Genomic DNA, 144,179 nt, shown 5'->3' on the forward strand with positions numbered 1-144,179 from the left:
CAATATGGATAGTGAGCGATCAGCTGTTGTGACCTGCACAGGATGTGCCGTGTTTGTCTTTCTTCCAGAGGATAGAAGCGACTTCGTCTGTACAAAGTGCAAGCTGGTCTCCATATTGGAAGAGAAGGTTAAAGGACTAGAGACGCAAGTATCAACCCTCAGTTGCATCAGAGAAAATGAAGACTTTCTGGATAGAAGTTAGTGTTTGGTACTGCAGGGCACAGCATGCTGGAGAATAAGAGAGGGCAGTGCAGAACGGGGAAGAAAATTAGCAGCATGTGACCTCCAGAAGAAGAAAGACGAGAACTCAAGTACCCCCAATGCAGATAGAGGTAAGAAACCGTTTTCAGGCTCTCTGTACACATACTACAGCGGAGAATGGGTTGGAAGAGTCATCTAAGGGAAGGGATCAGAAGGAGACCCCATCGATCGGAAAGCGTGGGATGCATTGTCCTACGGATGGGGGTTCCACGACCACCACTCCCAAGAGGAGGAGTTGGGTGGTGGTGGTTGGGGACTCCCTCCTAAGGGGGACGGAGTTATCCATCTGCTGTCCAGACTGGGAAACTCGAGAAGTGTGTTGCTTGGCTGGAGCTAGAATTCAAGGTGTGATGGAGTGTCTGTCGAGACTGATCAAGCCCTCGGACCACTACCCCTTCCTACTTCTCCACATGGGCACCAATGATACTGCCAAGAATGACCTTGAGTGGGTCATTGCACACTATGTGGCTCTGAGAAGAAGGATAAAGGAGTTTGAGGCACAAGTCATGTTCGCGTCCATCCTCCCTGTTGAAGAAAAAGGCCCAGGTAGGGACCATCGAATTGTGGAAATAAATGCGTGGTTGCACAGGTGGTGTCAGAGAAAGGGCTTTGGATTCTTCAACCATGGCAAGTTGTTCCAGGAAGAGTGATTGCTAGGAAGAGATGGGATCCTCCTAACGAAGAGAGGGAAGAGGATCTTCGCAGGCAGGCTTGCTAACCTAGGGCTTTAAATGAAGTTTGCTGGGGGATGGATACTAAGCCCTGAGGTAAGTGGGGAAGTGGGATACCGGGAGGAAACACAAGGAGGAGGGTGGAATGGGGAGGCCTCCTGAAAGTAGGGCAATCGGCTAGTTATCTTAGGTGGCTGTACATGAATGCAAGAAGCCTGGGAAACAAGTAGGAAGATTTGGAAGTCCTGGCGCAGTCAAGGAACTATGATGTGATTGGAATAATGAGCTTGGTGGGGTAACTCACATGACTGGAACACTGTCATGGATGGGTATAAACTGTTCAGGAAGGACAGGTGTGGGAGAAAAGGTGCAGGAGTTGCACTGTATGTAAGAGAGCAGTATGATTGCTTAGAGCTCCAGTATGAAACTGGAGAAAAGCCTGTTGAGAGTCTTTGGGTTAAGTTTACAGACGAGAGCAAAAAGGGTGATGTCGTGGTGGGAGGATGAGGTAGATGTGGCTTTCTTCGGACAACTAACAGAAATTTCCAGATCACAGGCTCTGGTTCTCATGGGGGACTTCAATCACCTTGACATCAGCTGGGAGAGCAATACAGTAGTACACAGACAATCCAGGATGTTTTTGGAGAGTGTTAGGGAAAACTTCCTGATGCCAGTGCTGGAGGAACCAATTGGGGGCCGCGCTCCTCTTGACTTGCTGCTCACAAACAGGGAAGAATTGGTAGGGGAAGTAGAAGTGGGTGGCAACCTGGACAGCAGTAACTGTGCGATGGTCGAGTTCAGGATCCTGACAAAAGGAAGAAAGAAGAGCAGCAGAATATGGACTTCAGAAAAGCAGACTTTGACTCCCTCAGGGAACTGATGGGCAGGATCCCTCAGGAGGCTAATATGCGGGGGAAAGGAGTCCAGGAAAGCTGGCTGTATTTTAAAGAAGCCTTATTGAGGGCGCAGGAACAAACCATCCCGATGTGCAGAAAGAATAGCAAATATGGCAGGCGACCAGCTTGGCTTAACAGTGAAATCTTTGGTGGGCTTAAACACAAAAAAGGAAGTTTACAAGAAGTGGAAACTTGGACAGATGACTAGGAAGGTGTATAAAAATATTACTCGAGCATGCAGAGGTGTAATCAGGAAGGCCAAAGCACAACTGGAGTTTTAGCTAGCAAGAGATGTGAAGGGTAACAAGACAGGTTTCTACAGGTATGTTAGCAACAAGAAGGAGGTCAGGGAAAGTGTGGTACCCTTACTGAATGGGGAAGGTAACCTAGTGACAGATGATGTGGAAAAAGCTGAAGTACTCAATGCTTTTTTTTGACTCGGTCTTCACAGACAAGGTCAGCTTCCAGACTACTGCACTGTGCAACACAGTATGGGGAGGAGGCAACAAACCCTCAGTGGTGAAAGAATAGGTTATGGGCTATTTAGAAAAGTTGGATATGCACAAGTCCATGGGGCCGGATGCAAAGCATCAGAGGGTGCTGAGGAAGTTGGATGTTGTGATTGCAGAGCCATTGGCCATTATCTTTGAAAACTCGTGGTGATCAGGGGAAGTCCCGGACAACTGGAAAAAGGCAAATATAGTGCCCATCTTTAAAAAAGGGAAGAAGGAGAATCCAGCGAACTACAGACCAGTCAGCCTCACCTCAGTCTCCACAAAAATTGTGGAGCAGGTCCTCAAGGAATCCATTTTGAAGCACTTGGAGGAGAGGAAGGTGATCAGGAACAGTCAACATGGATTCACCAAGGGCAAATCATGCCTGACCAACCTGATTGCCTTCTATGATAACTGGCTCTGTGGATAGGGGGAAAGTGGTGAACGTGATATACCTTGACTTTAGCAAAGCTTTTGATATGGTCTCCCACAGCATTTCTGCCAGCAAGTTAAAGAAGTATGGATTGGATGAGTGGACTATAAGATGGATAGAAAGCTGGCTAGATTGTCGGACTCAATGGGTACTGATCAACAGCTCGATGTCTAGCTGAAAGCTAGTATCAAGCGGAATGCCCCAGGTCTGTCCTGGGCCCGGTTTTGTTCAACATCTTCATTAATGATCTGGCTGATGGGGTAGATTGCAGTCTTCCCTCATAGGTCATGTTTTCTAGACCTTTAATCATTTTTGTTGCTCTTCTCTGGACTTTCTCCAATTTGTCCACATCTTTCCTGAAATGTGGCACTGAGAACTGGACACAATACTCCAGTTGAGGCCTAATCAGTGCGGAGTAGAGCGGAAGAATTACTTCTCATCTTTTGCTTACACTCCTGCTAATATATCCCAGAATGATATTTGCTTTTTTTGCAACAGAGTTACACTGTTGATTCATATTTAGCTTATGGTCCACTATGACCTCCAGATCCCTTTCCACAGTGCTGCTTCCTAGGCAGTCATTTCCCATTTCGTATGTGTGCAACTGATTGTTCCTTCCTAAATGGAGTACTCTGCGTTTGTCCTTATTGAATTTCATCCTATTTACTTCAGACCATTTCTCCAGTTTGTCCAGATCATTTTGAATTTTAATTCTAGCCTCCAAAGCACTTGCAACCCCTCCCAGCTTGGTATTGTCTCCAAACTTTTATAAGTGTACCCCCTATACCATTATCTAAATCATTGATGAAGATATTGAACAGAACCTGACCCAGTACTGATCCCTGTGGGACCCCGCTCGTTACGCCCTTCCAGCATGACTGTGAACCACTGATAACTACTCTCTGGGAACGAGTATCAGGGGGTAGCCGTGTTAGTCTGTATCCACAAAAACAACAAGTTGCATATGAAGAAGTGGTGTTTTACCCACGAAAGCTTAAGGTGCCACCAGACTCCTTGTTGTTTCTCTGGGAACGGTTTTCCAACCAGTTTTGCCCCCACCTTATAGTAACTCCATCTAGATTGTATTTCCCTAGTTTATTTGTGAGAAGGTCATGTGAGACAGTTTAAAAAGCTTTACTAAAATCAAGATATACCACAGCTATCACTTCCCCCCATCCACAAGACTTGTTACCCTGTCAAAGAAAGCTATCAGGTTGGTTTGACACTATTTGTTCTTGACAAATCCATGGTGACTGTTACTTATTACCTTATTATCTTCTAGATGTTTGCAAATTGATTGCTTAATTATTTGCTCCATTATCTTTCCAGGTACAGAAATTAAGCTGACTAGTCTGTAATTCCCCGAGTTGTCCAAATTTCCCTTTTTATAGATGGGAACTATATTTGGCCCTTTCCAGTCTTCTGGAATGACTTGAAGATATCTAACTTGTCTAAGTAATTTTTAACTTGTTCTTTTCTTATTTTAGCCTCTGATCCTACCTCATTTTCACTGACATTCACCATGTTAGACGTCCAATCACCAACAACCTTCTTGGTGAAAACCGAAAGAAAGAAGGAATTAAGCCGTTTCCACATTTTCTGTTATTATTTCCACCCTCTCATTGAGTAACGGGCCTAGCCTGTCCTTGGTCTTCAATCTGCTATTGTGCTGTCCTTTCATTTAGGATTATATTTTGCTGAAGTTCCTCAGTCTTTTCTAGTCTTGATTGACTTAAATGTCATCTGCGAATGTTGTCACCTCACTGTTTGACACCTTTTTCCACATCATGAATAAACACCACACTTTGTGCCTAAAGGCATTGTACTATTAACCTTTGCCATGGTGAAAATTTTACCTTTTACTCCTACCTGTGACTTTTGTTTCCTAGTCAGTTTATAATCTGATAGTATATTGCATCTCATTCCAGTACTCCTGGATTCCTTATAGTCCCTAAAAAAAGATATTGTTAAAGGCGTTATGAAAAGCCTGTCAATCAATTTTTCTTCATCTACTATTTAGGTGGTCCCCAAACTGTGGGAGGAACATTTGCGGGGGCATGTGGGAAGGTCAGGGCCAGCCCCCATGGGGGGTGGGGAGGGAGCAACACCCATCTCTGGCCCCAGCTCCACTCCACGCCCACCTCCATTCCACCCCCTGTTCTGTCCCTAGCCCAGTTCCAATCCATCCCCTGCCAAACTCTGCCCTCATTCCGTCTCCACCCTCAGGCCAGCTCCACCTCTAGCCCCAGATTCTCCCCCATCCCCAGTTCTGACCCAAGCTCCTCTGCTGAGGAAGCCTTGGCTGTGCAGCAATGGAGGTGAGGCATGGACAGATTCCATTGCTGGTAAGAGTGGGGCAGGCATGATAGGAAAAAGTTTGGACCCCACTGCACTATTTTAATTACTACAATTATTTGAGCATGTTGACTGGAGGTACAATTTTCTTTTACAGGAGCTGTAATGGTTAGCGCCTATCATATAGTTTGGGGTTTTTTTTAAATAGTTTACTGTTTCAGCCAACTTTGCTAGTACTAAAGCTAAAGTCAGTGGCCTACATTTGAGGCTCACGTGAAAGCCTTCAGTTCTCTTGGATTAACAGCTGGTGACTTTGCTCTTTCATGAATTTGTTCCAGCACCCTCGCTGTTTTGACATGTCTTATTTTGTGGTAATACCTCCTTTATATTACCTGAAAAAGGGTCACAGTGGGGTAGATATCTTTATCCTTTGAAGACTGATGCAAGAAAATGATTTGGCTCCTTTGCACTATGTCCTCAATTACTCCTTGGTACTCCAGAAGTCCTTCTGATTGTTTTAGGCTTCTTCCTGACAAGCTGAAATAATCTCATTTGTGTGTGCATTTTACATCTCACTTGAACACAATGTTAAAGAAGAATTAGCTAGTTTGTGCTATAACTCAGTGGTTGAGTCATAGCGGTGAGTTAAATCATTACAAGCCTAGAACTGACCAGCGGGAGAACTAATTTAGGATGTTGAAAAAAATCAGTTTTAACTTTCTGCTGTGGTGACACTTGGTCAGTTCACAGGCAGGTAGCTGGAGATGCCCGTTATTAGCCTTTAATTAGACCGGACTGCCTCTCCCCCAACATCCCGCACCAGGACCCCTTCACTGGTCCTATAAGGCGGCTGCTGTTGTATCTGTCTTCCTGGGAGAAAGACTGGTCCCCCCCGCACCCGGCGGCCCTGTCTCCACCGGCTCTGTTCCGTGCTGGGGGCTCTGAAGAGACATGAGCAACCCCGAGGTGCCCGCCGCCCGCTGAAGAGTGCGGGCTTCCAGACCCCGGTCCACGCAGGCGGCAGAGCTGTCCCCCCGCACCCCCGGTTCTGTAGGAACCATCAGAACCCCTCCTTGGGCCAGGCTAATGCTAGAGGGGACCCAGCCCCGCCCAGAGAAAGCTGCGCGCATGCGCTGACCATGTGAACGGCCCGCTCCCCGCCCCGTCGCATGTGACCACAGCGCTTGTGCAACCTAACAAGCGTGGGGGCAGCGGCTTGTGCTGCAGCCAATCACGTTGTAGAGGCGTGGCCTTTCCGAGCCTGGGCGTGGAGTGAGTGGGGCTGCAGGGCCTGGAAGGAAGGCGTCCCGGGGGGTGGAGCCACTTAGGGCCGGGCTCTGGAGTTCAGCTGCTGCTGGCGGCGAGAAGCGGCAGCTGCCTCGGCCAGGATGGTGTCGTGGATAATCTCCCGAGCGGTTGTGTAAGTGACCGAGTCCGGTCTCCTGTGGGGACTGTGCTCGGGAGCTCAAGTGTCTCCTCTTCTGTGTGGGGAGGGGTCGGCCTGGGGGGGATGGCTCGCGGCCGGTGACCACGGCGACCCTGCCGAGGCCCCTGCGCAGCTGGCGCGGTTCAGCCGTGCGCCGCCGGGGCTGTTGTTAGCGTCTCCTTAGTGCCCTCAAGGAGGGACGCGAAGGCCGTCCTGTGCAGCCGAAGCGCCGCCCGGTGGCCTCTCTGCTCCTGGGCCCCTGACAGCGCGCGGCATTTACGGCCTGGTGTCCCCGGTTCGGCCCCTTTGTCTGGTTGCTGTCACTTGACATTCCTGCGCTGCAGTAACGCGCAGACAGCTTGGGGGGAGGGGAGCCGAGTCCTGGGGAATGGGCCCCCAGGGCTGTGTCTCCAGAGGGCTCCCTGCTCCCAGTGTGACAGCCTGAGCCAGATTCCTGTGCCCTCAGGCAGCCTGCTTCGGTCATGTGTGGGCTTGACCTTTGTCTGCCTATGCTTCCAGCGGCTTAGTAATGCATGGAAACGTTTCGTGTCCCTCTCTGGGGGAGGGAACTCCAGTTATTAGGGAGAGACCGATATTAGTAATGGCCATTTGATCATTAAAAACATAGATAGCTGGGTATGTGATGACTGGGAGAAGCGAATGGTGACTTGCCTGCCTGGTGCAAAGGTTGCAGATCTCTTGAGACATCTAGACAGGTTTATGTGTAGTGTTGGGGAGGAGCCAGTGGTTGTGGTACATATAGCTACCAATGACATAGGGAAGGATAGGCGAGAGGTCCTGGAGGCCAAATTAAGGCTGCAAGGTAGGAGATTGAAGTTCAGGGCCTCCATGGTAGCATTCTCTTAAATGCTTCCAGTTCCATGCCCAGGGCCAGTTAGACAGGCAGAAATGCAGGGTCTTAATGCATGGATGAGGTGATGGTGTAAGGAGTAGGGGTTTATATTTATTAGGCACTGGGGAAACTTTGGGGAAAGGGGGGGCTTATACAGGAAGCCTGGGCTCCACCTAACCAAAATGGAAGCAGATTGCTGGTGCTTAAAATTAAAAAGGTGCTGTAATAAAATTAAAAAGATGTAATAGTGAGTTGGGGAGAGACTCAACCAGGCCCCTGGCTAATAGGTATCTATAGAATAAGATTCCAGGATTGCCACTCTGGTACTTGCAAGGTCTGAGTGAGTGATGGACAGAGCTATAAGCATGGTTGAGGGCTCTTTGAACCTGGTGATATTTTCAACTATCCTCACTGGGGTTTGAAGTTTGTTATCCTACAATTTAAGTATCAGCCATTTTGACTTGTGTGGGTATACTCAGGTATCAATGCTTCAAGAGTCCTAGACCATTGTGATATCAGAGATAGGTAACTAAACCAATCACCACATTGACTTTACAGCTAATTTGCATATAACAATTTGGTTATTGTAGGGAGACTACACAGATGATGGAGTATTTGGCCCAACTGGCACACCTGTGTGAGAGGGTGGGGTGTTAGCTATTAATTAGTCTATAACATTACACCTTCAGACTTTGCTAACAATCATAATTGTGTAAGCTAAATCTGCTGAATTTATGGCGGCAATCAGTTTCCTGACCATAATTGATATATCTACATACTAACCCAAGAGTAGCTTTGTGTGATACCAGAGCTTCTCCTACAATGTGATTGGTCATTTTCCTTCCCCCCACTTTATTAGAGTATACAATAGGCATATAGCTTAAACAAAATTATTGTATTAAATAATAGCTACATTTCCATAACATGTGATACTTAAAAAAAATAAGCAAGTTAACTGTTTAAAACATTTGTCCAGTAACCATTTTAATGAAGAATGGTGTAGAATTTTTAGGAACAACTGCAGTGTGACCTCTTAAATTTCACAGGGTTCAAAATGCTTACTAGGAACAAAAGAAAAAAAAACCTCACCAAAGAAACTTGTCACAAGAACAGAATACAAGGGATGCTACCAATCCTGATAAAGGTGACTTTTGGTTATCAGCAGCACTTACCTGAGAACCAATCCTATCTGATTGACTACAGTGTTAATGGCATTCGGATATTAGCAACTGTCATGCTGCATATAGACAACTGGGGGGGGGGGGGGGGGCGGAGGTGTTTTTTTGCGGGGGGTGGTTGACCTCAGTCATAGGCAGATTTGTTAGGCTGCAACTAAGGAAGGAAGCACTGTGACTTGCTCAGGGAGAGGTCCATCCAACCCCAGTGCTTTCTTCCCTGTCTGTGTTCCTTCAAACCTGCCTGTGGCCAGTGACCTTCTTCTCTCTCAAGCAATAATGGGCTGAGGTGCCCAATCCTTGTCCAATTGGGGAGCCCCTGGCAGTGTCCCAGTGCTGTGGACTGGGAGGGAAAGCTGTGGACAGGGACGCAGCAGGGAGGGGTACTGCAGCCTGGATTCTGAGCCTTTCTACAGGGACCGGTGGGGGGCGGGCGGTTGAAGGCCTGTAGAGCTGCATGGTATCTCTGCCTATTCTATCCAGGCTGCGTTCTACCATGGTGCTGGAGATCGGGGTTTAGCACATCCCATAGTGCTTCCCTGGCTGCACCAAAAGAAAATAGGTGTTGGAGTAGAGGGTGGGAGGGCTGCTGAGTGAGTGTATGGCCATAAAAGATAAGGAAACAAATGTGAAGAGGAGAGATGTGCTGGTGTACTAGCTTTCCTGTGGATGCTCCTAATGCCAACAGTAAGATGGCACTTAAGAGGATAAATTCTAAAAGAGAAAAGTGTTAGGCCTTTTCCGTATTCAAATATTGACTGTTATATTGTAATGAAAATGCCTACGCTTTGACCTAAACTGCTTGATAATCTCTATCCATTTTCGAGAAAATGCTTTTCTCTCATGAAGCTGATATTTTTGCTGTTTCTGCTGTTTCTATTTACAGTAATAGTCATGAAGCTGAGGCTGTAAACTTTTTATTTGTTGTAAGGAAATCATTCCCATGTTGTTGAGCTTGTTTCTCTGCTGCTGTCTTATCCCTCATTTTGGATTTTGACAGTTTTCCCTGTAACTTAAGCTTTATTTGTTTTGACAAACTTCACAGAACAAAGCCCCAAACTAACTGTTCAGTCTTGATAGCGGATGCTTAAATGAGTCCAGAAAAATCTTAAGTCAACGTACCCAGTTCGCAAACAAATGTTGTAGTCAAAGATATTGCTAGTCAATGTTTAGATCACTGATGGCTAAAGTAGACTGTGACTGCAAGTATCCCTATTCAAATACTCAATGCATACATTCATATGTAAACATGCTCATATCAAATGTGTAGCTAAATATGCAGTCACCTGCTTCCACTTATTTCTGTTACTGCATTAGGTCACATATAATTAATACAAAGCAATATAATGTTTGATAAGAACTTCAGTGGGTTAAAAAAGCAGAGTCAGCTATCTCATGTAGTAGTTTCATGTATTGTTGAAAGCAACAGTCCTAGACTAGCCATGGCTGAGAACCTTAGTTTGTAATTATGACATATGGCCCATAATGATGATGCTGGGCATTATTTTACACAAAATGACTGAATGTTGTACTTGGCACATCTCTCATCCAGAGACTTAAAAGTAAATTAATGCTACAGCAGCCTGTGCAAGAAGCAGGTTGTTATCCCCACTTTTCAGATTTTTATGGGGAGGAAGGGGAGAACTGAGGCAGTATGTAGTGTGGTTCTGCTCTTCATTGACTCTCCTTGAGAGGCTCAGATAACTTTTGTCTTTTCTGGGAGAAGGGGAGATGTTTAAAAGTACAGGTCTTAAGACCCCCTTTGTACTCTGCTTGCCCCATTTCCTAGCTGCAGAGCCCTGACAAAGTGGCTATATCCAGTATCTCAGAAAGGTGGAGGCAGGAGGATGGATGACTGCATCCAGGAGAGTAAACTAAGGGACTGTGAGGCAAGAGAACAGGTCCTGTGTGAAGCTAGGGGAGTAAAAACTGAAATGGAGTTGGTGAGGGAAGGGAGCTGGAGTGGGAAATGGGGAAGGAGGTCAGGAGAAGGTATGGGGCATGCTATAAGTAGGGCTCTACCAAATTCACAGTCCATTTTGGTGAACTTCACGGTCATGGGATTTCAAAAATCCTAAATTTCATGATTTCAGCTATTTAAATCTGAAATTTCATGGTGGTATAATGGTAGGGGTCCTGACCACTGTCCCTGCTAAGCTGTGTGCGTGTGCATGCGCACACAGACCCTAAAATCTGCACACACGGTGAAACACCGCATGCACAAAAATTTGCACAGAAGAAATTTTTTGTGTACACGGCCTGTCAAAAATTAGAGGGAACATTGGTCCTGACCCCAAAAATAGTTGTGGGGGTCGCAAGGTTATTGTAGGGCCATTGCGGTATTGCTATCCTTACTTCTGCTGGTGGCGGCGGTGTTGCCTTCAGAGCTGGGCAGCTGGAGAGCAGTGGCTGCAGGCCAGGAGACGGGCTCTGAAGGCGGAGCTGCTGCCAGCAGCTGCGCAGAAGTAAGGATGGCAGGGTATGGTATTGCCACTCTTACTTCTGTGCTGCAGCCGGCGGGTGCTGCCTTGAGAGCTGGCCGCCCGGCCAACAGCTGCCACTCTCTGGCCACCCGGCTCTGAAGGCAGTGCAGAAGTAAGGGTTGCAATACTGCAATCCCCCTAAAATAACCTTGTGATTTCCTTTTGCTTCAGGACGCCCAATTTGAGAAACGCTGGTCTTCCCAGTGAAATCTGTATACTATAGGGTAAAAGCACACAAAAGACCAGATTTGACGCAGGAGAGGGGAGACCAGATTTCATGGTCCGTGACACGTTTTTCATGGACTTGAATTTGGTAGGGCCCCAGCTATAAGAGCCGGCTTTCAATTAAATGGTCTCCAGTCTTTGATTCCTTCCTGCTTCTGCTTCTTTCACCCAACTCCCAAGCTTGCTCTGGCTCCTTGCCCTGATAAATTTCCTTTCTTGCTTCTTGATCTGCTCCTCTGCCCTGCCCTGCCCCCCTTCCCCCGGCCTTGTTCTGCTGGACCCAGTTTTGTGGGTTTGGAAATGGAATGACACAGTGGGAAAGATCTAAACATTGGTGCCCCTCAGCCAAACGATGCTTATTTCAGGGCCTTGCGGAAGTTGAGTTGGCTAGTGTTTGAAAGGGGAAATAATGTAACTGAATTGGGTATGGTGCAGTTGTTCGTATCTATAGAATATCCACATGAGTCCTCTATATTTTAAATAGAGACAGACCAGATGGCACACAAACAACTCCAGAAACCCTGGTTTTATTCATCCTGAGCAGCCTCCTGGAGCAGCTGCCTTTATTGGTGTCCCTCCAGGTCTCCAGCTGTTGTCCCAACTGCCATAGAACCTTTGCCTTCTGGCTGACCTACTGCTTTCTATTTGGTAGTCAGAAGAGCCGCAGCAGATTCATCTGAAGCAGACATAACCTGGCCCTCTGCTGATCTATTATCAGACGGTGGATTTGCTACATTTGCCCCAAGTGTCTTTAAAATAAAATAACCTAAATTATAGTTTCTGTAGAATAGACTTCAATTTCAGGAGACTCATCTCAGATTTAGTAAAATTACAGTGATATGTAGTGACTGCTAGGGCTGGAAGGAATCAGGTCAGAGCCACGATTGGAGTACATACTTTTGACTAATATGTGGACAGTTTTGAATAATACTAGAAGGGGTTAAAATAACTGGCCCATATATTGTCAGTGCTTTGACTAATCCTTCATGAAATATCTGAACTTGTCCAAGCAAATGCTTTATTATAGGGCTGTTGTCAAGGTTCCTCCCCCACTCTGAACTCGAGGGTACAGATGTGGGGACCTGCATGAAAAACCTCCTAAGCTTATCTTTACCAGCTTAGGTCAAAACTTCCCCAAGGTACAAAAGATTCCACCCGTTGTCCTTGGACTGGCCGCTACCACCACCAAACTAATACTGGTTACTGGGGAAGAGCTGTTTGGACGCGTCTTTCCCCCCAAAATACTTCCCAAAACCCTGCACTCCACTTCCTGGACAAGGTTTGGTAAAAAGCCTCACCAATTTGCCTAAGTGACTACAGACCCAGACCCTTGGATCTTAAGAACAATGCACAATCCTCCCAACACTTGCACCCCCCCCCTTTCCTGGGAAATGTTGGATAAAAAGCCTCACCAATTTGCATAGGTGACCACAAACCCAAACCCTTGGATCTGAGAACAATGAAAAAGCATTCAGTTTTTACAAGAAGACTTTTAATAAAAAATAGAAGTAAATAGAAATAAAGAAATCCCCCCTGTAAAATCAGGATGGTAGATATCTTACAGGGTAATTAGATTCAAAAACATAGAGAACCCCTCTAGGCAAAACCTTAAGTTACAAAAAAGATACACAGACAGAAATAGTTATTCTATTCAGCACAATTCTTTTCCCAGCCATTTAAAGAAATCATAATCTAACACATACCTAGCTAGATTACTTACTAAAAGTTCTAAGACTCCATTCCTGGTCTATCCCTGGCAAAGACCAGCATACAGACAGACACAGACCCTTTGTTTCTCTCCCTCCTCCCAGCTTTTGAAAGTATCTTGTCTCCTCATTGGTCATTTTGGTCAGGTGCCAGCAAGGTTACCTCTGGCTTCTTAACCCTTTACAGGTGAGAGGAGCTTTCCCCTGGCCAGGAGGGATTTCAAAGGGGTTTACCCTTCCCTTTATATTTATGACACGCCCCCCAAATCTCAGCTAGGGTGAAACACTGGCTGGGATTTCTTCCTGGAGCTCTAGGAAAAACAGAGTTAATAAGACACATGCATCTCTAAATATACTACCAAGTACATAAATACTAACAATATTTTCCACATCTCAAGGACGATTTTAACCAGTTGACCCTGGGAAACTTTCACGGGAGAGTGCATCAGCCACTTTGTTAGAAGCTCCTGAGATGTGTTGGATGTCGAAATCAAAATCTTGGAGAGCTAAACTCCACCGAAGAAGTTTTTTGTTAGTTTCCTTGACGGTGTGAAGCCACTTCAGTGCAGCATGGTCGGTTTGCAGGTGGAAACGCCGTCCCCAAACATATGGGCGTAGCTTTTCCAGAGCATAGACAATGGCGTAACATTCTTTTTCAGTGACTGACCAGTTGCTTTCCCTCTCAGACAGTTTTTTGCTGAGAAACACTACAGGGTGGAATTCTTGATCAGGGCCTTTCTGCATTAAAACTGCTCCCACACCACGCTCGGACGCATCTGTGGTTACTAGGAACGGTTTGTCAAAGACCCTTAGTACAGGGTCAGACATGAGTGTCGCTTTAAGCTTGTTAAAGGCCTTCTGACACTTTCCGGTCCACTGAACAGCATTTGGCTGTTTCTTTTTGGTTAGGTCTGTCAGTGGGGCAGCGATTTGGCTGTAGTGCGGTACAAATCGTCTGTAATAACCGGCCAAGCCTAAGAAGGATTGAACCTGTTTCTTTGACTTTGGGACAGGCCACTTTTGGATAGCATCCACTTTGGCCTGTAGGGGGCTGATAGTTCCTTGACCCACCTGGTGTCCAAGGTAAGTCACTCTGTTTAGGCCTATTTGACACTTCTTAGCCTTAACAGTTAGTCCTGCCTCCCTTATGCGCTCAAGGACTTTTTGTAGATGTTCCAGGTGGTCTGCCCAGGAATCCGAAAATATGGCCACGTCATCAAGGTAGGCGACTGCATATTCTCCTAATCCCGCTAGGAGACCATCTACAAGTCTTTGGAAAGTGGCGGGTGCATTTCGCAGCCCGAAAGGGAGTACATTAAATTCATACAGCCCGAGATGTGTGATGAAGGCTGACCTTTCCTTGGCAGATTCATCTAGCGGTACCTGCCAGTACCCCTTGGTTAAGTCCAAGGTAGAGATGAACTGGGCCCATCCCAGTTTCTCTAATAGTTCATCTGTGCGTGGCATTGGATAGTTGTCTGGACGAGTTACAGCATTTAGCTTACGGTAGTCCACGCAAAAACGTATTTCCCCATCTGGTTTGGGAACTAGAACCACTGGAGATGCCCATGCACTTTCAGAGGGGCGGATTACACCCATCTGTAACATATCCTGGATCTCCCGTTCTATAGCAGTTTTAGCTTGAGGAGACACCCGGTAAGGTTGGACCCTAATTGGGTGAGCATTACCTGTGTCAGTGGAGTGGTATGCCCGTTCAGTCAGTCCTGGGGTGGCTGAGAACGTTGGCGCGTAGGTAGTGCACAGCTCCTGGATCTGCTGTCGCTGCATACGCCCAAGGGTCATGGAGAGGTTCACCTCTTCCACACCACCAGCACTTTTCCCTTCGTAGTAGACACCTTCAGGCCACTCAGCGTCCTCTCCTCCCGGGGCTGTAAACTGACAAACCTTTAATTCTCTGGAATAAAAGGGCTTTAGAGAATTAATATGGTACACCTTAGGCTTTCGGTTGGAGGTGGGGAATGCTATGAGATAATTAACAGCTCCCAGGCGCTCCTGGACCGTGAATGGCCCTTCCCACGATGCTTCCATTTTATGGGCCTGGAGCACCCTTAAGACCATGACCTGGTCTCCTACTTTGAAGGAACGCTCTCTGGCATGTTTATCATACCAGGCTTTTTGCTCTTTTTGAGCATCCTGTAAGTTTTCTCTAGCAAGGGCTAAAGAGGTTCGGAGGGTGTTTTGTAGGTTGGTTACAAAGTCCAGAATGTTAGTTCCTGGAGAAGGTGTAAATCCCTCCCATTGCTTCTTCACCAACTGCAATGGCCCCTTAACCTCACGGCCATATACAAGTTCAAATGGGGAAAACCCTAAACTGGGATGTGGTACAGCTCTGTAGGCAAAGAGCAACTGCTGCAACACTAGGTCCCAATCATGGGAGTGCTCATTTACGAATTTACGTATCATGTCCCCCAAAGTTCCATTAAACTTCTCCACCATGCCATTTGTTTGATGGTGGTAAGGAGTGGCAACCAAGTGATTTACCCCATGAGCTTCCCAAAGGTTTTTCATAGTTCCTGCCAGGAAATTAGTCCCTGCATCGGTGAGGATGTTGGAGGGCCAACCTACCCTGGCAAAAATGTCTGCTAGTGCCTGGCACACACTTTTAGCCCTGGTGTTGCTTAGAGCTACTGCTTCCGGCCATCGGGTGGCAAAATCCATGAAAGTCAGTATGTACTGCTTTCCTCTGGCTGTCTTTTTCGGAAAAGGACCCAGAATATCCACAGCTACTCGCTGAAATGGAACTTCAATGATGGGGAGTGGTTGTAGAGGGGCTTTGACCTGGTCTTGGGGTTTTCCCACTCTTTGGCACACCTCACAAGACTGGACATAGGTAGAAACATCCTTGCCCATTCCCTCCCAGTGGAATGATCCCCCCCAAACGGTCTTTGGTCCCGTTCACCCCAACATGGCCACTAGGGTGATCGTGGGCTAAGCTCAAGAGCTTGGCCCAGTATTTAGTTGGAACTACCAACTGTCTCTGAGGATGCCAGTCTTCCTGGTGTCCACCAGAAAGAGTTTCCTTGTATAAAAGTCCTCTTTCTACAACAAACCTGGATCGATTAGAAGAGCTGAGAGGCGGTGGGTTGCTCCGTGCCGCCGTCCAAGCTCTCTGGAGGCTTTCATCTGCTTCCTGTTCGGTCTGGAACTGTTCCCTTGATGCTGGAGACATCAGTTCCTCATGGGATTGTGGACCTAGGCTTGGTCCCTCTGGAAGCGATATAGGGGATGGAGCTGTTTCTGTTGACTGTGAACCGCTCTCCGCTGGTGCACTATGTTGGGATTCAGGCTCCGGCTGAGCCTCTTGTGTAGGGTTATCGGCGGCTGCCAGTTCAGGTTCGGTGGGGCCCTCTGGTGTTGAGGTTGCAAGTACTGGATTCAGTGCTGACACGGGGTCTGGTGTTGGTTGTTCGGCTGGTTCCGGTTCTGGGACTGGTTCCGTCTGGGTCTCTGGGACTGGATCCACTACTGCTGTTGCAGACATTGGTCTGGGGTCCGGGTCCATCACCTCTGACTGGGTCCTGATAGAAGTTTCCGGAACAGAGCTAGGCCTCACGGCTTGTTTAGCCTGGCTGCGGGTGACCGTTCCCACCCTCTTGGCCTGCTTCACATGCTTGGCCAAGTCTTCCCCCAACAGCATGGGGATGGGATAATCATCATAGACTGCAAAAGCCCACATTCCTGACCAGCCCTTGTACTGGACAGGCAACTTGGCTGTAGGCAAATTGAAAGAGTTGGACTTGAAGGGTTGAATCGTCACTTGGATCTCTCGGTTGATTAAATTGGGGTCCACTAAGGAAGCATGGATAGCTGACACTTGTGCTCCGGTGTCCCTCCACGCGGTGACCTTCTTCCCGCCCACACTCACAGTTTCCCTCCGCTCCAAGGGTATCTGGGAGGTATCTGGGCCTGTGGACCTCTGGTGTGATTCCGGTGCAATGAACTGTAATCTGTTGGGGTGTTAGCCGACGGCCAAGGATGTTTGGTGAGGTGCCAGCTATGCCCGTTTATACCATCCGTGACTTTAACCGCTAGGACGCACTGTCCCTTCGCGGCGGGCAGCCCGGGCTAGGCTGACGGATGCCCCAAGGTCCTAACCACCCGTGACTTTAACTGCTAGAGCTCAGAGCTCCTTCGCAGCGGGCAGTCAATACTGACTGACAGGTGCCCCAATGGCAGCACTAAGAGCCTCTCCACACCCGTGACTTTAACTGCTAGAGCTCAGAGCTCCTTCGCAGCGGGCAGCCAGGATTGACTGACAGGTGCCCCAAGAGTTTGCCCCGTGGAGGCGGCACAACTCAACGCTAGGCTCTTAGTACTCTCACCTAATGGCCAGGCTTTAGAGCCAAAACGGCTGAGGTTCTTTAATTGTGTTGGCTGCTTTACAGTAAACCAGAGAAAACAAGTCAGGCTTATGCACAAATGGTTACCAAAATTTATTAAGCTAGATTCTAATCATGTGGTTACAAAATTGCTAGTGCCTACTTATTTAAATGTAGAGATGTTACACACACAAACAAGTTACAAAACTGAAGCCACAATCCCAAAGAAAGAAAACAAAGTATAGAGCTCTATTTCAAAATATGTGTACACTAAAGATAGGAGATCAGGTGTGGGTGCTTCTTACCCTCCTTGCATCTCTCGATTCCAGCGGTGCCAAGCCAGGATCGGTCACTCAATTCCGCGGAAAGACGAATAAGGGACAAGGCGTAGGGACCCTCTTAGCTGCAGAAGCCTTGGGAGGCTGTCACTTATCTGACCAGCAGATAGATAGTGAAAAGCACTCAAAAATCATGGTGCTGTAGGTCCCCTACTTATACCTCTGTACTCCTTTATTCTCTTTCTCCTTTCTTATGCCAAATTGAGGCTGGTCTGTCTGGGTGACGCCAGCTTTCGCAAGAGTAGTTTACACTTGCAAGGGAGAGAAACAATAAGTGTCGACTACTGGACATTTCTTTTATCAGGGTAAATATTTTCCCAACTAGGATGTTGGTGTGTGTGCATCACGCTATTTAGTAGGGGCTAAGAGCCATGTCTGTCACAGGGCCTCTGCCTGCTGTGAGCTTAATCCTTGTATCTGCTCCCAGAGGCACATTGTAGCAGCACACCTGTGCTTTCACAGCTTCAAAGGCTGTGCTGGAATATATGTTAAGTGCCCTGTTCCGGCTTCCTCCTGTGTTTCCAGCAATGCTGGTCTGGGGGGGGGGGGGGGGGGGGCTGGCTGTCTGGCTACATGGGGTTCTTGGGGCAGTTGGCCTTTACATGCCCCAGCTCGTTACATTTAAAACATCGTCCAGCTGACAGGTCACTGGGGTGAGGAGGGTTGCTGGAGAACGGGGTGGTGGGACGATAAGGGGTCTGGAGGGTTCTTTGGGAGGTAGGTGGGGCCTTGGGCGGCCCCCGGTAATAGGGTGTGGTCTGGGGTGGTCCCTTCTGGTCTCCGCTTCAACTGCGACCAGTTTTCTTCTTCTCTGCCACCTCCACCCATCTGGCTCCAATCTCTCCTGCCTCAATTACAGTTTTGGGTTTCCCATCTAGGATGTATCTTTCTATTTCCTCAGGAACACCCTCTAAGAATTGTTCCATTTGCATTAGGAAGGGCAAATTTACTGGAGATTCAACACTTGCTCCTGATATCCAGGCATCCCAATGTTTCACAATGTGGTAGGCATGTCAGGTAAATGACATGTCTGGTTTCCACCTTAGGGCTCTGAACCTCCGACGAGACTGCTCGGGTGTTATCCCCATTCTGACTCTCGCCTTGGATTTAAACAGTTCATACTTGTTCATGTGTTCTTTAGGCATTTCAGCTGCCACCTCAGCTAAGGGTCCACTGAGCTGCGGCCTCAGCTCTACCATGTATTGGTCAGTAGAGATGTTGTACCCAAGGCAGGCCCTTTCAAAGTTTTCTAGGAAGGCCTCAGTATCATCGCCTGCCTTGTAGGTGGGGAACTTTCTGGGATGGGAAGTGGTACTTGGAGAAGGATTACTAGGGTTTGTTGCAATATTCTGCTGAGCCTTTATCTTCTCCATCTCCTCCACATACTTCCTCTCTTTTTCCTTCTCCTCCAGTTCTTTGTCCCTCGCTTCCATAGCTCTCCTGTGAGCAGCCGCTTGGTGTTGTTCTGCCTCCCTTTCTTGTTCCTTCTTCAGCCGCATGAGTTCTATCTGTCTTTCATGTTCCCTTTGTCTTTCCTCAGCCTGAAATTTGGCTAATTCGAGCTGTAGTCGAGCCGCGGATTTTGCCATTCTAACCTCTCTGTTTTTAACTAACTTTACACCCGAGGTTTAGAAATAAACAAACAAAACTTGGCTGTAAAATTTTGCTGTGCTGGAATAGAATACCTATTCTCTGATAGTGATTGTCAGCCTACAGAAAAAGACAATTCCCTTGTCTCTGCTCTGGGCCCAAATTAAAGCAAAAAACCTCCAACTACTTGGAAACCTGCTTACCCAGCCCAAAGAAAAAGCAAATGGGTAGAACACACACCCCCTATTTACTTTTAGGAAGAAAAGAAAAAAAAAAACTCTGGGTTGGAAGACTGTGAATTTCCCTGCAGGAGTTAAGTACCCTGCCTCCAGGCAAAGAAAACCTGCAATTCACAAAGATAATCCCCTTTTGTCTCTGCTTGGCCACAGTTTCAGCTTTCAGTTTCAGCTGCTTTCTGGACTTCCTTTCCAAAGGAAAAAAAAATTTCCTTTTTAAAATCTGTATTTCTAGTTCAAAAAATCTCAACTGGATCTCAAAATGATTTCAGGTTAATCCCACCACTATGCCACCATGTCAAGGTTCCTCCCCCACTCTGAACTCTAGGGTACAGATGTGGGGACCTGCATGAAAAACCTCCTAAGCTTATCTTTACCAGCTTAGGTCAAAACTTCCCCCAAGGTACAAAATATTCCACCCGTTGTCCTTGGACTGGCCGCTACCACCACCAAACTAATACTGGTTACTGGGGAAGAGCTATTTGGACGCGTCTTTCCCCCCAAAATACTTCCCAAAACCCTGCACTCCACTTCCTGGACAAGGTTTGGTAAAAAGCCTCACCAATTTGCCTAGGTGACTACAGACCCAGACCCTTGGATCTTAAGAACAATGCACAATCCTCCCAACACTTGCACCCCCCCCTTTCCTGGGAAATGTTGGATAAAAAGCCTCACCAATTTGCATAGGTGACCACAAACCCAAACCCTTGGATCTGGGAACAATGAAAAAGCATTCAGTTTTTACAAGAAGACTTTTAATAAAAAATAGAAGTAAATAGAAATAAAGAAATCCCCCCTGTAAAATCAGGATGGTAGATATCTTACAGGGTAATTAGATTCAAAAACATAGAGAACCCCTCTAGGCAAAACCTTAAGTTACAAAAAAGATACACAGACAGAAATAGTTATTCTATTCAGCACAATTCTTTTCTCAGCCATTTAAAGAAATCATAATCTAACACATACCCTAGCTAGATTACTTACTAAAAGTTCTAAGACTCTATCCCTGGCAAAGACCAGCATACAGACAGACACAGACCCTTTGTTTCTCTCCCTCCTCCCAGCTTTTGAAAGTATCTTGTCTCCTCATTGGTCATTTTGGTCAGGTGCCAGCGAGGTTACCTCTGGCTTCTTAACCCTTTACATGTGAGAGGAGCTTTCCCCTGGCCAGGAGGGATTTCAAAGGGGTTTACCCTTCCCTTTATATTTATGACAGCTGTCAATTAGTCATGGTTAACTCGTGATTAATTCAAATTAATTGTAATTAAAAATTAATTGTGATTAATCCCAGTTTTAATCACTGTTAAACAGTAGAATACCAATTGAAATTTATTAAATATTTTTGGATGTTTTTCTATATTTTCAAATATATATTGATTTCAGTTACAACACAGAATACAAAGTGTACAGTGCTCGCTTTATATCTTATTACAAATATTTGCACTTGAAAAATGAAAAAATAAATAGCATTTTTCAATTCATCTCATACAAGTACTGTATTGAAATCTATGTATCATGAAAGTTGATTTTACAAATGTAGAATTGTGTGTGTGAAAAAAACAAAAAAAAACCCTGAACTCAAAAACAAAACAGTCGAACTTTAGAGCCTACAAGTCCACTGAGTCTGATTTCTTGATCAGCCAATTGCTCAGACAAACAAGTTTGTTTACATTTGCAGGAGATAATGCGGCCTGCTTCTTGTTTACGATGTCACCTGAAAGTGAGAACAGGCATTTGCATGGCATTGTAGCTGGCATTGCAAGATATTAACGTGCCAGATGCGCTAAATATTCGTATGCCTCTTCATGCTTTGGCCACCATTCCAGAGCACATGCTTCCATGCTAATAATGGGTTCTGCTTGATAATGATCCAAAGCAGTGCAGACCGACGAATGTTCATTTTCATTATCTGAGTCACATGCTGAACAAGAAGTAGGACTGAGTGGATTTGTTTCTACATGTTTTGGTGACTTCTGCTGTTTAAAAACTTTTCTCTGATCTTGAAGTTTGAATCAAAGCATTCTTTCTCACTTGTAGGGTCTTAGCAATTGTGTATATATCAGTTACTGGAAGACAATATGTTGTCATAACTTGAAACTAAATTATCTATATGCTAGGTGTCAGTTACAGCCTGGTATGGGTGAGATGAGACTATTTTGTAGCAGCATGTTTAGCACTAATAATAATAATGTGATGTGTCCTACATAAACAAAAGTAGATGTCCTCTTTATTTAAAAAAAAAAAACCCTGTGAAAAACAGACTTGTTTTTTTCCCTAGTTACCGCATTATGCTCTTTAGAAACGAAAGGTCTCCCATACATGGGACTTTTTAACTGAGAAGAAGCTGTAATATTGTACTTACAACTTAGCCAACTGGTTTGATTGAGTTAGAAGGTCAGATGGATTGTCAAAAGATAATTTATTGGTCCATATTAGAACTGAAGATTCTCTTGTCTTCCTGTCACTTGTACTTATTACTAGAACTCATCATGACTATGGCTGAGTGTCTGTTACACAAGTCATGGATTCCACTTACCTCACAGGGGAGAGGAGGCAGCTCCCACTGCCATGTCCCTGCAGCTCTGAGGTAGAGGGGCAAGGGGGCTCCACCTGCAGGTGCCACCGCTGCGGTTCGCAGCCAGTGGGAGCTGCGGAGCCGGTGCTTGTGGCAGGAGCAGTGCCCGGAACCCCACTGGTCGCCCCTCCCCTTAGGAGCTGCAGAGACATACTAGTTGGATCTGGCTAGGGAGCCTGCCAGGCCTTACCCGAGCCCCAGCGGGGGTCCTGGGCCACGCACTGAGCCCCAGTGTGGATCCTGGCCTAAGGTTTAGTTAGAGGTATATAATAAAAGTCATGTATAGGTCATGGCTGTGAAATTTTGTTTACTGCCCATGACTTGTACTAAAAATACCCATGACTAAAACGTAGCCTTAATCACGATTTATTTCTCCAACCTGGAATATTAAAGGAAGAGATGGATGGGTAAGTGCAGCAGCCTTTAAACCCTGGAGTTGAAAGAAAACCTTTTGTAGTGGTAAACACCCATTTTTTTCATGGTTTGTGTGTATAAAAAGATCTTCTACACTTTCCACAGTATGCATCCGATGAAGTGAGCTGTAGCTCACGAAAGCTTATGCTCAAATAAATTGGTTAGTCTCTAAGGTGCCACAAGTACTCCTTTTCTTTTTGCAAATACAGACTAACATGGCTGTTACTCTGAAACCTACAATTCATACTGTAGTTAAACATAGCTTTGCCTTTGCCCAGAGACACTATTGGAATTTTTCCGGTAATCCACTTAAGTGTAGAAGCTGGTGACAGATGGTTTGTGCCATGTAGTGTATTACCTTCCAAAGTAGGATTGTTCTCAACATGGTCTTTTTTTTGTTTTTTTTAAATAAGCGTTTTTCTCAGTCCAGTTTTAAATGTGTTTGACAAAAACCTGGTAGCTGTTAAATTACTTTGGAGGCACCTGAATGGCTCTGAGGGTAGATAAGTCTCAGCTTCTGTCCACGATTCAGATGTGGTTCAGTCTGGTTGTGACGCTTAGAACATTGACCAGTCACTGTAGAGGTGAATGATGTTAGTGTCAGTCCACTGCTTAAAACGTGTCCCCACCTAACACACATTTTGCACTTGTCTGCATTTAACCGAGGTGACACACTGACTTGCAACTCCATTCCTACTTTTAGAGTAACTGCCGTGTTAGTCTGTATTTGCAAAAAGAAAAGGAGTACTTGTGGCACCTTAGAGACTAACCAATTTATTTGAGCATAAGCTTTCGTGAGCTACAGCTCACTTCATCGGATGCTGTAGCTCACGAAAGCTTATGCTCAAATAAATTGGTTAGTCTCTAAGGTGCCACAAGTACTCCTTTTCTTATTCCTAGTTTTGTCATCTACAGTACTCTTAATACTGGTTTTAAACAAAATATGTGGGAAATTGATGTTTGAATAAAAGTTTTGTTAGTGATGATAAAAATACCCAGCATCGTGTAACACTTGAAATGCTGCTTGGTTTTGTTTTAAATTATAATATGTTTTAAATGTTTTGAAGAGAATCTTGTACAAACCACTTTGGCTTGAAGCTTCCATTGTCTGAACCAAATAAATGATTTATAATGTTGAGTTGTGTTAAACCTTTGGGAAGCATGCTGAAAGGTTTTCTTGTTTGTCTCCTTGAATTTCCAAAGCCTGGAGCATAATACATCTTTTGAACTGAGGGTGCACGCTCTAAAGGGAAACAATAATATGGTCCAGTGATGAGAACACAAAATGCGAAAGAGCCAAAAGACTTGGATTGTATTCACAGTTGTCACTAACGTGTGACCTTAAGTGTACTTGTCAGTGACTTGCCCTCTGTATCTGTAAAAATTGGTTATTTTCTGCGGAGTGCAGTGCAATTTTTTGGGTGCAAAGCAATAAGTGTAAAATACTGTCTCCGCCTCCCGCTTGCCCATCACTCTGTTACTATCAAAAGCATTGTAGCCTGAAATGGATCCAGAATGCTTCAGATAGCATTAAGGAATAAAAACAGTTTCTCCATACAACACTATGTGTTGTTCAACACTATGTTCCCCCCTCACCCTCCTTCCCTTCTTCCTCCCTTCCCCCATGGCTTCCCTTTGCTTCACTGCTGTTTTCTGCAGGGAAGCGCAGGAATTCTGCAGGAGGGTATGTGTTTTCTGCAGGCATGCAGTCATACAAAATCCCCCCAGGAATAGAGCTGATGCTGGAATTTAGTCTTATGCTCTGAAGCCCAGCACACCTTTCGTTAGTTCAAATGGTATTTTATAGCTGCTGCTTTGCCTATATACTCTCTGGTGCTACATAGGGAACTCTATAGGGCTGGAAGCATGCTCAGTGCAGTTGACCCATAGCAAACTGAGGGGCTGAAGCATGCTTGGACCAGATGGAGAATGGCTAAAGGTATACTGTGGGGGATGATGTTCTTAGTTAATGCTCTTGGCATATATTCCAGATTACAAACTGTTTTTAAATGCATGTGTCTCCCGCATTTCAGATGGAAGAATAACAAAAGCATTGTGTTGTGATATAAAAGGGTGTTCCCAGTACAAAACGACAGGTTTCAGAGTAACAGCCGTGTTAGTCTGTATTCGCAAAAAGAAAAGGAGTACTTGTGGCACCTTAGAGACTAACCAGTTTATTTGAGCATAAGCTTTCGTGAGCATAAACTGTAGCTCACGAAAGCTTATGCTCAAATAAATTGGTTAGTCTCTAAGGTGCCACAAGTACTCCTTTCCTAGTACAAAACAGCACTCATGCGTGTTCTGCTATCCAGAATATGCTTAACTGAGGTATTCAAGCTCATAAACACTTCCATGCCTGTGGTGCAGTAATTTACCTTTTGTAATCTTATGTGAAGCCAACAACTAATATGTTAATACAGATACGTTTCAGGAATTTAAGGGTCCAAAGCCAAACCTGGTTTCCAAATACCTCATGTGCATTTTGGATCTGGATGGCTTTTAATCCCTGATGAGCAAGTCCGTAGAAACACAGGTCTCTAAAAGATGTGAATCTGTAACAAACAGTCCCTCTCCCATATGTTTCATGTTTAAAGGGAAGCTATCTGTTTGCTGTGGATAAGCTGTTTGATCTTTTAAAAGACAACTGAAATTTGTCATGAAATTCCAGAATTTTCACTATATGAAAATAACATGCCATTATAGAAACTTCAGATTTTGAAGACTATTGAAAAGAACATGAATTAGACACTGCAAAGGGATTGTTAATAATCTTTGAATTTAAAGGTGTTTCTTTGGGTTGTAGCAAACTATTAGCTACAGTAGTAGTGATGCTAAACAATTTGGTTCCAATTTGCCACTGGAAAATTCACCCTGTGATAGGTGTATGCTGTAATGATACAGAAATAGCCCTTATTCCTTTAAGAATGTAGCCTTTTGATGGCAGATGTGATTTGAATGTAACCAGCAAAGGAAGTACAGGGTACATGATCTATTTGAATGTAACATTTTTGGAAAATATCTTCCAGAAGTGCAAAATATTAAACCAAACACTGGGCCTTTGTTTTTCAGCATAAACATGTAGTAGGTAGCAATCATTTAAATTAGGAAACATTTTACAATTTTGTTAAAGTAATGAGGGAACGACTTTTGTGAACAAGACTGAAGAACTCTCAAATAAAATAGTATAGACACAGAAAAGGTGTTAACTAATATTGAACATTCCCCATTTGTTTTCTAACTTCAGATCAGCAATCTGCTCCCATGTCCAGATGTCACAATTTCATCTGAGCTGAAGTTTTTTGGAAAGAAATGTGTATCCCTTGCTTTTACTTAACTTCTATTTTACTTATTTTTTTTTTTTAAGTGCAAGAATCCAAGACAGAAGAACTTTCTGTGAAGAGTTCCAATATAATGCTTTTTGCTTTGCTTCCCTTTGCTAATGTAGCTGTTGTAATAGAAATCCTGGCTTTGGAAGCAAAGAGTAGATAGGGAAAAATGCACCCTACTTTCCTTCCCATTCACTCTCTGGTATTTGTTCTGGCTGTTAATTGTCATATTTTTCTCCTTATGTAACTTTCATAGCCAAGCCTCAAAGGAATCTATGGGAAAACAGTCTGTAGAAGGAAATTCTTGTTTAGTTCTGTGACACCAGGAGTAACATTTAAACATGTCACCAAGAAAATTTACTGTAAATTGAATTTTCACACGTTTCCCTTAGTTTTGAAAATGTTTTCTTGATTAACTGATGCTACTTGTAACATCTAATGACTATTTAGACACACAGAAGTATGGGGTGGGTGTGTGTGTATATATGTGTGTGTGTATATATGTATGTGTGTGTGTGTGTGTGTATATATATATATACACACATACACATACACTACTGTCCTAAGAAGTTACAAGTTTCACATGAAAATTTCTGTAGCTCACAGTTTTGGGGTTCTGGGGATTTATATTCCCATCTTCGGTGTTAAGTTTCTCATTTCCTATTCACGTAGGTTCCATTATCCAAGACATGTAAAGTTTTAGGTGTTACGTTTCTGTAACACAAGTACTTGAGGTTAATACAAATCCTAGAAAGTTGATGTATTTGTGTAAATGAGGATACAATGAGATCAAATTTATGCTATGCTTCCCTTCAGTTGTGAAATGTGTTGTGGAAAGAAATCCACTTCTGAAAACCCATAGCGGTTTACATAATTCCTTAGGTGGTCAACCATGTTTTTAGAGACAAGGTGGGTGAGGTAATTTTGTGTGTGGTGTGTGTGTGAGAGAGAGACTAACTTCTTTTGGTGAGAGAGACAAGCTTTGCAACTTAAACAGACCTGAAGCAGAGCTTTGTGTAAGCTCAAAGTTTGTCTCTCTCATTAACAGATGCTGTAATAAAAGATATTACCTCATCTCTCTAATATCTTGGAACCAACGCCTGTGCAACAGTGCATGCAAACTTGTTTTTAGTCTCTAGGTACTGCCAGTCAAGTGTGACTTCCTTGGCCATAAGGAATGGAATTCCCTTTTCTGAAGTAGTTCACATGCTAGTGCTGAAGTTAGACCAACAGGAGCCCAGGTATAAACAAAGCTTGCCTCTGGTAAATAAGCTTAATGAAAACATCAGTATCTAACCTTAGGCCTACAGCTGCCACATGGAAAAATATGAAGGTTAGCTCTGCCCACTCTGGTGTATTATATTACAATAATGTTGTATGATTAACAGCTAATCATAACTTAAATGCATAATGCCCTGGGATAGGTTACATAGGTAACTGCCACCACTTGACATTCAAGCACATAACAGTGTAACTTTAACTTTTTCCTAACGGATATTTTAACATTATTCACAAAAAGATTCAGAAGTTAAGAAACTCTTCCATGTTACAGAATGATTAGCATAATAGTGACTATGTTGTGTCTGTTTTGAGAATAATATAACTTTGGAAAAATATACCCAAGAAAAAGGAAAGGGTGAGTCAGTACCCCGTGGCCTTTTAAATAACAAAAGGATTGTTTTCCTCAGGAGGATGGATGGATAATTGCTGCTTAGAGTACAAATGAGGGATGAGTATTTAAAGCTGTCTTACTGTCAAAAGTTAAATAGCACCCGTATAATGAGGAACATTTTAAATTTTTTAATTCTTTAGCCTTCAAGGGGGAAAAGGGGTGTGTCCCGTTCTCTCTCTCTCTCTCTCTCTCTCTCTCCACCCCCCCCCCCCCCCCAGTCTTAACCAGGGTATGTCAGAGTTCCATTCAAAGTCATCAGTGGTATAGTTGGAACGTAGCAACATCTTACAACTGAACATGCTAGATTCAGTTTACCAGTGCAAAATAATAGTTGCTGTATTTCTGTGTTAAAGTAATATATTGAATAACAGTAGTGAATATGTGGTAAAAAGTCATGAGTCATGTCCTCAAATCATGACTTAAAAATAAATTTAAAAAAAGGTTCTCTTTACTTGTCTTCTGATTTCTGAGCCTTTAGTGTACATGTGGGTGATGGTTTTTGAAGCTTTAGTTTTCTCTACAACTGCAAGGATTAGAAACTTTTAAGGAAGCCTCACAGTTGAGGTTCTCATATAATCATTTGAGTCCAAAAGCTGGGGCTGCAAGAACAATATGAAACTCATCATAAAATCACAGTATTCGGCAATACTGATATAGACATACCTGTTAAATATTGCAATTGGATCTTCAGAATCTTAATCCCTTTGTTACTCGTTTCTGGGCTCCCCTTACTTCCCCCAAGATAGAAACAGCAAAATAAAGGGCTACGTAACCTATTGAGTGTATGGATATCAAGTGATTCTGATGAACTCTTAATTCTCAAACGTACAGCCACGGGGAGAGATGGGAGTTCTATTTAAAGTCTATTTTAGGGCTTTCTGGGTGCCCATCACTGTAGCAACAAAGCACTTGAATATTCCTTTATATGACCTTAAAAAGCTGGAAAAACTAATTTAGTGGATGAAAAAATAATTTCCAAGGGATTGAAAACCATTTGTTCTAGGGGAGTGTATGGGACTGAGTGAAGTGAACTCTAAACTTTACTTACTTGTGTGCTGGTATTTAGGTAATCAAGTTTAAAATATGTTCTCTCACTACAATCTAATCCAAAAATCTCTAATTCTGTTTCTATAAGGTGTTTTTTTAATAAAAATGTATTCCTTGTACCTCATTTATACGTCTTAACTATGTTCAAGTTCATGTTCTGCTGGCTGTCATTGATCTGACACCACCCACTGTTAGGATCCTGGTGCAAGCATCCTGCCTTTGCTGTGACCATCATGCCTTTGCTGTGATGAGTGGCAGTTGCTTGCTCATGACACCTGCTATCTCTTCTCAACTTAAACATTCCTTATCTTCATTTCTTAGATGTCAGCCCTGTTGTTTTCCTCTTTCCGTTCCTCATCCCCCAAACACACTTTCATGAGGTAGTAACCTATCCACCCCACTGCAAAAAAGTTGTCATAATAAACATCAGCTTTCATATTTAAAAATAAATTGTTTCTAGCCGCCTTCATTGCTGAAAGTATTCAAAATGTAAACTGAAGCTACAGTTCAGTTTGTCATAACTTTTTCCTGAAAATCATTGGTTAGTCTGTCCATCATTCTTTATAACTTTATTTATAATAAAGGGTCACTTTTTTTTACTAAGCCATATTTTTTTTACTATGACCATCACTTCAGGTACATCTGTACTGCACACTCCTTTTGTCAATGTGTAGCGTACACACACTACCCGCCCCCTTGGCATGGGTATGAATAGCAGCATAGAGGGTGAAGCACTACTTACGTGAGTAGGTTAAAGACACTCCTGAACCCTGTGGGTACGTGCCTTGCAGGACTCTTGTCCAAGCAGCGCCTTCTCTGTCGACATTGCTGTTTTTAGCAGTGTAGTGACTGGCTGCCTTCCTGCTGCTGGAGACTTTCCCCACCTTAGTGAAAGACTGGTAGTTCCCCACTGCCAAGCCTTTCCCAGCTACCTCCACCTCCTGGAGCCTTTCACTAAGGTGTAGTTACGTGTTAGCGTGGATGCATCCCACTTTTCACTGTGGCTTGTAGCTGCACATACCCTGCATGGTGCCATGAGGTGTGCAGTATAAACATAGCCTTTTGAGTACTTCTGCAGGAAGTGGGGAGTGTGCTGTGTTACCTTAATTACCAGGAACTGGATGATAAGATATATTTTTGACCTGATCTACTATTAATTTCTAATTTACAGTCATCTGTCTGATATCACAGATGGCTGCCGTGATGTCACAAACAGTGACAATTTGCAGTGGTGAATAATCCACAAGAACAGATTAATTTGGGGTGAGTCAATTTCAGGCAGTTGGTGTCTGTGCGCTTTTCATGCGTGTAGAGATTAACAGAAATATAGCAAACAGTAAAATCAGAACAATGATTTCTGAAGGCTTTTCTACACTTGAAATGCTACTGTGGTATCATTGCAGATGCACTGCTATATTGCTTCAGTGTAGACATTATCTATGCCAATGGAGGAGGGTATCTTCCATCAGCATAAGTAATCCACCTCCCAAGAGGTGGTAGCTAGGTCAGGGGAAGAATTCTGTCTACCTAGTGTTGTCTGCACTGAGGGTTAGATCAGCTTAACTACGCTTCTCAGGGGTGTTTTTTCACATACTGAGCGACATAGTTAAGATGACTTAATTTTCTAGTGTAGACTAAGCCTGAAATTGGAGATGGATGGAGTTGACAGAGGCAGTGTTCTGTTTCTGTTCTCAGTGGAGAAGTAATGCTATAGTAATTGGAAATAGGATACCCTCAATTCTAATTGTCTCAAAGATAGTTATGAAAAATTGATTAAACCTCTAGATGTACTAAATATTCATGAGTTTACCCTGTAAGTATCTAAGTATGGAGTAATACAGAAATTAAGTCTGTTAAATTTAAAGTAAGAAGTCAAGAGTGTTTGGCACAATATATCAGTGAACAAGTAATAGGCATGCAGGTAATTGAGTCCTTAATATAGCCCTGGTCTACACTAGGACTTTAGGTCGAATTTAGCAGCGTTAAATCAATGTAAACCTGCACCCGTCCACACGATGAAGCCCTTTATTTTGACTTAAAGGGCTCTTAAAATTGATTTCCTTACTCCACCCCTGACAAGTGGATTAGCGCTTAAATTGGCCTTGCTGGCTCGTATTTGGGGTACTATGGACACAATTCGACGGTATTGGCCTCCGGGAGCTATCCCAGAGTGCTCCATTGTGACCGCTCTGGACAGCACTCTCAACTCAGATGCACTGGCCAGGTAGACAGGAAAAGAACTGCAAACTTTTGAATCTATTTCCTGTTTGGCCAGCGTGGCAAGCTGCAGGTGACCATGCAGAGCTCATCAGCAGAGGTGACCATGATGGAGTCCCAGAATCGCAAAAGAGCTCCAGCATGGACCGAACGGGAGGTACGGGATCTGATAGCTGTATGGGAAGAAGAATCCGTGCTATCAGAATTCCATTCCAGTTTTCGAAAGACCAAAACCTTTGTCAAAATCTCCCAGGGCATGAAGGACAGAGGCCATAACAGGGACCCGAAGCAGTGCCGTGTGAAACTGAAGGAGCTGAGGCAAGCCTACCAGAAAACCAGAGATGCGAACGGCCGCTCCGGGTCAGAGCCCCAAACATGCTGCTTTTATGACGAGCTGCATGCCATTTTAGGGGGTTCAGCCACCACTACCCCAGCCGTGTTGTTTGACTCCTTCAGTGGAGATGGATGCAATACGGAAGCAGGTTTTGGGGACGAAGAAGATAGCTCTCAGCAAGCAAGCGGAGAAACCGGTTTTCCCGACAGCCAGGAACTGTTTCTCACCATGGACCTTGAGCCAGTACTCCCCGAATCCCCCCAAGGCTGCCTCCTGGACCCGGCAGGCGGAGAAGGGACCTCTGGTGAGTGTACCTTTTAAAATACTATACATGGTTTAAAAGCAAGTATGTGAAAGGATTACTTTGCCCTGGCATTCGCGGTTCTCCTGGATGTACTCTCAAAGCCTTTGCAAAAGGTTTCTGTGGAGGGCAGCCTTATTGCATCCTTCATGGTAGGACACTTTACCACTCCAGGCCAGTAACACGTACTCGGGAATCATTGTACAACAAAGCATTGCAGTGTATGTTTGCTGGCGTTCAAACAACATCCGTTCTTTATCTCTGTGTGTTATCCTCAGGAGAGTGGGATATAATTCATGGTCACCTGGTTGAAATAGAGTGCTTTTCTTCAGGGGACACTCAGAGGAGCCCATTCCTGCTAGGGTGTTTGCCTGTGGCTAAACAGAAATGTTCCCCGCTGTTAGCCACGAGGAGGGTTGAGGGGGTAGCCACGCGGTGGGGGGGGCAAAATGCGATCTTCTAACGAAAGCACATGTGCTATGTATGTAATGTTAACAGCAAGGTTTACCCTGAAAGAGTGTAGCCACTGTTTTATAAAATGTCTTCTTAAATACCGCTGTCCCTTTTTTTTCTCCACCAGCTGCATGTGTTTCAATGATCACAGGATCTTCTCCTTCCCAGAGGCTAGTGAAGATTAGAAAGAAAAAAAAACGCACTCGAGATGAAATGTTCTCCGAGCTCATGCTGTCCTCCCACACTGACAGAGCACAGAGGAATGCGTGGAGGCAAATAATGTCAGAGTGCAGGAAAGCACAAAATGACCAGGAGGAGAGGTGGCGGGCTGAAGACAGGGCTGAAGCTCAAATGTGGCGGCAGTGTGATGAGAGGAGGCAGGATTCAATGCCGAGGCTGCTGGAGGACCAAATCAGTATGCTCCAGTGTATGGTTGAGCTGCAGCAAAGGCAGCTGGAGCACAGACTGCCACTACAGCCCCTGTGTAACCAACTGCCCTCCTCCCCAAGTTCCATAGCCTCCACACCCAGATGCCCAAGAACGCGGTGGGGGGGGCCACCGGCCAACCAGCCACTCCACCACAGAGGATTGCCCAAAAAAAAAGTCTGGCATTCAATACATTTTGAAGTTGTAAACTTTTAAAGTTCTGTGTGGCATTTTCCTTCCCTCCTCCACCACCCCTCCTGGGCTACCTTGGTAGTCATCCCCCTATTTGTGTGATGAATGAATAAAGAATGCATGAATGTGAAGCAACAATGACTTTATTGCCTCTGCAAGCGGTGATCGAAGGGAGGAGGGGAGGGTGGTTACCTTACAGGGAAGTAGAGTGAACCAAGGGGTGGGGGGTTTCATCAAGGAGAAACAAACAGAACTTTCACACCGTAGCCTGGCCAGTCATGAAACTGGTTTTCAAAGCTTCTCTGATGCGTACCGCGCCCTCCTGTGCTCTTCTAACCGCCCTGGTGTCTGGCTGCGCGTAACCAGCAGCCAGGCGATTTGCCTCAACCTCCCACCCCACCATAAACGTCTCCCCCTTACTCTCACAGATATCGTGGAGCACACAGCAAGCAGTAACAGTGGGAATATTGGTTTCGCTGAGGTCTAAGCGAGTCAGTAAACTGCGCCAGTGCGCCTTTAAACGTCCAAATGCACATTCTACCACCATTCTGCACTTGCTCAGCCTGTAGTTGAACAGCTCCTGACTACTGTCCAGGCTGCCTGTGTACGGCTTCATGAGCCATGGCATTAAGGGGTAGGCTGGGTCCCCAAGGATACATATAGGCATTTCAACATCCCCAACAGTTATTTTCTGGTCTGGGAAGAAAGTCCCTTCCTGCAGCTTTTGAAACAGACCAGAGTTCCTGAAGATGCGAGCGTCATGTACCTTTCCCGGCCATCCCACGTTGATGTTGGTGAAACGTCCCTTGTGATCCACCAGAGCTTGCAGCACTATCGAAAAGTACCCCTTGCAGTTTATGTACTCGGCGGCTTGGTGCTCCGGTGCCAAGATAGGGATATGGGTTCTTGGTGCTCCGGTGCCAAGATAGGGATATTCACAGTTAGGGAATCCCACTGCAGCAAAGCTATCCACTATGACCTGCACATTTCCCAGGGTCACTACCCTCGATATCAGCAGATCTTTGATTGCGTGGGCTACTTGCATGACAGCAGCCCCAACAGTAGATTTGCCCACTCCAAATTGATTCCCAACTGACCGGTAGCTGTCTGGTGTTGCAAGCTTCCACAGGGCTATTGCCACTCGCTTCTCAACTGTTAGGGCTGCTCTCATCTTGGTATTCATGCGCTTCAGGGCAGGGGAAAGCAAGTCACAAAGTTCCATGAAAGTGCCCTTACGCATGCGAAAGTTTCGCAGCCACTGGGAATCGTCCCAGATCCGCAACACTATGCGGTCCCACCAGTCTGTGCTTGTTTCCTGAGCCCAGAATCGGTGTTCCACAGCATGAACCTGCCCCATTAGCACCATGATGCATGCATTGGCAGGGCCCATGCTTTCAGAGAAATCTGTGTCCATGTCCTGATCACTCACGTGACCGCGCTGATGTCGCCTCCTCGCCCGGTATCACTTTGCCAGGTTCTGGTGCCGCATATACTGCTGGATAATGCGTGTGGTGTTTAATGTGCTCCTAATTGCCAAAGTGAGCTGAGCGGCCTCCATGCTTGCCTTGGTATGGCGTCCGCACAGAAAAAAGGCGCGGAATGATTGTCTGCCGTTGCTCTGACGGAGGGAGGGGCGACTGACGACACGGCTTACAGGATTGGCTTCAGGGAGCTAAAATCAACAAAGGGGGTGGCTTTACATCAAGGAGTATTGCAGGCAGGACTTCATGGAGGGTTCCAATAAGAAATGTTCCAATAAGAACAATAACTTAGGTGCACCATTTGTTATTGGAACCCTCCATGAAGTCCTGCCTGCAATACTCCTTGATGTAAAGCCACCCCCTTTGTTGATTTTAGCTCCCTGAAGCCAATCCTATAAGCCGTGTCGTCAGCCGCCCCTCCCTCCGTCAGAGCAACGGCAGACAATCGTTGCGCGCCTTTTTTCTGTGCAGACGCCATACCACGGCAAGCATGGAGCCCGCTCAGGTAACTGTCACCGTATGTCTCCTGGGTGCTGGCAGATGTGGTACGGTATTGCTACACAGTAGCAGCAACCCATTGCCTTGTGGCAGCAGACGGTGCAATACGACTGGTAGCCGTCATCGTCGTGTCCGAGGTGCTCCTGGCCACGTCGGCTGGGAGCGCCTGGGCAGACATGGGCGCAGGGACTAAATTTGGAGTGACTTGACCAGGTCATTCTCTTTAGTCCTGCAGTCAGTCCTATTGAACCGTCTTATGGTGAGCAGACAGGCGATACGGATTGCTAGCAGTCGTACTGTACCATCTTCTGCCAGGCAGGCAAGAGATGAGGACGACTAGCAGTCGTACTGCACCATCTTCTGCCGAGCAGCCATGAGATGTGGATGGCATGCAGTCCTTCTGCACCGTCTGCTGCCAGCCAAAGATGTAAAAGATAGTATGGAGTGGATCAAAACAAGAAATAGACCAGATTTGTTTTGTACTCATTTGCCTCCTCCCCCGTCTAGGGGACTCATTCCTCTAGGTCACACTGCAGTCACTCACAGAGAAGGTGCAGCGAGGTAAATCTAGCCATGTATCAATCAGAGGCCAGACTAACCTCCTTGTTCCAATAAGAACAATAACTTAGGTGCACCAAGGAGGTTAGTCTGGCCTCTGATTGATACATGGCTAGATTTACCTCGCTGCACCTTCTCTGTGAGTGACTGCAGTGTGACCTAGAGGAATGAGTCCCCTAGACGGGGGAGGAGGCAAATGAGTACAAAACAAATCTGGTCTATTTCTTGTTTTGATCCACTCCATCTATCTTTTACATCTTTGGCTGGCAGCAGACGGTGCAGAAGGACTGCATGCCATCCACATCTCATGGCTGCTCGGCAGAAGATGGTACAGTACGACTGCTAGCAATCCGTATCGCCTGCCTGCTCACCATAAGACGGTTCAATAGGACTGACTGCAGGACTAAAGAGAATGACCTGGTCAAGTCACTCCAAATTTAGTCCCTGCGCCCATGTCTGCCCAGGCGCTCCCAGCCGACGTGGCCAGGAGCACCTCGGACACGACGATGACGGCTACCAGTCGTATTGCACCGTCAGCTGCCACAAGGCAAAGGGTTGCTGCTACTATGTAGCAATGCCGTACCGCGTCTGCCAGCACCCAGGAGACATACGGTGACAGTTACCTGAGCGGGCTCCATGCTTGCCGTGGTATGGCGTCTGCACAGGTAACTCAGAAAAAAAGGCGCGAAATGATTGTCTGCCCTTGCTTTCACGGAGGGAGGGAGGAAAGGGGGGCCTGACGATATGTACCCAGAACCACCCGCGACAATGTTTTAGCCCCATCAGGCATTGGGATCTCAACCCAGAATTCCAATGGGCAGCAGACACTGCGGGAACTGTGGGATAGCTACCCACAGTGCAATGCTCCGGAAGTCGACTCTAGTCTCGGAACTGTGGAAGCACTCCGCCAAGTTAATGCACTTAATGCACTTAGAGCATTTTCTGTGGGAACACACACACTCGAATATATAAAACCAATTTCTAAAAAAACGACTTCTATAAATTCGACCTTATTCCGTAGTGTAGACATACCCATAGAGACTAGTGTTGAATGATATAGTTAAAATTGTTGTATCTATTTTATATCCTTGTAAGACCAGAATTATTTTGTGTGTGTTGTTCTTGGTGCTTAGGTGAGTTGTGTGGTGTTTTGAATCGCAGGTCTGCTAAACCCCATCTTTCCTTTAAATGATTATCTATATTTTTAGATTGACACTGATTTGTTCAAATTCACTTGCATAATACAAGGTATCTTTTATTTGTATGGCTCATATGCTGCACTTTTACCCATATTTCTTATGACTACCTAGATATTAACTATAATTCTCTCTTACAAGCTCTAGATTGTTCAGGGTTCTCTAGCAGTTGAGATTTTAATGGGTGTTTTGCAGAGTTTGTGGGGTATTTGCACAGTTATAGATGGCTAGATTTTTTTGTCATGTTGAAAGCTATATTTCAGGGTAGTATGTGTGACTAGAAAGTTAATTCTAAGGGCAGTCCCCAAAAGTAGGTCATACCACCCTTAGCTTTTTATGTGATCTATCCAGCAGATATGATTGAGTTCCTACAGCGATAAATGGTATCAATAAGAAACATGATAGTATTTCCACTGGTATTTTTTTTGTAATTCTTTGTGCCCCTGAGAGGGTCAGTCCATGAGTGGGACTTCGTGGAACCTGTGAAATGTAATTTCTTTGGTTTGTTTTTTTCTTTTCCTGTTGTCTTTCAGCTGCATCAGAGCCTTCTCAGTTCAATGTCAGATTTGGCTATTTGATGCTTGCATGCTTTCCCACTTGGATCTGAATTGAAGGTGATGTCAGTTGGAGATGTTTATGAAATTCTTAACTTTTTAATTTTGAATGAGCTGATTGCAGATCTTCAGTTGGAAGGATGGAGTCAAGGTGCATCAGTGTCTGTTCTCACCATATTTGAGTCTAAGAAAATATTGAGAGAATTTAAGCTATGCTGCTAAGAGTGCTACATTAATGTTGAATACAGCTGGAAAAATGAAATAGCCATGCCTACAACTAGCAGTAAAAACACACTAGTAAACAGGATTACCTATAAATCTAGCAGTGTGGAATAAAGTAAATTAGATTCAGTTGAAACCAGCTTCCGTTTGAGAAGCTGGCTTTCTTCTCATCTGCTACATGAGCAGTGCACCAATATCAACTATTAAACACAAATTCCTTTTAATAATTTTAAGGTCTGAAACACACAAGATGGACAAGCGTAAAGACAATCTGATTTGTCCTTAAATTGACTTAGATATTCCCACAATATTTATTTCCAAGGATGGAAGTCTTTGTCACATGGTGGAATGTGTAAGTGTTTCTCAAATGCTGGGACTTTTTATTATTGGTTTCTGCAGGGGAATAGAGTTCAGTAGATGCTGCACTCTTTTTTTGTAGCTGTGGCAGCAGTATAGTGTAATGTTAGATCCAATGCTTGTCCTCAGTACCCAGTCAGCTGCAGCCCCTCACCCACACACACTGATCCCTCTCTGTAGATCTGGAGGCAAATCTGAAGATGCAAGTAAACATTTAAAAAAAAAATCTATTCTTTGTTTAGATCATAGGTGTGGGCAAAAATGTCAGTTTTGTAACTGGTGTACTTTCCAGATGACTCTGGATTAGATGAATTTTTCATGTTCTGATTGAGGACCACTGGTAGCCATATGGGCAAACTTCACACTACCTGCTTGCATCACAGTTGGCTAAATATGTTGCTTTCAGTCCCTATTTGAGTGTGATGATTTTTTTTTCTTACAATGGGGTTGCTTGTGATGGTAGGGGGCGGGCTCAACAGTGCCAGGGATCACTTTCAGTTCATGTCTTACGTTACTAAAAGCTAATTCTTCAGGGTTTCAGCTGGACACTTGCAGGGATCACCTCTCTCCCAAAAATGTATATATTTTTTTAATTTCCTTCCTCTGAAGCATCAGAGATGGCCATGGCTAGAGATAGGGTATTGGGCAGCTAGGGCTCTGAGGTGGCACTGAGTATTTTCTCTCTGAAGTGATTGGTTGGCTGATTCTTACTCACAGGTTCATGATCTAATGGATGGCCGGATGTTGGGTCAGGAAGAAATTTTGCCCCAGGTCAGACTGGCAGCGACCTCAGGGTTTTTCACTTTCCTTTGCAATGTGTGGGTGCAGGTCACTTGCCAGGATTGTGTGGGTACATCTCACTTAATCATTTCCCTGCCATTGGAGAGTCCTCGGGCACTGTTGCACGTCAGTCCCTACTGTTTTCTGTCTGTGGCACGTAGTAGTCTAGTCTCCTGTGTGCTGTAGTACTTAGGTCTACTTTCAGTTACTGGGTTTAGTGTGCAGGTGCTGGGTTGTGTTGTGTTGGTCGCCTGTGATATGCAGGAAGTCAGACTAGATAATCTGGTGGTCCCTTCTGGCCTTAAACTCTGACTATAAGATTAGGAAAAGCCTTGTCTGAGACTTTATCTTGCTGTTTCCCATCTTAATTCCAACATAATTTTAGCAGACTTCAGGCTAGAATTATGAACTAGGGTTTTAGACCATCTAGCTAATATGATGCTGGTTACTGCAGAATGAAAATTACATTTCAGTGCTTGGTTCATGTTTTCATATGGCCCTTCAAATCCCTTTTTTAAAAATAAAAAGTTGTCTGAAAACCCCTATTGTTGAGTTTAAACTCTTCCTTACACTGTGCAGATGTCTTGATCAACCACCATAAATCATGCACTGATTTATTAAATGTGAAAATCTATCTTTCTCTTACTTGCCAAGACCAGAATTCAATTTTGTATTTTTCCAGCAAGAGCATCCCAACAGCTGGTTTAGATTGTAGGGGCTTCTCCTGTCCTTGCTTTGTTTTTTATCATGAAGATTTTAATTAATGTAAATCGAGAACTTTGTGCTTTATTAAATTGGAGTTTGAAGATCATTTCTTCCAGGATCTGTGTCTTCAAGAAATTCTGTATAATGTAGTCTTCGCTTATACCAGACAATTTCAGAGGGCTTCGGGGCGGGAGTGGGGGGAGAATACAGTGTAACCTCAGAGTTACAAACAACCTCCATTTCCCGAGGTGTTCATAACTCTGAAGTGTTTAACTCTGAACAAACGCTATGGTGGTTCTTACAAAAGCTTACAACTGAACATTGACTTGATACAGCTTTGAAACTTTACTGTACTGAAGAAAAATTCTGCTTTCCCTTTATTTTTTTTAGAAGTTTACATTTAACACATAACTGTATTTGCTTTATTTTTTGTCTTGGCTGCTGTATGTGTACTTCCGATTCTAAATGAGGTTGTTTGATCACTTCATAACTCTGGTGTTTGCAACTCTGAGGTTCTACTTTTAATTTGTGATTTATCTAAGGCAATTTTAAATCTAAGCTCCAAACATATGAACCTCTGAAGAATAACTCAAATGAAAAGGCAATATTTAATGGCCCAGTATAGTACTCTTTTCCACTCAGGCTGCTCTTGATACTTTTGAAATCAGTGAAGAGTAAGGTTTAAATTGAATGTATGGCTCTAGTTCTGGATTACTATAAAGGGAGACCTCTGCAATCCAGTAGTAGTAGTTGTATGCAATGAATGACTTTTGACTGTTCCAACTACTTCGGATGAGATGCATGCATGCTTGAGATGCACTGCCCAACTGGACAGTCCCCAAAGTTATTCATCCATAGTAGATCTTCTCCATCTAGAATACTATGATCTCATTCGCAGAAAAAAGATTTTTCTTTGAGTCATGATCCCTATGGAGAGTCCACAAATGGATGCATGTGCATGCCATGCACTGGAGTCCGGAAGTGTTCCTTTGCAGTGTCTGACCCGCCCACGCTTACTGTGTCTCCTCGTGCTCCCGGCCCAGGGTATAAGAGGTAGTGAGAGTTGACACCTCTCCAGTTTCTTCTGACCTCTCCATGGCCTGAGTCAGAAAACCCTGTTTTTTTGCGCTCTTGGTTTTCTAAGAGAGTGATTCACTTCTGCTTTGTGGAAAATAGTTGTAAATAGTTTTTATAGTGTTAGATATATTTAGTATAGCTCTTCTTTCCCCTGGTTGGGGACTTCTTCTCCCCCACCCGGGGACTATGCCCAAGTTTCCATGCTTCAAAAACTGTTTCCAGCCCGCGCTCCTTCTCTGTGAGCACCAGCGGTGCCTCTATTGCCTTGGTGAGGCACACATCCTGACTCACTGTGCCATTTGAAAATCCTTCCTGCCCCAGACCTGGGAATCTCGCGAGCTCCATCTTCGTAAATATCTGAAGGAATGAGACCCAAGGTGTACTTGGTTCTGGGCCCAGGAGACACCTGTGTGGCAGTGGTGAGTGCCCCTTCGAGCACTCTGAATTCCCTGGAACTGGTGATACTGAAGACCAAGGAGAAGTTCCAGCATCAGAGCGAAAAAACACACTCATGGGTACAAGAGCAGATAGCCCAAGCAGATACCCCAAGCGTTTTCTCCCCAAGTCGTGGCAGGTCGGGTGAGATGTCCATTATGGATCCGGCTGGATCAGTGCCCAAGATTGGAGGGTAAGGCCAGGCACAAATGGGATCCGATGGTGACTTCTGCACCAAGTATTCAGAAAAGTCACTGGCATGTGTGCCGCCTGTTCCACCACTACCTGTGTGCCTGCCATACAGGCCAGCCCTGCAGACTCCACAAGGTCCCTTCAGCATCTCCACAGGTACCCCATGGGCGCCTGGACACTCAGAGGCATTTCTGTTGGTGGAAGAGTTGATCCTCCCCTACTCACATTCTTCCCTTTTTATCCAGCCCCCTGCTCACCCACAACATCCCGATTCCAGAGGACAAGCCCCTTCTGCTGTTGCCAGAGAAGACTGTCCCACTGTCACACTGCAGCCCTCTGGTACTGATAGTTGTCGTCCCGTTCCCGCCCTCTCCACCCCACCCTGCTGAAACAGTCTTCAGAGTCCAGGGAGTTCTCGGAGCTGGAACCTTCCTTCTTCCAGACGTCATGCTGGAGTCTGGATGTACGCTCCAGACTGCCCTATCCTCTGGTAAATGATCCGACAACAGAGGCCTGGTACCCCTTTCTGTGGGGCCCACCACATCTGAGGGGCCCTTCCTTTAATCCAGGGATCTTAATCTCAAATCGCCACGAGGACCATGTGAGGACTAGTACATTGGCCCGAGGGCCACATCACTGAAATCTTTTCATACAATGATACTCTTCATTTTTGACTATACTTTGTAATATAGTATGCTATTAAAAGTCCCCCCCCTCCCCCGTGATATTTCTCTGATTCACCTTCCCTTTCCCTCCCTCCCAGGCTTAAAGGAAAAGAGCTTTTCCCAGTGAGTGGCTGCTGCTGCTTTCCTGGCTCCCTTCCCCAGAGTTTCACACTGTGCATGGGATCAATGGGGACAGATTTCAATGGTGGGTGTGTTTGGCCTTCCCTTGAGGGAGGGGAGATTTGAAGAGTGGCAAAGGAGCTGGCCGAGGGTTGGTGTGAGTCGGGGTATAGCTGGAGGGGGGATTGGGGATTCAGGAAGAGCAGACTCAATGGCTTGGTCGGGAGCTTGGAGCTGCAAGCTGTTTGTCAAGCTTGGGCAGTTTGACTCAGGTGAACTTCAGAGGATTGTGGAAGCAGCTCATTGAAATGCATGCAGCAGACATCCCCACCCCCCAGAGCGAGAGTGACTGTAAACACTGCTTTAAACAGCAGCTCCGAGAGCCCTCCTGCCTGCCCTCCTCCCCAGAGCATGTGTGGGGGAGCTGGCAGCAGCAGGGCCAGAAGTGGGTTATGTTTTGCTGATCCAGCTAATGTCTTCCCTGCCCCACCTCTTCTCCACCTCCTCCCCTGAGCGTGCTGCATCCCCGCTCCTCCCCCCTCTCTCCTGGAAAGTCCTAAGCGCTGCCAAACAGCTGTTTAGCAGTGGGAAGCACTGGGAGGTAGGCAGAGGAGTGGGGATGTGGCACACTGCGGGAGGGGGAGGGGGCAGAGGTGGGGAGTCGGCGCCTATGTTTGAGTCACGGGAAATAGCTCTGTGTGTTTGAGACCCCTGCTTTAGGCCATACTGGGGACTTTGGAATCCTTACCACAGGCACCAGGTACTATCTCAGGCATCCTACTGGCTGTCTCCTGCGCACCCACCAGTGCCATCAGTGTATGGAAAAGAGGGAGACATCAAACCAGTACTACTGGCCCCGACTGGAACGTCGTCCTTGCTGGATGAGGTGATCATCCTCCTCCTGTTTTCTCACTGTATTGGCAGTGGTCATCCTAGGACTTTCTGCAGAGAGTAGTGGCAGACCTGGGAATCCTGTGGGAGGAGGTTCAGGACTCATATCAACAACTCCTGGACATTATCCAACCCAGGGGCCATCTAGGCTAGCCCTATCCATCAACGAGGCCATCCTCCAGCTGGCACAAGCAGTGTGGCATACCCCTGCTTTGTGCCCCCTCCCAAACACACCTAAACAGGTGGGGAGGACATATTTTGTGCCTTCTAAAGGGCCAGATTTTCTTTTCATCCATCAGCTGCCCTGCCCTGAGCTCCCTGGTTGTCCAAGAGGCCATGGAATGGGCATGGCAGCAACCATAAAAGTCTACTCCGCTGGACAAGGCAGCTAAGAGACTGGATCTCCTGGGCAGGAAGGTCTAGCCTTCTGCAGGGCTACAATTCTGAGTCACCAGTACCAGGCTCTGCTAGCCAAGTAGGACTTTAACTATTACAATAGGCTAGTATTGTTCAAGGACAAGCTGCCACCGGAGCAACAGTAGCAATTCCAGGTGCTGCTAGACAAAGGATAATGGTCACCCACCTGGGCTTTCAGGCAGCTGTGGATGCAGCAAACATGTCCTCTCACTCTCTAGTGACCAGGATTGTTATGCGAAGAGACTTCTGGCTACAATCGTTCAGCTTCCCCAGTGAGGCCCAAAATACGATTGAGGGTTTCCCTTTTGATGAGTGCAAGCTGTTCAATGATAAGAGGGATGAATCCCTCCACTTGCTGAAGGACTCCACAGCCACACTATGGTCCATTGATGTACTCTGGTCCTGAGACACAGACAGCAGAAACAACCCTTCTGCCCACCCCCACACACTACCTGCCCAGTCTACTGTCCGCGCCAACAGGAGCACCAATCACAGAAGCCTTCCTTCCACACCTCTGCCACAGCCATCTCCTCAACTACTTCCCAGCAGAAGACCGAGCCTCAGTTTGACATGCAGGTTGAGACCCAATGAACCTCCACCAATGCCACCCCTGGAATCCCATATTGTCTTTTGAGTGCTGTCTTGCCCTATTTGCTCACTATTGGGGTGACTCTTGACATAGAAGACGCTTTCTTTCACCTGCGCATTGACCCAGCACACTGCAAGTTCCTCTATTTTCAGGTAGGGCACCAGCATTACCAATTTTGGGTCCTCCCATTTGGTATAACAGTGCCAAGAATGTTCACTGAAGTCTTTGCCATGCTAGCATCCCAGATGCGCCAACTAGCCTACTTAGTAATGCCTTACCTCGATGACTGGCTCCTTGTGTTGCTATTGTGACAGGAAGCAATCTCCACGATCCTCAGTCTTCACAGTCTTCTAGCATCTCCAGGTATATGTGTTTAATGAGGAAAAGTCAGTGTTGACACGTACACACCAATACGCTTCATTGGGGTGCAACTCAACTCAAATGTGGAGAGGGCTTTTCTCCTGGCAGACCACTTTGTAGTACTGATAGCTGTCATAGTGGGCATGTGTCACAGACAGTTCCCCATAGTCAGCTGTTGTCTCTCCCTCCTTGGTCACATTGTAGCCTGCACATACATGACACTGCACACGTCTCCATATGCGTTGTCTTCAAGCATGGCTCCTCTACATCATGGACCCAACAGAAACCTTATGGAGTCCAGGGTGTCAGTTCCCCAGACCATGCTGTCTTCCCTCACAGGATGGTCTGATCTCTCCAAGATTATGATCAGCACCCCCTTTACCCCTCTCACACCACAGGCCAGCATTGTGACAGATGCCTCTCTCGCGGGTTGGGGAGCCCACTTAGGCCATCTCACAGCTCGGGATGTGTGGATGCCACAGGAAGCCAGGATGCACATAAATGTGTTCGGTCTTCCAGTAAGCGTGCCAAGCCTTCCTCCCGCTCATTCAGTGCCTCCACGTTCAACTGTTCTCTGACATCATAGCAGCAGAGGTGTACATCAACAAGCAGGGCAGTCTCCCTCCCTCTGCTCTGAGTTGGTCTGGATTTGGAACTGGTGCGTCAAGAACTATGTGACACTTCAAGCAGTATACCTACCAGGCATCCAGAATTCACTGGCTGACATGCTCAGCAGGAGTCTACCACAATCACAAATAGGAGCTACACGATGTCATGCTCCTGTACCTCTTTTGTGAAGTGGGGCACCCTCCCTCCCTGATGGGACCTCTTTGCTCGTCATGAGACTCTCAATTGCTCTAAGGGAGGACTTGCAGAGCAATGCTCTCCTCTTCCCCTGGACAGGAAATTTGTGCTACGCTTCCCCCCATTCCCTTCCTGCCAAATCAGTGCATACACCTGTTGTTTTTCTGCCCCAAACCACACTCCTCCCTTACTGACAAGGCCTTGTGCTCCCTTGATGTCCGTTGTGCACTGGCATTCCACAGGACTCGACCCTTTCACGCATCACCAAAGCTATTTGTGGCCACAGTTGAAAAGTCCAGTGGTGAAGCCCTCTCGTCCCAATGAATCTCCAAATGGGTCTCTGGGTGCGTCTGTGAATGCTAAAACCAATCCATCATACCTTCATCTGATAGAATCACAGTGCACTCAACGCTAGCCTGTGACGGGTTCAGTTACAGAGACCCCCTTGGGACTGTCACCTGATGTGCTGAAATGACCTCTGAGCCCGTTTTTCCCTGATGGCTTGGGACTCCAAAACCCTGCCTTGTTGAGCCAGACAAAGCTAGTCTGCTGCAACACAGACCCAGGTCTGAACCACACCCCCAAAGCTGCAGTCTTTAACTGAAAACCACTCAGCAGGTTACCTATCTCCAGCACCCAGACATCCAGTTCTCAGTGGGATCCAAACCCCAAATAAATCCATTATACTCTGTATAAAGCTAATACAGGGTAAACTCATGAATTGTCCGCCCTCTATAACACTGGTAGAGATGCACAGCTGTTTGCTCCCCCAGGTATTAATCACTTACTCTGGGTTTGTTAATAAACAAATGATTTTATGAAGTATAAGAAGTAGGATTTATGCAGTTTCAAGTAATACCAGACAGAACAAAGTCACCAAGCAAAATAAAACAAAACATGCAAGTCTAAGCCTAATACATTTAGAAACAGATAAAATCTCACCCTCAGCGATGTTCCGATAAGCTTCTTTCACAGACTAGATTCCTTCCTAGTCAGTCCCAATCCTTTCCCTTGTTAGGGCTAGTCTACACTGGCAACACTAAAGTGCTGCCATGCTAAAGTGCTCCCAGCGCTATTAAAAAAAAAAACAAATCAAAACAAAAAACCCCCCCAAAAAACAAACCCACCTCCACGAGAGGCGTAGCTACCAGTGCGGTGCACTGTTTACACTGGCAATTTACAGCGCTGAAACTTGCTGCTCTCAGGGGAATGTGTTTTTTGTTGCAGCACTGTGAAGTGCCAATATAGACAAGCCCTTAGTTCTAGCTCAGGTGGCAACTAGGTGATTTCTCATGTCTGGCAGCCCCCTTTTATGGCTTTGGCACAAGGCGGGAATCTTTTGTCTCTCTGGGATCCCATCCCTCCTTCTAAATGGAAAAGCACCAGGTTTAAGATGGATTCCAGTACCAGGTAACATGGTCACGTGTCCTGTGAGAACCCAAGCCTCCATTCTTTCCAGCCTAACTCACATGAACACAGGAAGGCTTACACGTAAACAGTCATTTACAGTCAATTATCCTGGTTAATTGGAGCCATCAAGATTCTAAACCAGTGGTCCCCAACCTTTCTGTGGGAATAGCATATTGCTATTCTCAAAAGGCTGTGGTGGGCACCGGACACTCCGCCGCCAAAATGCCACCGACGAGTGCGGCTGCCGGAAAACCAGCCGCGGAAATACTGCTGAAAAATGGCAATGCTTCTCAGCGGCATTTCAGTGGCCAGTTCTCCAGCAGCATGTCCTACAGGCACATAAAAACGCCCTGGCGGGCACAATGTTGGGAACCACTATTCTAAACCACCATTAATGGCCCACACTTTGCATAGTTACAATAGGAGTTCAGAGTAACACTTCATATTTCTAGCTTCAGATACAAGAATGATACATTCATACACATAGGATGAATGCACTCAGTAGATTATAAGCTTTGTAATGATACCTTACAAGAGACCTTTTGCATAAAGCATATTCCAGTTACATCATTTACACTCCTAAGCATATTTCCATAAACCTATGGAGTGCAACGGAGAAGAGCGAGCTGGGGCAGACAGGATTTTTAATGGCACGCTGCGGCCTGCTGAGGTCTTGGCCTGGGTTCGGCAGCGGGCTGAGCGGGGCTGGCGGCTGGGACCCAGCAGGCAGCAGCGTGTCATTAAAATTCGGCTCGCTTGCTGTCTTTGGCACACGTGCCGTAAGTTGCTGACCCCTGCTCTAGCCCCTGCTGTTGATTCCGTGTCTCAGTTCACTGTCCCACGAATCCATGCTTATGTGGCTCTCATTTAAAAGCTCTTTACCATGACAAATTAGTAGGAGTGAAGAGAATACAGCTTCTCATGAGGCAGTAGTATGAATTCAGTTATCTGCTGGTCTTGCTCTGACTCTCAGCGTGCATTGCTGGGACACACTCCTGGGTCGTCCTTTTTTTTTCTTTCTTTCTTTTCTGTTTTGACGGGGAGGGGTGCAGAACTTTCAAAACTTGGAGCAGAAATTAGCTGTCTGCGCAAAATCTGAGCTTCTACCATTTGGATTAGCCTCCATCTCAGCAATACGTTGTAGAAATGGCGGCGCTTCCTGGGGAGTTCCAGGAAAATGGATTTGGACTTTCCATAATTCTCTTGATAGTGTAGAATCTATTTCAAAACCACCCACAAATCATTGTTTCAAGGAGCTGGGTTTGCACTTGCAGAATAGTTCCCCGAAGGGCAATGCTATGACAACACTTACCATGGAGCTACATGTGGATGTGTGGTAGAACGACACCTGAAACACATACCATTGCTACTAGTGCACTTTCTTTAATTGGCAATATTACAGTCTTCTGTTAAAGAGGCAGGTCCTAAGAAATAGATCAATCTCTACAGGGTCATTTTAGCCATCCCTGAGTTAAAGCAGGACCATTATACATTGCCCAAAGCTTCCTTCAAACTGCTGTAAAATCTTTATTTTGTTTTAAGCTATTAGAGTGCTGTTGCTAGGTTGTTCACCCTTTTAATTGTATATCTGAGATTATTGCTATGTTTTATATACAGTTTGTCAGATTTTAAAAATGTTTATTTTTCCATAGGCTGGTGTTTGGGATGTTGTACCCTGCTTATTATTCTTACAAAGCTGTGAAGACAAAAAATGTGAAGGAATATGTAAGTCCCACTTCTGTCTTGTTTGTCCAATGAAACATAATGCTTCAGTTGAAACTTAGCAGAAATAAATTTCACCAAGTTATTCAGTGTAACATATTGGTCACATGAAAGCGTGACACGACTTTAATAGATCTTCATAAATATTAGGTACAAAAATTATGACTATAACATCATTATATATGCTTATGAATGCTTAGCTAATTTAGAAACGAAGTTAAGGTTTCCATATAAGTCACACAGCATAACACACATAATTATGGTATATGAAGAACAACATAAAATATGTTCCAATAATACGTACCATGGTCAAGCTAGGTCCCTGGTTTTGCCAACTTAGTTATATGACTGTATGTTTGAGTAGTCTCATTGACTTTAAGTGTAGTTGTATGTAAAGTTATTTATGTGCATAAGTGTTTGCAGGATTGGGGACTGACGTTGTAAGATGTTTAGTTTTTGAGTTTCCTGACTAAGGCTATGTCTACACGACTGCAGTAAGTTGATCTAAGTTACAGTACTCCAGCTACATGAATGACGTAGCTGAAGTTGACGTAGCTTAGGTCAACTTACTGTGGTGTCCACACAGCGCTGGGTTGACAGGAGACACTCTTCCGTCAACTCACCTTTCTCTTCTCGTTCGTGGTGAAGTACCGGGGTTGACCAGACAGCGATCTGCGGTCGATTTGGCGGGTCTTCACTAGATCTGCTAAATCAACCCCTGGTGCATCGATTGTGGGAGTGTTGATCTGGCAGTAGTGTAGATATAGCCTTTGTGATCTTAACTATGCTGCCTTAATGAAACATTAAGTATTGTTAGCATCTAACTTCCTTGGTTTTGTAGGTTGGAGAGGTTGGTGCTACTTAAGTTTTCAAGTAGAACCATGCTTTACCACCTTACTCAACAAATCTTTCCCTTTGGTATAGTCAGTCATGTCATGTCTTCTGACTTCCATGAGGTTTTTATGGCTTTTCTCTAATGTTAGCACTTCTGAAACAAAATAGTCAAGACTGAACAGATTTCTACTCCATTTTATGTCAACATAATTGTTTTTGCTCCACAACTGTCTGTGCTGTGAAAACCTTGTGAAGACCAAGGGGTTGCAAATATCAAAGGCTTTCATTAGCCCCGCAGAAATATTACTATTTGTATTATGCATAAAATATAAGAAGGTCTCCTACCAATAATTTTAGGTGTCCTTAATAGTTAAGAAAACATATATAGTAATGCCAGTTATTAGTTTCTTTAGTCCACATAGTTTTATTTTTCCTGGCCATTAGAAAATGAAGTCTCCCTTTTCCCAAAAGTATAGCTGGGGTTTACAACAAATAAACTGTCTCTGGCAGTTTCTAGGCCAACTAGCATTTTGAAACCAACACCTTGTGTTCCACCCAGAAACCGGACAGTAGGCAATGCAGATCATAGGTCATGGATTTAACATTACACTGCATTAGTCCAGTCTCAGGGCTTGTCTACACTACCACGTGGGGTCGATCTAAGATACACAACTTCAGCTACGTGAATAGCGTTGCTGAAGTTGATGTACTCAATCTACTTTCCACGGTGTCTTCACTGCGGTAAGTCTACAGCTGATGCTCTCCCATTGACTCTGCTTGCACTCGTTCTGATAGAGTACTGGAGTCGACGGGAGAGCACTCAGCGGTCGATTATCGCAGCTATACTAGACGTGATTGATCGACCACCGCCGGACGGATCGCTATCCGGCAGGTAGTGTAGACAAGCCCATAGTGACAAAGGCATGAATGACAATAGCAAGATCTGCATGCAAAGAAATAATTGCATCTTTCTGGTCTTGAATGGACAGAGGGTGTGTGAGGCATTGCAGCTAGCTAATCAAGTAGCATTTGGGAGTCTTAAGATTCCATCACCTATGAACTCAGAAAATGAAAGGTGGAACCACTAGAAATGTAAATAGCGTATAAAACACCTAACCGTGTAACCTATTAAAATTCTGTTGGTTAAACATTTTAACCAGGGAAGTAAGGGTGTGGGAGGTGCTGCAGCACACCCACATTTTACATGGGGCCCTGCTGCCTGCCACCCTGGGTGCGGGGCGACAGCTGAACTGAAACCGATAAGCATTAAGCTTATTGGTTAACAGTTTAAACTTTTACATCCCTAGGAACCATACCAACCAAGGTGCAGATATTCTCTGTCAAGCTATCTCATGCTGGCTCCAGAGCGTGACTAGCAACCTCAGGACATTGTTAAGAAGCAGAGCACAAACCCCAAATTGGTTGAGAGTTGTATACTTATATTTCACCAACCAGTTATCAAGACATGAGATGTAATTCTTCCATTCTGCTCAGCGCTGATAAGGCTTTAGCTGGACTATTGTATCCAGTTCTGGGCACCACACCTGGGGAAAGGAGTGGAACATACTGGAAGAGGTCCAGAAAAGAGCAGTTAAAATGATTAAAGGTCTAGAAAACATGATCCATGATAAAAGATTAAAAACCTTGAGTTTGTTTACTCTGGAGAAGAGAGATTGAGGGGGGATATAAGTCGCCAAGTGTGCGAAAGGTTGTTGTAAAGAAAAGGGTGATAAACTGCTCTCTTATCCACTGAGGACAGGATGAGAAGTAATGGACTTAAATTGCAGCAGGGGAGATTTAGGAAGCTTTTTGTTAATGCTTAACTTAACTGTAAGGGCAGATAAGCAGTGGAACAAATTACCTAGGGAAGTTGTGGGATCTCTGTCATTGGAGGTTTTTTAAGAAGAGATTAGACCAATACCTGTCACGGATAGTCTAGGTAACACTTAATCCTCCCTCAGTGCAGAGGACCAGCCTAGATGACTTATTGAGGCCCCTTCTAGTTCAAATTTCTATGATTCTATGAAAATAGCCCAACGATGCTTTTTAGTCATGTTTCAGAGAAGAAGTATATATTAAGTGACACCAACTTCAAAACTTAGTTTTTAAAGAATTTTTAATGTTTAAACTAGGGCTGTTAATCACAGGTAACTCACACTATTAACTCCAAAAAATTAATCATGATTAATTGCAGTTTTAATCGCATTGTTAAACAATAGACTACCAATTGAAATTTATTAAATATTTTTGGATGGTTTTTCTACATTTTCAAATATATTGATTTAAATTACAACACAGAATACAGAGTTTACAGTGCTCATTTTATATTTTTATTCCAAATATTTGCACTGTTAAAATGATAAAAGAAATTGTTTGAATTCACCTCATACAAGTACTGTAATGCAACCTCTTTATCATGGAAGTGCAATTTACAAATGTAGATTTTGTTTGTTTTATTTCTGAGTGTAGTTATGTAACAAACAATGTAAAACTTTAGAGCGGGGTCGGCAACCTTTCAGAAGTGGTGTGCCGAGTCTTCACTTATTCACTCTAATTTAAGGTTTTGTGTGCCAGTAATACATTTTTACATTTTAGAAGGTCTCGTTCTATAAGTCTATAACTAAACTATTGTTGTATGTAAAGTACATACAGTTTTTAAAATGTTTAAGAAGTTTCATTTCTTAATGAAGGGGGAAGGATAGCTCAATGGTTTGAGCTTTGGCCTGCTAAACTCTGGGTTGTGAGTTCAATCTTTGAGGGGGCCATTTAGGGATCTGGGACAAAAATTGGGGATTGGTCCTACTTTGAGCAGGGGGTTGGACTAGATGACCTCCTGAGGTCCCTTCTAACCCTGAGATTCTATGATTTAAAATTAAATTAAAATGCAGAGCCCACCAGATCGGTGGCCAGGACCCGGTCAGTGTGAGTGCTACTGAAAATCAGCTCACGTGCTGCCTTTGGCACGCGTGCCATAGGTTGCCTACCCCTACTTTAGAGCCTAGAAGTCCACTCAATCCTACTTACTCAGCCAATCACTAAGACCAACAAATTTGTTTACATTTATGGAAGATAATGCTGCCCGCTTCTTATTTACATTGTCATCTGAAAGTGAGAACAGGCGTTCGCATGGGACTTTTGTAGCTAGTATTGCCAGATATTCTATACATTCGTATACCCCATTCGTGCTTCAGCCACCAATCCAGAGGACATGCTTCCATGCTGATGATTCTTGTTTTTAAAAAAAAAAAAAAAATGCGTTAATTAAATTTTGACTGAACTCCTTGAGGGAGAATAGCATGTCTCCTGCTCTGTTTCTCCTGCATTCTTCCATGTATTTCGTATTATAGGAGTCTCGGATGATGACCCAGCACATACTCATTTTAAGAACACTTTCACTGCAGATTTGACAAAACACAAAGAAGGTACCAATGTGAGATTTGTAAAGATAGCTACAGCATTCGACCCAAGGTTTAAGAAACTGATGTGCATTTCAAAATCGGAGAGGGATGAGGTGTGGAGCATGCTTTCAGAAGTTTTAAAAGAGCAACAGTCTGATGCAGAAACTACAGAACCCGAAGCATTATCTCCTGCAGCCGTAAACAGACTTGTTCAGCCAGTCACTTCAGACAAGAAGTAGGACTGAATGGACTTGTAGGTTCTAAAGTTTTACATCATTTTATTTTTGAATGCAGTTATTTTTTGTACATAATCTACATTTGTAAGTTCAACTTTCATGATAGAGGTTGCACTATAGTTCCTGTATGAGGTGAATTTAAAAATACTATTTCTTTTGTTTTTTTACAGCACAGGTATTTATAATAAACACATAGTGAGCACTGTACATTTTGTGTTCTATGTTGTAATTGAAATCAATATATTTTAAAATGTAGAAAACATCTGAAAATATTAAATAATAAAATACCATTTCTTTAAACAGTGGTGATTAATTGCGATTACTTTTTTTAATTGCTTGACAGCCCTAATTTAAACCTGATCTTGTTTTTCCTGGCCAGTTTTTGTGGCTTGAAAACCACATTTCCCTCTTTAAGCTTTTTCCCATTGCTGATGTGTGACTCTCCAAATACGTGACATTGACTACCCAGGGGAAACAGTGAAGCTGACTAGACAAAAGTAATATCCTAATTTTGAAGTTGTGGTAATCTTGTAAACAGTAGGTAAAAAATCTTTCAGGCATAAATGTGATTTGGCAGTATTCCTTAAATACTGACTGCATTTAAGGGAACTAGTTAGGCATTAAGGAAACACCTAGTTAGGGTGTAATGAGTTGTGGTTTCCCACTATTGCAGCTCCTAGGCCCTGGTCTACATGGGGGAGGAGGGGAGGAGTCAATGTAAGGTACGCAACTTAAGCTACGAGAATAGCATAGCTGAAGTTGATGTACCCAGATTGACTTACAATGGCATCTTCACGGCGGTGAGTCGACTGCTGCCGCTCCCCTGTTGACTCCACTTGCGCCTTTCACGGTGTTGGAGTTCTGGAGTCGACAGGAGAGCGCTCGGGGATCAATTTATCGTGTCTAGACTAGACGCGATAAATCAACCCCCAATATATCAATCCTACCTGCCGATGCAGCGGGTAGGATAGACCTACCCTAGGATTCTTGCATGCCAGTTTTCTGCAGGGTTAGGATAACTAGAGCTCCACTTTGATTGACCGTCTGATGGCCGTCTCTACAATGGAGGTGAAAATTATCTTTTTAATATTTTTTAGAGTATGGCAGTAGTGGGGGGGTGGGCATGGTGAAAAGGAACAGTCTTCCATTTGAAATAAATAGGTAGTGAATTTTGAATTTTTGAGTGAAACTTAATGGTGTGTACATGGTTAAATAAATTAATCTTTAGATAAGTCAAGGCTAATTCCCCACTCTGGCACTTCAAGTGTAGAAGATGGGGGCCCACCAGGATTTTAAAAATTAATACTGGCCACTACAGGCTTGTATTAAATTCCCAAGGTAACAGCTTTTCTCTGACCTTGGATTGGTAGATGCTGCCACAACACAAGTGCAGAACCCCTTTGAGAGCCCAGGAAGGCGCTCTTGAGAATTCCTTTCTGTGGGGTACCCTCAAGCCCCACCCCGCCCCTCCCCATGGGGGAAGAACTGAGAAGGGGGAGGAGAATCGGCAGTTGCCACCAGCTAATTAAACATGTGCACAAACCTCTTGAGACACACACATCCAATTCTGTTCTTAAAAAAGGTAAATTTTTATTTTTAAAAGAAAAAAAAGAGAATACATCTACTCAGGCTATTGCTAGATTTTTATTTATTTATTTATTTTACAAGATCTAAGCATCAAGAATATTTTCCTTGAGATCCAGCTTAAAGGCTACAAGCAAAACAAAAGCACTTGGGTTTGCACAGAGGAATCCACAAGCCATAAAGAAATAAAAGGGATAAACCTAATCGCATCTTCCTAGACCTTTCCTGATCTAAGAACATATCTGGGGTTTTAAATGAGTAGTTTCTAAGTATGATACTGATTCCCCCCCTCCCCCGATACCTAGCCCAAGCTTCTCAGAGCATACCTGTTGCCTTGTCTGCCTCTCCCCCGGAGGACAGACAGACAAAAGGGGAGTCTGTTTAATTTTAAAAAGTTCTAGCCTTCCCATTGGCTCCTTTGGCCAGCTGTCCACTCTTTCTTTTTACCTGTGCATAGCAGTAAGACTTTTTAACCCTTTACAGGTAGAGCAATTAGAGACTGCTACTAAGAGGGATTTTATAGCTGCTGGCGGGGCGTTCATAAAAGGGAGCTACCCTCCCCCTACTTCATTTATCACAGATGGTCTGTACATGGTTGGCCACATGGTGTCCTGACTCTTTCTTATATTTTGAAGAGGAGCCTGGAAGTCTCTCTAAGTTACTAAAAATGAGGAAGAGGAGCCAGCCTAAAAGCCTTGAGTAGGGTCTGCTGCCACCTAAGTAGAGAGGAAAATGGTAGCTGCCATTCTGAGACAGAGCCAATAATGAGAGTGCAGTTTCCAGCCACCTGCAGAGGAATATGTAGGAGAGCTGTGGAGATGGGATTGAAGCAGTGGGACACTTTACCCAAGAGAGCAAGGGGAGAAGAGGATCAAGTGGTTGTCTAGGCGGTATGTCCAGGAGAGAAAGCAAATGTACAGGGAGAAGAGGACTAGGCAGTACGAGACAAAGGGGGTTTCAGGTAGCATAGGAGGGAACAGAACAGATAAGAGGGGAAATAAAATGCCATGCTGGACTAGACAGTGTAATTAACTATGCTGCAACTAAATATCTAAAAATATATAATTTTTCTTACTACTCTTCCATGTAAGCAATTTTTGTAATTACCAGAGGGATGATGTATAGTTGTAATCAGGAGGGGAGCAAGTCTTCTAGATTCTTCTGTATTCTAAGATATTACCTAAATTATTATAAAATAAAATTGAGAACTGCTGACTTTTCTTCTGAATGCTTGGGTTTGATTTTTGAGCTTTCCTGGTTGACTGAAGTCAGGGGAGCAATTGCAAGATTTATTTTGCTATTCTGACAAAGCCATGATTTAATTTAATGCTGTGTCTTTGCTTCAGCTAATTGTCCAATGTTAAAATGGAGAGAGAACCAATTGTAAAGTATAGTAGCTGTTTGTTTAAAGTTTTTCACTTAGGTTTTTCTGATAATTAGATTCCAAATATGAAGCTGCATTTGGCTTTACTCCAGTACCATTCAAAGAGAAAATGGATGGTTGTAAAACTCAAAGGATTTTGAATAAATGCATTCTTCCAGCAATTACTGAAGTGTGCTTAGCTTTGCTGTACCTTATGCAGGTCACTTAGATGAATGGTGATTACATATCTGGATCTAAATTACTAATGAAGGTCCTTTCAGACCGATTAGATTTGTGAATACTTAATAAATCACTTTGTGAATCAGTACAGCTTTATTAAAGTATTTGGTTTTTTTAGGCTTTGCATATTAAGAGTATCATAGCTTTTTAGATTGGTTCAGCTATATGACAAGGGCAATTGAAATGACAGCAAAGTAATGCCAAATAATATTGAATTCCATTTTTTATTTTAGTGTTTTTATGGCAAAGTCCAGTTAGCGTGCGTTTCTTTAATGTTCAGTGCATAAAATATTTAATGAAAACACTGCTATTAGAGTGAGGTATTATGTATCCACACTACTTCCCATTTAGTTGATTTAGATCCACAAATATTTCATGAAATGGTAATATTGTTTTGTAGCAGAGTGGAACAGTTTATATCAATATAATTTAAGTCACTTCATTTAAAATGAAAATGGTTAAAATCATGTCAAAAGATCATAAAGCTAATTTGAGAACTTTTGCTTCTGCTATTTTAGATTAAAGCCTTAAACTAGAAATGTGGTGTATATGCGTTTTTTGTTTACACACAAGCCAAAGTATTCACAATAGTACCGAAATTTGTGCTCCTAAGTCATTTGAAGTCATTCTGGAGCCTATGTTCCAACTACAAACCCTGATGAAGTATAAATCTGGCTGAAGCATTTTGGCTTTCCTAACTTGTGGAAGTACAATATAAGGGTGGTGGTAGTTGCAAATATAGAATGAGGTATTTGCTTATCAATTGCATTTGAGTTTGTGGTGTTACCACAGTAAGGATGCTAATGAGGCGCCCCCATACTTGTCTTTTTCCTTGCAGATGAGCATTTGAAGCATGAAACTTACTAAATTATCACTTCAGATTTACAGACTTTTTTCTGACACCTGAATCATTCATGTCATATAGGAAAAATCCATATTTGAACACTTCAGCATGGGTTTAGGACCCTATTTCTATTTCTGAACACTTCAGGGGTGGGTGGGGAGGGGGGTGTGTGTGTGTGTGTATTTGTGTGAAATGTTCAGAATAGCTCTAATGTATTGGAAGTCTAAATGTTGTTAACACTGAAGGAATTTTGTTTAGAAGTGACAAACTTTATTCCTCTGAAATTTTTAATAAAAATAAAATTTTAGCCCCTTAAGCTACAAACACGTATGTGCTTAACTTTACTCACAGTTATGTAACTAACTACATAATCTTGGTAGTAAAAATATTTTCATTCATCTGCATAACTTAAGAGCAGGCCACTCTTTGCTTGTGGCAAGCAGTGCTATAGATATGTATTACCTTTACTGACAACTTGCAGAACGTCTTCCACAAATTAGGGTGTTTGGCTTTATACTACCGTATAAGCCTAAAAATCAAGTATAGTTATGTACAATTTTAAGAGTGACTTGTTAACTGGCACCGGTAGACAGCATTCTGTACTGAAAATGAGGTTTTATTGCAGAGGAGAGAATTCGTATGTCTGGAGATTATGTAACTGGCTTCCATCACATAACCAAATCCCTTGTCTTTCCTTTACTTACTGGGAATAAATTGGGTTTAAAAAAGTCCACCAAAGTAATAGAGTTTAGAGCTGTGATTTTAATGAAATGGTCAGTGCAGTCTAAACCTGACATGAGCAATATGGAGCACAATAGTGAACGAATATGTTTTGGTTGCACGTGCTTATCAGATCTTATTGGTAATATATAGTCCTTCAGAATGATGTCTGATTGGCTTTTTTAGAAGCAGGCCTCTAGATATATGAATAGGGACTTGGTTTTTAGAGTATGGCTACTTTAGCAAATCTATAGACTTCTTACTTTTTGTAGTAGTAGTTTTTCTGGAGAATGGGACATCAGAACTGTCTCGTGCTAGTCAGCATCACAGTGACTGTGAAGTGTCCTATCTGTGCCAGTCAGTCTCTGTCCTTAACCTTTTTTTGATCCCTGTTATTTACATCATAGTTTAATATAATTCTTTGAAGTCATTCTATTTTACAAAATGTAGATCTCCTTACTCAACTACTTTGAGGAAAAAGATGGTCCTTCAAGCAGACATTAATCATTTTGGACTAGCACAGTCCTTGTCCGACCTGTTTTTGCTTGCCTGTTTACAAAGATAAACCTGTTAATTCAGGAGTGGGCAAACTTTTTGGCCCGAGGGCCACGCTGGGGTTGTGAAATGGTATGGAGGGCCAGGTAGGGAAGACTGTGCCTCTGCAAACAGTCTGGCCCTAACCGCGGCCCCGGGAACCCACCTCCTATCCAACCCTCCCTGTCCCGACTGCCCTGACCCCTATCCACAACCCTGCCCCCTGACAGGCCCCCTGGGACCCCTGACCCATCCATTTCCCCCCCCACACTCCTTGTCCCCTGACCACCCCCTCCCAGGACCCCCGTCCCTAACTGCCCCCCTCAGGACGCCACACCCTATCCAACCCCCCCACTCCCCCGGGTCCCTGTCCTCCCCCTCCTGGGACCACACCCCCTATCCAAACCCCCCCTCCCATTCCCTGTTTCCTGACTTTCCTCCCCACCTATGCCCCATCCACCTGCCCCCCGAGTACCCCCTGGGACCTCCTGCTCCTTATCCAGTACCCTTCTCCCCTGCCCCCTTACCATGCCACTCTGAGCAGCAAGACAGGCTTATTGGAAAGCCTGGGAGGTGGGTGGGCGCAAGCTATGCTGCCTGCGTGGCTGCGGGGGCTAGCCTCCTCGGCCGGGAGCTCAGGGGCCGGGCAGGGTGGTCCCACGGTCTGGATGTGGGCTGTGGTTTGCCCACCTCTGTGTTAATTCAATAGGAGGTGTTAATATTGTGGGGAGTTCTGGATTCTGCTGACTCTAAGCTGCCGTAACTTCCTTAGGCAAGTACAGGAGCCCAGGTTGTGGTGTGGGGGAGGAGGAAGGTATATAAAGTCTTTTAGTTGAGGAATTGTCACTCAGTGAGAGATTTGAAATGTTGAGAGAAATTTGTTTTACATCTGTGCCTTAAACCCATGTCTGCCTTAGCTGGTAAAGTTCTTCATCTATTGTTGATGCAGATCATAAACGTCTTCCTTAAAGTTAGGGGCTACTGCCTTGCAGGAAGCAGTGGTATGGCCTTTGTTCATGAAACAATTGTTTGATATTGACTGTGGCCAGTAATATATCACATCTTACTTTTTTGAGAGAGGTTGTAGTGAGGACTCTTTTTATCTAGATGCTTCAGGTCTCTTTTGGTTATTGTCAGTCTTAGTACAGATATGGTTTTGTCACAGACTGCATTAGTCAATGCAACCAATCTCCTTTATCTTCACTCATTGCCAATGTGTCTTCGGCTGATATTGGAATTATCTGATACCTTCAGTACTTTTAATCATAAGGTCCTGTTGACTCACCTGCAGACCTTGGTGATAGTGGATGGGGTAACTATCCAGTGGCTTTGTTCTTTTATCTCTCTCATGGCAGTGGGTAATTCTCTCCTTTAATAGGAGATTTGGATTAGGGGGTGATATTGCCACCCCTTGATGGCAGTGAGCTTCTGTAAAGGGAAGTGGTGTCCTTCAGTGGCATGATATCGAGGAGTTCTTTCCTTACAACACAGTTGTCAGACACAGTCTGGACAAATACCAATAATTGAGGTTTATCTTGTATATCGCATGGCTCATGCAAAGAGATGCTCAAATACTCTCACTGCTGAAGTTGCAATTGCAGTTGTGATTCAATGTTGCTGTTCAGGTCGGAGATTCTGCGTTCTACTGTGTGGCATGAAAGCTGCAGGCCAGAAATTTTCTTCTGTAGATTCTTTCTTCGGTGACAGGTTTGAAATCACATTAGTGAAGCACATTTTTATAAACTCACTTTCAGAGTAGGGCTTTTTTGCATGGGTTATGTGCCAGGCCACGTAATAGGAGGCTAACGTTACAGTCTGTGATCGGTTGGCAAATCTGGTGAGGAACTGGGCTTCTACATCTGAGAGGTGGGTGTCATCCCTCCCCCCCCCAAAGTTTTCAGTTTAAAGTGTGGCGTTCAGAACCTTGTGGGAATTCTTGATCCATATATACATGGCTAGAAGCGGAATGATGCTGCAAGTTTGAAGATTTGAACTGAGAGATACATATCTGGCAAAGAAGACACATGGCCTTATTATGTTCAACAAAAAAGTACTTTATTCTCCCACCTGTTGGAAGCCTTGATTTTTTTCATCTGTATTTTCTTTTTCCGTTTGCACTTGCCTTCCATTGTTAGATGGGTAAGAGAAGTTTTGATTAAATATTTCCACACCAGCTAGTCACTGTGTACTTTATTCAAGGAGACACAGGCTCCAGCCAGGGGTTGCTGGCCTTTCACCAAGTCCACACCCCCACCTGCCTCTTCCTGCTCCATGCCGCCCCTTCCCCCAGTGAGCTGTGTCCTTGCTCCTCCCCCTCTCCCTTCCAGAGTCTCCTGCTGGTATGAAACAGCTGATTGCAGTGTGCTGCAGGCAAGGGGACTGAGGACCTTACTCCTCCCTCTCCCAGCTGCGATCAGCTGTTTCACAGCTTCGATGCTGTTGGGGGGGGGGGGGAGGAGCAAGGCTGCAGCACCCAGCCCCCCTCCCTCCCTTCCCCCGAGCTGCCTCCAATGCTGCGAAACAGCTGATCGCTGCAGGGGAGGGGTTGGGCATTGTGTCCTTGTGCCTGCTTCCCAGAGCTGCCTCAATGCTGCAAAACAGCTGATCATGGCGTGAGGGAGGGGCAGATACTCATGGGGGGGGCGGGGAGTGTCTGCAGGCGGAAGGTGCTGGGGGAAGGGCAGGGGGCTGACAGGGGCTGCTGGTGGATGCTGAGCACCCACCATTTTCCCCCACAGAGTTGGTTCCTGGCAGGAGCCACATATTATCTTTTGAAGAGCTGCATGCGGCTCCGTAGCTGCTGGCTGGCCACCCCTGCATTAGAGACTTCACCAGTTTACCATCCTAATTTCATATTGTTGTATCCAGCATAATGGGAATTCTCTTCCACCTACAGCCTTGTAGAGAAGAAGCTATTTTGTAGAACCATGATGGAAAATGAACATTTAATCATTTTTAGCTGCACATAGTGGGGAGAAGATTTTAGTTTAGGCTTTTCGGGGCTCTCTTGTTTAGTAAAGATTCGCTTTTTGAAAAGGGCATCTTAATGACTGGTTGTTTTCAAGTCTGATTCTCTGTTTTTGGCAGTGGAGAGCAGACACAGTATGAGTTTCCACTTGATGACCATTTTGTAGAGAAGTTCCACAGCTTAATTACACAATGGTTTTTTCCCCTGTTTGCAGCTGGTTGGAAGCAGAACCAGACCTGTCAGTCAAGGCAGGTTGGGAGGGATCACATTGCTGAAAATACCAGCAGCTTTAGACAGTTGCCTCCAGACCATCTTCTCAGAACAACAGCAAAGCAAAACAAAACCTACTTGTTCTTGTGATTTGGAAATTTGGGTTTGTGTGTGTGTGGTGTTTTTAAAAATAAAAAAAAAAAAAGTCACTCAATATGAGCAAGGGAAAGACACTGCTCAATTTCTTGTGTTGTAGCAGCAATTAAATGTTTTTTATTCTAGAAGTGGAAATTTAAACTTTTCTATTAAAGATAATGTCTTTTCATTCTCAGGTTCGATGGATGATGTACTGGATTGTGTTTGCTCTTTATACAGTTACTGAAACAGTAGCAGACCTAATGATCTCTTGGTAAGATTTTGCATAATATGGGACATGGGATGGTATAATTTTTTTCTGATGATTTAATGTAGAGATGATAATGTAATTACCAACTTTTATTTATAGGTGACCTTTCCAAGAACTGCTATAAGGAACTTGCATAATGAATAGTGTCCCCCATTTCTAAATTTGTGGTGCCTTTTAATTCCTTACAGAGTGGGGATAGAAAAATGCTACTAATACAGTAAAGCACAAGAGAGGAGAATGGAGTTGTAAAACTCATGCAAAAAAATCTGGTGTCATAAATAAAATAGTGTATTGCAAGAAAATATGGAAAGATTTTTAAATCTCTTACCCTTTCTGCTTTTGATGGCATTACATTAAATGAAAACCAAATAAGTCAACGAAACAGATAATGCTCTCTTAAATAATTAATTTTAAATCAATATAGATGTTAAGAACCTTAGATGAAAAGGTAGTGTCACATTTTGTTGCAAAAAACAAATTTGTTACACATTTTTTTTACAAGGCTTTGTTTTTAGTAGTGAATTAACATCTACCTTCTTATCAGAGTATTTGCATAACTTTTTATCTGCAGGCTTCCCTTGTATTATGAGTTGAAGATCGCTTTTGTTATTTGGCTGCTCTCTCCATATACTAGAGGGGCAAGTTTAATGTATAGGAAGTTTCTCCATCCTCTTCTTTCTTCAAAGGAACGGGTAAGAAATTATTATTTTCAAAGTTTGGCATTAAATGCAAGAATTAAATCTTTTTTTTTTGTGCTTAAACGTTAATGTATTAACTGAGGCCATGTCTGCACTACCGCTTATGCCAGTGAAACTTATGTTGCTCAGGGGCGTGAAAAAACACCTCCCTGAATGACAAGTTTCACCGTCATAAGTGGTGGCATGCACAGTGCTTCTCCCACTGACGTAACTACTGCTGCCGCCCATTAAGGGTGGTTTAAATATGTTGACAGGAGAGCTCTCTCTCCTGTCAGCATAGAGCGGCTACACGAGAGATCTTACAGTGGTGCAGCTGCATTTGTACAGCTGTCCCACTCTAAGGTCTGTAGTGTAGACATAGCCTAATATATAATATACTTATATATAAGTTTAAAATATATTTATATTTCATCTTCAAGTCTTCTATCAAAATTTTGATGATAAAATAATGCTATGGGGTAATACTACTTCATGACTTTCAGGGATTTTGTGTGCAAACTTAAATATGTATTTTGATTTGATTTTTTTTTTAGGAGATCGATGGGTATATTGTACAAGCCAAAGAACGAGGTTATGAAACTATGGTGAATTTTGGGAGACAGGGTTTAAATTTGGCAGCCACTGCTGCAGTGACTGCTGCTGTGAAGGTAAATTCATTTATACTAAACAGTTCAGAGTAAATATTATGGACAAAAAAGCGAAGTGGTATTGGATATTTACCTATCTTAAGTCAAAGAATTAATTCTAAAAGTAACGTGTTTAAAAATAGGGGGATGTAATTTAAGGACTGCAATTTTGTGAGCATCTTTATACTATGTTGGTTTTAAAATGAATAGCGTGTAATTTTTTGGATCATGGAGATCCGCTGCGTGTGGTAAATCAAAATATAGACTACACTGTTATGTTCAAGCTATTAGTGAAAGATGAACATTCTTTTTTTTCTGTCTTTGTTGCACTTTCTTGCTGGTAATCACACTGTTTACAGGATTTCTGGCTTCTTTCTGCGGTCTTTCTTCAATCAAGCTGAGGTAACTGCATCTGCAAAATAAGGCATGACATATTACTACCCCAGATAAAAGCTGGTTTGTGCGATTAATTCCTAGTTTGTGATTTCAGATCCAATTTTTAAAGTAATGCACTACATGAAAGCTTGCCTCATAGTTGTCTGATTTGCATATTCTTGCTTTGAGTAGCATTTTTATGTTAAATGTAATGTCAGTTTAATAACTTGTACATATTCATGGTTGCCTGCCACTTAACTGAAATTAATGAAGGGGGTTTCCCAAAATATTTGATTGAAAAGCCACTAACTGAAGGCAACCAAGAAAGCTGTCAACTTTTAATTCGTGAAATAAGTCTAGAAACAACTTATACGCTTGAAAGATTTATTTTGGTTAACATAGAAGATTGAAGAGGTTGAACTGACTAGTATAGTTTAATCTTTGAAGTGTAAACTGCACTTTTTTACTTTAAAAAAAAATGCAGGAAATAGCATTTGGAATTCATACATTCTGATTTGGTAAACAATTTCAGGTGTAATTTCCAGTGAAAACAAGTGAAACTAGAATGCTTAAAGTAATGGTATTGAAAAGTTTTTAAAGCTCCAAATAAGCCACTAAAAAGTAATATATACAAATGTTATGTAAACATCTTAAAATGGCAACACAGTTGACCTGTTGTTTGGGAGAAACATGTTGACTGTTGGGCTTTTGGATCCAATGAGGAAAATTAAACAGACTTCCATAAAGGAATATTTTTCACATTACCACTTAAAGACATCTGTCAGATTGCCCTGATTTTGGCATTTCTCTTGACAACATTGTAAGCAGTTTCACTTTCTGGTTTTCATACACTAGTGAATGTTGCACTGTTTGGGATGTTCAGACACTGCACGGAATGTGTTTCAAAGTTTCCATTGGAATATTAATTATAAAACATTTTCCTTGGTCTGAAATTTAAAATTTAGATCTATAAACCTAAATATTCACCTGTATCATTAAGATGTGATAAATTGATTCAGCCGTCTCTGGTGTGATGCCAGTCAGCCCAGCAAAAAGCTAGCCTGTTGCTATCCCAACATCTAACACACCTTACGTCTTATTACCTAAATGTAACTTATAATACAAATAAAATTGAATACTGTAATTCATACTATTGTAGAGTTTGTATAAACAGCTGTCCACCTTTTAAAATGCTATAATTAAGAAAACATTCTTTTGTGTAAAGGTTTATTTTTAAACAAGACTTGGAAAAAGTATCCAAACTTTTATTTTCTAGGACTCCTTAACTCTTTAAAAGTGAGATTTTTCTGCCTGAGTGGTCTTCAAAAGATCATTGTAATTATAAAGAAAAGTGCATGGTGAGCTTATGTTTGCTGGACATTTGTTTCATATTGGTGGTGGTTGTTTGTTCTTATGTATTAATCATTTTAAGTTATCAATGCTACATGCATGAAGCCATAACAATTTTAAACAAATTATATTCCTATGGCAGTATGCCCTAAATATCAGAGTGGGAACCGGGGACTGGGAGGGAATATCAAAAATAGTCGTTTTTAACTAATGTGAACTCTTTTAAAAGGAGGTTAGTATTGCTGTTTGAGCAGAACACTCCTATTTTAATTTGCCACACTGTGCACTCTGAAAAGATAAAATGACCACCTGCAGTATTACACTACTGCTTTGTGGTCATTTCCCTCCCTCCAATATCTGGCCGGCCGGCCATGATTACATCACAATGATTTACTTCTGGCTGGCCAGGAATATTCAAAGATACAGAATTTGAAGTTTACATTCAGACCCAGCTATTCCTTTCTCTCTGAAGTAACAAATAATTTCTGCCTCAGTGTCAATGAGGTTTGGATTTCAAAGCCATTCAACTGTGAATGGAAGGATACCTATTCCGTTTTTAATTTTGTTATGCATCCTCATGAATATCTGTACAATTAATCCAATGCAAATAAGTTGCTTGGGAAAAATGACAGTCATAGTATCAATGTGTTTGTAAAGAGGAGGGAGAGAGAGAGCAAACTCCCGAGAACTCTTAAGCTATATTAATATCAGAAATTCTCTCTTTAATGCCCTATGCCATTCCAAAAGCTTGGGTGTAATTCCTTCATGTTTGCACTTGGAGATTGCACATGTGTTCTTTCTGGAGACTTCATTCCTACTATATAAAGGACTTGCTAGTTTGCCCAAGTCAGCTGTTCCTGCCTCCAACAAGTGAAGAGAACAATACCTTTTAACAGCTGACATTGAAGAAGGAGACTTGCAATTCCAGAAATTATTTTACGACTGGAACAACCCACACTGTAGTTTTCCACATCTATACCCAGGGTGTTACAGATGGCCTTGAGCCTGCCTGTCTCTCTGCCTTGGTGGACTTCTTGTGATGGATTTAGTATATCTGCCTCCCAGCCTCTACCCACGTTGATCCCCAGAGGCTGATGCAAGGTTAGTTGCACTTGGCTGGTAAATGAGAATAGCCTCCCTCAAGAAGTCTGGAGAATCATGTGGACAAAAATTTCTGTTGAATTGGGTGCTTACCTCAGGGCAAATCAACAAAGGTTGAGTCTACTTTTGAAGAGAGATCTTCAGTACTTATGACTCCATCACTCTAGTATCTGAACACCTCACAATTTTCAGTGTATTCACCCTCACAGTATCATGTGAGGTTGGAAAATACTAAAATCCCATTTTATAGACGGGGAAACTGAGGCACAGAGATAAGTGACTTGCCCAAGGTCATGCAGGGAGATCATTTTGAATTATCTGGCCAAGTTTTTGATATGGCTATCTAAACGTTTTATCCTGTTTTATCCTGCTTTAGAGGAATACTCAGCTGCATTTGGGAGGGCTAAACAGTTGAAACTGTCTCAGAGGCTGCTATGATCAGTCTGCAGTTTCATCTTTGTCAGACTTTACATACATCATTAGGACCATGTAGAGAACCATAGTGGCCTTTATAACAGTAGAAAGGCTTCTTTGGCTGAAGCAGCGGTTGGCTGATCAGATATTTAAGGCCAGATTGGTCACTTAACCTTTCAGTAGGGCTGCTTTTGGTGAAGAACTCCAGCAGCCAAAGCCTTTCAGAGATAAGGGGAACATAGGGCTGCAACATCACAGGCACCTCTCCTTCTGTTCAGTACTAATCTCAGCCTAATGGGATAGGCTTACTCTTTCCACTGTATAGCTCAGGGAAAATTTTTCCTGAAAACAAGGCCTTGGGCAAAATTATTGCTTTTGTCCCAAGGAAGAGCTTAGACGACACAGCTACTTTTTCCGTCTTAAGTAAACAACATGAAGGTATACTGAGGCATGCACCCTCCCCCCAACCCCCAAGGTTAATCACCATCAGCCAACAAGTGTTTAAACATCACTGTTTGCTTACAATAGGTGCTAATTGATGTTTCAACCACTGTTAGTTAACCTGCATTAGCTAACACAAATTAAAAGTCAATTTTCTTAGTCTAGAGGTGCCCTTGGTCAGGTTTTTGTGAAGTTAGTCTATGTGCAGTGACCACATGCTTTTTACCAGAGCATGTCAGCTATTTTAAATATATCATCTGAGAGGCTGTTACATGTCGACTTGTGTGCGGGGAATGGATAGTGGTATTGAACCCAAAGCTCTGCCTGCACCTCTCTTCCTGGATTTTGAATCATAAAGGTGTCACACAGTCTTAACATTTTAAGAAACTAATTAAAACAAAAACACAAGCATGGGTTAATATGTGCAGCAGTGCACTGTGGTGAGGAAGCCCTAAATACAAGGCTTGTATTTTAATCTTTTATTTAGTGGGTATATTTGGTGTCCCAGGTTTTCAGTGATTTCATAGCTGTGTAATTAACCCCTTCATGTGGAATTGTGCTTCAAAAATCTTTATTCATTTAAAAGAGAATTTTAAACTTTATGTGGAGATAGCCTTGAAAATGTGCCATGTAAACTGATTCAGCAATATTTGCCTGTGTCTGTAGAGAGTCTGTAACAGTAGCTGTGAGAGATGTGAGATGAATGGGGTAGTTTAATCAGGAGCTCATGGAGTCTGAAATTGCAGAATTTGGCATTTTTCCAAGATACCATGGACTTCACACTGCAGCACTTTTACTGTGGAATACATCGATTTGCTGCAGATAAAATTTTCCTTTGTTGCCCTGGCCTGCCAGGATTTGCCTGCAGCTGCCTCTTCCTCTTCAACTTTCCACGAGAGGGAGTTAATTACAGTATATTCTCCCTGCAGTGTTCCATGGACCAAGCACCAGGGAGTCAGAGAGCCAGAATTAGGGAGCAGGAGGAGTCAGAGGTGTAGACTGGCAAAACAGCACAGCTGCGGATACTCAGGGAGCTCAGCTCCTGGAGCTGGTTAAAGGCTTCCTGTTGCCTTTGAATACATTAGCCAGGCCACTGTTACAAAATCATGGTGTCTGAGACCTGAAGAGGGGTGTTATGCTTTTTGGGCAGCGTAGTGGGAAGTACCATGCTGGAAGATAATTAGTGAGAGTTTAACAAATTATCAACTAAGTCACAGGTGTGTGTGTGTGTGTGTAGTTGAGAATTGGATTTAAGAGTATTTCATCATGTAGTAAACTAATGTTCCTGTGGAAATTCGAGCTGCAGAGAGAGAAAAGACTTGATCCTGATGAATGCATTATTTAAAAAATATTTTTCTATTAAATATCTTTTATCATTTTGTGACCTTTAAATTCTAGTCATTAGAAGTGGCTTTTTGGCTGTCATTTTGGGTTCCATTGTATCATGATATGAAGAATAATATTGGTCTGCCACGGAATTGTTTCTTCAGTAGCTCCTTCATTATTGTTCATTAGCAGCAGTGCCTAGAGGCCCCAATCAGGATAGGGACCTGTTGTGCTTCACACAGTGAACGTGTGTAGTAAGTCACAGTCACTGTTTTCCAATAGTATATGAAAGTTATTCCAGTTTCATCCTCTGTGTTCCGTAAAATGTAATTAAGGATTTGCAAGACCTATTCATTTAACAACAACAACAAAAAAAGATTTCCAATGTTTTATTTGCTATCTGCATAACAAAGTTGATTGACATTTTCAATCTTGGAGGGTATATATGGGATGAAGGAGCCCTGATGGAGCCATTTTGTATCATCTTTTATATGCACATTGAGTGAGGCAGTGCTCCACAAGAGCCCTTGTCTCACTGAGTGCACAGCTTTCATAGGACACAGCATTACCTTCCTCTCTGCCAAACACTTCTGCTTTTTCTATGTTCTCTTGAAAATAAACTTAAAAGTTCTATCCAAAACCTACACTGAAAAATATAGCAGCTAAGTAGATTACTAAAATTGGGAAACATTAAATACTAGGATTGCAACTCTAATTCTTCTCTGTGCATGTGCATTACAGTAGTCCATTTCATCGTCATATATTATATTAGTTCCACAGAAATAATTAGGTAATGCTTAGTGAAAGAGTTTAGATTGTAAATGGGTGTTCGTGTGGGCCTGTTCTTCATTTTGGGTCCCTCACTGCAAAGATTGGGTATTGTGTAGTGATTGAAGCTGGGGTCTACTTATTGATCAGTGATAAAAATATATCTCCTTTGCCTCATTCACTGCATGGAGATTGTATTGCAATGCACAGACACAAGGGTGACCCTAGGCAAAACACACTAATGTGTATATAGGATAAAAGTATAGTATCTTATCAGCATGTTTATTGATTGATATTTGTATCAAATACTTTTCATACTGTGGAGAAACAAGTACATCTTTATGTAATATGTTTTGGTAATTTTAATTAAAGGGCTATTACAACTACATTCAGATATATTTGAAAAGTGGTACTAGGTGGTACATTGTCTGATGGATTGGGCATTAAAGGCTTTTTTTGGGGAAAAAATCTCTTTTAATCCACCTAGAATAAGGAATAAATAAATCAGAAATAAAAAGCAGTGTCCAAAGCATTAGGCATTGGGACTACTAACTTAATTCATGATTTTTAAAAATTCCTTTTACAAGGTATAGTCTAATGTTAAGCTTGAACAAAATGCTCCTTGTCACAGTTCTCAGGGTAACTGCACCTCTGACCCCTTTGTGGCCTCCTTCAGGGTACCCCACTTGGCATCAGGCCTCTAGCCATTATCTTTCTTAGGGCGGAGTCCCACAACTCTCTCTGTCTAGACTGCGGATTTAGGCTACAATTCTTCAGTTCACTGTGATCATCTCAGCAGGTCTGTATTTAGTTTAGCACTTACAGTCCTGGTCTCTCAGGGGCAATGACAGAGTTAATCTGTGACCAGTCAGCCTTTGTAAAGCCAAGTATTTATTTGGAACAAAAGCATTGTAGAGAACACATCTTAAAAACAATAAACTGCTTACATGCATGTCTGGTTTCCCAGGTGTCACGCATCTTCCACATGGGGACCTTAGCAGATTTTTAAAGTACTTCAGGTCCTCTCAGAGGGCCAGCCCCTCTGGGCCCAGTCTGAAGTCTGTCAGTTCTTGGATCAAGGGGAATGACCTCTCTCCCCATGTTAGGGTGGTCACGTTGTATAGTTTTTTGTTATTTCTTTGACAGCCTGTTTAATGAGGTCATGCCAGTATATACGATCTCCCTAGAGGGCAAAGCTTCTCCAGACTTGTTCCTTGTCTAAGGGTTTGCCCTGTGACTTTAGTTCCTGCAGGAAGCTCCTGTAATTTTCCAGTGGAGCCAGAATACAATCCCATAAAGACCCACGTAACATTTATAAAGTTGATAGTCTTGAATATTCCATGTGTCCATAGTATGTCACAATATTTACATGAGGAAAAAACACAAACATGAATGCTGCTTAAAACAAATGAACATCTACTGCATGTCTCTGTTAAGAGAATTTTGTAATACAGCAAGAAAGCATGTACTTAACCTTACCTCAATTTGAAGAGCAAATCTAAAGTTTTCTCCATTTGTTCTTGAAAAGTGCTATCATTGTGTTCCAGGGTCAAGGTGCAATAACTGAACGGTTGAGAAGTTTCAGTATGCATGACTTAACAGCTATTCAAGGAGATGAGCCAGTGGGACAAAGATCCTATCAGACTTTACCTGAAATCAAAAAGAAAACGAAAAGTTCTGTCAATGAGTCTCTGGGTATGTATCTTGTTAAAGTTTTGGGGTACTCATGTTGTTAAATTCTGATATGTAAAAGCCAGGAAGTGGAAAGAGCAGAACTTTTTTATTCTCTTAAATATTTGTGGTGGAAAAAACCCCAATCTCTTCCTGCAAATTTGAATAGATCTGGCTTGATATGCAGTGTTTTCAACTAGGATTATATCCATCAAAACTGAGCTTCTGAACTCTTTTCTTGGTGGTTCTTTTCCCTTCGTGGCTCTACTGGGGGAGATATGAGGATAATCTATTTGCTATCTATCTTGTTGAGTCTGTGGTTTGTGTTGCTAACTTAAATAAATAAAAGAAATGCTGACGTGCAAGTCAGATTTATTGGATGCTACCCATAATTGTCACTGTTGATGTCATGGAACATGTGAAAAGTTGTGGCAACTAAGTAAATCGGAAGAGAACAAACTAATGAAAAACGGGTGAATGTAACAGGCTTTTTAAAAAGATGGTTAAAAAGTGAACATGCTTGTAGCAACAAAAGTAATTTTAGTCCATTGAGGAGCTGCCATAGGAAAATTAAAATTTGGGAGTGAAGAATAGTACTTAGTGACACAGCATTTCAGTTTCTGTGCTGTATCTTAAGTGCAAATGCACAAGTTAACAGGTGGTTTTCCAGAATTTTTTGACACTGTAGATTAAATAGTAAAGTTTCTGGAAGGTATCACAACTTCCATTATTAATGAATAGCACTTATGAATCTCTGCGCTACTTTAAAGAAAATGAAAAAGTTCAGAAGGGTAGAAATCATCTCTTATAGCTAAGTTTTTGCCATGGCTATTTTTAGTAGAAGTCCTGGACAGGTAACAGGCAATAAACAAAAGTTCACGGGAGCCCGTGACCTGTTCTGACTTTCACTAAAAATATCCCTGACAAAACAGGTAGGCAGGTTCAGCACACAGTGCTGCTGGGGCTCCTGGGTCCCCCACCTCTCTGGTGCGTGGGAGCTCTGGGGTCCCGTCCCTGTGGGGCTGGGCTGCTGTGGAGTCCCCTTGCCCTCAGGGCAGCTGGGAGCTGCAGGGTCCCTCTGTTGCGGCTGGGCTGCTGCGGGATCCCCACCAGGGCTGGGGGTGGGAGCTGAGGAGGTGGCTGGGAGCTCCAGCCCCGGGGCAGAAAATGTCACAGAGGACAGTGGAAATTACGGATTCCATGACTTTGTGACATAATTGTAGCCTTACTTATAGCTGAAGTCTGACTAAAATTATAAAATAGCTGCTGCCTCTTACAAAGGAATAGTTCTGCTTTATTTTCCTCCTTTCTGTTTCATTTAAGTCGGGGGTAGTCAATAGGCAGACTGTGGGCCAAATCCGGACCGCCAGATGCTTTTGAAAGGACCCCAAAATCTTTTCATTTACTTATCATTAGTGTCGGTTTATTATTATGATTATTATTATTTTTCTCTGGAGGCTAGACCTTGACTATATCTTTGACCAAGAAATTTGGACCTTGACACAAAATAGACTACCCCTGATTTAAGTATTGAAAAGCCGAAGGTAAGTATTACATGAAAAATGGCTTTCATTATTTAAATAATATCCATACAGGGCATTTCCTGGGGATTAAGAGCTATCTGGAGCAGGTGATAACATTAGCTTGAGCTGAGGATCAATTCCCAGGAAGTGCCTGGCATAGAGACCGTCATCTAAATAAAATATGAGAGTTGGTCAGTGGAAAAGCCTACAAATTCCTATTGTATGTGTACATATGGTTGTATTACAGGTGATGCAGCTGCTATGTACATGGTGTTTCTAGATAACTAATACATTATCTGTTGAATTGTTTGACAATGATCTACTGACATTCCTGTTTGAGTAAATGAACATTTATCCAAATACAAATTAGTTTCATCTAAATTATCTGTATTATTAAATCGTAAAATATTTAGTCTTGTTAAACTTGATCCATTTAGTAATCTACTTGTTTGTTTTTTTGCATTTTATATGTATTTTCTATTTCTAGATACAAAATAAAATGTTTCAGAAAGGTCATAGCTAAGCTTTGAAATTGTATATTGGAAACAGCTGCGCCCTCTGGTGAGAATCTTAATAACTCAGTTAAATTTAGGGTAGGTACAGTCATAATTTGCACTCGGCATGCAAAAGGTAGGGACCTGTTGTCCTTTTCCTCAATGCTTAAACAGGAGTTCCTTTTCTTAAAGAAGTTTTAAGAGTGGAAACAAGTTTTGGCACTGTGTTTATAGAGATAAGGATGTCTTGCACTTACCTCTATGCACAGAAATTTGAAAAATGATTTGTATTAGGAGCTTGCCTGTTCTAAATCTTATAAGGTGATCTCGAACTGCAAATCCCTTAATACTGGGGTAGGGAGGCTAGTGATGTGGGTTGTTCTTTTAAATATATATTCCCAAATACAAAACATCACTAAGGTTGAGTACATACATTTAAAAAGTAAGCCTTCTTAAACCCTCAAGAACAGTGCAGTTAACCAAAAATGTATGTATGTTCAAGTGCTGTTCATGTCAATTCCAAGTAGGTGTGCGCATGCCACATACACAGTCATCAGAAGGTACCCGTTGGGTCAGCTGAGGCACCCCCTGGAGTTGCTCCTTCATGGCGCCGCACAGAAGTCCAATACCAACCCTCCACATCCTCAGTTCCACCGCCAGTGATGGTCGTTGGACCTGTTTCTCTTGCTTCAGCAAGCAGTTCTCTAGTGATTTCTCTTATCTCCAAACCTGTAACTCGTTAAATAGTTTAGTATTAGTTATAGTTAGTTTGTGTTCGCCTCCCCCAATTTGTTTCCCTTCTTGGAGTTCAGGGTATGTCTCGATCCCAAGGGTTTAAACCAGGGGTCTCAAACTCCAAGTCCACGGGCCATCTGCGGCCCGAGAATCTCCCCGATGTGGCCCGCGGGGATCCAGCAATTTTGGGGTCGAATCTCTCCCTTGGCCCTGCCTTTTGCGCCCCCCCCAACCCCCGGCGTGTCCCCTGGGCCATTTACAATGGCCCGGGGCCCCGCCCACCATCGGCCACACAGCGGAGCTGAGCAGCTTCTGCCTGCTCGCTCCATGTGGCTCTTGGCCCCCGCCTGTGGCCCCGCTCTGAGCACTCCTGTGACCAATGGGAAGCTGCGGGGGCAGTGCCTGGGGAAGCAGCGCATGGAGGCCCCCCGGCCTGCCCCGTCTTGGAGCCCCAAGTAAGTGCCGCACCCCCGACCCCTTCCCAGAGTCTGCACCCCACCCCTCCTGACATACCCCCTCCCGCCCCCAACTCTCTCCCAGAGTCTCTGTCCCCACCCCCTCCCCACACCTCCCTCCAAACTCCCAGAGCCTGCACCCAGTACCCAAACTCCATCCCAGAGCCTGCACCCCAGACCCTCCCCCATCCAAACTCCCTCCCAGAGCCCAACCTCTCACCCCTTCTGCACCAACTCCGTCCTAGAGCCTGCACCCCAATCCCCTACCCCAGACCTCCTTCCTCATCCAAACTCCCTCCTAAAGCCGTAGGCAGGTTGGGGGCAGAGTTTGGGGGGGAATGGAGTTTTGTGGGGCAGGTTCTGGGCGGCATGAGTGACATTATTGGCCCTCTGCAAAGGTTTGAGGACTGGCACTGGTCCTAAGATAAATTGAGTGTGAGACCCCTGGTTTAAACTGTGCAGGACCTCCCACAAACCTATGCCAAAGGGTGATCCCCACGATTCCTGCCTAAAGTGCCTTGGGGAATCCCATCAAACAAATCATTGCAGGATCTGCAAAGGATTCCACCCTGGAACTGAAAAAGAAAGGGACTTCAGGCTCAAGCAATTCATCATGGAGTCAGCCCTCTGTCCCCAACCAGCACCAGGCTAGCAGGACACGGCACCCAGCACCTCTGTGCATAGTGCACTGGCCTCTGTTAGAGGCGCTACAGCACTGAGGAAGGACTGTACGCATAGAGACTCTCATCACTATCACTCCCTGGCACCGAAGTCCACATATACAGTTGGCATTGACCAGAGGCACAAGAAGGGGTCCGTAGAGTTTTGCGCCAGTGGACTCTCCTGTTAGGGAGTGCCAGGTGGAGGAGTTGGAGCTCCCTTCCACCCCAGACACATTCGAGGCAGCCATGATGGCACCAGCGTCCCCTGCCAGGTGAGAAAGACCTCTGGCACCACAAGGTATGGTGCCATCCAGGGGCAAGCCAGCAGTGATGGAGCACCGCACGCCTTCTTTCCTCTTCCTGCCCCCCAGCACCGTTCCCCAGCACTGTCCCACTTGGCACCGCTGTGGTGTCTGTGCTTGGAGTCACTCACTGGACTCCGAGGCAGAGTCTTAATACTCAAGGCGTGGCCAGCAAAGTTCAGAATGGCGCTACTATAGGAAGGTCAAGCCACCCACCATGGTACCGTGGCCGGTGCAGTGGCAGAGGCCCAAGGAATGGCCATTCTGGACCCCGTGGGCATACCATCAGGCCCAGGGTACGTATTCCAGGGGCTCCCAGTCTGTCGCTTCAGAAGGGCATGCCCTTTAACCGCCCCGGGACCTTCTCCTACCATGAGACACAAAGACAGCTTTGGACCTTGAAGAAGATGCCTGTGCAGATGCTGGCACTGAGACCATTCCCGGCACCAAACAGGGCACTGTGCAGGATGAAAGCTGGGGGTCAGAAGGGCCCGGTAATGCCCAGGGCATCCTTGTCATCGTCCTGCCGATGAGGCAGTGGAGAGGTGGTGGTCTTTTTGCGCTACCCTCCCACCCCCTTGACAATCGAGCCCACGGAGCTGTTGCACAGGGTGGCCCAAAACATGGGTCTCCAGGCCAAGGAAGTGGTCAAGTCAGTGGACCCCATGGTGAACGTCTTAGCACCAAGGGGCCCTCAAGGGTGGCATTACCCCTCATAAAAACTATCCAGGCCACCACTAAGACCTTGTGGCAGACTCATGCCTCTATCCCACGTACAGCTAAATGGATAGAAAGGAAATCTTTTGTACTTTCAAAAGAGTACAAATACCTTTTTATTCATCAACAGCTGAGGTCACTGGTGGTAGCAGCTGCGAATGAGAGAAAGATAGGGGCAGCAGGGCCCAACTCCAAAATCCAAGGACTCGAAGAAGCTGGACCTCTTCAGCAGAAAGGTGTACTCCACCAGGGGTGGGAGTGCGGGCTCCAGCTTCAGATTGCTAACCAGCAAGCAACCTTGAGCTGCTAGAATTTCAATTCATAGGATAGCATGACGAAGTTTAAGGAGCTGATCCCTACAGACTCTAGAACAGAGTTTGCAGCTGCGGTGGAGGAGAGCAAGTCAGGGGCAAGGACCTCATTGCAGGTCTCCCTGTATGCAACTGACTCAGCCACGTGAATCATGTCCTCTGCCATAGCCATGAGAAGTTTGTGGCTTCAGCTGTCAGGCCTCCCCACAAAGGCTCCCCAGACAATCCAAGACCTGTTCTTTTGATGGCTCGGGGTTGTTTTCAGAGCAGAAGGACTCCAAACTCCATAGCCTAAAGGATGCAAGGGTAACATTTAAATCCCTGGGACTGCATACACCCCGGCTACCCAGAGAAAGCATGTTAAGGCCCAACCTCCCCCGCATTCCTGTCCTCCCCAGCCTAAGCAGGACTTCTCCAGGAAGCAGGGAAGGAATAACAGATCAATCAAGGCCAGGGCTTGAAGAGGCAGTCCTCCGGTTCCAAGCATGCCTCTTCGATGGTGTGCATCACCAGTCCAGTCACTGGATCCTTCTCCCTGTTTTCTGAACAGTCTATCCCACTTCTATCCTGTGTGGGTCCAGATAACCTCAGAATGCTGAGTTTTCTCTGCACCATAGACATGGGCTATTCTCTCCAATTCTGCTTCTCCCCTCCTTCCCATCCCCCTTCCATGTCCCTCTTCAGGGACTCTTCTCACAAACAATCTCATGCAGGAGGTGCAAAGGCTCCCAGTCTCAGGAGTGGTAGAGGAGGTCCTTCAGGGCCTAAGGGTCAAGGTTTTTTACTCCCAATATTTCTTGAACCCTAAAGCCAAAGAGGGTCTGAGACCTATTCTCGACAGATTCATGAAGAAATGGAAGTTCAGCATGATCTCTTTGGCTACCATCATCCCCTCCCCGGATCCAGGGGGCTGGTATGCCACCCTGAACTTGAAGGACACATACTTGCACGTATTGATAGTCCCATCCCAGAGACTTTCTCAGGTTTGTAGTGAATTGTACAGTTTACAGTCCTTCCCTTCGGCCTGTCAGTGGCCCCTCAGGTGTTCACCAAATGTGTGACAGTCATGGCCGCCTTCCTGAGAAGACGGCAGGTACAGGTGTTCCTGTGTCTCATTGACTGGCTTGTCAAGGGCCACATCAGGGCTCAAGTAGAGGCACATGTACATCTGATGCAACTGACCTTCAAATGTCTGGGTTTATTGCTGGATATGCCCAAGTACACCCTATCCCCAAACCAAAGGATAGAGTTTATAGGAGCAGGCCTAGACTCCACCCAAGCCAGGGCATTCCTGCCAGAGTTGCGCTTTCATGTGTCCCATCATAGAGGAGACTCAGCGTTTTCCCCACCACGACAGCACCGAGCTGCTTGAAGCTGCTCAGTAACATGGCCACTTGCACATATGGCTGGCTTCAGTATGCTGTCCAAGCAGGGACAGCTTGGACAGGGTAGTCTCGCTTTCTACTCTGGTTGTTAAATCCGTCCAGTGGTGGCTCAACCCTCAGGCAGTTGTGCAGGAGTGCCCTTCTCCAGGTGGTAACCATCGATGTCGCTGGCCACGGATGCTTCAGTGTTGGGATGGGATGTGCATCTAGGGGCCCTCAGGATACAAGGCTTCTGGTCTCAAGAAGAACTCACTCCATATCAATGTCAGAGAGCTGAGACCGGTTCGCTTAGCCTATCAAACCTTCCAATCCCACCTGGAGGGCAGGTGTGTATCAGTTATGATGGACAATACAACACCGATCTTTGTTTTATATAAAAGAGACAGGGTGGAGCTCTCTCCTCCCTTATGTCAGGAAGCCCTCAGCTATGGGACTTCTGCATAGTTCACTCAATACACCTAGAGGTGTCTTAACTTCGGGGATCCTAGAATGAGCTGATGGACCACCTCAGCAGATTCTTCCAAGGCCAAAAGTGGTTGATTCGCCCGGACATTGTGAACAGCATCTTCCAATGGTGGGGAATTCCTCAGGTGGACCTGTTTGCGATGAAACTGAACAGGAAGTGTCAGCAGTTTTGCTCCTTCCTGAATCACAGCCCAGGCTCAAATGCGGACACCGTGGAAGGACTGTCTGTTCTATGCATGTCTTCCGCCACACACACTCGTTCACAAGATCCTGCTCCAGGTCAGAAGAGACAGCATCAGTCATCCTGATAGCACTGGCCTGGCCCTTCCAACACTGGTGTACAACACTCTTGGAACTGTCAGTAGCCTCTCCGATCACCCTGCCATAGGTCCTGGACCTCATCACTCAAGATCACAGTTGCCTCCAGCGTCCCGACCTCAAGTTTCTCCACCTCACAGCGTGGAAGATTCCTGGCTAAACCACATGGAGTTGGCATGCTCAGCATCTGTCAGGGAGGTCCTTCTTGGCAGCCAAAAGCTGTCTATTAGAGCTACTTAGCCAAGTGGAAGAGATTTTCGATTTGTGTGACACAAAAGGGCACATCTCCGATTCAAGCATCAATACCCTTCATCTTGGACTGTCTGTTGTACTTGAAGCAGTCAGGTCTGGTGTCATCCTTAAAGGTTCATCTGGTAGCCATCTCGGAGTTCCACCCGGGGTGGACAGTTGATCGATCTTTGATAGGTCCGATGGTAGGTCATTTTCTCAAGGGCCTAGACAGGTTATATGCTCCAGTCTTCCATCTGATATCAGTATGGGACCTTAACTTGGTGCTCTCCAGATTAATGGGACCTCCCTTTGAGCCCTTAGCAACATGCTCGCTCCTCTACCTCCTTGTGGAAAGTAGCATTCCTGATAGTGATAACTTCAGCCAGGAGGGTGTCTGAGCTCAAGGCCTTGACATTCGAGCCTCCATATATGGCATTCTATAAAGACAAGATCTAGTTGCGGCCTCACCCAGCCTTCCTGCCAAAAGTAGTACCTCAGTTTCACGCAAGTCAGGACCTCTTCCTCCCAGTGTTTTACATGCTTACAGTTGGGAACAAAGGCTCTACTCTCTGGATGTCAGGCAGGCACTGGCTTTCTATGTTGAAAGGACCCAACAGTTCCAAAAGTCTAACCAGCTCTTTGCCGCTCTAGCAGACAGGATGAAGGGGGTCCCTGTATCATCCCAAAGAATTTCATCATGGATCACGTTCTGCATTTGAGCTTAAGACCTGGTGAAAGTGCCAGTCCCAGCGCTAACAGCGCATTCCACAAGGACGCAGGCCTCCTCGGCCGCATTCCTGGCATAAGTCTCTATGCAGGAGATGTGCAGGGCAGCAACCTGGCCGTCAGTCCACACATTCACTTTGCATTATGCCAGCATCCCAGGGACGATACAGCTTTCATCCAACATGCCAGGGATGATTCCGTTTTTGTCAGAAGGGTACTTTTTCAGCGAATCCATGAGCTCCGACCCTCCTCTGACAGTCTGCTTGGGAGTCACCTGCTTGGAATCGACATGAAGCAGCACTCGAAGAAAACACAGTCACTTACCTTTTTGTAACGGTTATTCTTCGAGATATGTTGCTTGTTTCCATTCCAAGACCCACCCGCTTTCCCCTCTGTTGGAGCCTCCGACAAGAAGGAACTGAGGAGGCAGCAGGTTGGCAGGGACCTACCTATATGCGGCACCATGACAACGTGACTCCAGGGGACATCTAAGCTGACCTGACTGGTACCGCTAGAGGAAACCTTCTGATGACTGTGCACGTGGCACGCACACATCCACTTGGAATGGATATAAGCAACACATCTCAAAGAACAACAGTAACGAAAAGGTTGGTAACTGTTTGTTTTTCCTGACATAATTTCTTCTTTTATATTTTTGACTATTCTAGTTCTATCGTAGCCCTTCTACCTTCCATCTTACTTTTTGCCTGCCATAGTTTATGCTGCTTTCTATTGGCTTTATTAGGACTGCATTTCCATTTTCTTAAGGATACCTGTCTGTCTGTCTTGAACAATCTCTGGAACCTTGTCATTTAACCATGGTAGGTTTTTCTCTATTCAGGATGTGCTGCATAAAGGATTTTTTTATCTGAAAATTGAAATAGGTCATTTAAAAAATGTCCCCTTAAAACAGCAATAAAAAAAACTGATTTGAAACTTCAAGTATTTCTTAAAAGGTAGCTCTGTACTTGCCATGTGTGTGCAGTATTTGGTGTTAATCCCAAACTGCAATGACTCAAGAAAACTCCTCCAGGAAAACAGCAAATGGTAGTAGGGTAGCTTTGATTTTCCCTATGTAAACAATTACACTGCCAGTGGAGACAACTTAAAGGAGATCACTGTATCATGGCCAGCATAGTTTTAAGGATTAGGTTTAAGGGCCAATGAATGGCTTTTGCGCTGCCTGACATTTTTATAGTGTACTATTGTTTGCCCTCCTATCTTGAAACAGATGGCAGATTGTCAATTGATGGATTTTCCACATAGCTATGATTTGTGTTTTAGATGAATAAAGAATGTACATGCTAAAATGGACTAAATTTTCATGTTTTTTCAGCAAAATTCAATAAATTGAAAAGCTCTTATAGCATCTGAGTTAAGAAACAGCTTTAACTTTCCTGAATGTCCTCATTTGCACTCTCTACAAATACTTACTTTAAAATTTGTGCTACCGCTATTTATACAGACTTATGGCATACAAACTTTTGCCTGATGTGCTTTATTTTAGGTTACAGAATTCCATTGAAAAAAGATTCTGGAGATGATAAAACAGATGAGGAAATGGAGGGGACTCATTCAGAAGATGAGATGTTTGCTCAGAGGGGTCTCCGACGATCACAAAGCATGAAATCTGTGAAAAGTATTAAAGGTCACAAAGAGGCAAGTGCAGCGTTTTACTTGAAAGTATTGCATTCCATTAATGACAATGTAACTTGCAAATATAATAGTCCAAGAGATCAGAATATTTTATTTATAAAGGACATAGGGTGGTTCTAAATTGTAAGTGGAATGTGGAACACAACAGGTGTACTTACGTTCCAAAAAGCTACCACTCCTGTTTGTCTTCTAAAGGGAAACGAGAGAAGAATAAGCTCGTCAACTATACAAGACAAAGGGAAAAAACTTACTGAACATATAAATATAATTGAATAAAAGAGATTAAGCTCTTTATCTCTGAGCATCATCTCTCAAATGTGTAATTATCATAGTAATGGTGGAACTACAGGCCCAGAGTCTAGAAACAGCTTGGAGGGAGGGAGCCTACTGTCATGACATCTCACTTGAGGTGTGGTTGATACACCAATACAGCCCCTCACTATGCATACAGGGATCCTATAAGGGATAGGACCATTCACATTTTTGTTGTATCCTATGGATACTTTGAACAAGTGCCAATAAACACTGTACTTCAATTTATAATGCAAAGAGGGAAAAAAAGATCCTATGTAGGGCTCTACATGCTCTTCACACAGATTTAAAGATACAATGGGAAACCAGGAGCATCATCAAACAAATTACAAACCAGTAATACTGCAACGTAAACACACATGGCAGCCCTCTTCACAACAACATTTCTGCCATTCAGAAGTCTGGGTTTTTCAGCACATCCTGAAGGTCAACAAATTTTGGCCTGTTCTAGATGCAAATGGAGGTGGGAAAGGGAAAGAGTAGCTTTCTAAGCTGAGGGCCCCTCATGGAGAATACCTGGCTGACAGCCCCGTCTCATGCTCGAGCACCAGAACAAAAGGGGGAAAGGCAGTCTCTCACATATACACATCCCAGGTAATTTAGGGCTTTGTAACTCAGAACATCACTCTAAATTCTGTCTGGAAATCAAGATGCAGCCAGAGTGGATCCTAGAGTACTGGCATTGTGTTTCCAAATACCTTTTTACCGAGTGAGCTGCTATGGACTATGCCATTTTACACTTTAGCTTCTGAGTTTATTTAAGATGAAGCTCGAAGTAAAGCCTGCTGCAATAATCTGAGTTGGAGGTAACAGATGCATGGATGGCAACAGCAGGTTCTTTATACAAAACAAATGGCTCCATGTTTCAAGCCAACTGTAGCTGAAATAAATATTCTCGCTACTGGATGGCTATGTAACATCAGCTGGGCGTCCAGCAGTGTCACCAGGCAATGAATTTTAATATTAGATGGCCAGTACATAACCACAAGTAAGAGGGTATATATTCTAGTTACTTCTCCAGCCTGCCAATATATCTTGGTCTTGCTGACTTTCAATCAGCTAGTCCTCTATGCCCTAACCTTGGGTAAGGCGTGTAATAGCATTGGTGGAATCAGGTGAGATAAACAGCTGGGTACTGGCATCCTGCCTCCTCAGACAACTTCCTAGTAACCCTATATATATAAGTTCTGTTTTGTACTATCAGAATCCCATACAAGAGGCTCCTGGGCAGAAGGGCACATTCTGTAAACCACTCTCTGGGAATTTCATGACTGCTGTAAGATCTTAACAAGTAACATGTTCAGTCCCTGTCATGATAGCTCAGAAGTGGGCAAACTATGGCCTGCGGGCCACATCTGGGCTGTGGGGACCCTCCTGCCCGGCGCCTGAGCTCCTGGCCTACGAGGATAGTCCCTGGCCCCTCCCCTGCTGTTCCCCTTCCCCCGCAGCCTCAGTGCGCTGTGCCGTCGGCGCAATGCTCTGGGCGGCCGGGCAGCGCAGTTGCAGAGCCGCAGCCTGACCTGGCGCTCTGGGCAGCGTGGCTGTAGCACCGCCAGCCACCAGTGCTCCAGGCAGTGCGGTAAGGGGGCCGGGGGGTTGGATAGAGGGCAGGGGAGTTTGGGGGCTGTGGTCAGGGGGCGGGGGTGTGGACAGGGGTCGGGGCGGTCAGAGGGCAGGGAACGGGGGTTGGATGGGGCAGGGGTCCTGGGTGGGGGCAGTCAGCAATGGGGAGTCCAGAGGTGGTGGATGGAGCAGGAGTCCCAGGGGGCTGTCAGGGGACGGGGGGGGGTTGGGTGAGGCAGGAGTCCCAGGGCAGCCATCAGGGGGTGAGAAGCAGGGGGGTCAGATAGGAGGCCAGGGCTGGGCCACACCTGGCTGTTTGCGGGGAGACAGCCTCCCCTAACCAGCCCTCCATACAATTTTGGAAACCCGATGTGGCCATCAGGCCAAAAAGTTTGTCCGCCCCTGTGATAGCTGGATGAATTTATTTAATCTAGTCCTGTATCAAGTGGTCTAATCCTATTTAATACCTGGTTGTGGCAACTGAATTGAAATATGCTGAAGTTGAATCATAACAAATGTTTGTTTTTTTAAAAAAATCACCTTTTGTCTTGGTAATTTTTATGCAACTTAAATGGTAACACTTGATTTCTAACGCCACTTTCTCTTTCAGATACGGTACGGCTCATTAAAATATAAAGTAAAGAAGAGGCCTACGGTGTATTTTTAAGTGTACTACACTTTAAAGACAAACTGCTGTACTACAAGTAACTTTACTTCGCACATCATGTGTTCAGGATTTGTGTGTATATATAAAAACTTTAAGCATGGTGGTAGGACTAATTTTTATCAGTCTAAATAGCTGTATAAAATGCTTCTAATCTTTAATAGCTTATCATGGGAGGGAGGGATAGCTCAGTGTTTGAGCATTGGCCTGCTACACCCAGGGTTGTGAGCCCTTGAGGGGGCCATTTAGGGATCTGGGGCAAAAATTGGGGATTGGTCCTGCTTTGAGCAAGGGGTTGGACTAGATGACCTCCTGAGGTCCCTTCCAACCCTTAGATTCGATGATTCTATGATCGTTTTGACTTGATAGTTAAATGTGGCTAGGAAAAAATCCTAGGTTTCTGCACTCATTAAACTTTGTAAGAATTTAATGAATGCCAGAAACAAAGCCTGATTTTTCTCAAAGGTAACTGAACAGCTGCAAATTCCATTAACATCAGTTGAACTTGGTGGTGTTCAGCTCTTACAAAACTTAAGCCCATAGTGTTTCCTAGTTTACAATGCAAAAATAGGTATACTTGAATTTGTTTCTAAACCAGGATTCCTGAAAAAGCTTTCATAATTGTGTAAAAATGTACAGTTTTAGAGGACAGTTGAATGAAGGTGGGGAAAGGAAAAAGGAAAAGCCAATTATATTTGGTATGTCCTTAAAAGAACTTTTTACACCTTATTTCCTAATATTTTAAATATTAATAGGTGCACTTTGATATCTGTACAACGGTTTTGCATACTTCTACAGCTATAAAACAGTAACCATGTAATGTTAGTGATTTTAAAAAAAAATCAGATTTCACCAATGTATTTTTAAATGGCAGCAATTTAATCCTTGTATTACCACATCTTACTCTTGGTTACTTAAGCACACGGAAGATGCTGTAGATAACTGCTACTAACCTTTAAAGAATTTCATCAGGTGCCTTTTGTGTTTTAGGAGGAGTACTTTCTCCAGCACATTCAGATGTAAAGTGATTTATGACTAATAGCCAGTTCTCAATTTTAAATTGTGGTAGATACAAATTTGCAGCATCTGCTAGATATCGGGGATATGATCAACTTATCAGTTGTGTGGTACAACTGCCATTGAAATGAATGGGAGTAATGCAGTCACATCTGATGGACTGTTCAGGCCCTAGATTATAGGTTTTTGCTAAGGCTTATTTTACAATATTCTTTTTCAGAATAGCTTTTAGATATCAAACTTGAGTTCTGACAAATGTTTGATATATACTTTTCATTATTCCTGAAGTTATTAAGGTATTTGTGTATAAATAGCTCTTTTCAAGACTGTCTTCTTGCTGATTCAGTCAGGAATGTTGTAACCCAATTGACATCATGATTTTATTTAATTTTAAAAATCCTTTATACAAATATCTCTAACCAATAGGGATGGAAGGAAAATACTATTGTGAGTTTTTTATACAAATATCTCTGTAGCCAGTAGGGATGAAAGGAAAATACTATGTTTAAAAATTAAATGGAATTTAAAATGTATTGAGTGTTGACAGAAGTGTCACTCTCTCAATTTAAAGGAAGGTATGTCATAGGATCACTTCCAAAAACTTCATGCCCTGCACCTTCTCCCAGATATGAGAGAAATACAGCAAGTAGAGACTGTAAGAGGGCAGTAAAATCACATTTCTTTCTGGAACCCCTCACTCCCCCATTCAGTAGCAACCCCCTCTACTGGCCCAGTGCAGCCTACTTGTTTTAGCTAGAATTTTTCTTATTCCTACTGTAACTGCCAGCAGAGCAGCTCCACTAATGCGAGCATCTTTTGGGACAGCTGCTGGCATTCTCAGTACAGTGGCATGTAGTTCATCTGATCAGAGTTAAATGACACAGTTGAAAATGAGGTCATTTTTGCAGCATTTCTTCTGTAATTCAGGTATCTCTACAGACGTTTAGACACATTGGTTTGAAAATCTCAACCATAAAAGGATTTAGCCAGACATTTATATTATAATAAAGTGGTCTTGTGGCCCAATAATTATTCCATTGAAGATACAAAATGTAGTAGGGGTACACTTTCTTTTTTTGCCTCTCTCTCATCCCATTCTCAGTGTTTTGCTACTCACTCCTCTTTCTTAGTATGGCTCAATCACTTTTCTACCATATTTGCTTCCTCTTATTTAAATACTTTAATAACATATTGCACTTGCAACAGAACTTGATTAGCACTACACCACTGAATGAGCATTTTGTGTTTAGCACTTCAGTAAGAAGGTACTTTAGCTGTGTTCATAGTCTCACTCAATGCAGAGTGATGTGGGGTTTGCTCATCTGAGGCCTGGGCTATTTTATACAGTTAAGTCGACCTAAGGCAGCTTACATCAACCTAATTATGTCAGTGTACACGCTACAGCCCTGTTCCGCCGATGTAAGTGCCCTACTACACTGACATAATAATACCACCTCCACGAGAGGCATAGCACTTATGTCCGTGTAGTTAGGGCAACACAATCCCTGTGTAGACACTGGATTACTTACATGTGCTGTTGGCTGTCTTGTCAATTTCATGGCTCCATGCTGGGCCGTGAAATTGACAAGAAAGCCTGGCTCTTGCCTGGGCCTCCCTGCTCCCCACTCAGGGAGCGAAGAAGCCTGGCCCCGGCTCTCAATCGTGAGCGGATAGGCGAAAAGCTGGGCAGCTGCTCCCTGCTCCCAGCTGAGAGCCCGGGGGCAGCTAGGCTCCCTGGCTCAGCTCCCCACACTGCCCCTCTTCAGTTGGTGGAAGTGCTCCAAGTGAAGGTGCGCACCACTGACAGAAGGAGGGTAGTGTGGACATCAGCCACCATGGTAATTTTTCTATGTTAAGTCAACTTACAGACTTTGGTCAACTTAAGTCTGTAGTGCAGATGTGCCCTGAGTAACTCATTGTGCTGTGCTGCTGAACAGAAGCCGATTGTCTGCATTCCTGGTTTTCCAGTGTTTGAGTTCTGGAAATTAAATTATCCTGGAAGGGGATGAGAATTACAGGATGGGGATGCTGGCAACCTTAGCCCCATGTTAATTAAGGTATTTGCATGCTGTTTTATCTAATTTTAATTGTTTCAGACTGTTTCCTGTCAGACTGTTTTTCAATCTAACAGCTTTTACTACCTAGTCATTCCTGACAGCTTATGCTTTTCTCTGTTAAATTAATCTTTTTTTAATCATGACTCAGTGGTAAATTTCTCACTCCTTGAGTTTACACTCTTCAAAAGTGTAGGCTCGTTGTCCTGTTAGTCATTGTTTAACCAAACTATACCTATTTATTGGCTGTCCTGTTACCATGCTAGATAAACTGTGTCAACCAATTATCTGAAATATTGTGCAGTCTTTCAAACATTGGTGGCAGAGTATCTTGAGGATTTGGTTTGAGTAATGTTGAACATGATCTGTACAGTTCTAGCTATTACATTTTTATTTAACATTTTTTGAGAAATCTAAGTCCACTTCTGAGGAAACTAGCACTTTATTCTATCAATATGCAAATTAAAATATATAAACAGAATAACCCAAATATGGTATAAAGAAGAAAGCATTTTCAGGGAACTCTGGACTTGTCTGCCATCTACAGTATTTGTAATGTTAGTTACTTAAAATCACAATTTATGCAAGATTTGAAAACCAGATGAAACAAGATTAGCCAGAGAAGCAACATACATTTTGGAAAATGTTTGAACTTTGTATTAACATTTAATGGATTCATCTTGGTCACATGTACAAACACTAATAGAAGTCTAAAGAGTGAACTGTTGATAAGCGTCTTTGAAAAACTTAATGCAAACCATGAAAGCAAAGCAATTACCAGTGTAGACTATTTTGTTACTTCCCTGCCTATCAGATGACCGGATATCTTGAACACCTCTCAAACATAAATGAACTTAAGTTGATAAGCACTACAGGAAAAACTGAAAAATTTGGTTTACAGAATGACAAGGTAAATGTTAAAGTATTTAGCAGTGATTTCATGACTAGATGCATTTTATATTTTTTTATTTTGATTTTATCAGTTGGGACTTCAGTATTTTTTGAAAATATTTTTTCTGTAAAGGATGCATGTTTGTGAAGGGAATATTGTAACATTTTCAAGAACTTGCATTCTGCAATGCTACAAGAACCCCCAAATTAGTCTGCATTGAGACTAAAGATAGTAGCTTTAAAAATCATGAAATAAAAGCTTTAACTTTTTTTATTGTAAAATTAAATTACTGTCAACTTGTTTACATATTTGTATTGTAGAGCGCTTTTTAAACACTAATCCACTTCTCTTGAAATTCTTTTGTAAATTCTACTTTCTGAGCAGGATGCAATGCGTATGTTACCGTAAGTATGACTTTTAAAAACAATGTAAAATAAACTGCAGACTTACTAGAAACAAACTTGTTGTACTTTTATTATAAATTCCTCATCTGAAACCACACACTAACTGTAGGGAGCTCCTTAAAGACTGTTTGATGTATGGTTAAATTGTCACTTAATATTTTTGGAGTGCCTAATTTGAGAGAGATAGGACGCTATTGTATGCATAAAAGCTTGTTGTTCCATTAATGTGGACTTGAAATAGGTAAAACATTTTTAAGTGTGTAAACAAAATGAGTAGTTATCTGATGAGGAAATGTCAGGGTTGGGGTTTTTTTGGTTTTTAAACTGCAAGTCTACTCAGGTATTCTATCAATTAGGATATTCAAGTGGATTTTTTTGAATTAAACATGTCATTTTAACTAACATACTTAAAGCCTTTCATTCCTACTCCTTTTTCTTTTGAAGCTGCTTTTATGTAGGGGCACCATTTACAGAGGGGGGGAGGGCACTTGCCCCCCAAATTTTATTTCATATCCGATAATTTTGCATGCAAATTCAGAAGTCACAGATCTGTCAACTTCCTCGGACAGCATACTCCTCTCCCTCACATACTAGGGCATAAGGAGGCATATGAAGAGCAAGGTGACTCCAGGCAGTGCCCCACCCTTGCCTTCCCAGACCACATTTATGGCTGCAGTTGCCTGGTGGGAAGCAGCACTGGGAGGCAGCTGCAACATGTTTCCTCCTGTGCTGCCCCTGCCATGGCTTAGTAGGGCTGGGCCCGTTGGCACGTGGGGAGTTGAGCAAGTTGAGCTCTGGCTGGTCCCGCTTGGTTCCAGCTGCAGGTAGTCAGCTTGAGCCATGCATCTGGAGCCTCTGGGGAAAGAGGCCACTTGTACACACAGGAGCATTACACCTTAAGGAGTCCTCTGAAAAAGGTAGAAGTCTGGCCAGTGGTGTGGCCAAGGGGGCGTCTCCCTGGTTAGCTCAGTACAGAGAGAGCCTGGTACTTTGCAGCCAAGCCAGCTTTGCACTTGTGGAAGCACCTCTGTCAACCCAGGCACAGGGTTCCTCGGGCTCTCCTGGGTGAAGAGACCTATGTGGGGCTCCAATTGCTCTCATGCTCCCTATGACCCGGCGCTCCCCATCCCTCATTCAGTGGTGTCTGTATGGTGCACTTGGGGTGCCAAAGCAGTGCCAGTATCTCCCCGGTACACCAGCTCAGGGTACTCATCCTTGGCCTCCTTGGGATGGCTAGAAGCAGTGCTGAACCTCTCTGGCATTTGGGAGGCTCTTGTGGTGAAGTCGAGCCATTGACTGGGAAGTCAGGAGGTGAACACCTTTCTAAGCAGGATAGTTAGGGAACTGATTCCAGCCTGCTGGCATCAGTCAGATGGGACTAGAAAGGGGGAATTAGGCCTGAAATTGGCAAGTTGGTGTGTAGCATGGAGATTCCCTAATATGCCCTACTCAATGAGGTGCATAAATCACCTTCCCCTAAGACTGCTACCAATATCTTTGGTAGGATGTCAGTTAAAAAAAATCAGTCTAGTCTCCATATATATTGTAGGTTTGCTTAAAATTATTTGTATACCAAACCTAACATTAACAAAGGTTTGTTTATATATATATATATACACACACACACACACACACACACACACACATGCGCGCGCACACACAGACACACAAAGCTGTTCTTTGTTCCCATTCAGACATTCTCCATGTCATGTTCGCAACTCGAAATTATAGTATTGTGAAAGAACTAGAGGATAGATACATAAACAGGCAATGCACACAGCTGTTTTCATTAGCCAAGTTGAGTGAAATATACAAATCAAACATAGCGGGAAAGAAATTTGATTTTAATATTTTCCAAGGCTATTAGAAAACAGGAAATAAACTTTTGTAAAATAATTTTGAGACTCTTTGAAGACTGTTTTGTTTATTAATTAACAATATTGGTCTGAGTATTCCACTGAAGTTAGCAAAGTTATAACTGGCAAGTTTAGCTCATTTAGATCAGAAAGCAAAGCTTTATTTTCCTCCAGTGACATACTTTGAAAAACATTAATTGATAGAAGTCTTTATTTGTAGCCTATTATTACAGTAACCCTTTACTAGTATGTAATGTGGTTTAAATATAGTTTGTCTGAACTGTAATCTAGACAATAGTAATAAATCACTTAGCTTCATAACCGGAGATTCCATGCTCAGGCCCTGGAGGTTACTACTAATTATTCTCACTGGGTTATGGTTGGGATCCAACAGGAGTTTGACTTTTAAATAGACCTTCCAATTCCAAGTGTCTTTGATTTGGATGAAGACTCCTTTATTTTTGATTAAAGCTATTTAAATGTCCCTACTTTGTGTATTTTTTTTAAACAAGTTGTCAATTTGACATTCCTGTTCATACTTAAAATCTCCATCTACTTTTCCACTAAGTAGGTGCACTGAGTTGCTTCAGATCTGTCCTCCACTGCATTTAAAAATAATTGCAGGGGTAAGCAAATTTTTTTTCTCTCTACTAAAGAGTGTTTGAAGTATCAAGCTTGTGTTTCTGATATGTGTTAAGGCTCCAAAGCTGATACCTCAAGGTTAGGGCTTGGGAATATCTTGCTGTATTATCACCTGCCTGTTCTAAACTTCATATAAATTTACAATATGGCTTTAAGTGGTGGTCATACTTTTTTTTTCTTTATATAGGAGTTCAATACAATGCTCCTGACAACTTAGAAATTAGCTATCTGCGCACGCACACAAAAAATCTCTGAGAATTTTCAGGTTCCTAAGTAGCCCCTGGTATCATGGTTGAAGTCCCCCCCATTCCCCAAATCTGAAATGGCACCCATGCTTTTCATCTGACAAAGGTAGAGAGTTATCTTTGAAGTCAAAATAAAGTTTCACAGATTAACCAGTAGGGGGTGCTGTATAACATTTAAAGGTTACTGCTGCATGCCCTCTCCTTATCCCAAATGAAAAACCTTGCTAACTTAATTTTGCTGTGTTGTGAAGCTTCGTTCGTTGATTGTTTCCATCATTACTTTAGTTATTGGCGGTACATGTTGAGTTCATTCTTGCGACCTGGGGATCTCTTCTGTTAGAATTCAAACGTGCACAGCTTTTACTGAACAAGGACTCATGACAATGGAATTTCAGGTAGCATGCTCCTTGATGTATGTACCAAGTATGTATCTCCTATTTCTTCTCAACTCGCATTTAAAACTATTTAATCTTGTCTGCTTTCAAATATCCCTTACGTGGTGTGAAATCTATTTAACCATAGAAAACATGACAATGTTAAGTGGTGTCAGATGGCAAATCAGCATTGCTAACACTGACTGAGATGAAGCAGCTGTAGCAATGGTGGGAAGTTCAGAGAAAATTTCTCTAGTGTAGACAACTGCTTCTGGGCCTGATCCAGCAGACACTGTTCTCTACTGAGAAGAACAAAGTGTTACCGGGAGTAGGCCATAAATGAGTGCCCTTCTCACTAATAAAGGTACTACTTACCATGCTTGATGCTCTGTTGGGAGAAGGACCCGAAAAGAGCTTGTGACCTTTTTCTTTTACTGTTTTATGATGTATACTGAAGACACTGAAAGTTCGCTCTTTTAAGGAATTTGTTTTGTTTTTTCCCCTCAGTTGTGTATTCCACTAGAAATTCAGGTCCTGGCTAACCTTGAGGATTTTATGCTGAATTCAGAATTAGTGAAACAATGACATTATTAAAGGAAACAAAAAACCTTTGCAGCTGATTTAAGCTTATATTCAGCAATGCCAGTGTCCCAGAAATGTGTATTTAAAGTGCAAGGGCAAAAGTAATGAATAGTGGTAAACAGTGGCCAAATATTCTTAACGTTTAAATAAATCCTAGATTGTACCAGTATTTTGTGAATTACCTTCTGGAAATCACTGTTCTATATTTACATAGTGTCATTGTTCCAAAGTAAGCCATATCTGTGACCCCCTTGCTCACTCTTTCCATAGCCATCCTTCTAAAGGCCAGACCCATAATCTATGATTCACCCTACTTATATGGTGAGTCTCCCAATTATAGCATCCCTGTTTACCAGCAGTTGGCAGCCAGAGTTTGCCCTCCCTTATACTTCCTTCTTAGAGATGAGGGTGGTAGATAGTGACAATGCTTTCTTCAAAACAAAGTTTTATTGATTCATAAAAGTTAGCAATCTGAGAGAAAAGGATTAAAACTACAAAAGGTCAAGATGTGTATTGTTTTACTTAAACATAGTAGTAGTCTACACTTAAATTAGATTCACCTAGCAAGATTGCTCAGTGCAGTGCAAAATTTTGGACCCTAAGTGCTGTAGTTCAGTTGATCTAACCTCCGCTATACATGCGGCTAGGTCAGTGGAAAAATTCTTCTGTGGACCTAGCTGCTTCTGGGAGAGATGAATTAACTATCAATGGAAAAAACTGTCAATATAGGAAATGTCCTACATTATGGTGCTGCTCTAGGGTATGGTGATGGGATAGTCTACCCCTTAAAGGTATTACTGCCTACTGGTCAGTCTTGTCCATCATAGAGCATTGCCATTTAAGAGTTTGGGGTGGTCTGATACACAAAGCCTGAGGGGAAACACGTAGAGAGGAAAGGGGTACCAGGAAGAGGTAGCACTTCGAAGGAATCCTATTACACAGATCCCAGACCATTATAGATACAGTATCTGCATTCACCCTCGCCCCCAGTCTCTCACATGGCCTGTGTTTTGGGTGGTGGTCCTACTGTTTTAGCTATCTTATTCCAAATGGAGCTTATCACGTCCAACTTCACTGAGGTTCCACCCAGCTCCCAGGATAACTGGTGGTGATCCTAAACAATGAAGAGAATGAGTCACTAATGCAAACAATATGCATTTGAATGCAGCTAAATGTATACATCCAGGAACAAAGACTGTAGGCCATACTTACAGGTTGGGAACCTATATCCTCAGAAGCCATGACTCTGAAAACCTTTTGGGGGTCATGGTGGATAATCAGCTGAATAAGCTTCCAGTGCAATAGTATGGCCGAAAGAGCGAATGTGATCATTGGATGCATCAACAGGTAAACCTTGAGTAGGAGTAGAGAGGGTTATTTTACTTCTGTCTGTGGCACTGATGATTGCTGGAATACTATGTCTAGTTCTGGTGTCCACAATTCTAGAAGCATGTTTATAACTTGGAGAAGGTTCAGAGAAGACTCACAAGAATGATTAAAGCATTAGCAAACATGCCTTATAGTGATTAGAGTTAAGGAGCACTATCTTTTTCATTTAACAAAGAAGTTTAAGGGGTGACAATTACAGTCTACGACTACCAGCATGAGGAACAAATACATAAATGGATTCTTCAGTCTAGTAGAGAAAGCCAGGTATAACACAATTCCATGGTTGAAAGTTTAAGATACATCAATCCAGACTGGAAATAAGATGTACATTTTTAAGTTAATTCACCACTGGAACAATTTACAAAGGGTTGCAGGGGATTCTCTATCACTGACCATTTTTAAACCAAGATTGGATATTTTCCTAAAAGATACGCTCTAGGCAGGGCTGTCCCTGGGGGGTACAGGGGCTGGAGCAAATCAGCCTGTATGGGACCTCCCTTAACATTTTTTATACAGGTGAAATCTGGTTACAGTGAATTTCAAGAGCAGCTGCTAGCTGCAGGTTAAATATTGATAGCACCCCGCTGTATAATTGTTATAATATTGTAGTTTTTTATAATTACAAAGTGTGGATACCAGTCTAATAGGTCATACTGGCTGTAGAATGACCGTGCCTAATCGGGTACAGAATGTGAGCGAGGCCAAACAGCAAAAATTAAGATGTTTGTACACCAATGTGAGGAGCCTAGGTAACAAAATGGAGGAACTAGAGCTACTGGTGCAGGAAGTGAAACCAGATATTATAGGGATAACGGAAACATGGTGGAATAGTTGTCATGACTGGACTACAGGTATTGAAGGGTAGGTGCTGTTTAGGAAAGACAGAAATAAAGGTAAAGGTAGTGGAGTAGCATTGTATATCAATGATGAGGTAGAATGTAAAGAAATAAGAAGTGATGGAATGGATTAAGACAGAGTCCGTCTGGGCAAAAATCACATTGGGGAAGAAAACTACTAGAGCCTCCCCTGTGATCGTGCTTGGGGTGTGCTATAGACCGCCGGGATCTAATTTGGATATGGATAGAGCCCTCTTTAATGTTTTTAATGAAGTAAATACTAATGGAAACTGCGTGATCATGGGAGACTAACTTCCCAGATATAGACTGGAGGACGAGTGCTAGTAATAGTAATAGGGCTCAGATTTTCCTGGATGCGATAGCTGATGGATTCCTTCATCAAGTAGTTGCTGAAGCGACTAGAGGGGATACCATTTTAGACTTGGTTTTGGTGAGTAGTGAGGACCTCATAGAAGAAATGGTTGCAGGGGACAATCTTGGTTCAAGTGATCATGAGCTAATTCATTTCAAACTGAATGGAAAGATAAACAAAAATAAATCTGCAACTAGGGTTTTTGATTTCAAAAGGGCTGACTTTCAAAAATTAAGGAAATTAGTTAGGGAAATGGATTGGACTGAAGAACTTATGGATCTAAAGGCAGAGGAGGCCTGAGATTACTTTAAGTCAAAGCTGCAGAAGCTATCAGAAGCCTGCATCCCAAGAAAGGGGAAAAAATTCATAGGCAGGATTGTAGACCAAGCATCTCAGAGAGGTGATTAAGAAAAAGCATAAAGCATACAGGGAGTGGAAGATGGGAGGGATCAGCAAGGAAAGCTACTTTGTTGAGGTCAGAACATGTAGGGATAAAGTGAGACAGGCTAAAAGTCAAGTAGAGTTGGACCTTGCAAAGGGAATTAAAACCAATAGTAAAAGGTTCTATAGCCATATAAATAAGAAGAAAACAAAGAAAGAAGAAGTGGGACCGCTAAACACTGAGGATGGAGTGGAAGTTAAGGATAATCCAGGCGTGGCCCAATACCTAAACAAATACTTTGCCTCAGTCTTTAATAAGGCTAAAGAGGATCTTAGGGATAATGGTAGTATGACAAATGGGAATGAGGATATGGAGGTAGATATTACCATATCTGAGGTAGAAGCGAAACTCTTAACAGCTTAATGGGACTAAATCGGGGGGCCCAGATAATCTTCATCCAAGAATATTAAAGGAATTGGCACATGAAATTGCAGGCCCATTAGCAAGAATTTTTAATGAATCTGTAAACTCAGGTATTGTACTGTATGATTGGAGAACTGCTAACATAGTTTCTATTTTTAAGAAAGGGAAAAAAAGTGATCCGGGTAACTACAGGCCTGTTAATTTGACATCTGTAGTATGCAAGTTCTTGGAAAAACTTTTGAAGGAGAAAGTAGTTAAGGACATTGAGGTCAATGGTAAATGAGACAAAATACAAGATGGTTTTACAAAAGGTAGATCGTGCCAAACCAACCTGATCTCCTTTGAGAAAGTAACAGATTTTTTAGACAAAGGAAATGCTGTGGATCTAATTTACCTTGATTTCAGTAAGGCGTTTGATACTGTGCCACATGGGGAATTATTAGTTAAATTGGAAAAGATGGGGATCAACAGGAAAACTGAAAGGTGGATAAGGAACTGGTTAACAGGGAGACTACAGCGGGTCATACTGAAAGGTGAACTGTCAGGCTGGAAGGAGGTTACCAGTGGAGTTCCTCAGAGATTGGTTTGGGGACCAATCTTTTTTAATCTTTCCATTACTGACTTCGGCATGAAAAGTGGGAGTGTGCTAATAAAGTTTGCAGATGATACAAAGCTGGGAGGTATTGCCAATTTAGAGAGAGACTGGGATATCATACAGGAAGATCTGGATGACCTTGTAAAGTGGAGTAATAGTAATAGGATGAAATTTAATAGTGAGAAGTGTAAGGTCATGCATTTAGGGATTAATAACAAGAAATTTAGTTGTAAACTGGGGACACATCAATTAGAAGTAATGGAGGAGGAGAAGGACCTTGGAGTATTGATTGATCACAGGATGACTGAGCCACCAATGTGGTATGGCCATGAAAAAAGCTAATGCGGTCTTGGGATGCATCAGGCGAGGTATTTCCAGTAGAGATAAGGAAGTTTTAGTACCGTTATACAAGGCACTGGCGAGATCTCACCTGGAATACTGTGTGCAGTCCTGGTCTCCCGTGTTTCAGAAGGATGAATTCAAACTGGAACAGGTACAGAGAAGGGCTACTAAGATGAGCCGAGGAATGGAAAACCTGTCTTACGAAAGGAGACTCAAGGAGCTTGGCTTGTTTAGACTAACCAAAAGAAGGTTGAGGGGAGATAAGATTGCTCTCTCTAAATATATCAGAGGGATAAACACCAGAGCGGGAGAGGAATTATTTAAGCTCAGCACCAATGTGGACACAAGAACAAATGGATATAAACTGGTCATCAGGAAGTTTAGACTTGAAATTAGATGAAGGTTTCTAACCATCAGAGGAGTGAAGTTTTGGAATAGCCTTCCAAGGGAAGCAGTGGGGGCAAAAGACCTATCTGGCTTTAAGATTAAACTCATTTAGTTTATGGAGGAGATGGTATGATGGGATAACATGATTTTGGCAATTAATTGATCTTTAAATATTCATGGTAAATAGGTCCAATGGCCTGTGATGGGATGTTAGATGGGGTGGGATCTGAGTTACTGCAGAGAATTCTTTCCTGGGTATCTGGCTGTTGAATCTTGCTCAGATGCTCAGGGTTCAGCTGATCGCCATATTTGGGGTCGCGAAGGAATTTTCCTCCAGGGCAGATTGGCAGAGGCCGTGGAGGTTTTTCGCCTTCCTCTGTCGCATGGGGCATGGGTCACTTGCTGGAGGGTTCTCTGCTCCTTGAAGTCTTTAAATCATGATTTGAGGACTTCAATAGCTCAGACATAGGTGAGAGGTTTATCACAGGAGTGGGTGGGTGAGATTCTGCGGCCTGTATTGTGCAGGAGGTCAGACTAGATGATCATAATGGTCCCTTCTGACCTTAATATCTATGAATCTAAGTTCCTATAATTAAAAAAATCTCACTGATCATGATCAGTATTGCACTGCTTACATTCTGAAACCCACCTTCCTGGACTTCCTTGCCTCAGAAACTGGGTGGTTCTTGGAAGGCCTATATGTGCCCTGGTGCTCGGGGACCCCAGGACCCTCCAGCATGGAGCAGGGGCTCTAAGATCTGTTTTCTCTGGGGGCTGGGAGGGGGAGGGAAGGCGGAAAAGCAGATGGATGGAGGACCCCAGTCCTGGTGGGTAGTGGAGACAGCAGAGTTGTGGGACCCCAGGTCCTGGTACTGCGGAGAGGGGGACCCCAAAGCTGGAGAGCAGAAAGGCAAGGAGGACCCTGAGGCAGGGGAGTGATAAGGTGTCATAAATATAAAGGGAAGGGTAAACCCCTTTGAAATCCCTCCTGGCCAGGGGAAAGCTCCTCTCACCTGTAAAGGGTTAAGAAGCTAAAGGTAACCTCGCTGGCACCTGACCAAAATGACCAATGAGGAGCCAAGATACTTTCAAAAGCTGGGAGGAGGGAGAAAAACAAAGGGTCTGTGTCTGTCTGTATGCTGCTTTTGCCAGGGATAGAACAGGAATGGAGTCTTAGAACTTTTAGTAAGTAATCTAGCTAGGTATGTGTTAAATTATGATTTCTTTAAATGGCTGAGAAAGGAACTGTGCTGAATAGAATGACTATTCCTGTCTGTGTGTCCTTTTTTGTAGCTTAAGGTTTTGCCTAGAGGGATTCTCTATGTTTTGAATCTAATTACCCTGTAAGGTATCTACCATCCTGATTTTACAGAGGGGATTTCTTTACTTCTATTAAAAGTCTTCTTGTAAGAAAACTGAATGCTTTTTTCATTGTTCTCAGATCCAAGGGTTTGGGTCTGTGGTCACCTATGCAAATTGGTGAGGATTTTTACCAAACCTTTCCCAGGAAGTGGGGTGCAAGGGTTGGGAGGATTTCGGGGGGAGGGGGGGAAGACGTGTCCAAACTATGTTTCCCAATAAACCCAGTTAGAGTTTGGTGGTGGCAGTGGAGATCCAGGGACAAAGGATAAAATTAATTTGTACCTTGGGGAAGTTTTAACCTAAGCTGGTGAAAGTAAGCTTAGGAGGTTTTCATGCAGGTCCCCACATCTGTACCCTAGAGTTCAGGGTGGGGGAGGAACCTTGACATAAGGTCTGGCACTGGCCTAGAGGTGGCATTAGAGGACCCCACCCAGTTCTGGGAGAGGGGAGAAAGAGCAGTGGGAGGGGGAGGTGTGGGGGACACCAATGCTGGGCCATGGATGATGGAGACTAATACCTGGCACTCACCTGTGCTGGTGGAGGATCCTGCCGGAAAAGGGAAGGGTCCATCTGAGGCAGAAGGTCAGGGTCAGCCTGGGTCAACTTACCCTGGCACTAGTGGTTGGGGGGAGGGGGGTGGTGCTAGGAGCCTGCAGCAGCAGGCAACACCGGGAGCCAGCGGAGCGGAGCAGGCTGGGGCCGCGCCGCTTGCTGCTGCTACTACAGAGACTGAGCCTGAGAGGCTGCAAGCAAGAAAAAGAAATAAATGTCCGGGCTGGTGAGTGCAGGGCACAGGCCCGACCCCTGCTGCCAGCACCAGGCCCCCGCTTGTCTCCCTGAAGCGCAGGATCTGTGGCGGTTGCCTATCGCCCCGCCTCCCTGAAGCACAGGGCCCGGGCCAACCCCTATGCACATGACAGCTCTGGCACTAGGACTTATTTTGAGGAAGTTCTAGGGCCTGCGTTATACAGGAGGTCAGTCTAGATCACAATGTTCTCTTTTGGCTTTGGAATCTATGAGTCACAGTTCTTTAACAATGTTCTGCCCCTTCAATTGTTTAATGTGTCTGTCCCAATATTGCATTGCTATCACATGCTGCAATTGGTTAAGGAACTGCAGAACAACAGTTCTGTTCCCAACAAACTACTTTTTTTTTCTTCCCTACAAGTTACAGCTGGGATCACTGGATATAGATATGCAAGGAACTGGGAGGGTGCAGAGGGCTAGGGGAGCAGAGGACTGGATTGCATTTCCCCTCTCCAAAGCATAGTATAGGAATTCTACATTCACTGAGCCAGTCAGATTCTGCAATTCCGTTTCTCTACTGAATATGGAAGGTGAAAGACCCTCTTATGCATCAGTTAACATCCTATTAATGAAATACTTGGCTCTTTTCATCTATAGAACTCAAAGCACATTACAAAGGAAAGTAACTTCACAGATGTGGGGAAAGGGGCACTGTTCCTTCCATGGCACCATAATTCATGCTTGAAAGTAATCACCTTTTTGCTTTTGAGCTTGCACAAACTGAAGATGGGGCTTAAAAAGGGAAGCAGAGTAGTACAAAAAAGGACAGGCAATGGAAGGGAGCAGACCTCTACCCTGAGCTCTGGCCAAGTACTGCCCAGGATCTCTTGTGGCCTGAAACCTGGAAAAACAGATCTGACAGGACCGACAACAGAGAATTTTAGGGAGCATTGCTAATATGAAATCAAATAACAGCTTTATAACTATGTATCTCCTCCCACATGATGGGAATTCTACATGTTGTTTACTTCTACATGTTGTTTACGCCTACAAGGGGCGTGGATACCAGCACTGGTGCACTGTCGCTTTACACTGCTGAAACTTGCTGCGCTCAGGGGGGTGTTTTTTCAAACCCCGAGCCAGAAGGTTGCAGGACTGTAAATTGCCAGTGTACACAAGTCCTAAGGTTCGATCCATCTCTACTGTAGTTGGTGGGACTGATAGTTTAAGGGAAGTTAGACTGGATCTGGGAGCAATAGAAATTAGTGGCAAAATATAGAGATGAGAGCATCAGAGAAGCAACAGTGATATCAAGAGGAAAAAAAAACACTAGTATGACATTTGGAAATGGACTTTGTTGGTGAAGAGGCTACCCACAGGGGCCTCTCTAGCTGAGGAGCACAGAGTAGTAAGAATGGGTGTCCTGATCTGCCCTGTGAAGAGACTGCTGCTGAAATCTTTCCTTACCTCTCAAAATGCTTCTGCTACAGATGAGAGCTGCAAACCTCCAAAAGTAAGCTGTGTGATGGCAATTTTGTGATGTTAGGGCATCTCACTGTTGTGCTATGTGGCTGGACTAAAATAAATCTCAAATTCAAGACCACCTGTGGTAACTGGGCCAGATGCCAACTCTTTGTGTCTTTTCAGAGTGGGGAAAAATACCATCACAGAATGAAAGGAAGCTGAGGCTAATCTGGACAATGGCTACACCAGCCATACATTCTAATTCAGGAGAAACAGTGTGATTGTCAGCATGCTGGCTATCATTTGTATAGTTCCTCCAGATCTATGTTAGGGTTTATACTGGCACCCACTGCTGTGGTATCTGAGCGCCACGCACAGTTGCTGTAACATGGTTCCTAGTGGGCCTCAGAGCAGATGTCTGCACTGCAATGTAAGCCCAGGGATAGCTGAACTTGAGTTAATGGACACTGGGTTTGTTAACTTAAGGCTTAAGTGTCTACACTCATTTGTGACCCCAGGCTAAGAACTGTTGAACCCTGGGTCCCAACCTAGGTCTCCAATATCTATACTGCATTACGCAAGCCCAGATCCACCCAGCCATATCCCAGACTGCTTCGAGCTCTCCAACAATATGGCCACTCTAGCCCTTTGTTCGCAGTGCAGTATGAGAAAACCCAACTGTTCACTAAACTTGCCTATGGAGAAAAGAAGAAAGTCAGCCTGGGCGTTGCTTTCAGTAGAGTCCTAGTGGACAATGCTAGTGGAGCTGCATCTACACTGCCTGCAAAACAACAGGGCTTGAAGCCTGATTCCCAGCTTGACTCAGGTGTGGATTCTCCATTCCTGGGGGACGGCGGGTCTGAGCCCTGGGTTAGCGTGGATGGAAGGGGGGGTGGGCTTCAGTTGGAACCTTGGGCTTACGCTGCAGTGTAGACAGAGCCTTCAGCTCCTCTTCCCTCCACAAGTTCTGCTCGGGCCCCGCTCCTGTTTTGCTTTCTAAGTTACTGCGCCTCAGGCCATGTGCTTCCCACGGAGACCGCAGGCTCTGCCCCTGCTGTTTGGGGCAGTTAGGGTGAGCAGGTGTCCTGATTTTGTACGGACAGTTCCAATATTTGGGGCTTTTTCTTATATAGGCACCTATTAGCGTGAAAAATCCGGGCGGGGAGGGTATCTGGTCACCAGCGGCAGGGTCCCTTCAGCGCCGCCACGGCTGTTCGCGGCCAGTTACTCGCCTCTCTCTGCAGACGCGGCTCCCGCCGTGCCAGGCCCGAGGAAGCTACAACGCCCCCGCCCGAGCTCTGGGCAGCGCCGCTGGGCTGACGCGCCCACCGACACGGGGGCGGCGCCTCTGGGGCCGCGGACGTCGCGCCAGCCTCGCGCGCGGGGAGGAGACCGTTGGTGACTGGGGAGGGCCACGCTCGCCTCCCGGCTGTCGCCCGCTGCCTCTTCCCTCCCCTGCGAGCGGAGGCTTTTCCTGCCGCTGGAGGGCGCCCCCCGGTCGCGCCTGGTGGCGGGGATGCAGCGGGGCCATGGAGCTGGACGAGGCGTTCGGCTCGGTGGGGGAGTTCGGCCCGAGCCAGAAGCGCCTCACCGCCTTCCTGGTGCTGCTGCAGGTGGGCGGGGGGACGCGCGGCTGCTCAGCCCGGCCGGCCCCGGTCCCGGTCCCGGGCGGCGGCCTGTCCCCCCTTCGCTGCGCGGGGGTGGAGACCCAGGGTGCCGCGGGGCGCTGGCTGGGGCGGGCGGGGCGCTGTGGGGGCACGGCGGGATTTCATGGGACGCGAGAGGGACGAGGGCGGGTGGCGGCTGCCCGGAGGACTGGCGGGAGGGCGGCGAGGGCGCAGGAGGCTCTTTCCCTTAGCTCCAGCAAGCGTCCGTCCGCGCCGCCGGCGGTGCGTGTCTTAGACCCTCCGTGCGCCCTGGACTGGGGGGTGGGGGTGTCAAACTGGAGCCTGAGTGGCTGCGCCGCGTCCCCCGCCAGCGGGGAGCTGGGCGTGACTGGATGAGCTCAGCGTGGCTGGCAGGGGAGAGGAGGGAATCCTGGCCCTGAGCGTGATTTCCTCTCAGCCGCGGGGCTGGGTTTCTTTCTGGGTTATTGGCACGGAGCCCTGCTGTGACCCCGACGCTGGCCTCGCGTTGTAACCTCCTGGGATGTTTGCACTAACAACCAGAAGATCTCGCTGGCTCTCACAGGAGTGCAGCCTCTCCCAAAGAAATAATGTGGATACAGTATTATAAAAATAAATGTCAGATGAAAGTTCTGTCAGAATAGTTTTAAATCGTTAGGCAAGAAGGTTATTGAATATTAAACTAGGCTGTTCCTTGTTCATGCATCACCTACAGTGCAAACCAGTAACTTTTTATGCTTTTAAACAGATGTTGTTATTGGTTGTTTATCTTTTGAAGTTCCCTTGGGCTTTAGAAGGCCAGGATGGCAAAATTTACATGTGTTGTTTTAATATAAGGAGGAAGCCTGGATATGCACGAGCCAGGATACAAATAATCTTTGGTAGTAAGTTTTATATTTCAGCCTGTGAATATGTTGACACAGTGTGAGAAGTAATCTCCCCCTCCCACCACCCCACGCAATCAGTAGATTGAGCTATAGTACTGCAAGTCAAGAACTCCTTGTCTTCTTGTATCTGTCAGTGACCTGCTGTACGACCTTGGGCAAGTCTTTTAAGTTCTTTACATATTATTTTTCCCTATTGTATAGTTGGGATAGTACTTAAATATCCTGTAGGATTGTGGAGAATAATCGCTACATTTTTCTGTAGCGAAGTTTACAACTGGCGTTTCAAGATTAACTCCAGGAAGATTGCCTTGTAGCTACAGTGTAACAAAACAGCATGAATGGTGTTGGAAAAGCTGCTGATCTTTTAGGCTCCACTCACATGAGATAGATGAAGGTGTTGGAGTTTACTGTTTCTAAATCGTTCCTTTTTAAAAAAAATCAAATGTAAAGAAAACAAACAGACCACCAGTGTCTTTTTGATCACGACCACTTCTTGTTCTTCAGGATTTCTTCTGCAGTGATCTGAGATGGAGTTGCTAGATGAACCCTATGTTTGCTGCTCCTTGCATTTTTCATTGTCAGAGATGTGGTGAGGTATTTGGGGGTATATGTGAACTTCTCTCATCCAGAAAACGCTATCATTTTTCTAGATTTCATCTGGAGATAAGAGGTAGCGTCTTCCATGGTTTTAGATAGATGGTTTTCAGTTCTGCTGGTAGGAATGAGCCTCAAGATGGTTTAGGACCTTGGTGTAGATAGAATAGCTGTTGCCTTGGCAGTTTGCTGTCCGCTTTCTGTTTGAAATCTAACATTCTCTTGCATTTGTAATGGAACTGTTTGGCATGCTTATTGTAGTATTTCTTCAGTCCTCACCGTTCTTTTGTAACTTCTTCAGAACTGATTGTCTTTGGCTATAGAAGCACTTAGTTTTTTGTTCTGCCCATAAGTCTTGGGGCTGATGCCAGGCAGCTGTCTCTAGCTCATCTGGTTTTTCAGAAGATCTAAATACCCAATAACTTCCATTGACCTAATTATTGACTAACATTAGGTACCCATTTTTGAGAAAGTTGGGCATGGTTCATATGCAAACTGTTTTTTTAAAAAAAGTGCCATTTTAAAAAGACAGATATGAAATATCTAAATATTTAAAACATAAGAGGTAATAGTAAAAACATTTTTTCAATGAATAGTGTATCTTAAGTGTTTCTTTAAATAAGACCTTTTAATTGAATACTTCTCTTACTTAGTTCATTAAAATGTCAAGCCTTAGGAAAAAGTGTATAATTTTGTTTCATTCCTAAGTACAGCATACTTTCTTTTTTTTATTTCTAAAACTGCATCTATTTATGCATAAATCATATTTATGACTAGGCATGTAAAAGCATTGTTTTCAATGACAAAATTGGCTAATCCAAATATAAACAGATCCAATCTCCAAATCAAACTGCAAGACTAGATGTATTTGACCCTGCTGGACCTGTTGGGGGAAACTAGCTCCAGAGTTGAATTCCTTCCATTGACAATACAGCATCAAAAGGTGGTTAAGGTTTGGGTATATATTATTTTTCAGGAAAGTTGGTTTAAATAAAAAAAAAAATTAGAAACACAGAACTAAGATTGCACTTCTCGTAGAAGGCATTCAAACTTACTGTGGACCTCCTGAGGCCTGCAGGAAAGGAGAGCCTCCTCATGAGCCTTGTCATGGAAAACTTTCTTTTTTTACTATGTAGCCCAGGGGTGGCCAAACCTCCGAGCCACATACAACAAACTTGAGAAGTTTGAGAGCCGGGGCTTCAGCCCCATAGGACGCCCCTGCTGGGGCTTGGGGCTTCAACTCTGCAGGGAGGGGGGTCTTGGGGCTTCATTCCTGTCACTGTGAGAGGCACCTGCTCAGGACTTTAGCTCTGCGGGGACAGGAGGTCTTGGGGCTTCAGCCCCACTCCCGCTGAAGCCCTGAGTCCTGGCAGCTGTGCCCCGTGGGGCTGAAGCCCTGAGACCCCCGCGCCCTAGTGGGCAGAAACCAGAGGTGATGTGTGTGGGAGGGCACATAGGGTCACGTGCCCTCCCAGATTTTTGCGAGGGTTTGCTGGACCAAATCAGTCACACTGTGCTGGAGGGCCCCCTCCCTGCATGGTAACTGCTGGAGCCAGCAAGCTGCAAGCTGCAGCCGTGGGGAGAGGCTATGGCAAACAGCTGGGAGATGCAGGGAGAGCCACTGCTTCTGTTGCTGCTGCCTCTCCCCACTGAGCTAAAGTGGCAGCTCCAGCTGTTTGCCACTGATTTTCCATGCAGAGCTAATGCCTGGGAGCTACAGGAAGGGGCCGTTGAGGGTAATGGGGGGCATGCCCAGGGCTTATGAGTATGACTCCAGCTGTTGGGGGGAACCTTTACATTATGCTCCCCCACTCTCATCAGGCACCAGTTGTCTCTAGCAGAAGCCCTTAGCCCCACCGCTCTGCCACAGGGCAGAATCCTCAAGTTCCTCCCCACCCCAGTCTGTTAGGTGGAGAATGGGGGGAGGGATGGGGCTCTGTGAGCCGCACTTTAACTGTAAAAGAAACACATGCGGCCATTTGACCACCCCGATCTAACCTCCCTAGTGATCTGGTTCAGTCTCTGTAAGGAGAAAAGCTAGAGGTTTCTAACTTCATTGGTTTGCTGTACTGATTTGTTGCTGGAATTGGTATTCCTTAGTGATGTTACTAAATAAAATGTTAGTAACTCTTGGAAACAATCTTTAATTGAATTAAATTTTGGCCTTTGGTGCTAGATCAGCTAGAAGTCCCTAGTAAAGTAGTTTATAATGTCCTTTCTGTGTTCTTGCTACAAAGCAGCAAAAAAGAAGTTTGAAGAATTTTGAAATTTGCGGGAGGGTTGCAAAATCAAAATGTTAATAAAAACCCACTGAAAATCTTAAATATGACATGATTGCTGTCCCTTCAGATTGCCCTGGCCTGTGCGTTCCTGTCCAGGGACTTAAAGACAATATACTAGCTGAGCTGTTGTGATTTTGAATTAAGAGAACTATTGTAGCTCAAGTTTTAAATATTACTTCAATGAAGAGGTTAAAATATTTATGATAAACAAGAGGGCAAAATATCATCTAAATTGTTTATCCTAAACAATTTTGTCTCTTCTTTTTAGGTATATGTGGCCTGTCAGTCTATGCTTATTGTACTAGTGGGAGCTGTGCCAGAGTATCATATTGACCAGGGAGAAATTCCTACTAGCACAGAGGAGCTTGCCAGACATGTCCGATTTGCAGATAAGTTCACATCTATAGCAACTGAGGCAAGTAGTTTGTGCTATATCTTTTCTTAACGATTCTTTTCTGTGCTCTGGTTTATTCCTTTATCATCAGTGCAGGATTCTCTCTTGTGAAGCCTGAAGAAGACTTAGTTGAATATGTTGCTTGCACAAATTGTAATTCTTCTGTACATGAGGACTTAGGAATTGCTGAAGATAAAAAGGTCACTTGGGCCAGCCATCTCACTTTTTGACTTACTATAACTCACATGTCTCTGCTTTATTACTATTTTTTTCAGTTTCCTTAAATCTGTAATCATGTCTAATTGTTCAAATTATGCATGCTATTATGTTTGGCTTACTTAGCATAAGTTCAGTATTCTTCTGAGTAAAAGGGGTTAAATTCGCTTTATAGTCTTAATTTCATGATTTTTAGGATTGGTTTTTTTTTTCATCCCAGATCTTTTTGAGCCCGTCACTAAAGAGGACAACTTACTGTAGCTTACATCATTTAATTACATGTTTGAAATCTTACATCAGCCCACTATACAGTCAGTTTCCTACTGAAAATGAATTCAGCCTCTGAAGAAATACTTATGACTCAGGAAGAGCTAATGAGTTGGAATGATTTTTTTGTTCTGTTTTGTATTGTTCAGTGTAATAAATCTTGACTATAGCTGCATCATGTCCTCCCATAGATTGCCCTATAGGAGGATTAAAATTATTCTGAAAACTAAGTTCACACAATTCTTCTGGATTTCCCAAAATATCATGCCATATTGAGGGGTGGAGGTGGACTGGACCAGGATTTGTATCCTGGGGACTGGACATAGCACTTCGCCCTCTAGTTTTATGTGTTTTGTTGCATTTGTTCAAAGCCTGCTGTTCTTTGTGTTACTTTCTGGGCCCCCATCACCCAGGAAATACATGCCTTAGGAATATCCCTGCCTGCATCAAAACTTTTTTTTGAGAGGGTTGCCTGGATTCTCGTAGAAACGAGTTATGCTGATTGATTGCCAATTTTCAGTTAACTTGCTAGGGAATGTTATCTAGGCCAGGGGTTTTCAAACTGTGGTACGTGAGTGTGATGGCCTATCCATTCACTTCACAACAATTTTTTAAGAATTGGTATGTGAACCGGTAAAGTCTGGTACTTGTTGATCTAGAGAAACTATTCATCTGTTTCTCCTCTCTTACTGCTGTCCCAAAACCTAGCCATGTAGTATTTGTCTGGAAGGGTTTAAGGACTAGATGCAATTGGAGAAATGATGCAACATTGACTCAAGTCCTCTGTGTGACAGATTTTGTGACTGTTGTGGTCAGTTTTTCAATATGTCCATCACCTCTGAGCTTAAAAGCAGAATGATATTGAAAATGTGATCAAAAAGAATGCAACAAGGTCAGCCCCACCCCACCACACCTGGGAGCAGAACAGCACACTTAGGCCTGGTCTACAGTACGTGATTATATCAAAATTAGCCGTGTTATATCAAATTAAAACTAAATCCGTCCACACAACCAACCCAGTTTTGTCGACTTTAAGGTCTCTTAAAACCGGTTTCTGTACTCCACCTTGGCAAGGGGAGTAGTGCTAAAATCGACATTGCTGTTCCGAATTTGAGGTTCTGTGGACGCAATTCGATGGTATTGGCCTCTGGGAGCTATCCCAGAATGCTCCATTGTGACTGCTCTGCACAACACTTTCAACTCAGATGCACTAGCCAGGTAGTCAGGAAAAGCCCTGAGAACTTCTGAATTTCATTTCCTGTTTGGCCAGCGTGAAGACCTGATTAGCGCAGGTGAACCATGCAGAGTCCACCAGCGCAGGTGAACCATGCAGAGTCCACCAGCGCAGGTGAACCATGCAGTCCCAGATGTGCAAACGAGCTCCAGCATGGACCGAGCAGGAGGTAGTGGATCTCATCGCTGTCTGGGGAGAAGAATCTGTTCAGGCAGAACTCCGTTCCAAAAAACAGACCGCAAACAAATTTGCGAAAATCTCCCGGGTAATGATGGACATAGGCTACTCCAGGGACACACAACAGTGCTGTGTGAAAATCAAGGAGCTCAGGCAAGCCTACCAAAAGACTAGAGAGGCAAACGGGAGTTCCAGCTCACAGCCCCATATATGCCGTTTCTACGATGAGCTGCACGCCACCACTACCCCACCTCTGTCCATGGACACCTGCAAGGGGTTCTCTCATGGAGTGGGGAGGATGATTTTTTGGAGGAGGAAGAGGAGAAGGAGGACGACAGTGCACGGGCAGCAAGCGGTGAATCCGTTCTCCCCGGCAGGCAGGAACTGTTCATCACCCTGGAGCCAATACCCTCCACCCCCTCCCAAGGTGGGCTCCGAGACCATGACGCCGGGGAAGGCACTTCTGGTGAGTGTATTTTTGTAAATACGATACAGGGTTTAAAAGAAAGTGTGTTTACTATTCATTTGCCCTGAAGACTTGGGATGCATTCACGTCCAGTACAGCTACAGGAAAAGTCTGTTCACGTTTGGCTTAAAAGGTCAGAGCCCCGCAGTGGGGGTGGGGGGAAACCCGTCCTCGCTGGCCTGTTAGTGTTTGACCTAAAGGGCACGGGGTGGGGGGGGTGTGTGTGTAGCGATCATCCCAGAGAGACTGCAGGCCCTCCTTTTAAATGGCCAACCCACCAGGTATTGCTTGGTATGGGAAAGGAGGGCACTGCAGTTCGAAAGCATTGTAATGAATGCAGAAGAAGCAGAACCCCTTGTGCCCCTAGGGCTTACCGTGGCTGCCTGCAAGCTGAATGCTGTTGCTCAGCCGCGTGTGATGCAGTCACACCAAACTGGCAGGCACTCAGTATAAAAGACAAAATGCTACCTTGTACAGAAATAACATGTGCTAGGTGCTATGAATTGCTTGTTTCACTGAGAAACAGTCTCCCCTTTGTTCTCTAAAATGTATATTTTAAACTTCTGCCCTTCCTTTTTCTCCTTCCGCAGGTACAAATGTTTCAACGTGCCCCCTATCAACTCCGTCCCAGAGGCTGGTCCAGATTAGAAGGCGGAAAAAACGCACTCGGGATGACATGTTTGCAGAGCTTATGCAGTCCTCCTGCACTAATAAGGCCCAGCTGAATGCGTGGAGGAAAACCATGGCAGAGTCCCGGAAAGCATTCAATGACCGCGATGAGAGGAGGCAGGCGCGTGATGAGAGCAGACAAGATGCCATGCTCAAGGTGATGGGGAAGCAAACTGACATGCTCCGCTGTCTGGTGGATCTTATGGCGGAAAGGCAGCAAGAGCACAGACAGCCGCTGCAGCCCCTGTATAACTACCCTCCCTCCCCAAGTTCAATAGCCTCCTTACCCAGATGCCCAAGAACACGGAAGGGGAGGCTCCGGAGACCCACCCACTCCACCCCATAGGATTGCCCAAACAGCAGAAGGCTGGCATATCCTTAAATTTTGATTTGTAGAGTGGCCTTGTCCTTCCCTCCTTCCTCCTTGCCCCACCTGACCCGGGCTACCTTGTGATTTATCTCTCTGTGTTTTTAATCAACTAATAAAGAATGCATGGTTTTGAAATAGTGACTTTATTTCCTCCGCAAGCTGTGATCAAAGGGCGGGAGGGCGGTTGGCTTACAGGCAATTAGAATCAAGAAAGGGGGTGGGTAACATCAAAGAGAAACAAACAGAACTGTCACACTGTAGCCTGGCCAGTCATGAAACTGGTTTTCAAAGCTTCTCTGATGCGCAGCACGCCCTGCTGTGCTCGTCTAATCGCCATGGTATCTGGCTGCACGAAATTGGCCGCCAGGTGATTTGCCTCGACCTCCCACCCCGCCATAAATGTCTCCCCCTTACTCTCACAGAGATTGTGGAGCACACAGCAAGCAGCAATTCCAATTGGAATACTGGTTTTGCTGAGATGTAACCTAGTCAGTACACTGCGCCAGTACGCTTTTAAACGGCCAAATGCGCACTCTACCACCACCATGCACTTGCTCAGCCTATAGTTGAACTGCTCCTTACTACTGTCCAGGCTGCCTGTGTACGGCTTCATGAGCCATGGCATTAAGCGGTAGGCTGGGTCCCCAAGGATAACTATAGGCATTTCAACATCCCCAACAGTTATTTTTCTGGTCTTGGAAGTAAGCCATTCCTGCAGCTGTTCAAACAGACCAGAGTTCCTGAAGATGCGAGCATCATGCACCTTTCCCAGCCATCCCACGTTGATGTCAGTGAAACGTGTCTTGTGATCCACCAGTGCTTGCAGCACCATCGAGAAGTACCCCTTGCAGTTTACATACTGGCTGCCCTGGTGGTCCAGTGCCAAGATAGGGACCTGCGTTCCATCTATGGCCCCACCCCAGTTAGGGAAGCCCATTGCAGCAAAGCCATCCACAATGGCCTGCACATTTCCCAGAGTCACTACCCTGAATAGCAGCTGGTCAATGATTGCTTTGGCTACTTGGATCAAGCAGCCCCCACAGTAGATTTGCCCACCCCAAATTGATTCGCGACTGACCGGTAGCTGTCAGATGTCGCAAGCTTCCACAGGACTATTGCCACTTGCTTCTCAACTGTGAAGGCTACTCTCATTTTGGTATCTTGGTGCTTCAGGGCAGGGAACAGCGAGTCACAAAGTTCCATGAAATTGGCCTTACGCATGCGAAAGTTTCTCAGTCACTGGTAATCATCACATACCTGCAACACTATGCAGTCCCCCAAGTCTGTGATTTTTTCCCAGGCCCAGAATTGGCGTTCCATGGCATGAACCTGGCCCAATGCCACCATGATGTCCCAATCGCCACATGCCGTGTGTCCAGGAACTTCTGTGTCCATGTCCTCATCACTGTCATAGTCGCACTGTCGTCGTTTCCCTGCCCGGTTTTGCAGGTTCTGCCCATACTGCTGGATAATGCGCGAGGTATTTACAATGGTCACAACTGCAGTGGTGAGCTGACCGGGCTCCATGCTTGCTGTGCTATGGTGCCTGCACAGATAATCCAAGAAAAAAGGCGTGAAATGAAGGAGAGTGGGAGAGCAGAGTTGCAGCAGAAGCAGTGGTGTATGGTTTACAATGGCATACTGCACGAGTTGCAGGACAGCAGAGTTTTGCAGACCTACTGCACTGTCTGCTGCAGGAAAGCAGAGTAGCAGTGGAAGCAGCGGTGTACGGTGTAAGATGGCTTTCAGGCCTTCTGTACGAGTTGCAGGACAGCAGAGTTTTGCATACCTACTGCACCATCTGCTGCAGGAGAGCAGAGCGGCAGCGGAAGCGGTGGTGTACAGTTGATGATGGCAGAAAAAAGGCATGAAACAATTGTCTGCCGTAGCTTGCACGGCGGGAGGGGTGACTGACGACATGCACCCAGAAACACCTGTGAGACTGTTTTTGCCCCATCATGCACTGGGAGCTTAATCCAATGGGCGGCGGAGACTGCAGGACCTGTGGGATAGCTTCCCATAGTGCACCGCTCCGAGAGTCGATGCTAGCCTCAGTACTGTGGACGCACTCCACCGACTTCACACGCTTCGTGGGGGGACACAAAATTGACTGTATAAAATCTCTTCTGAAAAATCGACTTATATAAATTCGATATAATTTCATACTGTAGACGTACCCTTGGGGCAGACCAGGGAAGAGAGAAGACTTGCAGCTCCTGAGAACAGAGCTGAGGAAAGGCAGGATCTCTTCCTATAACAACTGCCCAAAGGTCCCTCCCTGAGGGAACAGAGGACCTGCTTCTGATAGAACCCGAGAGGGAAGCATTCTCCCCGCCTCATCGCCCCACCCAAAGGACTCAGTTTGTTTGTGCCAATTTCCCTTGTTTTGTTTATGGACCACTCAGCAGAGGAGAGACTTGGAGCTGACCTGGCTGAGGGCCAAGCCACAGGAGGAGGCAGCCACTGCCCTGAGAAAGAGGGAGCTGCCACACGTGGCCACAAGGAGGTGCCAAGCAGTGAACTGACCTGCTGTGCATCTCCTCACTAGAGAAGTCAAACTTTGGACAACTGTGGGAGTGGTAGGAGGTGGCCCAGGGAGGGCAGCCTTAAGGCACTCCTGGCTGTCAGACTTTGGATAACCCTTAGAGAGTCCCAGACTGGAGCCTGGTGTAGTGGGAGACCCAACTCCCTCCGCATTTTGAAGGACCTAAGCCCTGACCATTAGACAATGCTCCCCACAAGCGAAGACCATTACAATTTTATATTCAAGCTTCTAGAAGACTACAAAAAACATTGAAGAATAAAATAAAACAAAGGAAGACTATTTTAGAACATATTACTGATAAACTTGAACAAGTAGCCATCCTCTAATTCAAGCAGAACACTTCTTACTTAGTTCTCTGTAAGGTGATAAGCAGATTTAACTGGGATTTGGTATCAGAATTTTTTTCTAATTTTTTTAAATTTATATATGTTAAGTAATCTTTCTATATCTGTAGAAAAGGGGGTAATGTGATCTGCAAAGCCACCACAGAGAATATGAACCTACATGTAAGAAATTCAGTAGTGAGGTGGTATTTTAACAGAGTTTTTCCATCAAATTAAAATGTATTATATATGTGTGTGTGTGTGTGTAAAGCAAAAGAAAAACATCATGTGGATGAGCAATAGATGGAAATCTTTCTGGTAGAAATATTTAAAGATAAACATGATTCTCCAGTCTAGAATAATAAAGGACTCAGAATATTCTTAATATATTTAGAGATCTTTATTAATTCAACACTAATGTAGGGCTACCTTCAGGACTAAGAAACAGATTCTCAAAAAATTAAAAACATGAGATAAGCCTTACTGTTTTGGATGCTACTGCATGGAATTTCAGGAGAACGTAGAAAACTTTAAAAGCATATCTATCGTTAGCATTATGATTAACTTTTTTATAATTTTTAAATAAATTGCTTATTGAAATTTGTAATGTATCCGCAACTGACTACATATGTTTCTGTAGGTATATGTTCAATCTTCCATAACTTTTCCTTTCCCATCTTTTTTACAATATAATAATATAAAATAAATAAAACATACCAAATTTGAACTGAGAAATAACTTATGAAAAGAAATAGATGACTGCATGCATATCTGAACTTTACAGTCAAGTTATCCATGTTGAAAACTGTACAACAGTTTTGAAGAAAATCCTTGAGATTGTTCAGACCACATAGTTTTGGTGGTACCATGTGTACTGTATTACTATACACATAACAGAAATTGTAAATGGTTGTAATAAGAACCATAGCTTTGTTCATTTGTATTTTGTATTCCAGTATGTGGTGGTATTTTAAATATCTTATTAGAAAAGGCATTTCTAAAGTTTCCATCATGGCAGTATCTTGGCACCATTACATACATTGAAAATTAGGGACATGATTCTTCTGGCCTGGTATTTCCCCTCCTCAATATTTTGAGCCATATAAAAGTGTCTGGATATAGCTGGTTTGCTGTATGCTCACTTGCTGGAGTTATTTTATTGTTTGGCTATTAAGGGCATTTCTTCTGAAAGAGGTAAGTCTTGCATCACAATCAGAAGGCTGCAAGAGCTGTACTCACCTCCTATGGTAATTGATTCCACTCTGAGGTCTCTCCCTGTGAGAGACAGTGTCTTGAGGTGGCTTGTTCCTGGCATTTGCAGTGCTTTGAAAACAAGATCTAGCAACTTGAACTATGCTAAGAACTGTATTGACAGTAAATTTGGAGCATGACGGTATATGTTCTTTGAGAGATGAGGTGGCTGAGGTAATATCTTTTATTGGACCAACTTCTGTTGGTGAGAGAGACAAGCTTTTGAGCTTACACAGAGCTTTTCTTTAGGAAACTTTAGAGTATCTGTGAGAAGTTTGCTTCTGATGATGAGCCACTTCACCTTCAATGGTCCATTGAAATATGTGTTAACTACGTATGCTAAACAATCTGTTCCATCTTGTATTTAGGTGTGACACTTGAGGGTAGATCTGTGCTTAAAATGCTGCAGTGGTGGAGCTGCAGTGCTTCACTGAAGATGTTACTACACTGAGGGGAGACAGTCTCCCCTCAGTGTAGTAATTCACTTCCATGAGAGGCAGTAGCTGTGTTGACGAGAGAAGCCCTCTCATCGACATAGCATTGTCTACAATAGGTGTTAGTTCGGTAAAACTGCATCGCTCAGGGGTGTGGATTTTTTACATCCCTGAGCGATGTAGTTATACAAATGTAAGTTTCTGGTGTATACCTAGCCTGAGTAAGGCTATGTCTACATGCACTTTCATCATTAAAACTTTTGTCGCTCAGGGATGTGAAAAAAAACCACACACCCCTGAATGACAAAAATTTTAACGATGAAAATCTTCAGTGTGGACAGCACTTTGTCGGCTGGTGATGCTCTCCCAGTAACAAAGCTACCGCCCCTCATTGAGGGTAGTTTTATTTTGTCACGGGGAGAGCTCTCTCCCAGCGACAAAGAGCGGCTACACTGCTTGCCTTACAATAGCGTGGCTGCAGTGGTACAGCCGCACCGTTGTAAGGTGCACAATATAAACATAGCCTACGTTTCTCACACCTTAAGAAGAACTCTGCATAAGCCTGAAAGCTTTTCTCTCTCACCAACAGAAGTTCTTCCAATAAAAAAAATCACCTCACCCACCTTGTCTCTCTAATATCCTGGAGCTGACATGACTCAACAACATTGCAAACAGTGTAAGATTTAAATCACCAAGTAGAAAACCTCAGTTTATGTCATCAATTTTAATCAACTTTTCTATTTGTACTTCAGTTATTTTCTAAGGAAAGGTGCACTCTCCTTGATTGATATAACCATTAAAACATGTAGATTTACAACTAAATAGAGCCTTTATACTAGATTTGGTACATTTTTTTTTTTGCTACCTAGAAGGGTACACTATAACTATGTACATTTATTTAAGCAATTATATAGCTTAATATTTTTAGATTTTTGTTAATTGTACATTTTTAGTGTGTTAGAAAATGTTGAATGATAAATACTAGATAATTAACATTTTGCTCATGATTTGTGCCAAGCTGCATTAGGATAGTAAATGGAATTTAATTAAAGGAGCATATAAAGTTTATTTTTATTAAACAAAACCACCTTCAATGTTTTGGATACCTAAACTTCAGTGTTTTTCCATGAGCTGGAGAGTAAGTTTCTGTGGTGGGTAGAGTCATAAATATTCATAATTTGAGAACTTAGTCACAGCTCAGGTAAGGAGAAGCTATAAAACAGGAGTATGAGACACCCACGTGAGCTCAGTGGATGATCCTGATGAGATACATGATGGTCTCTCTTGGAGCCAGAGGCTGGATCCCAACACCTGTGATGACTTAGCCAGTCTCTTGCACCCAGTATCACAACCCTTGAGTCCCCCACAGGATCAGGACCTTAATACAGTACATAATCTATTGTGCCATATTTATAAACTTTGACCTTAAAAATTGGATGTTTTCCCCCAATTCTTTCTTTATATAGAAAAGCAGCCTTTAACTCAAAAGTTTTGAAAGAGGCTCATGGATTCAGCATATTTATTTTTATTTAAATGTTTTAAGAGATTAAAATGAAATCTGAATTTAATGTAAAATATGTTAAGGCCTAAACTTATTATAAACAGGTTCATTTTAAAAAAAAAAAAACCTTATAATTTAAATAATGAAATCTGAAAAATCTTTTTTTTTTTTTTTTTTTTTTAATTATCCATTTTTACCAACCCTGCTTTATTTAGCATGTGTGCTATGAGCCATGAGCAATCTGTAGTCTGAGAATCACATCAAGGTATAGCATGTTGTGGAAGTTTAGGTCTGAGGTGACAAACCGTGGATCTCTGTGAACAAGTCTGCCTTTGGGAAAAAGGAGCACAGTCTCCTGGTTAATAGAAGGTGAAACAAGATGTTTCTGGCTACTGCTGCTGTGTCCATGAAAAGTTAAATGTCTTGCATTTTCACACTGTCCCGATATTCACTTGGAAGATGCCATTAATGAAGACTGAGATTGCATTTCCTAGATATTCCTCCAAGTTTAGCCTTTTTCCTTCAGCGATACCTCTGTCTTTTTGAGTTGATATACTCTTTACTGTGTATTAATTCAGCCACACTATATAATATCATAGAATCATAGAATATCAGGGTTGGAAGGGACCTCAGTCATCTAGTCCAACCCCCTGCTCAAAGCAGGACCAATCCCCAATTTTTGCCCCAGATCCCAAATGGCCCCCTCAAGGGTTGAACTCACAACCCTGGGTTTAGCAGGCCAGTGCTCAAACCACTGAGCTATCACTCCCCCAAAGATTCTTTTGTGGATCTACAACTTAGATTTTCCTGACTTTTCTGTATATAAAATTATAACATTGCTGTCATAACTATATATATGCTTTATCTTGCTTTTTTAAATTAAAGAAAATTAATGTTAAAAATAAAGAAATTAGGACATCTCTACTTACAAGACTTGCAGGACATCAGAAGAGACACAAGAGATTTCACATCCTTCTTGTTGTACCCTGTCCCTATTTAAATGGATATCTGTCTGATTTTGAAGATGACATTGTAATAAAATATGTGATGCTTAAAATGCACATATGCAAATGCATATGATTATTTGGAGCATTGTGCCTCATTGCATTGTTTAAAATCACGACTGAAAATTCATGTACAATACTGCACATGACACTTTAGAAATAATGAAGTTATAAATGTCAAACTACATTACTTTAAACATGTTAAAATTGTTCTTACTGAGGACCAAGTCCCTGGTAAGTTTTCAAGTTTTAAAAAGAAGCTGTTTGACTTACTCATTTACACCAAGAATTGTCTGAAAACTAATTGGTGTGAACATATTTTCCCCTCTTTCTCCAAACTGTCTCAATATGTTCTGAGGGTAAGGGTGAGAAACTACAGAAAACTAGTTTTCACCCCAAAAGTTAAATATCTGAATTAGGGATATGTAAGTGAAGATATTTTCTCTGCCATAATTAGAGTTGCTACCCTAACATTTACAATGCAAGTTTTGATTATCTACATTTAAATTTTACTATCAAGGCGATGGCTCCTGTAGCTCAGATCCTTTCTTCTTGGATAAACGTGCCTGGATATAGCTTAATGTATTTTTATACTGATGTTTCACCTACATATCAAGGACTTCATTATGTATTTCAAATCCAAAACTTTCTAGCCACAGGCTGAAATGAGGTCCAGCTGTTAAAATGTAGTCATTATGCATTCCATTTGACATTTCGGAGTACTTGTGGCACCTTAGAGACTAACAAATTTATTTGAGCATAAGCTTTTGTGAGCAAAAACCTACTTTATCAGATGCCGACACAGACTATCACGGCTACCACTCTGAAATTTGACATTTTATTAGTCACTTAACCAATGTTAAACTCTGTTGTTTTTCCTCAAGCAGAGCTCCAGATTTATTCAAGAGGGGCTTTACCTTCTGTAGTAAGGACTACATAATACGTTCTCAGTGTAAACATAAAGAGCCTGCAAAACATTTTGCATGGTTGACCCAATGATTTGTTACCCAGTAAGATTTGGCAGTATTTTTAGTTTTTCTCAGGCTTTGTACTTAACTACAATAATTTTCATCTAGAAGTCAGTTAAACATACATCATTTATAATTACTTGATTGATTACAGAGTTTTGGATTTAAAATCCATTTCTTAATGTTTTGGTAGTATGTTTTTACAATATAAAATAAGACTTGATCTTTGCCACTATTTATCATATACTTTTGTTTTTCAGCTTATGACTTTTAATTATTTCTTTTTTCTACAATTTTGTCATGATCAGATCATTTTATGAATTTTGCCAAGTCACTTGGAAAGTAGGGCTGAACTGTTATCAATTTATATTACACATTATTTAATGGTGGTAATTAAAAAAATTTCTGTAATTTTCTTGAAATTAATGGGATGGTTATCAATATTTTTTTAGAGATCTTCCCATTTTATTTATTTTCCATATTATGGACACGAGCAACAGTAACTGTGTGTGTAATCTGTTCTGCAAAAGATGCTAGGACTTGATTGTGTGGATCCTTTGAAGATGGCTATGGAATATTTTACTGTGAATTTGCAGTAGTTGGTCAGTCTCCTTGAAGTTCAGATATGAAATATGTACACTAACTCCTCGCTTAATGTTGTAGTTATGTTCCTGAAAAATGCAACTTCAAGCAAAATCATGTTGAGCCAGTCCAGTTTTCCCATAAGAATTAATGTAAATGGGGGGAGGGGGGGTTAGGTTCCCGGGGAATTTTTTTCACCAAACGAAAAAATATATATACACACACAGAGTATAAGTTTTAAACAAACAGTTTAATACTGTACACAGCAATGATGATTGTCAAGCTCCTTGAGGAGGTGAAGTTGGAGGTTGGGATATTTCCCAGGGGATGCCTTACTGCTAAATGATGAACTAGCATTTGGCTGAGCCCTCAAGGGTTAACACATTGTTAATGTAGCCTCATACACTACAAGGCAGCACGAATGGAGGGAGGGAAGACAGCATGGCAGACAGAGACATACACCGTATGTGTGTGTGTGTGAAAGAGAGAGAGAGAAATGCATTGCCTTTTTAAGTGTATCAGGAACTTGAGACAGCAGCTGCAGCAGCAAGCTCTCTCCATCCTGAGCCCTGTCATATCCCCACCCTGCTCTATATGGAGAAGGGGTAGGCGGGGGGCAGGAGCAGGGGGGAGGGGAACACCCTGACATTAGCCCCCCTCTCCCTTCTTCCCACCCCCCGCCCCCCGCACAGGAAGCAGGAGGCACCTGAGAGCAGCTTCAAGGCAGAGGGTAGGAGCAGCACATGGCAGTGTGGGGAGGGACAGCTGAACTGCTGGCAATCGATAGCCTGCTGGGTGGCTGCCGCACAGGGAACTTAGGGGAGCGGGGAGCTGATAGGAGGGCTGCTGGTCCACCCTGGTTCCAAGCCCGCACCAAGTTCCTAGCTCCAACAGGCTGCTCTTCCTGTAAGCAGTGGACAAAGCAGGCAGCTGCCAAACAACGTTATAAGGGAGCATTGCACAACTTTAAATGAGCATGTTCCCTAATTGATTAGCAATGTAACAACGAAACAATGTTAACCGGGACGACTATAAGGGAGGAGTTACTATATGTGCGAAAATGGCATCCTGGGGTTCCATGCTTATTTTCTCAGACTGCCAGATGTCATGCATCTCATATGATACTCATGCTTCCCCATACTCCCCTTCAATTTGCTCTAAGTGTGACCTGAAGAGGCTACATCTAGGGATGGAGAGGATAGTTCACTTCCATACCTGTTTAGTTTGACCTCTCTAGAGAGACTGACAACAACAATGTCACTTTGTGATAATTGTGGTAGTGGTTTTAGGTATGTGGACACCAGATCACTATGACCTGGGCTGAATATGCCAGCACACTTCATGTAGGCCTGTGGTTCTCAAACTTGGCCTGATACGGCAACATTTAACCCAGGGTCTCTCTTCCCATTTAGCAATATGGGAAGTACAAGGTGGTTGCAACCTCCCAGGAATTATGAAAACCCAGCCCTTCACCCCCACTCCAGGATTTTGGAATTCCCAGTTTGAGAGCCCATGTCGTCGTCCATTCCTGGAAAGAAGTATTCAGAATAATCGAATGCTGATCTGCAAGGGCAGAGCCAAATTAAAAGGTCTTCTCTGAGCTCAGACAAGAAATTAAAAACTTCAGAGTAAAAACCAACAAACTTCTTTGTGGAAGAGAAGTTGCTCATGTTGAATGCCCTTTTCTTCACATAATATAGATAAGAGGTTGTAAAGTTCATAACTACAACCTCTTCCAAGTACCAGTTTTCAGTTCTGTTGCCATCCTCTTTGCTGCCAAAAGCTTCCCCTTGAATTGATCGACGTGTTCCAATGGCTTGGTGTGCTATCCTGGACGTAAAGCCAGTGTGTTTTCCTGTCATATCTCTGGCATCGTCAGTGTTGAATATCAAGTACAGTGATACCAGTTGGTCCCAACGAAAGCTTCAAAGATATTTTTCCTTTGTAGTGATCATCTCAGTGGACAGCAAAACAGGAAGTCCATGCTGCTCATAGTGGACAAATATTGAAAGTTTCTGTGTTGAGGACTACTGGCTTCTAAACATCTATTTCCAAACATCAGCAGCCATGTCATTAATTTGTCATCTTGCTGACTGATATTGAAGAGGGCACAGTGCTTTGATTGGCCTGGCAGCACTTGATTCTCATATCTGAGACTAAGGGAACAAACAGTGGTTCCCTAGTTATGAGACTTTGAGACATTTGTTATTTGGGATGACACCAAGTATGATTCTCCAAGGGCTTTCATGTTTACAGCATTGCCATATAATGAAGGTCACCTGATTTTGTAAACTTTTGATTGAAGAATTATTTTGGAAAGATGTATGTTTAGCCTTCAAATGGCGGTGTCCTCTCTTTCTAGTGGCTATGTGTATGCCCCTGAATCCTTTGTCAGATATTGCAGCCACCCTTTTGAAGCAGTGTAATAGCTGATAAGTATTCTGATGTGCATTTTGGTCAGAGGCTAGCAGAGAGGAAAGTCTGGCTGAAAGAGCCAATTCCATAGAAGAGGGAAGAAATGGAGGGTAGCCATGTCTGCCTTGCTGTTTGGCTCTATGGAACAGTGCAGGAGGCGTGCCCTATAATCCAAATATCTTCCCCTGAGTAAAAGCTGAGAATGCAGAGGCAACAGCCAGCAGGGCAGGGGGACCAAACCAAAATACTGAGCTCTGACTAAAACAAAACAATGAAATGCTGAATTCCATGGCATATTGGGAAAAAAGTCAAATTCTGTGGATACCGAATAGATAAAAGGGGCAGCTCATACCTTTCAGAGTTGCTCTTGCAGGCTGTCTGTAGATTCAGGCTGGTATCATTGCTTCAGTTTATGCTTGGTGCACATTTTCAAGGTTTATCTCTGAAACTTCAAGGGCTAGAGACTATATATGTTGTGATGGAGTCAGACCAGAAGGATATACCAAAGAGTGATCCTATTGGGATCCAGGAAGTGCGCGGGCTAAAGGATCCACTGCTAAAGGATCCTCCCCAGCCTAAGAGCGGGATCCACAGGACCTGGAAACCAAATGATTACGGGGGACAGCTAATGAAATAACAGGGACAGGAGTGCGGTCAAAGATATAAGAGAGTGGTCCTATTGGGATCCAGGAAGTGGGTCGGCAAAGCCCCATTAGGGTCCCTAGGCTGGAGCCTGGGGTAGAGAGTGGGCCCGGGTTCCCCCCCCCGCCCATACTCTACAGAGATCCCCTTGAGGGAGGAAGCAAGACTTGGTCCATTCAGAAGGCCGAACTGTGCCTACTGAGCTCTACGGAGCAACAAAGACTGTGGGGTATTTCCCCTTTCCGTCTCCCATACTGGCCTGTGATGAAAGTAACTCAATAGGCTGTGACTCTTGCCACTACCCTGTGAAAGAAAGGTCACATTGGGACCTTAGTGAGTTTCTGAGGCCCCTGGATCCGCCAGGAAGTGTGGGACCCACAGTTACAGGCTCGGAACTTTGCCACAATGTGTATATATATAAAATGCAAGGGAAAAATGAGGAGAAAGAGGGTAGATTACAAGCCCACTAAAACTTTTTTTGTGATCTTCCAGGGTGTCACCAGCTATTGGTTGAGAACTCCTGATATAGGCCACCTAATAGCTGTCAGTGGTTAGGACTTCTTTGATACAAAATGATTTTTGAACAAATAACCAAATTGTGTATATTAAATGTCCAAATGTGAATTTACTCTATTGTCTGTCTGACTTCATAGGAGTAATCATGACCTATCAAGTATTTAGAGGTTGGTTTTTCCTTTGTGTTTTTGTTTTTAAATGTATCTTTAAAATTAATATAATTGAAGTAAATTAATGAAAAAATGTAAGTTAGGAAGTCTAGTTCCTTCTTTAACACAATCTGTTGTGCCTACATGGTGTACTAACAGGAAATCTCAAAAGTGGCTGATATTTTGTACAGCTTGTATATTGCAGTACCACCTCACCCAAAGATTCTCCTTTTGTGCAAAGCAAGGGGAAATAAATTCTGTTCTGCATTTACAAAATAGAGCAGGGATAGGCAACCTATGGCACGCGTGCCAAAGACGGCACACGAGCTGATTTTCAGTGACACTCTCACTGCCTGGGTCCCGGCCACTGGTCCGGAGGGCTCTGCATTTTAATTTAATTTTAAATGAAGCTTCTTAAACATTTTAAAAACCTTATTTATTTTACATACAACAATAGTTTAGTTATATATTACAGACTTATAGAAAGAGACCTTCTAAAAACGTTAAAATGGATTACTGGCACACGAAACCTTAAATTAGAGTGAATAAATGATGTCTCGGCACACCACTTCTGAAAGGTTGCCAACCCCTGAAATAGAGTAATATGGATTAATGGTTCTCAAACTTCTTCTCATAAGAGAACGATTCTCTTACACCACCTTCCTGTGCAATCCCTTGATCCCTTTCTGTTTGGTTTTCAGTGTTTTATTCTGCAGACTACCAGAAAAGGCTCCATGGACCTCTGGTGGTCTGAGTAACACTGTTCTGGGCAAGACAATAGTCAAGTAAAGCATATCTTTTATTGCTTTGTTCCTGATGAACATTTTTTTGCTATTTTTCCATTTTAAGCTGTCAAAATGGCTTTAATAGCATATTATTATTGTAAGCCTGTGCTTCAGAAACAAGTCTGAAGATTTCCAGTTCATGCTATTAAAAAGTCAGTATCTCCTATTTCTAATAACTTTGACTGTGTTGCTGTTGATGGGCCAAAGTTGTTGTGATACATTTCTATTTTGCTTGAACATATAACATTGAAACTTAGCATGAGAAATATATTGTAATGAAACTTCTTGACAGAAGTATGTAAATTTAAAAAGTTGTTGGGCCATAATCTGCCATGGAGCTTTAAACAAAACTCAGTTGAACATAACACAAGGTCAGAATACAGAATAATGGGATGAGATATTTCATAGTTGTAAAAGTATTAAGTTTTCTTCAATATTTTCAGGAAGCCAATGAATTTATATTACTGTTTTTAAACTACAGATTCCTTTATTTTCAACAGTGGTACTTAATCAGACATGAAGCCTATAAAGTAAACCTGGCATCATCCTTGTATTTTTCTGGATTGCTTATTGGAAATATAATTTTTGGACCATTGTCTGATAAATTGGGCAGGAAACCAGTGTACATGTCAGGTAAGATAAAAATAAAATAATTGTTTCTTATACGTTTTCAATTTGGACATAATATCTGAATCTGTAGGAAATGAGGGCCAGAATAAGAGCATTTAATATTTTTCCATTGGGAGTACACAGTATATGCATTTCATCGTGCTTTTCAATTAGAAGTTTATTTCTTTGATGGGGACAAGAATATTTTGAGGCAAGAGTATTTGGAAAGAAAGCTTGTTTTATTTTGTGTTGATTGTGGTGTTCCACCAGCTGTGGTTTAAAAAAAATCCATTTGAACTTGTGGTCTGTCTGTTTTGTTTTTCTGTACTATTTGGCAATCTATTTCCTAGTTCAAAGATTTTCAAATTGGCTATATTGTATAGCACAATATGTTAAACTTCCAGAGTTTTCTTCATGTTTGAGACCTCAGCATAGGATTTTGAATTTACTACTTCTTAGCTAGCTATAATGCAACCTGACTTACATTCTCCAGCCTTCCAGTAATTATTGTCTATTATAAGGAGAGTTGGTACTGTGGGTTTTCACAAATCATTGCTTATCCATAAGAAGATGAGAAAATATGTTGCAATTTCTGGTAGAATTTGCAACACATAGACCCATCAATTTCAGATGTGTAAAGCTAAGTCTTTCTCCAGCACATAATACAATATATTTTCTTCTTATTGTGTCATGAGTGTTCTTATTTTAAACCTGAAGAGAGCTCTCTATAAGCTTGAAAGTTTTTCTCTTTCACCAACAGAAGCTGATCCAATGAAAGATATTACTTCATCCACCTTGTCCCTCTAGTGCTTTTAAAGTGATTTGAGCTCCTCAAGAGACACTGTTTCCAGTGTGTGAGAAATCCAGCCCTTCTATGATTTGAACATTTGGATCCCAAATCACTAATCCTACTACTTAAACTAAAGCAGATTGTCTAGATACAGTTAGCAGTACTGGGACTAATTCTCTGTAGCAGCTTTTCACGTCTCAGGGCAAGACGTCAAAATATATTAATGTGTAGTCTAAACAGCACAGTTTCATCCCATTGGAATTCATTTCTCAGGTTTTTTTTTTTTGAAAGTCAATTTCAGTCACACTCCCTTGCAACCTCACAACTGAGGTAGCATTTTACCATCCCTATAATATTTCTCAATCAGTCCCATTGAAATCCTGGGCCTGCTTCTGCTTTTCTCAGAAAAGATTACTTCCTTTTCTAGGACCCCTTTGTGTAGCACAAAACCACCTGGCATCAGGGACTCTATTTGGATAAAGGATAGCATCCAACCCATTTTGAGTAATAAGGAAAGTCTATGTCCTGGCCTGATATTTTCAAGATTGATCACACACATACTACAGTGCTTCCATATGCTCTAAAGAAACCTTATCAATAGTTTCTTTATCATGGTTCTTTTCTCCTGAGTTTTTTAATTCCATCTTGATTTTTTACAGTTCCTCCTTCTCCAGAAACTTAGTTATATCTCCTTAACTTGTGTATTACTACCGTAAAACCTTGTTGTGATGATTCTTGGAGTACCAGAGCTGAGAGTCACCTTATCTTCCTGCCTCCAGCAAGAGGGAGACTTGCTGTGCTTTAAATGGGTATCAGCTCCCTGACACCTCCAGTTTGTTATGCCAACCCTTACTTTGCCTAGCAGGTTAACAATAGGTGTAACTCAGTCCCTGAGCCCCTTCAAAGCATTCCCCAGAAGTGTCCAGCCCCTTATCCTCTGAACACTCACAGAAATACCAGGCCTACTGTCCCCCAGGGGACAGTGTACACACTAACTTGTTTGATTCAACTAAGCATCATCTCCTTGTATAATACCATAGCACTGAGATATATTTACAGTGAAAACAATGATAAGTTTATTATCAAAGATCAAGGTTTAAGAACGAGTGAGTAAGGATAACGGAACTAGAAGGGTTACATATAAAACAAAATCATAACATGATTCCTAGAGACTAAATTTAACTTAAACTTATTTAGATTGGAAGTTAGCCTATCTCACCCAACATGTCCTTTGCAGTGTTTTCAACCAAGCCTACTTGAGAACCCGTTTTCATGTGTGTAATCATACTGCTCGATTACTTCATAGGTGCAGGATAAAGTGGTGTCTTCCTTGCTTTCTCCTTATATTTCTCCAAGTTCATTGTTTGTACCCCAGGGTCATGATGACCCCCTTGTAGTTTATTCTATGGTGTGCTGCTTTTCCTATTGACTCTGTATGTAAACTGGGATTTCACTGTGTTGGCTTACGATGCTTAACTTACATTTTGACAGAGATATACACATCCTATCTGCTGTCTGGAAGAATACCTGTTTTCCTCTCTGGTAAACTTTAAAACATATTTTCAGTACATATCCACAGCTCCATTGATGTCATCCATATGTACATCTCTCAGTGATTATGCGGCTCAGGATGACATAAGCTTTTAGTAGAGACTTCACGTGACTCTCTTTGGAGAACTAGAATGTACATGCCAGGCTCGGGAGCTACCTGTAACCTCTGTGCACTACTTCTCTGTCCCTTTGCCAGCTGGCATTAAGAAGTTCTTGAGGCACAGTTGTATTTTCTTAAATTATAGTTGCTCTTTGCATTTTTAACCTTTTATGAAATAAAATAGTTGTGCCCATGGTTCCCTATGGACTCAATTTCCTGATTTCTAAATTGTTGTATGAAGCATCCCTTTAGCGCTAAAGTTCAGAACTGAAGATTGTAGGCTAATGGTTGTACTTAATTTTGAAGGAAGAAATTTAGTTGTGTAATCGTCATTTTCTGCAGATGGTAATTTTCTTAAACCGTTTTGTTAATTGATTTAGAGTATATTTTAGAACACTGAGGTTACGTGATTATTGTGCTATCGCTGAATTGCTATCAACCAGTCACATTATCTCGTTACCAGTAGCTCCTGCTGGTAGGAGTGTTGGTGTGAGTTAATTGATTGGGACTTAATTTTCAGATTACAATTGATAACTCATGTCATGGTCATTTATTTTGTAGTTGTACGTCCAGTTGAAGGGTCTAGTGTTGAATGATAGTATTGCCTAAAGGTAAGTTTCCTCTTGTAAATATCCATTCTTGGTATTACAAACCTCAGATGTGTGACTTGAAGATGAGGTAATAGATACTAACAATTTGGAGCCCTTTGGAGGCCTCGTGTTACCCGAGATGTTTGTAACCCCAAGTGTGTGAATCCACAGAGATACTACCTTTAGAACACTAGTTACAGTAAATAATTCAGTCCTGTTTTTTCCTTCCTTCCTTCCTTCCCTCTTTTCTGAATTTACACTATTTGAGAAGACTGATAGACCAGATTTTTATACTCTGTTTTGTTCAGGTCTGTTCTTCGATGTCATTTTTGGATATGTCACAGCATTTGCTCCAAACTATGAAATTTTTGCAATGTCACGCTTCATTGTTGGGATTATGAATGGTGGAATGTCTCTAGTGTCTTTTGTCTTGACACAAGAATATGTAGGAAAGTCTTTCTGGGCATTAACAGGTAAGATTTAAGAATGATGCTAATATCTTACCCAAAACTTTCTTTTTTGTAAATTCTTGCAATTTTAGAAATAATTCTAAATGTATGAAGTTATTTTAGTACATATTAAGGACTATCATGAATCAAATAAATGCAATATTCCACCCAAAATACCAATGATTTCAGTGAAAATTTTGCTTGAATAAGGACTGCAGGATTGGGACCAGTGTGATTAACAACAGTGTAGTGGTGATATTTAAAGATTAGCATAATGATTCCCAAAACAATCTGTGGACTACTTTGCATTACAAATTTTTTACCAGAAACCCCCTTTTCCCCCAACTTCCCAATTTCACCATCAGTGTTTTGAGAAAATATTTATGATGGCAAGAAGTCGTCCCCCGTTCCCCCCATCACCATTTTTTTAAAGTAGTTTATTTCTCCTGTCCCACAAAAATAAAGCTAGCACGTATCTGGGGCTTTTTTCGTATTCTGTACTGCATCAAATGTTTTAAAAATGTCTCTCTGCTCTAACAGTGCGAGTATTTAATGTACATTTAATTATAAAGGTTGAGATTCGGCTCTCCATCGCACTGTTGTAAATGTAGAAAAACTCTAATTTTAGTGGATTTACATTGGAGTAACTGAGGGTAGAATTTGGCCCTAAATGTTTAACTGTGGTGCTGTGAACTTATTTTCCCCTTTTATTTCTTCAATCTTTACACACACTTTTTTTTTTTTTTGTTTCTTTATATTTTCTTGCCTTTTGGGAATGAGGGAGTAGGTTTTTCTTTTGTTCTATATTCCTGTTCTTTCAATTACTGATCCCTCCCCCCCCTTCCTTCCCATTTGTTTGTCTCTACTTTTCCGACTCATGTTGTCTCTGTCTGCCTCCTGTTTGTCTATCTCAGCTGTTCCCAGTCTTTTCCCCTGCAGGGCTGGCCCCTGATGAGCTGAAGAGATACTCCGCTCCTTGCCATTTCAGGTGCTTTGTTGTTTTAGTGCCTCTCAGCTGTTGAGTAGGGAGTGCTGAAGAACAGATCAATGGCTGGCAGGGAGAGGGAGCTAATAATAATGCTCCTGATAGCAGTGCTAAAGAAGAGCTTCTAGCTGCCAGCAGTGTCCAAGGCTCCATCAACCACAGTTTGAGAACTTCCAGTTTAGTACTACATTTCACATAATTGACTGAAAAAGTTTGCTCTTAGGCTTTAGTGTTTGACATTGACTATATATTTTCCATAACACCTTTTATAGATATTTGTTCTTCAGAAAGGTTTGGTAAGTTTACCCTAGTATCACTCAAGTTCATGTTTTTTCTATACAACACAAACTACCCTTCCAGTTTTAGAGTTCTCTTCCAGTTTTGTCTGACTCACGACCACTCCAGATTGTCATCATGCATCCAGTTAAATCCGTTATAGTATTTCCCTTCACTTCCTCTCCCACCTCAGCTTCTCTATTCAGTTTTTACATTGAGCTTTGCTTTTATTGCCTCCCACAAAACAATTAAATATTAAAATTCTGTAAATACATATATATAATCCATATACTATCAGAATCAGTTAACTTATTCAAATGAACTCAAAGCAATATAATAACTGCACAAGAATGTTGCAAAGACTTTATGTACTGTAGGAAGAGTATATACTTAGTGTATTTCACTGCTTAGAAATTTGAGGCATCTGAGTGTGGGCTTCTGTCATTGTTTGATGTAGTAACTTTTTTTGTTTTTATTTTCAGGCTCGTTAACAAATTTAACATTTGCAGTCGGCATAGCAGTTTATGCCTTACTGGGTTACTACATACGAGAATGGCGCTTCCTTGCATTTGTATCAAATTCTCCAGGGGTTTTCTTCTTTCTTCTTTCTTTGTAAGTAGTTCAAATTTGTTATGTGTATAAGAATATAATGTATAGCAGTTTAACAAAAATACCTTATTTTGTTGTTGAAAGATAGAGCAATGGAAGTACGGTTGATTTTTATATTCAAAGCAAGATAAGATTAGTGCATATATGAAATCAAAGGTGGAAGAGTTTTTTGGCAGATGTTTTCACTAATAAAACAAAGGTTTTGAGATTTTACTTGACTTTGAAGAAAAGATGCCAAAGGAAGCCTACCCTCCCTGTCTTTATCATGTAGGTAAACCTCATTGACACTGAAGCATTAGAAGCCAGAAGCTTTGCCTTAATGTTGTTAAATATATCTCCATTTGGTTAGTGCTGGTACACAGAAATCTTTTAACCTCTTCCTTCTGACTTGTGTAATAAGTGAAGTACTAGTGACTCATCAGGAGCTGGGGTAAAAACGGAGGAATAAGAGGACAGGAGCAGCATAGGGTAGGGACAGCGGAACCCATAAGAGGAGATTTCTCCTGCTGATAATAGCTCATCTTAATTAATTAGCCTCCTACTCCACCTTTTCATGTTCTCTGTATGTTTATCTATCTATCTATCTATCTATCTATCTACTTCCTGTATGTTCCATTCTATGCATCCGATGAAGTGGACTGTAGCCCACGAAGCTTACGCTCAAATAAATTTGTTCGTCTTTAAGATGCCACAAGTACTCCTGTTCTTTTTGCGGATACAGACTAGGACGGCTGCTACTCTGAAACCTGTCATAAGAGGAGATGGTTTGCCAGCATGCTGTTAAAGTTGTGGTGGACAAAGACCCATGAAGCAAGCAGTTGTGTGATAACTGTCCAAGAAAATGCAGTGGCAAATCTGCAGAGGGAAGATGAGGGCTGCCAGAGCGTATGAGCTGTGAGCTAGCCAAGAGAGTGGTCTCTGTTATCAAATAATTTTAGCATTCACTGAGTTCTGCATGTATCGTTAAAGGGTCAGGGAGAATTTGCTTGTTTTGAGTGTCCCTGGCTCTGAAAGTACCACATGTGGTTGCTGTTTATACAATAGATGGGTGATACTAAATTGATTCTCTTAATACACATTATTTATAGAGTGAATTTTAGATACATGAATATTTAAAAAGAGTCAAATAAATTTTTGTCTGACTTGTGCTTTTGCAGGACACGCTTTAGAAGTATTATGTGAAAAGAAATCATGCATCATATACATATTATCAGAAAACTGTAGTTAAAGCTCCTAGCATAATATAGTATTGTCATAGAAATACAAAAGTATGCACACTAAATAAATATCAAAAACAATGTTTCACCTTCATGATATTGGCTCCACATAGGCCTGCCTTTGAAATTACTTGTCATGCAAAGATCCTACAGTGTACAAAAATCCTCCCCCCCGCCCCCCAAAAAGCAGATTTGGGAGAGCTGAGGGGACGCCTCATCTAACATTATTTGCTTCTCTAGCATGTTATATTTATGATAGAAATGGAGCTATCTCTTTGACATAGAATTTGTTTTCTGAGATACTTAATTGTAGGGCCCAAGATTAATTTGATGAAAAGGAGAGGCCCATATAAAAAAATTTAATTTCCTTCAGAAATTGAATTGCATGTTGTCTTATCAAACCTATTTTTCGTTTTTGAATATTATTTCCAAGAGCCCACTCACCACATAATTAATAAAATTAATTGCATTTTAATTAAAGAGCATCAGAGACTTTGAAATGAGAAAAGTTTAACATTGGTTTCAAGGAATCTGACAAAGTAACTTATACACTGAAATACAACATGGAACAAAACCAAGTTAAAATGTTTTTATATTTTCTAGTTTGTTTTTTATGACTTTTATTGGAACAACATTGTACAAAAACAATAGCAAAATGTCCAAATTGAAATGTAAAAGGGGGAGGAATCATGGGATAAAGCTTTTTGAAGAGAACCCACTCCTTCCATTTTGATAGGCAATTTAAAGTTTTTCTTCTTGATGACCATTTTAATCCAATAACATTTTGGGAAAATAATGAGGGGATGATAGGATTTGCACTTTGCACTGTTACATTTCAGAAGTTAGAAGTATAAATACTGATAAATACTTCCAGGCAGGCATTATATATTCGTTCCTGTTTAAAACAACAAATAAAAGGTGAGAAATTTTTGGCTGTTACTCTGAAACCTGTCTCGCAATGTAGACTAGCAAGATATTCTTCTAAAAACTGGAGAAATCAAGTGGTAAGAAATCGACAAATACTGTCTGTAAACTGTAAACTATTGTACTATTGCAAAAAAAATTAGACTTATTGAGTATCAGATTTAATTGATCTGCTATTTTAAAACTATTTGTTAGAACTGTTTTCCCAGTGAAGAAAATAAGATCCTTAAATCTGCATGCAATGCTACCTAGAATTCTTCTGTAAAACTCATGTTCTCAGATACAGTATAGCATCTAGAGCAAAAGTGAAAGATAAATTACTTAGGCAATGTCTACACTGCACTTTCGTTGGTAAAACTTTTGTCACTCAGAGGTACAATAGGAAAACCCTTTTCCTTTTTTTATTTAAAAAAAAAAATGGGGGTGGGGGTGACTTCTGGTTCACTTGCACATATCAGGTCCCCATCTACAACATGAGCTAGGCCGCAATAATAAATATTTCTCCACATATTTAAATTGGATAGATACTGTTAAGACAAGTAGCAATTCAGTATTATACTGGCACTAAAATAATATCAAAGCCTAGTTTATTAATGTTGCTTTTGTCATATTGACTAAATCAGTTCAGCTTTGGTCTGTCTCTTCTAGAAATACTAGCTTATGGTGTCTTTAAGTGAATTTTCTGTTGTAGAAGTTGATTCCTCACTTGCCAAATATTATCTAGGAGGCTTGTTATCATTTAAATCAGCAATTAAATAAATATTAAATATTAAAATACAAAATAAATAAGTAAATATTAAGTTATACTGTGTATGCATGTGTCTTGTATGCTTTTGTCTTGTGGCAAATGTGTTTGTTTTTGTAAGTCTTCAGTATGCCAGGAAAAAAAATTAGTCTGGATTTCTTTATTACCTTTAGATATATTGACTTTGAAGAGCAGAGAATTTTTGAAACATTGTTTTATTTGCTAGGCTAGCAAATGTGAAAAAGATCATGTTGATTATAATCAAATGCAGCGAGGCCTAATTTTCTGCTCTAGCTTTTTGTTTGTTTGTTTGAATTAGTGAAATGTTTTAACAATTCAGTATTACTATTTTTCATTATGATTTTTACTGTTTTGGAGTTGGCTTTAAACATTTTGATATTACTGTGGAACTAAAGTTCCAAATTTTTCTGAGACTGGAGTTTAATTGGTACTGAGTTATAGCGTCAAGGTAATTACCAAGTGAGGGTATTTTCCTTGGGTATGAGTATGTGGGTATTCTGTTAGGGGGTGAAGAGTTAAGACATTCTTTAACATAAAGGACAAAATTCTGCCTTGGGCAGCACAGTGAATGGGAATTGAGAAGGTTTCTGATGTGCTCTTTTATTTTGTTCCCTTGTGCGTCATTTCAGCACAGGTCAAGATTTGGCTTTAAATTACATTTTAAAAATACTTAGACATCATAGCATTTTGCCTACAATATTTTATGTGGTTTTAGAAAAAAGAATTTGGGTACCTGATACAAACTGACTGAGAAAATATCTGGGTTTTAACTTGCTTGTACTATAAGTTAGATCTCAAATGTTTAGACTTAATATACAGTTGCTTTACAAAGTGCTTTACAAACACTTGAGGTGTTTTGCAGAAAAAGAAGATTGATACAGTACTTTGTTGGTAGGACTGAACTTTCACTATTGTATCTTGCCTTGGTAGTATGCTTCCAGAATCACCGAGATGGCTGTATTCCCAGGGGAATACTGCAGAAGCAGAGGATGTGCTTCAATACCTGGCCTGTGGTAATGGAAAAGAAAGGTTGACTATAAAATTGAAACTATGTGCAGGAACAATGAAAAAGAATGACTCAGCATCTGGTGTCCTAAACCTAGTAAAACACCCAGTCCTGCGGTGGCGAACTATCATCTTGATGTATATCTGGTAAGTAGTAAAAAGGAGTGGTGCTGAGATGGCATGAATTAGTCAAAGGTGAGAAACTGAATAAGATTTTCAATTTCTTCCCTTCATTTAATAATAGCATTCTCAGAATAAAATTCTGAGTTTTTCTGTTAGTAATTCTAGGCGTTGGTTTTCTGAAACATTGTACTGGTATTGCATTGTAATACCTTTGATCAAGTTATATTATCTGGAAACTGTTCCAAAGACTAATAGGACATTAGCTGGAGACAACAAAACATTAAAAAAAAATTAAATGCTAATGCAGAAATTAATAATTGTTTCCATCTTACATTCTGACTGAATATATACTAAACATATGAATTGTCAAAATGTAGGTGTAAAAATGAAACGCTGAGCTCAAAATAGACCGGTGTAGATGTAAGCTGGGGCAAAGTGTGGGCACGACATCTCGTCATGAGCTTTCACATGTTGCCCAATCTATTAATTAATTATTGATTAGATTATTGATTAGTTTGTCCAATTAGCATTCTAATACGTTAGAATTGTCAGAATTACTGCCTGTGGGGCACTAAAGTGACAACACTACTTAGGGAAGACCTGTAACTGTGAAAGTTTTATTATTACAATGATTAGTCCAATAAGTAAAACAATCCAAACAAGTAAAGTTATGTAATAGAACACTGTCAGTGCGACTGGCACCATTACAGGTATATACTCACTCTATCCTTGGGGAAAGCTCTAAAAGCTGAGACAGATCCAGTCTCCATATTATCCAATGCAGATAATATGACTCCTCAAGGAGCTACCTCTCACACACCTTTGGCCAAACAACAATTTTGAAGGTGTGGTCAAGGCCCCAAGAAGCCTGCTCCAGTCACAACAACCATCTCCAACAGCCTGCCGGTTTGGTGACCATATAGCCCTTTTCTTTCCATCATGGCTGCTGAATATCTCAGGCAAATGGGTTCTAGAGATCATCGAGGAAGAATACTCCATCCCATTCCTATCTAGCCCACCCAGCCGCCCTCCCTCCCTCCCCTTCTCTTTTCAGGGACCATTCTTACAAACGCATTCCATGAGGAGAAATAAACCACCTTCTGGAACAGGGAGCCATAGAGCTGGTCCCATCCCAGCACAGAGGGAAGGGTTTTTACTCCCATTATTTTCTGATCCAACGGGTAGAGACTGATCCTAGATGTTTGAGACCTATACAGGTTCGACAAACTGCAGTGCTTCAAGATGGTTACTCTCTCCACCATTATCCGAGCACTGGAACAGGGGGACTGGTTCTCAGCCCTTCACCTCCAAGACATGTATTTTCACATCACAATGCACCCTGCCCACAGATGGTTCCTCTGATTCATCATGAGGACTGATCACTATCTATACAAAGTACTGCCCTTCAGACTCTGTACAGCCCCTCATTCTCCAAAGTCCTTGTGGTAGTGGCTGCCTACCTACGCAAAGAGGGAGTCGTAATATTTCCATATTTCGACTGTCTCTTCAAGGCCTCATCCGAAACTGATGCCCTTCACGCTAGCTGAATGACAATGGACCTTTTCTTGAGCCCTGGCCTTCACATAAACTTGGAGAAATCTATGCTAAAATCAGTGCAACAACTGGAGTTTATCAGGGCACAATTGTATGCCATATAACCCAGAGCCTTCCTCCCAGCTCACCGATTTTTCGCTATAGTCAATCTTGTATCCATGGTGAGAACCTATCCCCAGATCTCAGCCAGGACATGTCAGCTACTTAGCCATATGGCAGCTGCCACATTTGTAGTAAAGTATACACAGTTACACATGTGCTATTTTTAGGTGTGGCTACGTACAGTCTATGTTCCTCACAGACACAGCCTTCACAAACTTCTATCCATGCCTATGACGGTCAAAGACTCACTACTCTGGTGGACGCAGCCCAGAAACATCCGTGTTGGGGTTCCTTTCCTTCAACCAGCACCGTCCATGATACTAGCAACCGATGCCACCTTAATCTGTTGGAGAGCGCACCTTCACACTCATACAGTGCAGGGCAGATGGTCCTTAACTGAATTCACTCTACACATCAACCTCCTAGAGTTACAAGAAGTCTGCAATGCCTGCCTATATTTTCTCCCACTGATCACACATTGCACTATCAGAGTCATGACAGACAATAGTGCCTGCATGTTCTACATCAACAGGCAAGGTAGAGCAAGGTCCCATTTGCTATGCTTGGAGGCACTGAAATTATAGAATTGGTGTATCCAGCACGGCATCACCATCTCAGCTGCATACTTCCCTGGACACCAGAACGCCACTGCGGACTCACTGAGCAGGAGATTCTTCCATGATCAAGATGGGAACTAGATACGCGAGCCCTTCAGCACATCTTCAACTGCTGGGAATTCCCCACCATAGATCTATTTGCCAAACCAGAGAATGCCTGCTGTCCTCAATTTTACTTGAGAGTGGGCCTAGGATGTGGATCCCTGGGAGATGCATTCCTCCTTAATTGGGAAGTGCGGTGACTCTGTCTTTCCTCCCTTCTGCCTTCTGTTCAGAGTACTCCACAAGATCCAAGGGGACAGAGCCCAAGTCCTCCTTATTCCTCTTAATAGCCAAAAAATCAACAGATGGGGCCATTTCTAAGCAGCGCCTTTCCAAGTGGATCTTGCAGTGTATACTTCTGTCCTACCAACTACACAATCAACACTCTTCTGGAGCTAGAGCATATTTCACCCACTCTCTCTCCATCTTGATTGCCTTTCTCAACAATGTTCCGATTGCTGACATTTGCAAAGTGGCCACATGGGCATTAGTGGACACTTTTAGCCTTCACTACGCCATTACTCAGGACGCGGCATCAAATACTCTGCTAGGACACACTGTCCTATCATCTGCATTAAATGCCACTCCAAAGCCCCAGCCTTCCATTAGGGGCACTGCTATATAGTCGCTTACAGTTGAGCACCCATAGGGACATCACTCAATGAAGAAAAGGTTACTCACCATGTGCAGTAATACAGGGAGAAAGACACCTCCTTTAGGGAGGAGGGATAGCTCAGTGATTTGAGCATTGGCCTGCTAAACCCAGGATTGTGAGTTCAATCCTTGAGGGGGCCATTTAGGGAGCTGGGGCAAAAATTGGGGATTGGTCCTGCTTTGAGCAGGGAGTTGGACTAGATGACCTCCTGAGGTCCCTTCCAACCTTGATATTCTATGATTTCTATGACACACACAGCCTGGACAAGCGTGGTTTGTGACCTTGAGAGAAGTAGCGTTTCTGGGTTTGGTGCTGGCAAAAGAATTGCTAATCCTAACCCTCACGCCTATCTCCTGTTTTTGGGTTCCTCCTATGTTCGCGGCAAAGAGGACTTTGTACATTCCTTGTAAATAAACAAGATTGCATCTGTGATGCTGAATGATTGAATAGGGCCATTTATGCCATTGATATTGCCATTGTTATACAATTGCAACAAATCTTGTCCAAAGTATGTCATGTGAGGTGTCAGTGGAAAAGTTATGATTTGTAAGTGTGATTATCCTATTTATATGAATGTATCATTTTTTTTAATCTGAAGTCATAAATATTGGCTATGTGCTGGCATCATACATATGTGCTGTATTCCTGGGTAACACCAACCAGATGAGATTTACATCAAGACCAAACAGCTATGTATTGATGACTCATCAATGACACTTAGCTCTCACAATGGGCCATAGAAGAAACTCATTCCGCCCAGATAGCTCTTCCTGTGGATGCCCTAGCCTCCAAGGGGCCAATGGCTATCCCCTGTGAGTCATCAAGCGGTGTAAGGACGTGATATGCTCTTGTGACCCTGGACTCCATCTTGTGTCAGTAACTTTCCACAAACTGGGGTGTGAGCTTTGTTTGAGACAGTAAATTTCCAGGCACATGGCAGAGGATATGAAATACCCCGAGATCTCCATTTTGTTTCTTTCCTGCTCTGATTCTCTAGACTGTGGATTTGCAACAAAAACTTTTGGAAGTTGTGGTAGGAAGAGAGCCTAAGACATAAGCCCTTGTATCAAAGGCCTGGTATGAGGCCTGGGTTGAAGTAGTGGTCAAAGCTTTGCTGCTATAAAGCAAAGTCAGGTTGTGAGCAAGAGACAGGCCTTGCTCACAGCATCTGGTAAGAACAGGGTTGATATTTCAGAAACACACATTACCAAGAAGTTCTAGGTACAGAACACACACGCAAACGGATTCCAGAAAGGTGGTACTAGAACACCTCGATACCAACATTCCCCAAAGATAATAGGAACACGCTGACCCATCTTAAAGATAAGGTCAGGATGACAGCATAATGGATAGAGATGTTTTGATTGAAACAACATGTACAAGGTAATGAGGGTCACCTAAATACATCAGGGGATGACACCTAACCACATCAGAGGGGCAATACGTAACTTATTTGTATCGGTGTATAAAGAGGTATCTCAGAGGGAATGTCTTTGGCTGGCTTAGGGGATAATGGAAAGTCCTGCTGTTAACTGAGCTAGTCCATTGCAACAGGCAATCCCGTGTTAGTGTACCTGTAACCATGGGCGGCATGTGAACTGCCAGCTGGGGGAGCCTAGCCTCCAGCCCCACCCCCTGCCGGAGCCCCGGAGCACCAGGAGGGCAGGCTGAGCTGCCTGAGCCGGGGCCACCGCACAGGGGGAACTGGGGGCGGAGCATGGGCAGGCCAATGCCTGGCTGTTTGGGGAGGCCCAGCCTCCTACAACCTATGATATCTGCCACTATGCCCGTAACCATTGAGTCAGGACATTAGAACTGTGCTTCATTAACAATAAACCTGACCATCTTCCTTCACTATGAACGGGTCTATGCTTATTGAGCTGTTCAGTCAAGTCTGCTGTGCCAACTATCTGCGCAGAACTGGAATAGAGAGAACACACACGCAGCCAAACACTGAACAACAGAAGTTACCAGAGAGACTTTACAAGCCAGCAGTTTATTCCAGTAGTTTACTTTTGTTACTGGTTTGGTATAATCGAATGAAAGAATGACCACCAGTTTGGAGAGAGTCTGTCCTATTTCTCAGCAGTTAGTCCTGAATCTGGCATTCTCAGCTGTGACCCACTGAGGCACAGTGACAGCATCAAAGAAAATACCTGATTTCAATATCAACTTCTAACTGGAACAACCTGCAACACCCTGAATTTGGCAAACTGCTTGTGTCAAAACAGGTAATATATTTAATCCATGAGAGTGAATCTTTGCTCCTACCTGGACAATATACTTTATTATCCTTTTTATATTTGTTACATGAATTTTTCTCATGAGGCTGGACAGTCTGTTCTACTTTCATGGACCTGTCTGATGTATAGCAAACTTAGCTATATATTTAATAGAGTAGAAGTTAACATCTATTCAGTCTATTAAACAGTTTTTAAAAATACTTATGGAATGTCAAATCTCCCCAGGTTGGGTGTGTGTGTGTGTGTGTGTATATAAATATAATATTTATGGTGGTACTTTGGCAAGAAGATCAGGTTTCTTTGTGAATTTAAGTAGAAGCTGTGGTATCTTTTCTTTCTTTGAATGGGATCCATAATGCTGTGTGTGAAATAATTCTCTTTTTGTACTACTAGTACGTATTTAAAGAAATTTTAACTTAAGATCTTAGCTTTAAATGCTTATTACCAAAACTAATCAAACTTTATGGATGTTTTCAGGTATGTCTGCAGCCTTGTATACTATGGCCTAACATTCAATGCCGGTGAATTAGGAGGAAATCTATATCTAAATGTAGCTCTTTATGGCCTTATAGAAGTTCCTGCATTTCCTCTCTGCATGTTTTTTATTGAGAAATCCTGGTAAGAATAGTAACTTTATAGTTTTATGTCTGTATTGTAAGGCTAGAATCATATATATATATAAAATAGGGAAAAGCTTATTTTAGCTTTTTTTTTTTCTAATGGTAAGATACTATGTACTTCTGAAACTGTTTTTCCCTGAAAAGTTCTCTGTAAGCTTGAAAGTTTGTCTCTTTCACCAGCAGAAGTTGGCCCAATAAAAGGTGTTACCTTGTCCTCTTTGTCTTTCTCTTGGGAGGCAGTTAACTGTAGGGCCTCCTGTACTTAAGGCAGAAATGTGTTTAGCATTTTCCACCCCTCTCTTTTTGGTGTCACCTAACTTTATCCTATTAGGTTGAATTTTTCAATGTTTAGTGTCAGCCTAAGTAGGAACTTTTTTTATCTTTGGAAAAATCTGAGTAAAATAATTGTCAGTATGGATAGAATACTCTTTTTATATATCTTATTCTTGAGGAAATTCTGAACCAAAAATTAAAAATTCTGCCCACAATATTTTAAAATTCTGCAAACTTTGTCAATATATAAATATGGAGGCTCCAGCATGGCAGTGAGGAGCACAGGCCACTGGCTGCATAGAGGTGGGAGATCAGCTTGCAGCCCCCTTACTCCTGGGCAGGGACTCAGTGGTGAGGCTGTACCCAACCCTGACACAGTGCAAGGGTTAGGCCTGTCCCAGAAACACCCCAGGCCCTGCCATTCTGTGCTAGTCACAGTAGGTATGGGCAGGCAGGCTCAGCCCAGCAGAATCTAACTGTAGAGGGGCTTAGTATGGAGAGACAAATTTGTTGGGGACATTAATTCTGTACATGCGTAGTGGCGCAGAATTCCCACAGGATTAGAAAGTTTGCACCCAAATAACTAAACAAATTGAAATAGCAAGAACTTTGAACTTAGCTTGTTTTTATCAAGCATTAAAATATGAAGCCAGTTATGAAGAAAAAATGGTTCAGTATTTTTAAAGTCATAATCACTTAGTCCATAATTTTTCATATTTCTCTCTGTTTTTGGAGGCCCTCAGTTACAAAAAATTTTGTCAGTGCCAAAAGCTAAGCATTAGCTCTAGAAATCCAAAGCTATGTAAAACTGCAGTCCCACTACCATTCAAGGAAGTTGGTGTGAAGTCCTGGCCCTATTTACGTCAGTGGCAAACTCCACTGACTTCATTGGGGCCAGGGTTTCACATATAAACTCACTGAGCTTGTAAGATTGCCAGGCTAAAATGATCAAGGACTTCAATTTAAACTGCATAACATACATTCATGGGACATAAGCGGCTTAGTCCCTGTGCAATTTGTTTAAAATATATTCATCTGTATTTGAGAACTTTTTTTTAAATTCATTATTATGAGGGCATAGCGATGTATGTAGTTATAAAAGTTTAAAAGGTATTATCTGTAACAAGCCAGGTAGCCTGAAGTTTGGTATTAGCCTTAATCTACAACGTATTAAGAAATTCTTACATTTTGTTTCAAAAGGGTGAAAAGGATCATTTTAATGCAAATATTCTACATTGATTGTAAAGAATCCAGAATTCTGCTGTTGATAAGAGAAATTTCTAGATATAGCTAATATATTTTACAGTGTAAACTGAGTAACAGGCACGTTCACTATTCTAGAAATATATTTAACTTTTCAGTTGAACTATCAGTGATTTTCTAATTTACTGACTGAGAATCAAATTTATTTGTAATCCTTTGTAAGTAAATATCAATTGTATATAATATAGTACTGCAAATATGACTGTTGGCTGGTGCTTCTCAGTCAGGTCCACTTCACTTTTATTCCAGAGTAAACAGGTGTGGAAATAGCCTTTGTGGAGTCGTATGTATTCTTGTTAAGATTTAAATATAAAATGAATTTTATGCTTTTTACTTTATATTACAACAAAAACTATGTAAAAGAATATTAAGGTTTCATAATCAAGCACTCAGGGGTTAGAAAGGCCAGAATGAAGGTTGCCTATCCAGCCTTAATTCAGTCCCCTTGTGTGTATGCATTAGTATATAATCTCTTAATTACTCGAACATGTATTATATTTTCCACAGGATCCCAGCCTCATTCTTTGTACAGAATGGATTGTACTCACAGAATGAATCAAGGCTGTGTAGTGAATGAGGCTGCTGGTTGTAGGACACCCTCGCTCATTTGTTGCAGAAGTTGACAGTTTTCATGAACAATGAATTCACTAAAACTGTTTTGAAAAAAATGAAACATTTTGCTAGAAAGCAGTCTCTGAGAACACTAATGCGTCGTAATTAAAAAAGTATGTAATTACATAACTGAAACCGCTGTCTGAAACATGGTACAATATGTCTGTAATTATTATTATTACAGCCCTGGGCTTTTCACGGACAAATACAAAAAGGCAAGTTTTCTGTCTTGATGAGATTAGATTTTAACCTTATCTAACCATGTACTCTTTTTCTTCTTAGGTCTGGAAGACGTAAAACTACAACTTTTTTCCTGATATTTGCAGGGTTTACATGTATATTTACCATGTTTTTACCAGAAAATTCTGGTGAGTATGTACTGTTGTCTAAGTAAACTTGAGCTAGTCTATCTACAGATAATTGTTTTACAATTAAACTCAACTAATCTGTTAGGAAATAGTAGGGACCTAGTAAAGACTGTATATTTTGGAGATGTTTTGGTTGCATTAGAACTGGACATGGTACAAACTATTGAATAAAGTTGTGACAAATTGTATTTGCACAATTACAGTAGTTTTTAAAAAATCCTACCAGATTCATTGTAGAATCTTGAGCTATCTACTCATGTACATTTTATTTTACTTAATGTTACAAAATAGTAGTGTTACTATTGAGATACAGTTCAGCTGAGGCTCTCAACCTTTCCAGGCAACTGTACCCCTTTCAGAGTCTGATTTGTCTTGCGTACCCCCAAGTTACATCTCACTTAAAAAATACTTGCTTACAAAATCAGACATAAAAATATAGAAGTGTCACAGCAAGTTATTACTGAAAAATTGCTTAGTTTCTTATTTTACCATATTGTAAAATAAATCAATTGGAATATAAATATTATACTTACATTTCAGTGTATAGAATATAGAGCAATATAAACAAGTCATTGTCTATATGAATTTTTAGTTTGTACTGAATGGAAAGAAATATAAGAATGGAAACTAGAAAGAGATTGTAGTTTTAAGTTCGGCGAACATATGAATATTAGTGCAACACGATTGTGTCCAGTTTGCATAACTGTATTTGGTACATCATTTGCCTAGGAGTTGACCTTGGTATTTGGGTATGTCAATTTGCCTGTCAGTTTGTTACCCAGTGTACTGAAAAAGATATTGGAGTGCCTGAAATCCCTCTTTAAGGCATCCTAGGGATTCCTGTAAGTCTAGCCCAAGGCCAGACCGGAGTACTACAAAGGGTAAATTCTCAAAGTGTAAGCCTGAGCTAGCCACAGCTTTTGAGCTCCAGGACTTGGTGCTAATGCCTCCCATGCTGGTGTAGATCCTTCCCCTGACTAAGACCAGATAGGCAGTTATCATCAAAGTGCTGAACTCAGTTGTAATTAAAACTAAGCCTGCTTCTTTTTCTCGCTGTTGGCAATAGCCATGTTGTTGCTGCATATATCAAGATTGCCAATTTTTTCTTTTGGGACATTCTCCCTGGTTCCTACTGTTTAGGAGTAAGAATCATGGTGGATAGGATCTTTAGAGAAGAAAGAATTACTTATGTGTAAGTCTTGTTCTCTGGAGATAACATTATGAAGGGATTCTCATTCAGCAACCATAACTCCCCTTAGAGTTTGGGGCTAGTCCCTTTTTAAGGTGCCTCAGTGTTTGCACTTAGTTTTTGTGTTTTGGGGGTGGGACTTATTTTGAGTCCTAATTAACCATTTTGAATTGGATGACCATCCTGGGAGTTTCACATCCTGTAAAACCAAAGGAACTGACTGGAATATTCAAAGGGAAGCATTTATATCCAGCATACACCAGCCAGTAGGGGACCTGACTCTCTCTCTGTCCTACTACTGCAAGCCTCAAGTGTCAAAATTCTTTAAGCGCTGAGGTAGTTCTTCCAGGCTTGTGGTAATGACCCAAGGCTTAGGAATAGAAATCCTTTTGGAATTATATCTTCAGAGAAACAGAAGTACAAGTAAGCATTTTTTCCCCTTTTTAATGTAAAACTTTTCTCAATGGGATAGCCTCATGAAATATACATCTCATTTGCATGAGTGCTTGAGGAGGATAAGATATACTATATTACTATAACACACTTCAATACAATGCTAATAGAATGCAAGATCACTCAGTCTGAAATATTAAACTGCATTGAGCATTTGCAGCCTCCATTTATATTATACTGGTGAGCAAATGAAGGATTAAACATTTATTAAAACCATATAACATTGGTGTCAGTTTCAGTGCAACAGGTAGCTTATTCTGCTAATGTGGGGCTGCAGCCCCAATTATCAGCTTTCCATAGACACTGAATTCTAACCACTTTTTAAAATAGACTGATTTAAGAAAAAGTTATATTTATGTTTGGCATGCAGGCGGAAATAACTAGTAACTTCTGCTATTTTATGTGATGGACTGACTTTCATAGAATCATAGAATATCAGGGTTGGAAGGGACCTCAGGAGGTCATCTAGTCCAACCCCCTGCTCAAAGCAGGACCAATCCCCAATTTTTGCCCCAGATCCCCAATGGCCCCCTCAAGGATTGGACTCACAACCCTGGGTTTAGCAGGCCAATGCTCAAACCTCTGAACTATCCCTCCCCCCCATTTCATTTCATTTCAGTCCCTTTCAATCCAAACTAATTTTTTTACTTTTTCTGATGATTTTTTAAAAACAGCATGTAGGTCTGTTCATCCATGTGTCAAAGCAAGAGTAAAAAAAAAAAAAAATCATCTTTAAAGATAGTGCACCAGTACAGAGTAATGATTGCTAAAGCACTGCTGAATTTCATAAAATCTACTCCGTTTGGAGTTTTGATGTTGTGGGTGACTGATAAAGTTACCATGTGCGTGTCAGTTTCTAGCCTGGTCTGAGTAAAGTTGGTTCTTGGGCCCAGAATATTTGTAGTCAGTTAAACCATTCAGCTCCCAGCATCATACAGTCTGATTCAGTTCCCAGCATGAAGTGAGGATTGTTCCCTCTCTAATCTGACCCTGTAGTTATTAGAACAAAGCAATTTTTATTAGCCTCAGTCTGCATTCCTTGAAGTATTTAACAAAAAAATCTTGATTTTTATTATAGTGGATTTAAAATTATAATTAGGTACTAAACACATGCACTGCATGTCCTCATCTATTAGAAACTTGATTTCTAGATAGCTCAGCTTGTTTATCAACCAAAATAGATCCAAATAATTTCACACGTGGAATAAGACAAATTACAGCTTTTCAGCCATTAAAGATGATGTCTATTGGTCAATTTAAAAACTTATTTTTAAAATTAAAACACAATTAGAACTTTCTTATAGTTCCCCCTCCACTCTTTCTTCCCATTCCTTTAGGATTAAGACATTCATTCATAGGAACTTTGAGTTGGAAGATGGGGCAAACTAAGCTATAATTTTATTTGATTTCAAAAATAATTCTAAGAGTTAGGAGCAGCTTCCTCCATTTTCATCTCTTGTAATGGACTCTGGTGAACAAAGATAGGAAGTTCCAACCAGGAGAAAATTATTTTACTCAGATTTGCGTGGTAGTATACAACATGAATGTTCTTTTAACTTGTACAGCTCTTCCACTGATGTCAATGGTCCATTGAAGTTGAAAGTTATTTTGTGTATCTGGGAGGGAAATTTTTTTTAAAAAGCAATTCATATTGAATTAATCATATCCTGGGACGTTTTTCCTAGTGTTTGACCGTGAGTGCCAGTCAGAGTTTTAATCTGTGTAATAGGGACATTGAGAGCTACACTATCCTGCATGGATAGTTCTTCTACAGTAAAATGTAAATATATATTTGGGTTCTTCAAGATGGAAAGTGCCACTGAATGAAACTTTGCCTACTGAAGTAGAAGAGCAAAACCTTAATGTGTATGATGACACTCCATGTGCAACATTTCTGATGCCATTATCATAAAAGCATAGTCATGGTGACCATTCCCATTCCCGGTGCTCCAGCAGCTACTTAATATCAACTTCATTTATGAGCAATCTCTGGTCATCTCTGACCCACACAAAATGGCAAAGATCAACCAACTGGTGATTATACCATAAAAAATAAAAACTGAATGGCAAATATTTGAGCTTGATAAGAAACTTGGAACTTTCTTATTTTCTAATGTCATTTTCACAAAATTCTGCCCAAAATAGTAGCACAAAATTACCCATTTTCAGAAATATTTGAAGAACTTCCCTTTGGATATATTCCTCCAGACAGATTTAAATTCACAAGGCCGCCACTAGATACTTCAGGTGAAGAAATAAAGGAAGAACTGAAAGGTTTCACGTTGACACTTGATGTGAGGTTGCTGGTTGAAAATTAGAATTGCCTCATTGATGGCTACCAACATCCATTCAGGAGAAAATGTGTTTAATACTGTTGATTCTACTTCTGGAAAAAAGGCCATGGAATATTGTGTCAGAGTTGCTAACGATGCCATCCAGGAATGCAAAGGGAAATATGGCAAGTGAGTCTTTTGCCTCAGCAATAACACGATAACATCTCGGGTATAATAATCCTAAATGTCTAATGTATGGCTGTTCAGCACGTCATTTAAGCCTCACTGAAAAAGCAGTAATAATTGAAGTTCTAAAATGCACTGCAGCTACCATCAGATTCATGATTTGTTGATTGAAAAAAAGAAAATTGATGCCCCAGTTTCTCAGTTACGCTCAGTGCACCAGTACAGAGTAACTATCAGAAAGACTGGGTTTCTGCGTTTGCATCCAGCTATTAGATGTATGTTGAAATTTGCATTGAGCGCATGGAGGGTTTTTTAAAATAATCTTTGTATCCACTTTACATTACAAAAGTTTCGCAAGAAGGCATGAAACTTGGAAAAGCAATTGAAGGAAGTTTCAGAGTTCCAGTGTATATGCTGATGAGCCTAGTATTTCAGTTCAAGTAGAAATCTGGCTTGATCCAGTTAAAAAGAATTGGAATCATACAAGGACAAAATAAACAATTGAGAAACAATCTTTTCCAATAATTAGCCAACATGACTTGATCCAAATAAGTTGAACCCAGAACTGGAGGAAGAATCTGAAATACAGTTCTTGGAACATAATTCTGACTTTCTTCCTTTTTTTCTAGCAAGTAAAATTGAAGATCCAGATTTCTACCCAAAACATCTTTTTACAAATGAGTTTGTGTCATAGTTTGTTTTATCAAAATGGTGGAAGTAAAATCATGTTAACAGGAGAGTTAAACTTAATTCTTTCAGATTTTAAAAGATCTGCACTCTTCTCCAGTCAATGTAGTATCAATTGAGTGTGTGTTTAGTGAAAGGCAAATAAGTTGGTAAAAGTGTCATTATCTAAGGAAAAATACAAGGGAGTAGTAGGCCTATCTAGTTAGTAGATTAGGGTATCAATTACAATATTCTTGTTTTTACTTACAGAATTTCAAGCTTTTCCTTTTAGAAAATGTATGCCTTTTGATTGAATAGGCTTATGAATTCAGTCACATAATACATGATTTTGTACTTGTATTGTCATAA

General features: G+C 42.8%; 2 protein-coding genes across 8 annotated transcripts in view; both read left to right on the top strand.

Annotated features, from left to right (window-relative positions):
* The first annotated feature begins 6,356 nt into the window (after window positions 1-6,356).
* REEP3 (receptor accessory protein 3) lies at window positions 6,357-86,461 on the top strand. Of its 4 annotated transcripts, none has more exons than XM_077821666.1 (9): window positions 6,370-6,470; window positions 8,376-8,473; window positions 47,343-47,415; window positions 60,676-60,752; window positions 61,321-61,441; window positions 61,981-62,094; window positions 69,396-69,543; window positions 79,351-79,502; window positions 81,985-86,461. In XM_077821666.1, exons 3-9 carry the CDS (start codon window positions 47,356-47,358, stop codon window positions 82,039-82,041), a joined length of 729 nt encoding a protein of 242 aa, XP_077677792.1. In that variant the 5' UTR covers window positions 6,370-6,470; window positions 8,376-8,473; window positions 47,343-47,355; the 3' UTR covers window positions 82,042-86,461. The 4 variants fall into 4 exon arrangements, with proteins under 4 accessions (XP_077677791.1, XP_077677792.1, XP_077677793.1 ...); XM_077821667.1 differs by lacking the exon at window positions 8,376-8,473 and adding an exon at window positions 36,646-36,726 and having other exon boundaries at window positions 6,449-6,470; XM_077821665.1 differs by lacking the exon at window positions 8,376-8,473 and having other exon boundaries at window positions 6,357-6,470.
* A 13,352-nt stretch (window positions 86,462-99,813) lies between these two features.
* The window catches only part of LOC144268253 (solute carrier family 22 member 15-like), a 63,575-nt gene continuing 19,209 nt past the window's right edge, over window positions 99,814-144,179 (top strand). For all 4 annotated transcript variants that reach the window (XM_077822921.1, XM_077822920.1, XM_077822923.1 and 1 more), the window contains exons 1-8: window positions 99,814-100,017; window positions 104,061-104,207; window positions 121,201-121,333; window positions 124,649-124,813; window positions 126,533-126,662; window positions 130,497-130,718; window positions 136,385-136,525; window positions 138,958-139,043. In XM_077822921.1, coding sequence (XP_077679047.1) covers window positions 99,934-100,017; window positions 104,061-104,207; window positions 121,201-121,333; window positions 124,649-124,813; window positions 126,533-126,662; window positions 130,497-130,718; window positions 136,385-136,525; window positions 138,958-139,043 — 1,108 coding nt within the window. In that variant the 5' untranslated portion in view covers window positions 99,814-99,933. The remainder of the gene's footprint in view (window positions 100,018-104,060; window positions 104,208-121,200; window positions 121,334-124,648; window positions 124,814-126,532; window positions 126,663-130,496; window positions 130,719-136,384; window positions 136,526-138,957; window positions 139,044-144,179) is intronic.

Source organism: Eretmochelys imbricata, chromosome 7 (genome assembly GCF_965152235.1).
Source record: "Eretmochelys imbricata isolate rEreImb1 chromosome 7, rEreImb1.hap1, whole genome shotgun sequence".
NCBI lineage: Eukaryota > Metazoa > Chordata > Testudines > Cheloniidae > Eretmochelys > Eretmochelys imbricata.

What these genes read in the sequence shown, in the direction of transcription:
- REEP3 (XM_077821664.1), top strand. Translation starts at nt 26,944, where the DNA reads ATGCTAGTGCTGAAGTTAGACCAACAGGAGCCCAG. An exon ending in GCAGACCTAATGATCTCTTG is followed by an intron (nt 60,753 to 61,320) that starts GTAAGATTTTGC and finishes TTTTATCTGCAG; the next exon opens with GCTTCCCTTGTATTATGAGT. An exon ending in GTATTAAAGGTCACAAAGAG is followed by an intron (nt 79,503 to 81,984) that starts GCAAGTGCAGCG and finishes TTTCTCTTTCAG; the next exon opens with ATACGGTACGGCTCATTAAA.